The sequence below is a fragment of the Takifugu flavidus genome, chromosome 1, assembly GCF_003711565.1.
Source record: "Takifugu flavidus isolate HTHZ2018 chromosome 1, ASM371156v2, whole genome shotgun sequence".
Classification (NCBI taxonomy): Eukaryota; Metazoa; Chordata; class Actinopteri; order Tetraodontiformes; family Tetraodontidae; genus Takifugu; species Takifugu flavidus.
Window position 1 is genome coordinate 4,645,566 of NC_079520.1, and position 141,671 is coordinate 4,787,236.

Below are 141,671 nucleotides of genomic sequence, written 5' to 3' on the forward strand. Positions count from 1 at the left end.
CACCTAGCTGCTGCACAAAGCTCAGCTGATACATGATTAAAGTTTAAAAGACACGGTAGGTTTCAGATCATGTAACCCACCAACCACGAGTCACTGGTTGGCGGCTGGTTTTATACTGGTCCATGTGCAATTACCAGCCGCTTCTGGAGAGCAGAGAGAAGATGTTAGTGTCACAAATACTTAAATATTTCAGGGCTCAAATGCAGTTTCCTCCATCAAAAGACCAAGAGCCCACTGGGTGGTGGAGGTATTCAGATACTTGGCCTGAACACACACACATGAATCCATAATCAGCGTATTAAATCTTTGATTTTGAATCAGTTCATTTTATCAGGTGTGTTACAGGTGGAGACACTATACCCCCTTTGCCTTGGACTCTGGGACAATGTCTTCAATGCCAAGCTGAGTGAGGACACACACACACACACACACACACCACACACACACACACACACAAGGTCACAAAGGTACTCCCACCTGAGAAAAGCGGGGGGCTGCAGCCGGGCCGAGGCTGAGCGCGGTCTTACCATGTGATTCGTCACATACATCAACTCCGTTGAGCAGAAAATTGAAATGGAAATGTGGGCCTTGAAAGACTGTGGCTCCCATTTACCTCCAGACCAAAGCTAATGATTTGTCATTTCTCTCAGGGGCAAAGCTGCTGCCCTCGCTCTCACACTCCAACTGCTGCAGAGCACCCGCCGGCCTCACCAGCCTCGGCTCTTCTGCCTGCTGCACTCAGACGTTTGGGCGTTTTGAAGCACCGAGATTAGTCCTCCAGTTGAACTTCGTTGGTACCGCGATGGTCAAACCGGAGCATTGAGCGTCGGCTGCAACAGGTTACAAACTGGAGGGCGATTCCGCTGCTTTCCTGTTGTCCACCTGGCTGTCACTCATGTTTCTGCCCTACCAGATGTGATGATAATGAGGTTTACATGGGCAGCAGGACGCCTCTGGACTGTCTTTGCATTAATTTGCCCGGTGACGGGTCTGCAACAGGACATCAACAGGATTATTAAGGATGGCTGTTGAATTTTTCAGTGTTAGTCATCAATCTGTGGGAGGCTGAGCATAAGCAGACCTTCAAGGGGGGAAATATTCCCCCTTTTCCTTCTCATGAACAATTTCCTGATATCATTCATCATAAAGTGGTGGTAGGTGGAAATGTCTGGGAGAGATTTGCAGCTTTTCTTGTCTGAAAACTAACAAATAATTGTATCTTATGTAGCTTCTGGCCTCTGGTATTACGTTCCTTTGTCATTCTGCCAACTGTACCCATTTATTAGATTTCAATAACAAAGTGTAAGAAAACCAATATTTGGGTAAGAGCCCACCACACACTTATGTTTGGGTTGGTTGCTATAGGAGACGAATGTCATGGACGTATTCCCTGACATTAAGTGCGGCGAATCTGCCTCCTAATGACATCATCGGGATGATGGAAAACCCGGCGTAGGCCGGATTGAACCAACTTTCCTGTCAGATCTGTAGGTGAAAACGTGCTACGGCAGAGGCCACTACCAGCCAGTGAAGCAAACAAGGCAGAAGCTGTTTTTGTCCCAAGAAAACATTTTTAATTGCCTGACACAGGAATCTTTGTCACTGAGGTTTTTGCAATTTGAATGGGTTAATACCCCTAAAATAATTCAAAATGTGATTCTAATATAATAAAATATTAAAATAACTATTCTGAACAACTTTACACTTCTTGTCCTGACTGAATATCTTTCAAAATAAATTGGATCTTTTCAAAACAGACAATAAAACCACAAAAAACGACAACAATGTGCAAAAGAAAACTAAGAACTCTTTTATTCCTCCGTTATTCTTTTTAGACTGTATATATCTATCTTTTTTTCTATAGTCCTTTAAAAGTTTGTCATCATGCGAGGTGCAGCTTCAGTGTCGGTACATGCAGGGTTTCCATGGATTCTGTCCGTGGGGGGTCTTCACACGTGGGGGCGACTGAAGAAAATGGGGAGCGGTGGCCCTGAGTGGGCAAACACCCCAACCCATAGGAAGGGGGGGGGGGGGGGGGGGGGGAATCAATAAATAAAAAAACAAAACAGAGACAAGACTGCAAGGCTGGGGCATTCGCAGAGGGGTGAGCAGAAGTTTTCATCCGATCCCGGAACAGGGACGGGTTCAGATCATGACATCATCAGTTGACATCTTTAGTGCAGTCAACAGAAAGGGTGGAAGGCTGGGTGGGCCGGCTGGGTGGTCTTCAGTGGAGGAAGGACAGACGGAGAAGGCTCCTCAGAGCTTTGCAGATGGGGGAAAACACACTCCTGCCATGGAGACATCAGGGATATTGCTTGTGGCTTCACAAGGGTCTTCCGTATGCATCTGGGTCGCGGGGGCAGAGAACTGGATCACAGTTTGACGTGATTATTAGTCCCAAATTCCACGGTTTGGACCTTCAAGCGAACACAAGATTCCCTTTTCCTCCTTATGTGACACTCAGAACAACCAGAACATGTTCGGGACAATGTACATACATGACATCACACATGCAAGCTGGTGGAGGTCGGCTGGGACACCTTAGAGTGCATATACAATATACATATCTTTGAAAAAAAATACACCCGTGGCTACAACTGCGATCAGGGTGGCGCCATGCTGTCCGGCGTAGGTGTCACACTTGCCCCAACGTGAGTCCGAACTTAGCAGGATGGGCTGAATCCAGACCTTCTCCTTCGTTCTCTGGATGCATTAAACTACTACATTGCAGCAATACTGACCGGAGGTGGAGATGATCCAAAAGACGGCTACAGATGCGTTAATTTCTGCCCGGACATCGACCATAACGCAGTTTTTTCTTTTCTTTTTTTTTGTACAAGTCATAGAGTTTTCAGGGCGCATACAAAACAACAGTAAAGGGCTGATTCAAAAAAGGGAGGGGGGGGGGGGTAAAAAACAAACATGGACAGTGTTTTTCTTTGGTGAAGATTTCTACAGAATACGCTTGATTACAGACATCAGAAGTGCGCCCGGCGTTCAACACACACGCACGTTTCCCTGCAGATGCACACCTGAAACGCGGACGTTTGTACGCTCGGGCTGTAACTGTGGCGAGGTGAGATGAGGGGCGGGGGGGGTCGTTCACATCGACACATGTTTGGGCTATAATCTACTGCTGTTCACACAGGAAGTGCAGGTGATCGCTCCTCGGAGGGGACGGCGTGGAGGGGTCGAAGCACGTTTGCATCTCAGAGTGCAGGTAGCGTCGTCGCCGTGCGCGGTACTACAGTACACAGATGAGCCTTCTATTTACAGTAATGACTGACATGGGTCCCTGCCACGGAATTACAAAAAAAGGTCTGCTTCATGATATCGATTCTCAACGGCAACTTTCGTCCAATAAATGCCCGAATGTGGAGACAAACACGAGACAAACGCTCCGACCGTCCCCTCCAAAATCCAACCAGAGGAAGTCTAAAAACCAGAGACGAGGATTCAAAGCTGCCTGTGGAGGAAGATGCTGGCATCCTTTCAGATATAAGTCACGTGGCGGAAGCTCTCCAACCCGTGTCGTCTCTTCTAAAGGGTTCCCAGTTTTGTTCCCATGCAAAGCCATGGCTTAAGATCGAGAGAAAGTACGACGTGCAGCACCTCCCGGAGCTCGCCCCAGGTGAGGGGAGGGGTCGGGAGGTGATGATGAGGTCCCCTTGTGGTTCCAGTATGGAATGAATGACGTTAAAACAACTTCAAGAAGAACTCTTGATGGTGACACCCGCCCCACAGCCTTTTTTTCATGAAGTCTTCTATGAGGAGCGTACCAGAAAACCCACATTAGCTGTTATATAACAGTTTTCTCTTTCTATTAAATATAACATTTACATCCTGAAGTTTGATTCATCTTTGAATAAAAGTTCATTAAAGGTTTCCTTCAACCCCCCCACCCCCGGGTTCACACATGGTATATAGAACAAATGTAGTGTTTTTAGGCTTAGCTGGACCCTAAACGGACACTCCACAGCGTTAAAAACATGATGAAAGACACACAACTTAATTTAAACAACAAATTCCAGTTTAAAAACAGAAAAACAAGCAGATTTTTTTTTTAAAACAACGCAGGATTAAAAAGGACAGAAAGCAAACACGGTGGGATGAGCCACAGTGAGGCTGGGGTCCGATCGATGAGCTACGGGTGGTTTGTGAAACGATGCACGTTCATTTCCACAAGCACAAAGTGCACATGCGCGTCGATTTGTGGGACGGAGGTAAGTGTCAGTGGGGTTGTCATTCAGAGGGTAGAGGGAGGGGGGAGGTCTCTTAATCAGAGCCAGGTCCAGGGGGAGTCGGGGTCCGCTGGTCCATGAACAGAATCAGGAGCTGAGAGTGAACTGGTCTTGCTCAATGGGCTTTTTTACCCAGGCCCCAAGTCCGGCCTTGTGGAAGGCCTTGATGAGCGCCTGCTTGGCAGAGTGGTACTCTGAGGCCACCTGCTTGGCCTCGTGGTACGAGCTGGGCTTTAGCATCTTGTTGGACAAGATGGAGGACAGCTGAAAGGAGACGGAAACAGAAGTCAGAAAATGACGCCTGTTGTTTTGGTTCAAGTACACATGAACGATGCTTAAAAGGGTCACACACCCTCTGGTGATGGGTTGCACTACATGACATAAAGCCCCCCTCACCAGTCTAACCTTGAAATTACATTATATTTACTATTGGACAGAAAAACAATTTATTATTTACACTAGTGATGATATTTGCACTAATAATCGTGTGTTTACTTTGGAGTGAAGGCGGACCCAGCGGCTGTACAGGGCGTTCTTGCAGAGACGTGAGGCGCGACCCATGTCGTCCTTCCCTGTGGTTGCATTGATCACCTCCAGGCCCTGGTCCCCAACCGTCCAGTTCACGCTGAAGTTGGGTGCCTTCCCAGGCTGCCTGGCCTCAGCGTTACTAATACCTGGAACCAAATGCAAAACTTTAAGGACAGAAATCCGACGAACAAGATCCGGATAATCTTGTATAACAAGACCCTCTAAATCATGTCTGAAAGGGTCAAAAACATTTTCCCTTTGTCCTTCCTCCCCATCTCCTTCGGGAGACCCGGAAACTTATTAAACCATAGATGAGCTATCGGCAGCTGACAGCCCATCCCTTCATTTCCCCCCAGCTGAGTAGTTACAAAACATCATCCAGCCAGGAGGACTGAGGTCAGAGCCCGCTCTCCACCTGCCCCCCTCTTGGCCATCAGCCTTCACTGAGCCAGGAGCGTAAATGGGAGATATATGGAAGCCATAAATCCTGGTGTTCTGCCCTCCGTGTGTGTATGTGTGTATTAAGCTCCTTGGTTCCATCTGGCAGCACTTGTGGCAGACGATGATTTAAAGGGGATGAAATTCTGGGTGCTCCACTCGCGCAGCGGCTCGCTGCTAAAAACTCTCTTAAGCGTAAAAGGTTAATAACCTCCCTCTATTACATCCTTTACCCACCATTTAGTGAGCAACCAGAGAGGAGGAGGAGCAGGAGCAGCATCCAGCCACCGGCCGGGTGATGTTGTTCCCATCGGATGGGCTGATACGCACGCGGATCTTTTTTTCCAGAACTCTTGTTTCGTTGAGGTTTTTTTTGTGTTAAACTGCTTTTCAGCTCAGGTATTCTTAGTTCATTATGCGCCTCAGCTTCATTCATTCTACACAGATAAGAACTCTCATTTTTACTGCGCACTGGAGTCGGGACTGACCGCTGAGCAGGGGCCTGTTGAGGGTGAACTGCTGGGGAAGGTCCTCGATGTCTGCGATGCGCTGGTACATGGCCCTGGAGAGGTGGTCTGCGTGGTAAAGACTGCCCAGGATGATGCTGGAGAAGTAGATGGGCTCTGTGAAATAGCTCATCAAAGAGCCCTGAATGCCCACAACGTTCCACCTACAAATAACAACAAATAACAATAATGTGAAGGCTGATTTGACTCTTTAAATTAATGTAACGGCAAGTCAGTGGGTGGTGATTTTCAATAAATTATTTGAAGAAAAAGCCAAAGAAACAGTATTTTCCCACATTTCTTTTATATATAGAACTCATTAAAGCACTGCTATATTGCTTTAATCTAATGTACATCAAAGTGGGTCAGAATCATGAATGTTATATCAATAGCAGTGGAAGTTAAGTGTCTCATCTTCCACATTTCCACATATGAAACACTGTAATATAGGTGGCAGCTTCAGAAAGAATAAAGAAAACAAGACTTTATAATACATGGAAAGGAACCAGTACGGGATCGTGCTTCCCTGAATTAAACGCCAATGCAATCCGCCACACACGATCGCTCACACTGGTGCGCCGTCAGAAAAATCTAAATTCTATTGAAAATAGGTAGATTTCCCCACTAAGTTATTAACCATCTCTCTAAAGACATTTTCCCATTGACATGGTCTGTGAAGCGTCGTCTGAGAGGGGAGGGGCCGTCAAAGAAAACGAATGACGCCTGAATTGTAAAACGTGTGTGTGTGTGTGTGTGTGTGTCTTGGTGTGTTTGTCAGAGAAACAGGTGAGGGAAACAGATGTGAGGGGGTAGTAAAAAGGAAGGTGTTTCTCAAAAAACAAAGAGCTTCCAAGCGTAAATGGAACCTTTATAAACGGCAGAGTTTCACTCTGCTTGAGGAGACTGTTCTTGACGGAACCACCATCTCAATTCTGGGCCGATGTAGCCATTTTCACACCACTTCTGATGTGTGTTCAACATTAGCGCAGGGGTGCCGAAACCCTTACTGTTGCCTGACGAAGGAGTTTTTCCTTTCCGAAAAGCACAAGGTCCAAAACTGGAAGGTATCATTCCTAACTTAAGATTCCACTGTTAATTCTCCAGCACGGACCCACAATGAGAACAAGAACAAGACTCCAGGCAACTGATCCAGCCTGTTGTTTCTATATCCAATATTCTCTGAATGTGTATGTGAAGGAGAGCGTGAGATGGTGTGGAAAAACAGAGGGAGGGGGGTAAATGAAACCTCTAAATTCATAGCTGCGAGCAGTAAAGCACACATTCAGCAAACGGCCTCATAATATGCTGGAACGTGGACGTGCACTCACACACACATTTTCCCAACAAAAGGATTGAAACACTGTCAGCGCAGGCTGCAGTAGTTTTCAGACGCATTCGCTTTAATTCCTGTCAAACGTCTCTCCGCTTCTCTGCTGCGCTGCCTGATTTGTTACCGGGTGTGCAGAGACATTTACACAGAGAGAGAGAGAGAGAGAAAGAAAGAGAGAGAGAGAGAGAAAGAGAGAGAGAGACTAGTCATACACATAGATTCTGGAGAAACGATGACGGGAGGCGAGACGACGATCAAATAAGCCACAACAGCTTTACTCGCTCGCTAATGGGATCACTGAAGGATCTGCGGGGAAAAAAAATAAAAATCTGCTGGTTCTGTGTGAAGCATGTAATCAAAGAGACAATGACAAGAGACAAATCCGTACAAGGAGGAAAAAATTAAGGGCCAAAGTTTTCTAGTCAGTAGCAGACTAACGATCCCTCGCACAGGGAAACAGGGAAGGTGGGGGGCCTGTTTTTTTCATCCTGTTTAGCAACTGTCATGAGTGAGAAGCTCTGGTTCTACCTCCACGGTGAGGACAGAACACCCGTTCTTTATCTGAAACGGAAAGGGCTGCACGGTCATCGTACTAGATTAAAGCCATCTAGATTTTCCAAGTTATCGAGCAAAAGCTGTCAGCAAATAAAAGACACAATGACGTGTGGGCACCACAACCTATTTCTCCCTCTACTGACTTGGATCGCTCGGCACCGGGCGGCCACGGCGTTTCTAAATCACCGAAAGGGCCACTGTTGCAAACGGCATCCGCTGCACGGCTAACCCGCCGTACTTCAAGTACAGGCTGGAAATTTAATCAGCCTTGTGTGCATCACAAGCCCGGGTAGAGAAAGAGGTGAGGAGAGAGATGAGTTATGGCAGTGAATTGTCATTCTTTACAGGGGAGGCAACATGTTGCCTTGAACAAGGACAGAGACTAAAGATGCAATGATCTGTTGTAGAAGGAGGATGCTGGTGGTGGTGGGGGTGGGGGGGGGGGGAGCGCCCAGGGACAGACGATCCATCAATGCTGCTGTCCCTGACACTGCCAGAAGAAATGATACACATGAAATGGCAGTAAGTATTAATGTGATTCATGGACGTGGGAGGGAATAAACTATACAAACAGCGCGTCAGGCCTGGCTGCAAGAGTTAGACAATGAAATACTGATGAAACATGTAAAGGACGTGAAGTAAAATATCCATTTCTGTGTGAATAAATTCCATTTGATATTTGTCTAATCCTGACCAGCGCGGAAAGACGGAGGAGCAGCAGTGAAGAGGAGGAAAGATAATTGGAGGCGCCTCCGGGAGCGCGAGAAAGTTGTTAAAAATAAGTATAAAAATAAAAATACATAGATAAACACAAAACTACCTGGCGATCTTGTCGCTGCAGGACATGGTCAGCAGCCTCTCCCCTTGTAGCACCCCGTCCCAGGTCTGGATGGTGTTGCTGGACCTCACTGGAATGGTCCCCTCCCCCGACTCAATTTTGGTCCTTAACTGGCCCCGTGCTTTCCGGTTGGGGTGTCTGTCTCCCTGATCTAAACCGGACAGCAGGTACGGGGGGGGGGGAAGAGGTAGAGGAGACAGCGATGAGACAAAGAGCAGCAGAAATGAGAGGCGGGTGGTTCAAAGCACTGCGGAAGCATCTTAATCTACATGCAAATGTGTGTGTGACAAAGCAATGAAAGAAACGGAAGCAGAAAAATGTCTTCCACCCATTATTTGTTATTACGTTATCAATGTTTTCTGACACGGCGGGTGCCGTCTATTCAGTGACTAATTGAGTGTGGATGTTTTCTATTCAGGCTGCCATGTGCGACGGAAAACACTTTGACAGGAGTAAGAGGGAGGTTAATCAGACAGACAGTGAGGGTGAGCTGGGCGGGAGGGAGGCTGACAGAGACGCACGGCGAATGACAAAAAGCTCTAATTACTTCAGCCTTGTTTAAACGCATCCATAATGTGTATTTGTAAGTCAAATTTTAATTAAACAAAATGCAGCATGAGCTGGGGGGGGGGGGGGTTACACATTGGGGGGTGGGGGGGTACACATTGAACACAACCGAGGCAGCGCTCGGTACCTTCAACGCCGGCTTCGTGTGGAGAGAAGATCCTGGCGTCTCCACAGGGCGAAGTGCTGATGTAGAGGTGAAATTGTACGTTGTCATTTAACCTGTAGCCTCCCTTCTCACAGTGGACAAATATGGACTTCTGGTGGTCCTCCTTGTTGTTGCTAAGGCGACAGGCAAACAGCCGTTTAGTGCGGGTATATGCAACCGTGCACGTTCAAGCCGGACTCAGGCAGCGCAAATATACATGTTAGTGGATCAATAAGAAGACAAAGGACGGCCGTCCACTGACCTGAGGAAGAACTCCAGCTGGGAGTAGAGGTACCTGATGAGGGAGCGTCGGGCGATTATCTCAGCGTGGCAGTCGTTCAGCGCCAGGCCGCGGTCGCTCATGTACTCACCGTTGATGCATTTTGTTCCGGTGGAGACGCAGATGACCTGCGCTTCCTTCACATCTGTGCCTGTCGGGGGTGGAGAGAGGAGAGGCACGTTAGCTAAAGGACAAACAATCCGATGGACCAGCCTGTCGTTCTCGAGAGGACAAGCTCGAGAACTTGCCTAATGTAACGCTGTGGAATGTCTGCCCAAGTATAATTCAGACGTGGGCTTGAACAAACTTCCCTCCCTGAAACTAATTTCATGGTATTTTGTCTTTGGATAAACAAATCCTTTAAATATTGTTGTTGCATCCTGTCTTTTAAATTAGTCCTTTGCTTTCGAGGAGACTAATTTACTGTAGCAACTAGCTTTGCGACTTGAATTTCCTCTTTGCATAATACCTGAAAACAGGCTGTTGCCTCAGTAGGTTTTGGGCACGAAACTCCCTCAAATCTACCTGTTGTCATGACGACTCCAGCCAGGACTTTCCGTCGTGCATGGGGGGAGGTGAAGTTGTCTGTGAGCTCGCTGAATTTATCCACCACCAGGCGAGAGACGGCATCAGCCAGAACCTGAAATCACAGGCCGGCGTTCACACAAAAAAGAACTTGGACACAGACAACAACAAAGCTCGCAACAGACATGTCAGCGTCGTCTTCTTAGCCTCCCGAGGAACACGGTGTACCTGTCAAAGAGTCTGCTTCAACAAGTGAAGCGGGGCTGACTCCCTGAGGTGCTCCTCACAGGCATAAAAGTGAGGCTGTGTCAGCAGAACATGACAGTTGTTATGTAGCTTCTCCCATCTGATAGTGGATCACAAATAAACGTGCTTCTCGGTGTCCCGAAAGAGGTGACTAAACTCTCGGAATAAAAGCTTCATTTGAACTAGGCGTCCTTTGTTCTCTCCCCGGTTCTTTATCATACCACTAATGTGATGGAAAGTGATGACAACCGCGGGGGGAGAGATGATGGCTGGATGGCCACAAATGAAAGAGATTAGCTCACATTACTTCCACGCTACTTTGGAGTCACCCACTCGTAGCCGGATCATTTGACTTTCAAATATCAAGGTCGTCTTTGGCGTTTAATCTTAAAAAAAGTGGGAATGAGCGCTCAGACCAAGACAGGTGAGTTAAAAAAAAAAATAAACCCCCCCCGGTATTGATAATCATGAAAAAAGAACAGCAGATGGAGAAAGAATGTGATCAACTTTGGGTTGGAATTGAGTTTCTTCTGCAATTTCTAAAGTGTCCAATGATCTTACCTGGGGTAGGTGAAGCTGCAATCCCTCTCTCGGGATGGGTTGCCGGGATGGCGTCTGGTCTAGCTGTATGTTGAAGAGGGCTGAGAGGGCGGCCTGAGCCGCCCGGGCTTTGGCCAGCTTCTTGTTGCGACCGCAGCCTTCAAACGTCTGAGCGTCCACCGTTACTGACATCACAAAGTTCTTGGCGTGGCTCTCGCCGCTCTCTGAGACAAAGTCATACTTGAGGCCTGGCCTGAGCTCATTGAGGATCATGACTGGGTTTTTGCCACTGGAGGGGGAGGTGAAAGCTGATGGGGGGGGCAACGGGGCCTGGGCGAGGTTACTGCCGGGTGGCGTGGGCAGCGGGTATTCCCCTAATGAGTTTAAAGAGCTGCTACCATTGGAGCCTAGATAGAAGGACTCTTCAGGCGTGGCCGGTGTCTCAAAGCCGTTGAAGAGCATGTCTGGGAAGTCGGCTTGGTCGGACGTAAAGTCTGTGTTCACCGTTAACGTTCGGCCCATGGCCAGGTGGGCCTCTGAGGCATTGGGGAACTGGACGAAGGACCGCAGCGCTTTCTCAGCTGCATTTAGCTTGGCCTTCTTCTTGGTCGGGCCCATGCCCTCAAAAATCTGTCCATTGACCTCCACGGTCATGACAAACACCGGCGCGTGGACTGGCCCGGTCTGAGACAGCAGTTTGTACTGTAGGCCCGGTTTGATCTCATTCAGCTGCATCAGAGCGTTCTTTGGCAGGACCGGCCCAGGCGTTTTCTTGCGCTTTTTGGCCCGGAACTTTGAGTGCGCATGCCCATTGTTTCCCTCCTCTAGGGGGCGCTTTCGACCGCCCAGGCCGCCTCCATTGGGGAGCTGTTCGGCCACCCCCACCCCGTCTTTGCAGGACAGGTTGTCCAGGTTTCGGTTTTCCTTAACATCAGTGCTGCTTGAACCTGCGGTGCCCAGAAAGAGTAACTTACAACGCCTTCGTTGCAGGATCTTGTAAATGCAAAATTTATAGATTCCTTTATCACTCTTTGCAACTGAACTTATGATTTGTGTTCCAATATCACACCAAGTCTTTTCATTTGATTTAAACACATAAAATCTCCCGTTAACACGACTGAATATAGAAAACTCATGACATACACAAATACTGGAGGGACGCGGTGTTTTAAAAGAGGGAAATGAGCTAATAGAAATGCTGTCGAGACATGACTTTATGTCTGGTTACATGCTATTGCTGGCAGAATTGTCCTTTTATGTTACACTCATGAAAGGGCTTTTCGGGGGAGAAATATATTTTCAGATTTAACAGCTACAGTACATTTTCTGGTTGGGTACTCAAACAGAACTACCCGCAAATGGGAACACACATCAACCCTCGACACAGACGCTTAGATGCACGCAGAGCTGTTTATCATCAATTCCATCAATTTTTAATTGCTTGAGTACCCACGGTGAAATTAGATATGTTCACACGCCAAACGTTCGGTTCGAAAGTGCAGCCTCAGAAATCTGCTCTACTGGGGCACACATATCACTGAATCCAGTTAGCAAAGCGGATGGAATATTGGCAAAAATTTTCATTTATAACATCCTTCAGCAAAGGCTTGATAGGTTACTCCTTGCGGTACTTAGGAGAAAGAGAGGCCGCAGAGTGCATGAGTGGGGTTTGTAGGTCGGGTTCGGGGAGTGCAGAGAGGAGTGCAGGGGGAGGAGCTGAGGACCAGGCAAACAGGAAATAAGGTCAAAGACGCAGAAGGCGAGGACTCCACCTACAGCGCACGAGCTAAAGCTGGGACCTGCGACACGCTGGGAAGTTAAGAAAAGGCTGTTTAACCATTTTCAACACTTTGGAATTCACGTCCTTCGTAAAATTAGAAAAATCTGAGCCCAAAGTCTGCTTTTAACGAGGTGCCATTCATCCAGTTCCTTCTTAATGAGAAGGTTGAGCAGCTACGCTAAAATTCTGAAGGCTAAAAGAATGGAGAGGGCGGCCTTTTCCTCATAAACAAAGATGAAACGTCCCTGGAATATCTTAAGCGCAAACATTGATAAACAATTCAACAGTCTGCAGTTTGAAATATCATGCTGCACCATCCCAGCACCGTCAGGCAAAGGTGAGGTACACCAGGAGTGTATAGGTTGTTAATTTGAGCAGGCAATATGTATCTGTGGCAAGAAAAAATCCAGGAAACCAGCTCAACAGTCACTGGGAGTCCCATTTTAAAGGATTTTTTAGCTTATAATTGAACAGAAAACTATAAATCGTGTCACAGTAAACGATATCAGCCGCTGCAGGAACTAATATCTTCTTCTCTTGATGCATTCTACACTTAGATAATTGCATGTGCCCTGTTGGCTAGCACCTAAATTTGTTAAGAAACCAATTAGACATTTAAAAATGTCATTATATTTCACACTGAACACTCTGGTGTGTGGGGAGGAAAGTGTAGGACAGTATATTATGTGCATAGAGAAAAATATTCCAAGTTAAAGAAGGGATAAAGAAAGAAGCTGCTAACATCATGCATTTACTACGACACACACATGCAGTCTTGACTACCATCATGCCGGCGTTTGTGTAATCAGAAGTCGATAAATATGCAAAGTCAAAAGATCCGGGACGCTTGGATCTTTGGGGGCTCAGATGCTCTGCCGAAGCTACAGGGGCTAATGAATCAATAACAACAAAAAAGGCTTCCCCGCAGCTCTTATTCTAAAGCGTAACGTGTTGGGGGGCTTTTGATTTGGGGGTGATTCATGCGATTAAAGAACTCTATGAACTGCTGAGGTTGTCACATAAAAGCCGAGACTCCCTTCATGTTTCCTGTGATTTTTCCCTTGGAGTTGAAGAAAGGCGCTCCGCGTTATCTTGAGATCCGTCCTCCAATGTTTCGCAAACTTTGAAAAGACGCCAGAAACTAGTTTGCAACAATAGTCGCCTGACATCTAACACAAAACAACGCACGTCTCTTTGGAGACGTCGACTTTTGACGGCTTGCTGTGTGTATCACCCTGATTCTAATTAAAGTTTAATATGCTGGGGTACAGAGGACTTTTAAAAGATAAAAATGTGACATCTACACGTATTAGATGACCTCAGGAGGACCCAATTTATGTGTTTCTTTCATGGTCGTGGAGGATTTAATGGTTTAAATGTAGAATATAATGGATCGTTCTCTATTCTAATAAATAGCAAAGCAGAGAAGGACTCATGTACTCAAAAGCATTCGCACTGATTACACATCAGAGGGCCAGACATGCAGGGGGGAACCAAGCAGGCTCATTTAGGGGGAGACGGGACGACTCACTCATGTTCTCCTCCTCATCCACATCCATGTTGGTGGGTTTGCTCGGACCTGAGAGCAGCCTTGCCCCCACAGCACCTGGAGAGCAGAAGACAAGACAGCGTGACAGCATAAGCGTGGACAGGCCCACACGCAGAGACCCCGAGGATTAAATTGACTCCTACGGCATGCGCGCCAGGATAAACGGCCGTACTGCAGGATGCAAGTAGCCACCGACACTGGGATATAAATATTCAGAGAGCCAGAGATACGGGGCTGGGAGAGGGGGCCGGGTGGCGGAACTTAATAGCAGGAGCAGTCTATTGTGACTTTAATATCCCTCCGATTAGAGCTCATTTCCCACTGCCTGCTGAGAAGATATACAGCTGGTGACATGACCAGGTACTCTGCTGCCAGACAGAGGATTTATCCTGAGGAGGAGCGAGTGATTAAACCTTCATTAGGCAATATCATTTCACACTAACAGAATCACACGTCCCTGCAATCACAAACTTTAAATGATTCTGCAGGCAATTACGATTAAACTAACTATCCCCCTTCAAAATTTGATTTCAGACTCTTTTTCGCCAGCGTCACCATCCATCAAGCCCCCTTCGTGTTTAATGGTGTCGTATGATTTCGTTCAAAAATCACAAGGGAAAAAAGTTTTTTTTGTCTTGAGTTGTCCTGTTATAAAGCAGACAAAGAGCTGCTGAAATGATTTCTTCATCCGTTTTCCTCAGCCGTTTGGACTTATAACATGGTTATAACATGTCAGCGGGCAGATTTGTGTAGATTTTGATTAAATAACTCTACCAGTTTTATATATCCAAAAATGTACATTTCCATACTTAATAACCACACTTTAAATGAATATTTTTTTCAATTTTGCCAATGAAATTCCACAATGATCCCGTCTCATCAATAAAATGAGATACTGAGCTAAATTTCCATTGCTCTCCGACGTCTTTAGGGTTTTTGCAGCTCCCTGTGAGTTACAGTTACAAGTTGGGGACTAAAACAGTGAGAATTCTATCAGTTTGAGAATCATTTCATCCAGCTCATCACAGCAAGTTTCTGCTCCACGATTCCGTCAGGCTCCTCGGCAAACATTTGAGCAGTCGTAGCAAGACAGAAATGCTGCTGAGAGCGGCGCGCACGCGGATGAAACGGACTCACAGATCAAGTGAGACGGGAGCAGCCGCCAACACAGGCGGAGACGGGAGAAAGATGGCGCCGGGATCTCCAGCAGATTGTTCCGATACTTCCTCCCTCTCCACCCGTCTTCCATCAGCGCCCCCATTCCTCAACCAGACACTTTCTTAAGCTAAAGTAAATGGGCTAATTAATCTGGCCTAATGGTGGGTGACAGCAAATATGCTAGCGCAATTATCGTCCTATTAAGGATTCATATTTCCACCCTTAATTGAAAATGAAAAGGTGGGTGAAGGGGAGGGTTGGGGAGTAGGTCCGTGAGACCACCGTCATTTTTCACAGCAATTCCACGTGTACACGCTAGACTTTACTTACAGGTTGTTCCATCCGAACCGGGATTTCACGTCTCCAGACTTTAAATCATGGAGCACCAATAACGTCATAGCAACGTGTTTGACTTTTGTTGTCTTTTTAAATTAACGGATAGATAAAATACACAAAGTGTGTCTCAGTCCAACGCTAAATAGCGAAGCGTGTGTGTTTCACTCACACACTTTTTGGTCCCCTGAGCACTTGAATCAGAATACGATGCAAATGTAAATGCATCTGTCCGCTTTGATTTTCAGACGGGACTGCCTTGGTTATAAATCTGTAACTCTTCCCAAAATCAGGTGCAATCACTGGGGAGGCTCGACCAAAGGATTCAGAAACACGCGTGAATGTGCACGTTTGTGTGCCGATGTAGATCTAGGGGTGAATATCTAAGCAGTCCCGGGAAAAAAAGACAAGAACAGGGAAAAAAAAGTCCCTAATAAAATAATCATGGTTCTCTCAAACAAAGACTGAAATAAAATAAACGATACTGCATCAAGTTGGGAGAGTGTTTGATTCCAAGTAATTCCAGGTAGTTCCAGGAAAAAGATGAGAAAGAAGATCAAAACCTTCAAATTCAATCTGGGATGATGAGACGTGCGGAGGGGAAATAAGGTGGTTTTGATTTGTCTCCCATCCCTCGCCTGCACTGTGACCGCACGTCGCAGCGCCGCCGTCGGGGAGGGAACGCACGTGGCTGCCCGACCGACGGGGGGAGGAGGAGACGGAGCGAGGGGCGGAAAGGTAAAGGTGAGGAGGATAGAAGATGAGGGAGATGGAAAATACAATTCTATTTGGGGTATAAGAGAATTATTATCTCCACGGAAACAGGCGGCAGCAGAAAGGTCTGCCCTTGGCTGCTCGCGGAGCTCCGAGGCTGAAACAAGGCGGCCATGATGGCGCAGGCAGGAAGAGTTCATCAAAATAGTTTCAAACCCGACCAAAAATAAAACATACGGACGCCTCAATTTATATCAGATCTCTAGAAGTTAGAAAAAGTGCATTTAAAAATGTACGTGTGGGGACTGTCGTCCCGTTAACGTTAGCTTCGTTGACAGGATTGATGCCCCGCCCACAGGGTCCAGCCCGCGTTGATTAGCATGTCTGATAGCCTCTCTGGGGGGGCGTCGTAGCTCATGGTGGGCCAGAACTGCCAGAACTTTCTGGGTAATGGACCAGCTCTGAGGCTCAGCTGGGAGTTAAGAGGGAGAATAGGCAGAAATTGTGTGTGTGTGTGTGTGTGTGTGTGTGTGTGTGTGTGTGTGTGTGTGTGTGTGTGTGTGTGTGTGTGTGTGTGTGTGAGAGAGAGAGAGAGAGAGACAAACACAAATAATCTTCCCTTCATGGATTTATATTAGCCTTTGAGATACGTAGGAAAAGCTCGCTGCTCAAAGTGACAAATGTTGCAATTTTATTTTTGGAAAACTTTCTGACAATTTGAAATAAGTTATATATTTGTTGAAATAAACAGTTGAAATTTAAAAAAAAAAAGAAGTCTAATCTGCAGTTGTCACCTAAAGAAGGGAGAACCTGCCTTTTATTGTGTTATTTGACGGCGGGTCATTTATCATCACAGGGCACTGATGGGATGGCAAAGAACTGGTGGAGGAGGTGGAGGAGGTGGAGGAGGTGGAGGGGGTGCGCAGTGTATCAATATGAATTTTATTCGATGGGTTTTTATGAAAAATTGCATTTCAGAAGAGGCTGATGGAGTCAAGGTTTGTGGATGAGTGAGGGGCCAAGCAATAAAGGCTGGGATAGAGGTAATGGTCCCCCAACACACACACACACACACACACACACACACACACACACACACACACAGAGTTAATCAATGCTGTTGGTCTTCCTGCACACACAGGGAGGTAAATGACATCAAAAACTAAATGAGCTGCCTTTTTGGAGGACCTGAGGACCACCACTGTGCTACAGGAAGTGCAAACGCAGCAACAACTGTCTCTGTCTGTCTCTCCGTCCACATGTTTGCCGCTTTCGATCCACAGTGGAGCGATGTGGAGAAACCCAGAAATGAAATTATTTGTTTTTAAAATCCAAGAACCTTCCTCACACACGTCTACCTGAATGCTTTATTTCCTCATTAATGCAGTTTTCAGGTGGGGTCATAAATCAGTGAGGCGTTATGACTCCTCGAATATTAGCAGGCGTCAGGGGTTAGAGGGCTGGTGGCCACGAGTGGCCGCGGAGGGGCTGCAGCTAAATGGCTGCTATCACATCCTGTTTCCATCAAGAGTAAAATGAGTATCTGCTTGGCCTCCGGGTGCGACGCACAACAGGCTGCTACACACATGCACACGAATACAAAGACAGGTGCCGCAGGTGCAAAGGCATATATATTTCAGACAATGGGCCAAGAATCTACTACTCCAAGGAAACCGGAGGTAAATATCTGCTTGTTGTGGCTTTATAAGTGAGTTTATTAACTAGAAGGTGCCTGTACTGTGTGTCTGAGTGGAAAATGTCTTCTTTTCTGACACAGGCGGGTAGATTTTTCCATGTTTCACAGGAAACAATTCATTTATACTTTGAGGAGGAATTTACAACAAACTAATCTGCTGTGACAACTTTGTTGGTCCCTTGACAAGCGGCGGCGACCTGCCAACAGCATTCCAGCTATTTAAAGATACTACAGCGTGTCAGCATCTCACCCTGAATGATGGAGGAGTTGATTTTAGCCGATTGATGCACCAATATGTGATGGGGCTGGTTGTTTTAGATGCAACTCTGGAGCCATTACTGGCAACACAACTGCATTTCCACCCTGGTATGTTACAGGTGAAAAAGCCTGAAGGCTGTTGTGCAGGAATGAGAGAAAGCACCAGCTGGCCAAAACTGAAATGAAATCTGGCGTGATGGATTCTTCACTTGGCACCGAGTTTTTCCAAAACACCAACGTCAAACGCAGAAATTACCATCCAGAAACAATGAACAGAGTTGATGATTGTACTTTCTGCTGCCAAGAAAAAGCAGGGCGCTGTGGCATTCCACCGACGGGGGTGAAAAAAACCAAAATATCCTGGAAACAGAGGAGGAACGGATCGAACAAGATGGAGAGTCTGACACAAGTGCTGGAGATGAGGCGGAGGCGGAGATGAAAGCATGAGGACAAAGACAAATGGGCAGAGGACATGTTTGGTGCAGGAGAGGCTGCCTCCGAGACAGCCCTCTCAGGAGGCCTAACGCAGACGGATAGGGCGCCACCACTCAGGTCCGTACGGCCCCCGTCTGATTCTTCCCTTATCCCTTTAAAAAAAGTCATAACATGTTCCCCTAACTCAACCCGCGGGGCTGAAACAGTCCATAAGCGAGACGGACTTTATTTATATCATTATTATATAGCAAAAATGGAGGATGAGCCAAACAACTTTGCTGTTGAAGTGGAGCAAAATATTAAGTTGCAGTTTTCAAGATTTTGGATTAAAACAACTTTAAAACCTTCACCTTTTGTACTGGAGCAGCTTTACAGGCTGAAGGGAGACCGGAGCGTTGTTCACTGTGCATGTACAGTACATCGTCAGGTAGGCGAGCGCCATTGTCACTGCTCCAAAATCCCATTACTTTCCCCAATTAAGCTTTGGCAGTCCAATGATTACCTCCAGAAAACACAAGAATGGAGGAATCCTGGAAAAAAGGAGCCTCATTCTGTTTTTATTCTCTGTGAAGTCTGACCCTGTTTCGTCTCTCCGCGTCCTCGGCCGACGTCTCCGAGCGCTGATCAAGTAATGCGCAATAATGGAGTACACGTGTGGATGCTGGCAGCCTAATGGAGAGGGGTCGTGGAGGCGAGGGGGGGGGCGTTGTGCTGCCTGATTGAAACTGATGGACCAAGGTAAGGGGGCCACAGAGAACGTTCACCCAATGTGGCCCCCCACGTCTCATCAAAGTCACATGCACGAACGTGGTACACATGCTTAAATGGGAGTCCATTATTCAATTTAGCCTTTCTAATGACCAACGAATTAGGCTGCCAGGGGCGATTTGCTTCCTTGGCTCTAGTTTTTTGGACAATCTCCCAGAGAAGAGCCAGATATTCAAATGACGACGTCTCGTACCATCTCAAGTAATCAGGGGAAGTTGGCCGCCTCGTCCACACCGGGGTGCAGGGGAAGAAAAAAAAAAGGAGAGACTGGCGTGCACGTTGCGGCTGAATTAACCGCCGGTGTGCAAGGTCAAATCGGTGTTCCAGAACAAGGTGATGAGGCCGTGACGTTTTGTCACGTGTGATTCCCGTCTGGCAGACTTGAAGCAGTTACGGGATCCAAACTGGAACCAGTGGAAACATTTACAACACCAGCTTCTAAAAGACCGCGCACGCCCCTAAAAAGGCCACCAAACATTATTCCAAAGCAAAGCCTGAGGCGCATTTACTAAAAGGTCAACCCAATCCCCGCTGGCGTTTCTTAATAAAGCTTCATTTCACAGCAGAATCCTATTTTTCTCTTATTTTGACCAATGGCGATGCTGGTTGTAAAGCTTATTGTGTCCACCGTGGACGCTCATCCTGAGAAATCTAATAAAAAACAAACGGCCCTCTCGCTCTTCATAGCTTCCATTTGTCCAAAAATGGGGTTCAGCAGAAACAGCAGCACTTTTCCCTCCATCGTTTTAGGGTTGCTGTTGGCTGCCTTCCTGCTTTTCGCTCGCTGCTGTAAAATCCATTCGACAGGTCTGATTTATGACACAACACAGGCAACGGGTGCCTGTGGGGAAGGACTTCATGTGTGAGCGTGTTCCGAGCGGTGTGCACGTGTGAGCGTGAGGATGGGGGGGGACCTCCGGAGCGGTGCTCGGTGCTCAAGTAGCCATCAAAGCATCCAGGCAGGAAACGGCTCCAGATCCACCTGTGCTCGTGCGGATATGTCTGCTACACGTCATTATGAGCTACGCTAACCTGGAAGTCATGCGGCTTGGGCTCGGGCAGGTTCTCGCTGATGGTCCCGCCATCTGTCCCTCCCATCCTCCACGCCTGGGCGCCTTCGGCGAGCGGCTAATGCCCACTGTCACATTCAAGGCCGGGTCAGACCACCGAGAGGATGCTCAGAAACGACCGCGTGGCCAGTGTGGCACAGAGAGCCTGGAAAGGCTGAGAAAGACGGCCGCGCGAGATGATTTGTGCTCGCGTGGATCCGCCGCACTGTCGCTTTGGAGTTGAATTTCACACTCTGTGCCTTCGCCGCCATCGAGCAGAAAGGCGCCGCTGATGGACCGGAGTGAGACGGCCACGTTTGGAAAAGTAGATGAGAGGAGCTCGATTAAATCAGAGGAGCTGGGAGGGACTCATGCAATCACAGAAAATAATCTGATTAAGGGGGGAAAAAGGTTCTAAATATGAGGTTAACTCTTTCATGATGATGTATTAGGTCTTCTTTCCACAGCTGAATCAGAATTTCTCAGACGTGTGAATCAGGTGACTAAATAAAGGAGTAAATAAAGGGGAAAAGGCAGCGAGGGTGCAGGGGCAGAATGATTTGAGGGAAAGTGTGTAGCAGGGCGATGGATGGTGCAGGTGGTGCCGTTCCCCTCCTCTGCCCCGATTCAACTTAGAAAAGCTCATTTTGGAGATTGTGCCGACGCAGCAGAAAAGGCTTCTGTTCTCCGCTTTCCATATTTCATACACAGCCCACTGGAAGTATCGCACACCAGTCATGGCTGGCACTTTTCTAAGAGATCCACTGATGGACTTATTACTTTTGAAGATATTCAGTTCAGCAGTTTGAAAGTCGCTGTGCGCAGTTCGGCGAAGGATGCCCGCGGACACGATCGCCCACATACGGAACCAGGAAACCCAGCTGACTCTCCTGAAACCGGAGAACCTGAAGCAAACGATGCCAAATGTTCATTTTAATTTAAAAAATTTTGATCAGAAAAGACATTTCAGCCTGGAGATAATGCAAAACATGTGGCTATCAGCCTCTGCACCAAAAACAGTATAACTTGAGCAAAATATAGGATAAAAGAAGAAAAGAGTGCTGGTAAATTTATATTCATGATCTCCGAAAATCCAAAAGTTAAAAAATAAATACATTTTGGATGGTTGACATTTTAATGAATGATGCACTTACTATAGTTATTTTTTAATCATTCTTTTGCCTTTAAACAAGAATTATGTTTGTTTTTGATTATGCAAAGACAAACATAATTTCGACAAATAATTTTTTTTAAAAAAGATCAACTGACCTCATAGAACCAGCTGAAATTTGGAAAAACTGTTAGAAACGCACATTGACTTCAACTGAATGGATGTTAAAGTTGCGACAGAAGGTTTTTTTTATTATAATATGTTCACATCGAGGAAGCAGAGAAGCAACACACGAGGTGTGTTGGGGAGGAAGACTGCGCTTCGATCTGCTGATGGCGAAGAGCCGCCGGGGAGGACGTGAATCTGTCTCTGACTCCAGTGACAGCACGCGGGATCAGACACACAAACACCCCACTCACAGGCTGACGTTAGCTTGCAAAGAGGCTGCTGATGCTAACAGATGGAGCAACTAACCCAGCAGCAGCAACCAGCAACAACCGCAGCATCAGCAGCTGTTGGGCTAACCTCCCAAGCTCAGAGGTCATGGCTCCTGTCACCTGACCAGAGACCACGACCTCGCAGAGACGTGCAGCTGACGCCGTCACAAACATATGGATTATGTGGAAATGACTCTGGTCTGAGGGTAACTGTGATGAAGAAACACTTCAGAACATTCTGTATAACCAATCATCCGTATCCTTTAGCTTTTTAGTCTGTTTATAGTCAAACATGCCTCTTACACACTGTTTAAGTTACAGAAGTTACAGTTACTTTTGATGAGCTGAGAAACACAGATTTCAAGCTCAAGAAACTTCCTTTTCATGATGAGTAAACCAAAAATGACCAATATTCAAGAATTCTAGTTTGTACTTCCTTCTAGTTCCTAAACAACATGAACCCCAGTCGGGCAGCTCTCCGTCAATGAGAGCCGGTTTTACCTTTGCGTTCGGAGCGTTTCTTGCGCCTCCTCTTGAACCTGCGCCGGATCAGGCAGTAATAGGAGCCCAGATTCTGTGTGCCGTCGGTCAGCAGGGCCATGGCTTTCATACCACCAATAGTCTGAATTGAAAACGATCTAAAGAACCGCTCGCCTAAAACGACCCGAGGACCTCACTGGGACGGCTGCTGGTCCTCTGGCCCCGTCTCCACTGCCGATATGATGATATTCAGATGCCCACACACCTGCAGTGTTTCTATGTTTCTACAACTCTCCTTCCCTCCCTCCTGTTCTGCCTCCTCCTCCCTCTGTCTCCCGCCTCTGTTCACTCCATCTCTGCCCTCTCACTGGTCGAGAGAGGAGAGAGGTGTGAAAACGCAGGAGGGGACAGCTGCTGCTTCGGTTTGGTGCTGAAATAACTTCCCGTCACTTGTCCATCATGGATAGGCTGACCCCCAAAACAACCTGCCTCATCAACCTCTAAATGAAAACACACAATAGGCTCACCTGTGAATAGTTTTACCATCAGAATAACAAAAAATGGCACCTTTTTTAGTTGTATCTCACATTTTATTCACTTCTATGTATAAAGATCTATATACAGTATTTGGGAGATGGACGGAACCCAGCAGGCAGACAAATACTCTGCCTCCATCTAGCGGACAAACGTTGGTATTACACATCTGACATTTGGAAAAAGGAAAGGAGATATGAAACCTACCTCTGGATTGATGTCTGCAACTGGACAAACCTGATGGAGAAAAAAAAGATTAATGTGGGTAAAAAGCAACAGCAGAGTTACCACAGTAAATGATTCTTTAGCTGCAATTTTTCCAGGTTTGACCTGGAGCCAATGTTTGCCTGTTCTAATACTGGACTGAACTGTTCCAAAGTCAGATGTTTGTGGCTGGTCGGGATTTAGCCGGATGCTTATAAGTGTAATGAGAGGAGTCCAACACAATCATTCTCGAGACCGCTGCTCTTGGCAACATCCAGGGCCAAAAACAGAAAAAAAGCGGTTTGCATAGCGTTCAAAAGAGCGACATACCACAAAGCTACATACGTTTGATGAGATTATCCTCAACATTCTGATTGTCATTATTTATTATTTTAGTGATCTATTGATCCGCCATTGGTGTTCTTTTCAGCCAGGATGTGTTGCAGCACATTAAAACTGTGGCTACTTCCAGGAGGTAAAGATTTGGACTCTGGTTAGACAGGCAAACCACACATGCCAGTCAAGCCAAGTTAGACAGAGAGAAAAGAAATAGAACAGAAAAAGGCATTCAGGCAATGAGGGGAACTGTCTCGTGTATCTGCAGAGGAGACTAACAACACGTTGCTCTGTTTCCTTTAATTTACGACACCGGGCTGACTTTAAAAGTTTCATATAACTGTGGTGTTCATTGTAGCTAGGAAACAACACAATGATGAACTCGAAAGTTTCACCACTGAGCTTTATAACCAACTACGGTGAAGCCGTCTGCTGGATCAGAGCACAAATCTCCAGAAAAAGACTTTTATGGGCATCTGTGGCTACATTTCTCACTCAAATGGGCAGAGTTCGGAAAGCAGTGCTAGGCATTTTAATTCTACTACAAATTAGGAATTCTGATGATTAATACATGATACAAAAGATCTACACTCCAAGAATTTTAATATATATGCCAACAGCTACATTTTTAGCTAATAAATTGAGGACAGACGTAAGACAGAAGTATCTGCTTCCTTCAACTGAAAAGACTATTGTTAGTGGGGGGAAAAAACCCTATTTGGTGCTCGCAAGTCGACAAAAGTGCTGCAGATTCCAACCTGAAGAAAAGTCTTCGAAAGGGAGAATCACTTCTGGGACACCTCTGGAACGTTCCGCGACAAAGACGACTGCAGGATTACTGCAGGTGTAAAAAAAAAAAAAAAAAAAATCTTCAAGGTAACATAACCACTCTGCCAGGAATTCTGGGAACTTTGTTGCGGGATTACTGAACACAGGGCGGCACTTCAAAAGGTTTAGTTGGTATTTAAATTTAGGCTTGGAATTTATTCACAGAGTAAACAAGAGTGTTCCACTACGCCAGAGTGTGCTCGTTATTTTAAATGACCCCATTGCCAAGCGAACCAAACCGTCTCCATCGCACAGAAGAAAACATGAAGAAAAACTGACATTTGAAAACTGGTCACGCAGGTGTGGACTTCCCCACGGCAGCACGGCATCAAGGTTTTATGTTGAGTTGGCGAGAAAGATGACAGATGGACAGGAGAGACAAACGGGAGGTTCAGAGGACGCGAGGCTGGCGCTCAGCAGGAGGAGGAAAACGCTGTTTTGAACAGGGCTGAACAAAAATCACGCCATGGAGGCCCATTATGAAAGAGATGGGTTATGAAAGAGAGGCATCCAGTACAATGCAAGCTAGAAGAGGAGTGCGTGACTGTAACCCTCGATGAATCCTTGCCCCCATCCAAAAACTAGGCCAACGGCCTAGCACAAACACAGACACACACACTCATTCAACCCCCAGTAAATGCCGTCTCTGACCTACCTTTTTCTCTTACATATAACTAGGGATACATCTTTAATCAACTATTTCATTTTTTGCGAAATGAGTGTGTGCGTGCGCGTGTGAGTATGTCAACCGTCTAGGTAAACAGATGGGACCTGGACATTGACTTGTTTTCCTCCTTCCATGTAACCGTGTGATTTCTGGCCGTGTTGTTGTTGTACCGCCGTGTGTCCAGCAGAGGGCGCCACCGCCACAGAATGGTTAAAGGCAGACACGTGATCGCAAAGGAGTGGAAATTCCTAATTACAAGGAAACGTCTACTTGAGGACGCCGTTTTTAAGATTTCATTTCAGAAAATGTTGAGCAATTTTGTTAACACCTGAAACAATCTAGAACTATAATATAATTCATAGTCGTGTTCTTTTTGTTGGTGATCACTCAGATCAAAATGTGCATGTATGAGTGACCTGTGGGAATGGGACGAGCGCAAGCCACAAACATGTGGGCAGGTATTTGTTTTCCCGCCTGAAGAGCAATTAAAAATACATGCCAATGATTGTCAAGAAGAAAACTTGTACACCATCATCCAAAAGCTCCATTTGGATTAAGATAATTCATCCGGTAGTTTCCAAAAATCGGAGATCTCCCTGTTAATCCTGCATCATCCACCACCTGCAATATTTTACTCCTTAACTCACCCCACAGCCGGCTGCTTCTGCACTAAATCAGCTGAAAATAGGAATGACAGGATTCTTCCTGAGGGAGTTCCCGTGGCTCCAGGAGCCTCCCATCAGCTCCCACTGCTGGGTGTGGTCCACCCCTGAACCAACATCCAGCGCTTTTCCTGGGACAGAACGGCAGCAGGGCGGGTGGATTTGGGGTTTTGGCATATGGTGTTTGTATGCAACATAAGGTGGACACCCCCCTCTGCCCAAATTACCCCCCCTTCCCTTCGGCAACACGATATCTGTGAAGGGCACAGCCAGTTAGGACGCAGTTACTTTGGGATACTAATACTATTCGACATGGTTTCATGTGCATTTCATGCAAATTTTCCCAACAAGGAGACCAAAACAACACTTTGGCAACAAGAACAAAATCCAGGCTCCAGTTTTCAGGCTTCCGGTTTAAAATCACGTACTTTAATAGTGCGCCAGTGTCGACTGTCCACGGCTGCACCTGTAATCTGTCGATCACCTTCTGACGCTTTAATCTTTTTGTCAACCTCTTATAAAAATGCCGGTAATGACTCAGCAAATGTTAGGACACGGCGGCAGAAACGACCTGACGTTTCATTTCCTAGCAGCTGCTGATGACCGGCGTTTTCCTCTAAAGGTGGAATCGAAGAGCCCGTCGGGTGCGTCTGGTGATCTACATTTGAATTTGCCCGCCTCTTCCTGGCGTGCTTAAGCAGGCTACATCCCCTCACCTTTGCAGGTCCCACCTCTCTATTATATGCTACAACACAGATGTCAGCATTGTTTCCTATGATGAATGAGTCTCTGTTCTCAGCCCATTTATCTTGCCTCCCTGTTGTGCGCCCTTGTTGACAGAATAACCTTCCATTTCCAGCGCTGCGCAGACCAAAAGGGACACCTGAGGTCACGGGGAAAGAAATCGCTCTCAGAACAGTGGCAAAAAATTTAGATACTTAATTAAAAGTACAGATAAGGGGCCAGCAAGATGAACGGAGGACATTAGTCCAGAAGCCCGGGATGGAATCTGGAAGTCGGGCTCAGTAGTTAGCTTAGCGAAATATTGTTACTGCACTGCAATGCAGTGGAGCAGTGAGGATAATGAATGCACACACACACACACACACCACACACACACACACACACACACACACACACACACACACACACACACACACACACACACACACAGTGAGAAACATTTTGTTAGGTAGGTGTTTTAACTGGACTTCTACTACTGGACTTGGATCAAAGGGTGAAAGAAGTCCAAATTTGGAGGTCAAAGACCCGCCGCACTCCTGCGTGTTGATCCGTCTTCTTCGTCTGTTCTGGGTCAACGACCTGGGAGGGAGCCAAAGCTGAAGTGGGCAGCTGGCCATCAGCGCGCCGTCACACATATGCAGTCACCAAGTAACATCTGCATGACGACTGCCCAGAGCATCCGTCCGAAGCTGCCACCTGAGCCCTCGTCTGGGTCCCGGCGCGTTCAGGAGTGAAAGAAAACGACCTTTTAGCACCTTTGGGACCCAGAGTGATGCGCCTCTGCGATTACGTGCGTTCACAACGTGCTCCGGAAAATCAGATGTTCGGTGGCCGCGTGGGATTTCAAAACGAAGAAAAGACAACGCGTGCACGTGCACCGACGCACTCGATTTCAGAACTGGCGCGGGGTTTACAATGGAAATAGAAATGGAACCGCAACATAATCAGATCCACGCAGGCAGGGAGCGAGGATCCGAAGCCCGACTGGAAACCAGGTACCCAAAACTTGCAGCAGCTTCCATTATCCTCCCGGTGTTTGAAGCGTTCATCCCGAGACTCCGAATCCACACGAGCAAAACAAACATGAATCAATCTACGCAAGAAAGGATTATGCGTCCAAAATAAACCTTGGAATTGAAAAGAACCCGAAAGGTGTCGGGCCACAACGCTCTCTTTCAGACGTTAGGGCTCAACCCTGCGTTAAACAGGCCTCTGCAGACGTGCCCGCTTCCCTCTAATGCTGCATGTTCCAGCTGTAAATTATTGAACACTACACACTTGCTGGGTGACAGCGGAACCAGCGCCGAGTGTTCCAGGCGTCCGTGTGTCACTGCACCCGGAGCGGAGCGCTGTCTATGAATGAGGGGAACGTAAGAAGGCTGCACGGAGGAACGAAGACGCCGTCGATCCGCAGAACGCTTCAATAACGAGAGCGGCGATTTGATGAAGCCGTCGACCTGCAGAATCAACAACAAAACAAATCCCTGTCGGAGGCAAAAATAATTATCCCAGTAATTTTGACTGAGGCCTATTTTGATCATTTATTTAAGGGATTATATTGTAATAACGTCGTCGGCCAGACGACCTTGTTTTGCACTCATTTTCTCTGGCGTTTTGGCTTAATGGCCGGATTCTGAGGAGGATCTGAAGCCGTTACGCGGCAAAAACTGAATTTGACATCTCGTTGCAGCAGGCGCAGGCCCGCTTACATAAGGGTGACTATTTTAGTTTGGTAAGGGTGAGCGTTTGATGGAACGGCCAGTTCCTCATCCCTGCTGGCCACTTTTAAAGTGCTGTTTGAAAATGCTTTAGACGCTGTGCATCTGCATCTGCATAGTAACGCTCCAACTAGGAGTCCATATAAGCTACTTGGGAAACAGGAAAGCCTTTTTTTTCTGTCCCTCTTCCTCAATTTCAGCGATGAAAACACTTTAAAAAACAATGTTTGGCACCGCTGTGAAATAAACAACGCTTTGTTGCAGTAGATAAAGTTGCCAAAAATCAATTTTAATCACTGTCCCATAATGAGCAAACTAAAATGAATCAATCGGCACTGACTGATACAGCGAACACAGCCGACTTTGAAAGCCTGCCGATGGCCGGTGTACAGCAGCGGGGGTTCGCCTTTGGCCCCACCGCTTCTGGAAATTTGCAATCTATTGCGTTTTTCACCGTGTCATTCGGATCAATTCTCATATGACAGACTGCGGAGGGGCTGCAAAGAGTTATTTTCTACCAGGAATTGCAAAAAGGACCGTGTGCCGTTGTACTTGGGCACCTCCACTTTAGCCATTTTAGCTCCATCTCCAGCAGCCCAGACTGGGACGAGTGACAGAAACAATCGGTGAGAGTAACTCGCTCTATTATCCCTGTTTAAGCACATCATCACGTTATTTATGACAGCCTAATCGATTCAAACGGGCCATATCTTGGTTTTACGTGCTCGTCTGCACGTGTGTGTATGTGTTGCTGGCACAGAGCAGCAGCAGATGTGAGGCTAATTTAGAGTCCAGAGAGATGTGCTGCGAAGCATTATGGGCAAATGTGCCGTTGTTGAACTTGAACGGCCTTCAATGACAAAATGTCCTCTCCTCAGAAAAAAAACGTACTTTTTTTTTTGTTTCTCCAGCCCGCCGCGGCCTCGTGGGTCACTTTTCGTAAAAACGTTCGGATAACCCAAACGGGAGAATGATTTGGGGTCGGTCGCAGAGCACAAAATGTCTCTGGGTTTAAATTAAAGTGATTCCATAGCAGAGTACTCAAGCACTTAACGCGCACTCTGAATGAATGAAAAGTGATGTGGAGTTTACGCTGCGAGTACGCCGTGTCACAGCCCGGGACCCGTGTGTTAAAATGCTCAAGGCCGTGTTTATGTAACGGCGTCGCCAACACTGGAAGGGGTCACAGTTGTTCCATAATTAGGATTCAATAAAAAGACAGAGAGAGAGCGAGACCATAACAAAGGGAAGCTAAGAGGGACAATGCTGACAAGCTGAACAATTTATCTTTGTAGCCTCCGGAACAACGGGGGCACGTCGCATGATGTATTGCCCGCACTTGTAATTACAATAAGGTGAACGAGGGGAGCACGTAGGCGAGTTAAAATGCAATGACATGATGGGACAAACTAACAACTAAAACATGGCAGATGCAAACAGATCGTTGGCATGCAGGATTTTTTACATGAGCAGACAATGAGGTCACGGGCTGCCAGGGCTGTTTGTTGTTGTTGTGGTTCTCATCACCGCTCAGCCACGTCTTTGAAGGCACCCGTCCGCAGCCTCCATGATAACGGCTGACTCCAGGACACTGATATGTGCTCTGAACCTCTCTCTATTCACTCATCTTTCAATTACTTGCACTCGGTGTAACATACATTATGGTGCTGGCAAAAATAAAGAAATAGAAATAGGACAACTGAAGCCGAAGCAGGAAAGGGAATTCTTTCAATCTATGGCCAATGTTAACATCAGCAGTCAAAATGTGGCCCATAATGCCATCTGACTGCAGGGAAGGGCACTAAAACCTGCAAGAAATGTTCATTTCCTACATGCAATATTCAAGAAAACAGCCATTTTTCATCCTATCACATCAATTTTTTATAGAGGGAGCGGGCAATCACAAATGGTTTGGAATTTGACTACATAAGCATGCCCAGGCCTGCAGAGCACATATGTTTTAAGGGAATAAAAAGAAAACAGGACACGCTGGCAATCTGAATCTGAAGCCGCATTATCACGAGCTTTTTGAGCCAAGCTGCAAGATATCATGGCGAGGACTGTGATGTTTAGATAAACCTGCGAGAACAGGGACTGATTTTAGCTAACAGCATGGACGATTCCAAGTAAAAGCAGTAGACGCTTAAAGAGAGCGCGTAAAAAAAAACAAACTGTTATCCTGTCACTCTCATCATGGTGCAAACAAACACGAACCCTCAAACACATTTTCTTAGTTGACAGAATTTTCTTTTCAGTAAACAGAAATGATGAGCAAACACCACGGCGCTGCCAACGTATACCAAGCTGCTAATGAGTGAGTCATCTGTGCTAATTTGCTGCGCTAATTTTATCGGAGAACTTCACAGGCTCGAAGAACACCTCGGTGAGACGGAATGGGGGAACAGCACGGCGCTCTACACACACACACACACACACACACACACACACACACACGGTCGTGCTGTCACAGAGCCGTCATGGCTGCAGACACCTAGATGCAGCCTTGATAATGAGTGTAAAGAGGAATGCATTTTCTGTGCACGCAAATGTGTAAAAAGATGGAACAAAAACACGATTTGTCACCTTCTCGCTGCAGGATCAGGCTAAATCTAAAATAAACTTGGCTGTTAAACGCGTTTACCCGTCTATGCAGCGTGGCGCCGACATGAATTCCATCCGACCCTGCGCTCGCTATGCGTGCGTCTGCGTGCACGGGCGTGTTACACTTTGCCAAAATCCCACCAGTTCAGTTATTGCGTAACGGGAATGGCTCCAGATGAACGTGACACCTCACCGTGTTGAGGTGCAGCCATACGAGAGGAGCCCAGTGATGCAAGAACAGAACAGCAGGACGGCGCTAAATTAATTAGCTAAGTAAAATGCATACGCAGGCCTGCGCGTTCACAACCAAACCGCTTCCACAGCAAGTGGACACTAAAAAATAAGATGGGAAAGTGCAGGTCAGTCTCTGACATTCTGCTCATGTGGGCTCGTGTCCTGCGGCCTCGACCCCACGTTAACTGCAGCATCTGTGCGTCCATTTTAGCCATCAGGGCCATCTGTCTTTTCTTCCATTCTGCTTGGCTACCTTTGAGAGTTTTGCTGCGTGCTGGTGCTAAGCTCACTGAAAAGGCGGACTAGCGTGCACGTAACCTGGCATGTCGGATGTACACCCTAACGTATCGATTAATATTTTAAACACCGGAGTTCGGTGTCTTTTCGTTGCCTGTAGGCTGCCGCTCTGACAGCAGTGCTGCGCTCTTCGGCGGTTCAGTCGACCTGGAATTGGAAAATTCTGGATTTCAGGCTTAAAAGGACAAAACAACTGTCAAATCTTGTGTCATTTTTTACTAAAATACAAACACAAGCTGTGTATTAAGTCTGCAACACGCCGTGCAGCAAGGGTCATGTTCAGAGCGACATGTGATCCAGTTAGATTTGGTTTCACGCCTCAATTAACCCGGCAAAATAATGACCTTTAGATGACCTCTGCTGTGTGTGGCTCCGTATTGATCAATGTGCATCTATACGTGCGCTGATTCAAACCATTTGGGAGACTTTAATCGTCATGTGAAGAGAGGCAAGCGAACGAACAGCAGAGTCGTGACAGTTTCCAGCTGTAGCTTTTGTCCTCTTGTCAGTTTCACTAACTCGGGCTTGGACTCGACGCAACATCCCGGTTAACATTGTTGTTCCACTCTGCACACAAAAGATCGTCTGGTTATGACATAAATAGGCTACTATTAAGTATTCTTAGGCTTTAGCCACCAGCTGAAGATAAAGGCTTTAATTTTTGACATCCGCAGAGGTCAGACACAAATGAATTTCCTTTAGAAATGCATAACGATGACCAGCCGATCCATCACCCGGAAAATCAAGAGACACGCGCCCAATCAGCGGAGATCAGCAGCTTTAATTACAGCTTATCCCATTAATCGTCAACAGCAGTAATTGTACTAATTCTGGCGCGTAATCACATCAAGGTGAGGACGATCAAATCACAGCGTCTCTGTCCCGCCAGCCCATAAATAATTCCAGTAATGGCTGAGACAGTATCGAGATGAGAAGAAAAATTGGTTTAGATCCAAACAATCCAATTTGACCCAGCGTGTCACATGACTAGTGAAGCAAATAAAATCAACCTGAAGACAAACTTAATCTTCAGTCCTCTGACTTCCATTTATAGATAACTAAAGTACGCCAACAATTTATTTTACTGTCAATTTATCTGGATCTAAGTGGGAAAGTTGTGTGCTTGGACAACAGGAAAACTAAAAAAAAAAAAGGTTTTTGTTTCCCACTAAATATGTTTAAAATCTCCCCGGGGTGCCATGGAGGGAAAAATAATGATGAGGAAAGATCACGAACCACGAGCATTGCTGATTTACGTGCGGAAGAGCAGTTAAAATTCTCAAGCTGACTTGATATCAGGGTTCCAACAACGTGCGGTGGGGGCAGGAAGGCAGCGGCAGGGTGCGTTTGTAGGGAAATAACCGGAATAATCTGTGGTAAAAGTGCTGCGGCTTCATCTGGGTGCACTGCCGCTTTGTGTGTGTGTGGAGAAAATATTATGAATTCGCACTAAACCCTGTGTTTGTCACATAAGGAGAAGGTAATTAATGTATAACCAGGACACATACACAACGTGTCAGAAGGAAATAATCCTTTTTCAGACAGTCGTTAATCTGGGGAGCACTGAGACATGATCTTACAGTAAAGGTACGTAAACACGGTCCTGCCTTTGACTCGATATCAATCTAATCAGTGGTGCACTCAGACGGATTTGTTTTGTGCAGCGTAAAACAGACGTCAGGGTGACAGTGAGCAGACTGGCTCGAACCTTTGCTATCGCTGATACCAGCCTCCGCTTCCGCGTCGCCTCCGTGACTGCGCTGTTTTTACATCTGGCCGTCGCTTCCAATTCTAGATTCCAAAACAAACGCGGTCGCTGATTCCACGTCCATCTGTCTCCCGTCTGAGGCGAAGCAGGTCGCGCGCGCACGTGTGCGTGAGCGTGACCGAGAAAGTTTGAGGGATGGCAAGAAAGGCAGGACGTCAAGCGTGTGTGAAAGCAAACAGTTAATCCTCCGATGGATCCTTTACAACGCAAGCTAATCAGGATCCTTCCGCTGGTGTCAACTCAAGCTTACGAGCGCCTGGACAGCCGATACATGGTCGCACGAAGACACCACCATTCAAGGTTTCACAAACACACAGAGGGAGTTTGACTTTCTTCACAATCGTGGCTCGGCCAAGCGGGTCTGCTGCTAACATTTCGATGAAATTTTCCTATTAGCATCCGGAGGACAAACTGAGGAATTGATTATACAAAATGATGATTATGCGCCCTTGAAGTGCTCGAACCGAAGTGAGAAAATGGCATTAGCATGAAATATTACAGCGCCCGGAGCTGCTATTGCTTTGGCCTTTGTGTGACATCGGAGGAGCGCAAAACCCGCAAATCCGTATTCACGCGGCGTCGCCGCCGTCGCAGCTGTGGGGCCAAAGGTCACCCTTGAAGCAGATCCTATTTTACTTCACCGGTGTGCATATTAGACACACAAATGCTGCGGCGCTAATGTCACTGATGAAGCACGGCCGGCCCTATTCCTGGTGGCACGAGGATTTAATCACCAGACAAATGATTCAGCGGCAACCAGACTCCCGGGGAAAAGAAATTAAACTATGAATTGTGCCGTCTGTTGTTGCTGAGTGACCATAAAAGAAGAAACAGGAACTAAACTGGAGGTTTATTTCAGATTTTCCATCTTTTCCACAATGATTACGTGCTACAACTTTACATCAATTCTTTTCTTAGCACCTGTAGAGACGTCGGGCGTCATTACAAACACACAAAGCATTTGGATCCTGACTCAGGCTGATGTATAATCTTGGATTCAAAGTATTTATTTTTACCACACCTTATTCTCCAGGGATTAAAAAAAAAGACAAGTCATCACAAGGTAACGTGGGATTACCTATGCGCCACTGGGAACTACAACCATGCAGCTATGCAGCAATCAGCATCTTCTCAAGGTGTCCCTGCTTCCCTGTCTGACAGTTACTTCCCTCTAGCAGCCGGTAGGAGAATAGAGACAGTTTATGAGAAGTGGAAGGAGGGTGGTAAATGTCACCTCTCGTCAGTACCACCACCGGGTGTCTGTCCCTGCTCCCGTGCCAGGAAAAGCAGAATAAAGACACCTAAACTGAGCAGTGAGCTGCCGACGTAACACACTTGTGTTTGCATGTACGTCATTGATACCGAGCCTCGAGTCATTAAAAAGGACAGCGCAGAATAGCCTTTTCAATTGATTTTTGTTTGTTTTTTTGGTGTCTTTTATTGTCTCTCATGTCACATGTGTCAGAAATGTGCTGAGCCAGACTCCTCACAAACGTTCGTCATTAAGGAAACTCGCTGTTACGCAAGCACGGCATTGAAAAATTCCAGTTCTGGACTCACCCTTCTTCTGAATATTCAGGAAGAAACCACAGTGGGGTTTTTCCCAGTCCTCTGCAATGCACAAATGTCACTCACACCAGCACCTGCAAGGAAAAAAGTAGATGATGAGCACATGGGAGCTGTGGATGTATGGTTCAGCGCACTTCTGCCACAAAACACAACTCTGCTGCTCAAATCTTCACAGTCATTCTATTAAGATGTGAACATTCTTGATGAAAAATGTAAAATAAATGCATTAAATTGAAATGTTTGCAGACTTGGAGTGTCCCTATGGCAAATCAAAACGCTTTACATTAACTTATGATGATATCAGGCCTCCCCAGTGTCACGCACACTCATTTTTGTCCGCCCCAAGCAGCAACGGCAAGAAACAAGGCCACGAGCCTCTCTGGGCGGTCAGCGGGATGTCACATATCACCACGTTTAAAAAAAAAAATCATTCCTGCCCCTCACGACTCTGCCCCGAGCGGCTATACTGCCACCGCCACCCACCGCAAACAGCGCTGAGTAAGCAAACGCGGTGATTTTCGCCACCGTGAGGTGTCACAAAAGCAAACAGATGCTCCCGCGCTCGCCTGCGATCATAATTCCCCCCCCTTAAAGTCAAAGGGACGCACAGATCCCCTGACAGCCTTGGATAGAAGTGACTCCTGCAAGATAAACCGGAGTCTCCGGCTTCAGCTTAGATTAAAATCAAGTTGTTCTCCGATCTCGTCGTCTCCGACTGCCCACGGACGCCGTCCCTCAACAGTGGACCGAACCCATGCTGCAGCAGGCGGAGAACAGAGGCACAATGTCCAACATCATGCATATAATGTTACATGTGTATACACGTGTGTACAAATACGGTAATCTACGTAGCCGCTATTGTTACATTTACTAATCCCTTCATAGGGATTTAAGTAAATGCCTAAAGAGAAGTCTTTATCCTTTTTATTAATGCATGCCTTTTAGTCTAAGAGCATTTATCACATCTGTGGTGCGGATGAGGTTGAGGATTCTCAAACTACAGCCTGCCAGCAGTCAAACAGAGCCCCCACACGTGTGGAAACGCTTTGCGCCGCATTCAGTTTTAATAAAACGCAGGAAATGAATCATAAATAACTGCAGCTTTTACCAAACAGCAGCATTATTTGGTTTATACCGTCGGTCGCTTAAACCGAGCCTGCTGCGAACGCGCGAGCAGCTGCAGAGCGTATTGGAAACCGCTCCTGCTCCAGTGATTTTTGCTCCGATTCTGCATCCTTGCAGCATTTCCACATGAGAAGTGGCAGACGTCACGTAAATGCATTCCACACTACAACTGCTGAGCGATTTAATAGTAATGAAGCGGGAGCAGAATGCTTAGCTCGCCGGTTCTTAAATGAGATTTGCCCATCATGTCACCTCTCAATTTATAAAAGCCTTTCTCCTGAGTGCCAACTGCCTTTAATGGAGCTTGCCCTGAGCTAATCCAAACTTTTAACGTAGCACAATTAACCCCTTTTCAGAGAGGGAGGCGTGGGTTCAGGCAGAAACACAGAGCTGAGCTAAATGAATCAATTCTGTCCACAATTAGCCAAGGAGAAAGGAAATAATTGCAATTTTGCCTCATTTAAAATAAGAAAATCTCATGATCCACTCGTCGTACCGGATACTCATTTCCTAGTTCCTATTTCCGAGTCTAGCGTGTGAGCGTCTCTGCAGCCTGGAGTGACAGAAAAGCCGTCTGTGGCGTGCTCCTCTCCTGTTGTCAGTTAAAAAGGGTGGTCTGTCCTCGCTGAAGTATGCTTTCTTACGTGCTCGTGGATACATACGATAGAGACAAAAGATGCCTACTTATATATACGGAAGTATTAGAAGTAAAAAGCCAACAAAGCAGAACACGATGAAATTCTGTTGGGCTTCTTAAGGTTTTTCTGACAGATTGGTATTGGCGCTAGAAAGGTGGATTTATTTCTGAGCCTTCGTTAATGAATCTGAGCGGGCCTCTCTTCAAAACGTTGGCACGCTTTGATTCTATTTTAACAGTGAATCACAGCGGAACCAATGTAAACACAAAGCTGCCTCCAAATGCAATTATTGATATCTGATGTTGTCCCCTGGCACGCGTGGCGCTGGTTTTCGGTGACCTCTCGGTGCCGCTGGGACGTGCACGCCGCTCAGATGACATTTGTTAGTGCAACTCAGCTGGTGAAAGTCACTTAAATTTCTCTTTTCTTGCTCTCTGCGTCTGCTTGCCAACACATAGCGGCCAGGCCAGATGATGCCTCGGCAGTAGGAAAGTGACTGCAATAAACCTTAGGGTGCGTCTGAATTATGGCGTAGAGAGCGTGACGGTTGATTAGCGCTGGAGGCCCCTCGCCGCCAGAACGGTTTCATATCTGCAAACTAATGTAAAAGAGGGAAGTCAAAGGATGATTGGTTAATGAGTATCTTTGGGTCAGAAATAACCACAGGCTGTCAGTAAATGATGGAGAGGAACAAAGCTGACCTGTAAAGGCTTGTGTCCAGGTTGATGTTCGATCTACATCAGAAATAAAATGTTGTTTGAAAATAATCAGGCTTGTCTAACAGCATGAAACTGAAACGGTCAGAATATTTGCCATGATTTACTTTAAGCGTGACCAATTCCAAGCCCTAAAACCTTTCATATATTACCTTATGTACGGGTATCTGGTTAAGCGTGCTATCCACTTTCTCTCTCTATTCCTGAGAGACACAACTTCCTGTCTTTTGATGCTAACCGTCTGCTTTTCTTGCTTGCTTGCAAAAACTTTTGACACCTCTGTTGACGGCCCCGCAGTGCACAAGACAGCAGAAAGACACATTTCTGCTCGATTCCCACAAGGAGTCACAGAGGGTTCGGTTTCAGCTGATCCTTGCTCAAGTGTCAGTGGAAGTAGGCGTCAGTGAAATTTACTGCCAGGATTCAAAAGTAAAACAGAGATAACGAAATGAAAAGCAGCATAAAGAATTCATGTATTCGGTCATTCCTCCGGGCCTCAATTATCGTTATTGATAATTGAAGATTTTAATGCCTATAGACACAATAACCCTTTTTTTCCCCTCTCTGAGCCTCACTTAGCATGGTCCAACGTGCATTGGACACACAATAGCACACAAATGCACACACCATCGTGCTGATTAGCCCCTGGGCTTTCGTCCAAAGTATAGATTATGAGTCACAACCACTCATTAGAAGGGGACTAAACAGAGCATTTGCATTAAAAGAGGTCGCTTTCGCTTGACTGACCCCATCACATACACCACGACCCCGACATGTCACCAGGGGCAAATCGGTGCATGTATCTGTATATGTGTATGCGTGAATGTGGGAAGAGATAATTCACAATGGCAGGGTCCAGAATCATATACTGTATATATAGCTTTCAGACATTTTCCAAGAAATACGTGGGGGTCTGCGGTGGCTTCACGTGTCATTTTAAAGTACCACATCTAAGAGGTGCTGAATATCACCATTGCAGATTCAGACTAAAAGACTTTGCGTCGGGGATCAGTTGCGCAGCTCATCGTGGTCTGATTAATGTTTGACAGTTGTAGGCAGCGGCTTGCCTGCGTGATTTTTTTTTTCCTTTTTCTTGCTGATCTTTCAGAGCACTGCGGCATCCTTTCCAACATCAGTGGTCTTGGCCAGGTCTCCACTCACAGCAGCACTGAGATTCTCAATTTAAACACTAAACACTGAAAAATGTTTTGACCAAAAGTGAACGAGTTTCTGATTAGCATGGTATACGCTTGGCAAGCACAACAGATGGGTTCAGTTAGCAAACATCCTCTGTGGCCTGGAGGGTTTAGCTGTTCCTGCACCGGTGCATCACATAAACACACAAATGAGATCCTGACTGAGATCAAACAGAACACAGCAATCAGGTTTCAATCTGGGCCAAATCTATTGTTGTACCTGGGAAAAAGCTTTGTTATAATGAAGAGAATGCCGCAGAGAATGCATAAAATAAGAGCCTCGCAAAAAGATGGCGGCTGAGGAGTTTGTGCTGAACAGGTTGGCTAATCCTCAGAAGTGTCAAAAAAATAAGCCAGAGAGCTACGAGAAGCACAGATTAGTCCAAAAAGACACTTCTAAAATATTGGAGACACTGCAAAGTGCGGCAGAATTTCAGCCTTCGCCGTGTAAACGGCTTTTGCCCCTTGCGCGCGATGAAACGAACATAACGATAGCTGATGAATGAGAATGTAGCCGTGCCATCGGACAGTGATGATGGTGCACAAAAGCCAGACTTACCGTCAATGGTTTTTCTGAACGCTCTGGAGGGATGCCAAATGCAAAGAGCATCAGTTGGAATTGAACTGTTCTAAAGTCAGCATGGATGTCAGATGACTGGGCAACATTTGGTGGGTTTATTTTTTTTTAAACAACCAAGGAAAAGGTGACAACCAGGGTCTGAAAAAAAAAAAAATCTGTCAAATCATCTGTGCTTGCCAATTTCATACAATTTCAAACCCTGATGTCAATCTCATTAGAGGAACTGTGTGTTCAGATGCTTCATTCTGAACTGGGAGCAGTGTGACACTGTAAGGCACAGTGCCAGTTCAACATATGGAAACCAGTACAAAAAGAACAGAGCCGTTTTCTAGCCTGCTCTGGTGACGCATGTCTGCTAGGCTAACTTTCAAACTGCTTCTATTTAAACCCGCCCCCGCCCCCGATTTCCTTGCCAACCACAGTGGACACCAGCGCGCCAAGTAGACTCCGTCGACTGGGGTCCCACACCGAGTCAACAACGGAGCCTTTGTCGTTTCTAACAGGTTTTCATTGTGATTTCACAGGCAGCTCCGCGGACGTGAGGCCAAAATGTTACGTAAGATGAAAAACAGGAGAGCTTCTCGTAGGTGACAGGGTCGGTTCGTAGCTTATACGTGGAACATCCCAGACGTGTGGCATTAATAAGGCAGACACAGACCAATCAAGTTTCCTTAAATAGAACTAAAGCTCTTCGCACAGTTAAGCAGTGATATCACACTTGAGGAGAAAGTTTTTCTTCCCTTCCAGCTTATTAGAGGACCAACTTTGACTGCAGTGTCAGCTTACATTTAAGGAAATGTGGAACTTTACCACGAGTGACAATGAAGAGAATTGAGCCTATTGTGAGCTTGGGAGAAGAAAAAAAAGTCTAAAATCTTACATACCGACTTGTGACAAAAGGAAAAAATGCCTGCATTTCAGCATTGTTTTAATGAGACATTTAAGCCTGGAGATATTCTAATGTGCGCACGCATGGTCACGTCCAGTTTCGGGCCCCCCAGAGTTCTCGGCGATCATTTCCTTAAAACAAATGTAATGCAGGAGTCTCCTGAGCGATCGCCCCCCGCTCGTCTCTGCTCGTTTCCTTTCGCATTCATCTGGCCCATTCACATCACAACAACAAAGGACACACTCAGCCATTCACAGGGTGAATAAAGCCCCCCTTGTTCACTCTGCTGCAAGTGTTTGTGCCTGCCAGCATGGATGTACATTTTTACCAGTATAATTTGGTTCACCCACTGCTTAAGGAAGATTTTGGAGATGCAATCTAGCGTGGTGGCAGCAAATTTCAGTTGCGTAACTCGGCGCTGAATTCAATACCAGTGAACCGGAAGTTAACCTTAGCCAAGAAGGGCACAAGTTCAGAGTTTTCAACTGCTTCAATAGCATCTGATACGAACCCAAGTGGGCTCCTTGAATCTAAAGCTCCTTCTTCTTGAGTTCTGATAATTCATCTGAAGCAGCCACATCGCGTTTGTTGTCATCTTTGTGGTTGAAGTGCCATATGTGTGCTCATTTTCATCTCCTGCCATGACAAAGTTGGTGTAAAAGTGGTGATATCGTCAAACTTAATCCTCTTCCAAAAAAGTCATGTGGTTGGACCAAGATAAGCTCTCAGTTTGTTCCATTCTACAGGCTGGATTCTATTTATTTCTTCAGGAGAGCTGATGGAAAATAAGCAGATAAGCTACTTTTGCACAATTAAACCTCATAACAGCTGTTCAGAAAGAATGAAAGGGAGTAAAGAATGTGCAGAGCTTTAGTCAAAGTCTGGACACCGGCAGAGAAAACAGGAGATTAAAAAGTTCAGTGGTTAATACTCTCCAGGCCTTGAAACAATCGCCTCACTTTTGCCACAACAATTAAAAGCAGGTGAAAATAGATCATTTTATCAAATTTCAGTGAATGAGCACTCAAGTGTGAACGAAGGGAGCTGCTGAAAAAGAGCACGCATGGTATATGAATGTTTAAAACCCCTCTATTGCTATGGGCCCCTGTAACTCATAAAACCCATCAGCCCCCCCCGAGCGGTTGTCTAGTCAGCCATGTTGGATTTATCACTTGTGACACATGGACAAACATCAGAACATCCTGGGGCTGACGGGTTTCAAAGCTGGAATATTGTGATGGTGTATCATACCCCCATAATTTAAAATAAATAAATATGATAATCAAGTCCCAACAAACGAAGGCAATAGAAGCCCATGGAAAGGTCGCAGGAGGCTCCTCCAACGCGTCGCTGATGAACCGACCGATTTCATGTAACGTGCACTTTAGAACGTACTGGCACAGCAACATTGTGCACGCTGCTGTGTCAAACGTTGCTCAGAATCAATCAGAGTTAGGATCCAAGGGTTCCGCGTGTGTGAACGCAAATGTGACAGTTGAATGAACTGAAAGCAATTAGTGAAGGGCACCATAGACCCACAGCCCGGAGCCCATCAGAACCCATTTGACGGTGATGGCGTCAGCGTCATGTGAGGAAGAGAGAATGATGAACGAGTTCAGGAATTGATGCACGGGATCAACCCATTTAGGGTTTGAGGATACTACCGCTGCTGCATCAGCCATCATCACGGACCTTTTATTCTCTTGAACATCCTCATCTCTGGAGCAGGGTTGAATTTAAAGCAATTTTGATGACTCCAATTATCCTTTACTCTTGACTGGGTTGCGGTACACAGCAGTGCCTAGCAGGAATTTGAGTGTTAAACAATTAACAATTAAATTAACTCATAATGGATCGATAGGTGCATGGAATACAAAAACAATAGAACTAAAAGAAAAATGAAATGACATCTCTTAAAGCTTGAGTCTGTACTGCTGGCCAATAGAACTGGATTGTGAACTTGTAATGTGCAGTACCATTAGGTTCATACCGGGAATAGTGGGTCTGAAACCTATCATGATGATTAATGGGCACTGGGCACACAAAGTTCCGAAATGCACACAGAGAGGTAACAATATCTGCATCTGGTGTGCACAACAGTGATTTTTTTTCATCTGCATCGCAACCGATTGTGTTGTTAGCAGTAAAACAATGAACCACTTATTGGTTTCAAAAATCACCGTGTCCACTTTAAGCAGAAAACTCGGACTGAATTGGAGGGACAATTAATAGAGCTCTGTTTTAGGTCATTTATTTGCAGCAATGCATGCAAATGAAGTGCAGCTGTGCTTATTTACATTAGCCGAGCTACTAAAATAGCCTGCTGAATAAAAGAAAAAGTGGCAGCATAAAATATTGCAGCAGTGGTGTACTGTAGACCCCATGTCCCCTGTGTCTGGGACCAATGCAGCTGGAGACAGTAATATGATGTAAAAGGGGCAGTGGCATGAAGGTTTTCTACAATCACAGGAAAACAACTCCAGTATCATTCAATCATGTTCAGCGGCTTCTATTTTTAAATGTGATCATCATGAAAGCAACAAACAAAGCTGCAATAGAATCCCTCAGCAGACATTTCGCCAGCATTGTTGACAAAAACTACCTGCTTTTAAGAGTTTAAAGGTAAATTGATGAAAAGAAACATCCTTTTAATTGAAAGGAAACAAGAGCCATAAACAAAAATGCTAAAAACCATACTCAAGTACACCGACATTGATGTGGGGGCCTTGATTTTTCCACTACATTCTGAGCATCTGGATGCAGCTGCCACCATCATGGTAATGCGTCTGGACAGCTTCTTTGCTTTGCAGCTGCTCTCTAGGTGAGTTTTGTGTTGGAAAGTTCAAGTGTTTGGGTTCCACAACACTTTATTCAGTGCAATTCCCCTGTGCATCAATGACCTGTTATTCATGATGTTTAGGGTGGCTTTTGTGAGAGGCTGAGGGCGTCTTCACAGCCACAAACATGGAGGACTTGACCAGATAAAGAACACAACACCAGAATTTTAAAGGATTCTGCCAAAAAGATTGGATTAGATTAATTCACCGCTTCACTTTTAACAATTCCCACACTGATGTCAGGTGACACTTTCCTGTTTTTAAACCCGATTTATCTCTCAGCCATGTTGTAAAACACAAGTGACGCACATGTGCGCAAACATGCGGAGCCGGGGTCACCTGCCTGCTGATGGCTGCCATGGAGTGAGAAAAAAAATGAATATCATAGGAGTCATTGAGCGCTGGGCAAATGTCAGGCTCATGTCGCAGTCGCCAAAATAAATATTTTCTCTTCTGCACTGCAGTTTTTTTTCCAATGCAGCACAGCAATCCACGATGTCAAAGACTGACTGTGAAGGAAGAGAAAAGCCATCTTTTAATCACAGAGCACATCCAACATAATAAGAGATGGTGTTCTCTTGGTCGGTTGTCTGCTCCTTGAATAATAAGGCCTATTATAAGCCATGTAAACATGTCTGAAAACTGTTTATTTTATGAACAACTGTTGAATGCAATAAAATTGAAGAAGGGAGAAAGAACAAACCAACCTGTGACCTTGGAATGTTAAATAAAGACATTTATACCAACAGGATGTGGTAGGAATGACCGCTTCAATCAACTTTATCTGGAGTGGAGCTTATTTTATGTGCTCAGCTGCACAATGGAAAAATAATGATGGATTCCGTTAAACTGCTCTGGCTGCATGGCTGCTCATTCCTTAACAGGATGAGTGTCCTGCTGGAGGTGAAAATTAATCAGGATGCAACGACCTTCATATTCCCGAGAGTCATCCTCTAGGTAGAACGGCCTCTACGATTCCTCAGAGGAACGAGGGATGAAGATGGGTCAGATAAACATCAAAAAGCTTTGGCAGTTTGGCTTCATCGGCAAAAACCTACTTCAATACTCAAGCATTTAAATTATAGCTCCTTAGCGGAACACTAGCACCTTCGGGGTGAAGAGAGTCCTTCCAAGTGCTTGTATGGTGAGTCAACAAGAATTTGTGATGTGTGCTATGATTTTCCTGTAAATTCTAGTTTAGTGGGTGGGGGCAAACATGTGCTTGGGCTTGCACGGCAAAGTCAATGTTTCCCTGCTAAAAAAACAAAGACAAAACACGCACGCATTGAATGGAACAAACCTTTTTTAAATAAACCTTAAAATGAATACTGTGGGCAGGGAAGTGGTCGCTTTGACATTTTGAATTCTGTGGCGTTTTTAATCAGAGCCAAACAAAACGACAACTTCAGAAACTCTAAATAAACCGTCGATCGCAGATTTGTATGAGCTTTTTGTGACGTTACACAAGTTCGTTTGATCAGCTGCCACATTTTCATTGTTTGTATTACCTTAATTTCCAATTACCCCTTCAGCTTGTTTTAGTGATATTGTTCTTTTATTCCCCCCCACCTTAAAAATAAATTGAAAACTAAACTTTATAGAAAAGAGAATCGAACTGGAAAGACTTTAATCATCAGCCTGTAATTAAGCATAAATGAGAAAATGTAATCACTATTAAAGACTTCACATAAGAACAAACAATGTATTTGTACTTCAAGAGTCCAGTTTCTCTTGTACTGGATTTGCCACCAGAAGCCTAAATGTTTACTCAGAAAACTGAATCACCCGTTTACCTAGTGTCGAGTGGCTAATGAGCAGATTTTTTAGTTTTATTTCTATTCCACTACAATTGTGTTGTTAGACTGATGAAATGGTAGTGACCTTCTCCTTGTGTACTGGCTACAGCAGTCACCACCATCCTCCATGGCGGCGCGGTACCTGGTTAACATCTTTGAACCGGCCAACACCGAGGAGTTCCTCAGAATATGTCCTCAGCAGCAGCATCAATTCCTTTGGGTTCAGCAGGGGCATCCTCAAAACATTCATTGAAAGTGCCCTCGCATTCTCTTTTATCCGTTGGTTCCACTCCCTCAACCTTCAGGATACAACCAGAGATGCAGAGCTGAGTGAAGCTCTGCTCCAAAATCATTGAACATCCCATCAGGTCCTTCCTCTCCACTATGACAAGCATACTCTAAGGGTGGCTCAGTGGGTCCTTCGCCACCCCACACATGCCCTCTCCACACCTCTTTCAAGTTTTATGTTTTTTTGTTTGCCATTTGCTGTTTGACTGTGTTCGCCGACTTAATTGCCCCCCGTGAGAATAAATAAAGTGTTTTGAACTGTAATGTGTATTTTCAGCCATGAACTGCACAGCACAGAGAGCGCAATGTGAAGTGACATTATTGAAAGTGTTAGTGAATGAGCAGTGCTGTGAATAGACCCAAGATCCAGCCTTAACCCAATGAAGTCTTTGCTCCCTTCTGTGTATTTGGATCATTTCTTACTGTTTGTTTTGTTCTCGCATTTTCTCACAATCAGTCTGACCAGGCTTATTTCAATAGCCTCGTTCTTAGTTAATAAATTCCACTACTGTGGTAGTAAATGTATTTATCCATTTAACTTAAATAGGTTGTTTTTGGTGTCTGGCCAATTGTTGGGGTGTTTCTTTTTGCCCACCCTTGTGTCAACATAAAGCACCATTAGCTGCACTGGTGTGATTTAAAAATACCACAGCGATAACATTCTGATCATTATCTGAAGAGAATCACATGGAACTGAATGCCAACACTGCTCTAAAATTACATTCCATGCAGTTGTTTTCTCTATTATTCTTTGTTGTCGGCAGGGTATAAAACAAAGGTCTATATATGCCAATGAGCAGCAGGCCTAGAAGTACGTCATAGCACACTATATTCACACAAGGTCATCCTATAAGAAGATGATGAGAGAGATCTGTGAGCACCACAAGGGCAAAGAGAGACTGACTGCGAAAGATGGGGGGAACTAGTTGAAGAGGGAGAATGAATCAACAAAAGTGTTCCGTCAGCATCCCTGGGGCCAGCGCAGAGGTTTAAGTGAGTTGACGTGGGCAGTAGTGTTTCAACCTTTTTCTCCTTGCTCTTCTCCCCCCCTGCTATTCCTCCTTTTGTCATTCTTGGCCTTCCGTATGGCAGATTCCACTTCCACCCCTCCCCCTGCCCCGCTACGCACTACCGAAATGGCCTCCCGCACATGAATGCTTGCTCGCGCACATCCCGCCTCCCTTGAGCCGCGTCTTATTTATGGTTTGATTATGTACGACCGCCCTGTGGGGTGGACGCCGTTCTCCTCCTCTTCTTTTTGTGCCCAGATGTTTGTGTCATAATTAGGTGAAATCCTGTGTTGCCCACTAGGGTCAGGACAATCTGGTCAGAACATCTGCGCAACATCCTGACTGCACTGGTGTCTCAGGAGGGCGAAGACTGGCCCGCACGGTGGAGCGCGTTAAATGGCTGACTGTGAAATGGTGAAAGAAGATCCTACGACACGTGCAGGAGGCTGCAAAGTCCAACACACCTCAACAGAACAAGATAATAAAGTGCACTCAAATGATTGAATGGAACCTCTGGGAGGCTAGACATGGCACTAACTATACTACAGAGGTGAGTGATAGGACCACTACATCTTCCTTCCAAAACCCAAAAGTATTGCCTGCCTGCTGCAATTTCCAGTGGAGTCCTCAACACTCGAGGATGCAGAGTGCATTTAGGGGTGCAAACACGTGCACAGCTTACCACCTCAAATACATATTTAAATGTTTTAAATAGTACCGGATGATGTCAGGGATGCTGAACAACTAAAAAGACTTGGGGTTCACACTGTTTTCTGGAGGGTTCATTGCAGTGAATAAACAGATATCAGTAATTAAAATTATTGCTTACTGTAATAGAAACATTTATTTTGGTCATGTCAACTGGAAAAAAGGAAATTCTCCCAGAATATTCTCTACTACTCTCCACAGCTCCCCCGTGGTGCTTTCCTTTACTGACAGCCTATTAAAGCCTGCCTTTGGCGAGGTCTGGTTAGAGCTAATGTAGATCCTATCATCTCCAAATAAACGTTGCATTATAAACAGAAAAAACTGACTAATGATTATACAATGATGTACAACCGTGCCGTGTTTGTTCTTTTCTGTGTTTCATAAAAAACAGGCCTTGACCCTTAATGGTTGTTTATTTACAACTGTTGGCACAGCAAAATCTCTTCAGACCACCATCTGCCAAAAATGTTATTAAAATGGCAGAGAGGCAGCCATCTGCCTTGTTAGTAGCACACAGGCTACAATAACTTCATGAGTTCTTTAAGGACTTTTAAATGGTATTTGTAGTACAACAATTCTTTAGTATAATTGCTCCTTGACTGATGTGTAAGATAAGAGCTTATGGGATTATATGAGGAGCAAATGTGTTGAAATGCTGTATTCAAGGACAGGGTTTGGACATCTGTCCCTTTTAAATTCAATATTTAAAAAAAAAAATAAAAAAAGCTAATATAATTTCTCAAGTTGCTGCTTGAGTAATTTCCTTCGTCTTGTTAACAACAACCAATGATGCAAATTAGTGGCATCAGTGCTTCAGTTAATTACAGTAATTCTTTGCAGTACCAGTGTACCAATGTACTGCTTTACAAGGCGGCGGACACGAAATGTACAAAAAACCCCAAAACAATATACAATAAGCCCACCGAAGCCAAAACTTTTCCAGGAATATATCTGTATGTGTTTCAGTCATTACGTTTGCATGAGACTAGAAGAAAAACAAATGATCTCAGTCCGACTGTAACTGGATAAATGAGGTGCATGTAAAGGCATTAGTCAGACTGTTGTGGGTGCTGTGTGTAGCCCGCTAAGACACCCGAAAAATGAGGTTGGAATTCGATTTGCTCTGGCATGTGTCCGCATTAATCGGAGTTAAACTAGAAAACACATGTGTGCATGCTCAGCACTGGTGTATGGTCCCGGAACAAAAAATTCAATCCAGTTGGTTACAGTAGAAAAGTAAAAGTAAATAAATAACATTATGTACGTTGTGTAAGAGACTAAACGTTGTTGTAGGATTTTTAATCTTCCCATTGTTGGACATGTCAGTCTTACTACGTCTTGCTTACTACGTGACACACATCGCCACCTAGTGTTGAGGAGGAGTAGGAGGATAAGTTCCTATTAGTTATTAAATTTCCTCTGCTGTTTGTAAACTGAGAAATTAGAAATTCTGAAGAGATGCCGATTTTGAGCTCAGCTCATTTAAGCTGTGCATGTAAACATACTGAGTGGGAATGAACGTATGCGTCCATATTTCTCGAAGTTGGTTGTTATGTGAGGGGGCAGAGTTGGGAGTCCTTGTGGACTGAGAACAACCTTTCGTTTCGGGCCATACAGGTATGGCAGCACTTGAACAGCCTGGCTCTGGTGGTGGTCCACCTGGTCCACATACAGGCTGGGCTATGCAGTCTTGCATGTAAGCGCTGTACACCCGATTGTTCTGTGCAGAGCTTTGTGCAGTCGGGATTCTCCCAGTGAGCGACGTTCCCCATGGCCTAGGTGTAGAAGGCTCGTAGCAGCACTGTGGAGATGTTGAATGTCCTCAGCCGTCTGAGGAAATACAAGGGCTGCTTGGTCTCTTTTACCAAGGTCGAAATGTGATTTGTCCACGTCAGGTCCTCTGATCTGGGCCTGAAGCTGCTGACTCTCTCCACAGTAGTCTCCTGAATCCTGAGGTGTGTAATGGCCGCTCTGCATCTACCCCCTGAAAACAACAACCATCTTAGTTTTTGAAACATTCAGCTCCAGGTTGTTGTCTTTGCACCGTCTTGACACTTTCTCCACCTCCTCCAGATGTCTACCCGCTGTCTCTGGAGATCCTACTACCAGTGTCTCAGTCACAAACTTCACAATGATGTTGGAGGGTGGGTGTATGACAGCCATGGGTGTTGAGGAAGTAGAGCAGAGGACTCGGGGTGTTCCGCTGTGGTGAGCTGATGCTCAGGACACGGGGGCTGGGGGTGTAATTCCCAAGCTTCCCCGCTTGACGTCTATCTGCCACAAAGCTCATGACCCAGGAGCAGAGAGTTACCCCCCAGGTCTTTGAGCTTAGACACCAGCTTGTGAGGAACCAAGGTGTTGAATACAGAGCATCTCCACATATCTGCCTAATCCGCTGTCCAAGTGGGTGAAGGTGGAGCGCACGACACGGTTGATGGTATCATCACTACTCCTATTCGGGAAACAGACGAACTGTAGGGGGCGAACCATCCGAGCAATGATGCGCGCTGAAACTGTAGCGACCAAGTATTGCAACGAAAAAATAATAAACGCAAAGGAATTCTACAGCACGCAACTAAAGGTTCTATGCGAGGTGTTGATCAGATTGAATGCGTCCTTGTGGCTTAAAAAAAGGAATGTTGATAATAAAAGGATCGATGCCACGCAGTGTGTGTTGGTAAAGATTTAGAGGAGGTGCTAAAACCTCACACTTGCCTCTGGTGCGGCAGAAAGTCCAGATTTAGGCACATCTTTCATCACCACTCTGGGAGAGTGCGTTGCCTGGAGAGAAATATTCACAGCCCTGGGAAAGACGAGGAGCAGGAGCGTCCGTGAGCTCATCCACAGAGAGATGTCTCTGAGGGATACAGGCAGCTGGAAAACTGACAGGAGGAAAAACCAAAAGTGACACGACAGAAAGCTCATAAAAGAGGAAAGAACACACGGGTGATTCACGGCTTTCAGAAGTTAGTCTTTCATTTCAAACTGCAGGCATTACCGCAGCAACAACACGGAAAATTTAGACCAAGAGAGATTAAGAGGTTTTTTGTGTACGCGTAATCCTGTATTATTCCAAAACACATGCCATCGCTGTGATGCTGAGTAACCCAGCCAGAACCAAGACCTGGGCTCACGTGGTCCTGTTGCGCTCCAAACACCAGAGAGGAAGTGGAAGCAAAAGTACAAAACCATCTGATTGGAAATCGATCGTATCAGATCCAACATGGAATACGATTCTGTCAAACGCTGCAATAAATCACACTGAAACCAAAACCCCAGGTTTTTTTCGCTCCCTTTTCTTTCACCATGAAATGGATATAGCGTTGGTTAATCCGGTATATTATTTGTGATTTGTTCTAGCATTGTAAAACAATCTGAGATGTGAGGAATGCAGACAGCAAGCGAGAACATTCCAAAGTGGAAAATATGGATTTTCCATTTGAGAAAAACACCACTGTTGTTATTTTCTTGCGCCACAACTTGATACCAATATGAAAAACACAAATGGCGAAGAATGAATGTGGATTAGATTGAAATCGTTGTGGCCAAAGTGGATCTTATTTCACGACATCGTGCAAGAATTTTTAATACTCCAGAATAAAAATAAAAAAAACACACAGCTCCCAATAAACAGTTCCAGTTTTGGTCTAAACCCTGGGACCAAATATACAACCTTCCACTAAGGAATTTCCAGTGCATGATTTGACGACAGTTTTCCCTCATCTTTACAGTTATTTGTGAACAAGTGCTGACACAGATTACCCAGGGGCCAAACAGATCCTGACCTGTTTTATAGAAACAAAGAGATCAAATTAAAATGTTCCCACTCAGTGAGCAAAGTACACAAATACGTCTCCATGGGGCCAACGGTGGAAACAAAGTAAATGTGGAGGGTTGGTCTGTTCAATACGAGCCTCAAACTATTGGAATTTCCTCCCAGCCGATATCAGAAATGGCTCCAGTTATCCATCTTTTAAAAATAAGCCTATGAGAGGGATTAAAAATGAGTAAAGCTGTAAGTATAACTAGTCTACTCTATTACCTAGGCAGCAGCTTCTGTCATCAACACCTTGCATGTCTGTTCGTATTTTAAATGACTTCTTTGTCTTTTTGTCTGGTTTCATGTCCTGTTCACACGTCCACAGATGTATGTTGTCCCTTTTTAAGCAAACAAATAACTAAAATAATGTCTAGATAGTCTACTGCTATACAGTTAAGGCAACAATAGTAGCTGATAATGTTATAATAAAAATCCCAAAGCTTTAGAAATTAGATTTTTGCAGGAATAGGACGAAAGCAGGGCTTAAAAAGGCAGAGAAAAAAGAGGATTAGAACAGTTTTGACTCCTGCATTTCTCTCCATGGAATTGAGTGAATAAGTTTGTGTTTTATTAGATTTATTCACTATGCAGAAAAATGGCATCAACTGAGGAAAGACTCTGCCAATCTTTGTTAATCCAGTGACCGAAAAGAGAACAAAATAAGGAAATAATTCCTCAAGTTACTCTATCCTCCTTCTATATATAGCCGTGCCACTAAGGGCGACATGCAGAGCTCCACAGATTGCAAAGGACTCGAAGGTTAATGAAATATGGAGGAGAGGAGACGGGCAGTTCGCTTGAGCCAGCTCGTCTCTCCAGACAGTCAAGAATTCAAAAATGTCATTGATGTGCAAAGCAAAGTTCCTGTAGCTTTGCTACAGAGCCGTTTACAGCTCATAAAATGAAGCGATTCACAGCGGTTCCAGGACCTAATCCGCTGTGCACACGTGCGCTGTCCCAGTCCATTACTGCTGCGCTGCTTGGTGCGGCCCTTTGTGCAGATATCAGTTCTCGTGCATATGTTCACAAGGCCTGTCAGACAGTGTTGGAGTCGCACACTGTGGCCGCACTGACCAACATGGCAGCACGGTGAGGTCGCACCCTCGGGCCATGTGGCCTTTTCTGCAGCATGTTGGGAGATCCGCTGTTAGGTCTAAGGACAACAAAAATCTAACAGATTTTCCAATGAGAAAACTCTTGTAACGCATAATATGATGAATCACCTCCAACGTTCGCGCTCCACATGGCACACATAGTTTTGCTAATAATGACTATTAGTTGTTTCACGGCCTCTTTTTGGCTTTTTTTCCCCCTCCCCAAATTGATTTCTATTTTTGTTCATAACTTGGGCTTGCTGTGCACCAGCTTAACGATGCGCGGCGTGAAATGAATTAAAACTTAATTAAAGCCGAATTAAAACTTTTTAAAAATGTAATTATATGCAGAGATCTCTTGAGTGTTTTCTTAACGCATGTGTGCACCTCTGGAGTGTAAGTAATAAGTAATGAGTTTAAAACCGTCGCGCCTGCTGCGTAAGCAAGGTACATGCGTGGAAAACCATTTCCAGAGTTACCCTTAAATTAAAACGGGATTTTTAATCCCATGTTAGATTCCCTTGAGTAGCTGAAGAGCAGACAGTAGGTGGACAATAAGAGCACCAGCGTGGGACAGTTTCTGGCTAGGACAACTGTTTTGTGTCTAAAGTTTGCAGAGCGAGCTGTAAATAGAGAAGTGTTTTGAGGAGGGTCTCATTTTTTTTTTTGGGGGGGGGGGGATCTGAGAGGACTCACATGACTGAGATCTGGTTTTGAGGTGGTGGTCATCTCTTACCAAAACTGGGATTGGTGGAAAAGTATCGTCAGAATTTGAATTTTTTATTAAAACTCATTTTAATGCTGTCGCAGTGCTCTGAGCAGCGAATTGATGACATCAAAAGTAGACCCCCCCCACCTTCTTCACCTTCATCAGGAGGGAGGTCAGGGCCAATGCAGTAAAGTGGTTGGGGTTCATGGAATGGAGGTTTTAGATGTGTCCAGGCTGTTTTTATTTTAATAGCTTAATTTGATTAACATGGAAATATTCATTTTGAAAAATGCCAGATTTTCCAATGCAGGTAGTTTTTCCAGCTAAACCGTGCAAACGTCACATTTACACTAAAAATCCTTCTGTTATTTACTTCTTTAACCACCAGATTACATGCAACGCCGACCATGATGCATCAAATAGTTGAACATCACTCATGTCAAATCTGTCTACATGTTCTAACGATGTAACAATGCTTTACCGTGGTCATGTGGCGACATTCATTAAGCCAACAGGAGGGATGGAATAATTTGAATTTAGTACGGTGGATTTGTCAAATACAAGTAAAGAATCTCAGAAGTGAAGCTAGTTTGATGTCAGCCTCCGCAGCATCCTCTACCCCAGAGCAGTAACTGGGTATCGGAGTTTCTGTAAAGATCTAAACGCCAGCGGGGTGGTGACGAGTGGCGAATGCTTACCAGTGATGGGACTTTCTATTTTCTTTGAGCAAATGCTGTCATTCCCATCCACTGTGAAGTGGATAAGTGGAGATGCTTTGGTGTCATTACTCATCTTCTGATACGGAAACTCCAGAACAAATTCCGGAGAATGGCTCTATTATTTGTTCCTGGCTGCGCTAGAAGGAAACAGTGGCTCGGGGAGAGGCGAGGAGCCAGAGCCGCAGCAGGTATCAGCAGCAGAGGCTGCCGAGAGAGACGGTCAGAGTGTAGCAATGGAAGCAGTTGCTGGGACCAAGGAAGCTCAGACTTCTAGAGAGATAAAGCAACGGAGCCGTTTTTCACAAAAACCCGCATCCGAGATTAATAGCCTGTGTATGACAGATTAATTAGTAACTGGCGCAGCCCTTTGGCTGCGGAGTAGTCCAGTCAACAAATGCAGTTCTGCTGGTTCCATGCAGGCCCCAACCTGCCCTTTGCAGAATTAACACGAGTGTGCGGCATTGATGGTTATGTCACGTTCACGCTCTGATGCTAACATCATCTGGCAGGTGCTTTAGCCCCTTTCTGTTTTCACAGAGAGCTCATCATCAGCAAAAGTAAAAAAACAAGCTGTAAAATGTCTTAATCGCTCATAAACCCCATGTCCTAATGTTCACCAATGGCTGTGCTGAGGCTTAGATAAGCAACAGTATCCCACAAAATGAGGATTAGGACGTCACTCATATGTTATAAGAGTAAACTGCATGAATGACCACCACGATTTGGCCACAAGGTTGATGGGTCAGAATTGAAGCCCCCCCCCCCCACCCCGCCGGGACTGCAGAATGTCTCAGATGAGCCAGCCAGGGTCCCGCTGCTTTTTTAACCAACCTCAACCCCCACCAACAGATTGCAAAATTACCATTTGCCATCCCTTATAAACCTCCGAGGCTGCCACATCATTTGTTGCCTCCTAATTTTGCGCGGTTCGGTCAGCGTAGCTTGACGCAAGTCATTCAAAATACAGTAGGAAGAAAGGGGTCTGACTCACGATGCGGAAACACCGAGAGTGCAAGAGGCTGCAAAGTGGAAACGGGTAAAAGCTTTAGCACAAAAACATTTTCAGTCATTATTTTTATCTTTTGTTGGGTACGAAATGTAAAGTGCACCTATGCCTCGCAGCTCACGCTGAACTCACAAGTCGTTCTTCTGAACTGAAAAGCGCACGGTGGACCGTGATCTGGCGTTAAAACTGACCTGACTTTAAAAATGAAGCGGCAGACTTCAAATAAAAAGTCTCTTATCTGCAAGTCAACCACATAATAAAAAAAAACAAAAAAAAACAACTACCCAACCCTTCGCTCAACCCCCAAACTATGGCTGCTCATTAGCAACAGTCGCCTTTAGCAAACCTTCTTGTTTTACAACGGATGATTGATTTGTTACTGACCACTCATGTAAAGTCAAAATCAATCACAGCCCTAGTTTTAAAACGGGGACAAGCAAGTTCGTTTGTAGGACAACTTTTGAACCACAGTCGGGAATAAATGCTGTAGATGTTAAATTTAAACTGCTTTTTTCCTTTGCCCACAAACCAACATAAAAACAACCAGACGAGTGTCACAGGATGAACCTTGCTTTGTTAGCAAAAGAATCAGGAGACGCACGGGGGGGAGGACAGGAGTGGGAGGTTGATGCAACACCATGAAATATTGTAATAGCTGACATGTACTTTAATCATAAACTCAGCGAGGGAAAGTAAACAGGAAGTATGGTGTGTTCTGGGACAAGAAAGACAAAGGATAATTAATTCTCAGCCACACCTGGAGCACAAGTGGCTTCTGATAAGACCCACAAGGGGAAGCTGGTTAAAAAAAGCCCAGCAAACAGATCAAAACTGCTTAAAACAGGCTAAAACCTTTATTAACACTTTGAACTAGCAACATCCTTTTAAGTAAATACAGGCCGTGGAAATGAATTGACCAGAACAGTTAATGCAGATGGATGGATTTTTCGCGATGAATACAATCATTTAATTTGCCTGCAAACAATTACCAGCCCGTTTTTTTAACCGTAACTCCTGCCAGGGACAATTTTGTCGGAATATTTGGAGCTTGGCTTGGTTATTAGACGGAGAAACTTGATGCTGCAGACACAAATAAATTACACAAACGCTCCCAAATGCACATTTTCTTTCATCAAGGTTGATTATCAAGTTTGAGCCTCGTCGTCGGCTCCATTAGTCATCCCCCCACCCAAGAACTCTCCTGATGGTAACAGCAGCATAAAAGCGCTCCTAGATTTCTCCATAAACCACCATCAAACAAGCAGAACGGTTCCTGTGAAGTTTCTGCCCCCAGTATTTGCCAGGGTGTCCCGCAGTGGAAACGCGCCATGTTCGTGACAAATACAAGAAAACACACAAACCGCAAATTTTGGAGGGGTTTTTTGGTGAGAAAAGGACCAGCCTGAGGCTAACTAAATAACTTCCCGCAACGTTATAATGCATGTTCCCACATTTTCAACAATTAATACTTCGGTTGATAGAAAATTGCAACATTAACTTCACCACAATGCAAAATGAGAAGTTCTATTATGAAAGACATGCAATTCTCTCAAAATGAAATTATCTGCCAAAATAGGTCAAACTCACTTCTTGTGTATACAATGACTCCAGTCCAGTTAATAAAGATAAATGCCGTCTAGCCAGTCCGGTCTTCCAATAATCCCATTGTTATTATTTCATAGAGTGCAGAGATTCACATTTACTAGCCAGACTATGTTTATTTTCTTTACTAACTTCTTGTCTGTGGTTGACCACCAAGTAATATTGTCTCAAGATTAATGGGGTGTTTTTGTTCAGGCACCAGCGTGTTGAATATTATTGCAGACTGGCTCTTGATGGTCCACCCAGCGTTAGACCATTACTACTTATCAGGACAAGGAAGAAGCCCTCATATCCTCTCAGCTGCAGTGTGGACACATTTAATTACAGCATGCACAGATTATTTCACACAGTATTACAATTTCACGATATTAAAACAAAAGTGAGAGTGTGTTCCGACCACAGCTGCTTGGTCCCCTTTAACCACAACAGAGTTCATCTCCTTTGGTTCGATGTGAGATAAAATCTATTCATGAGAAGCTTCGTCAGCTTTTTGAGTATTCAAAGTGAAGAGTAACCACAGTATAATAAGAGCCCTTTAGGAAAAACAACTAGCACTTGGAAGATAAAACAACTCGAACTATCTTGTGTTCTTATCTATGAGTTTTTACGCGCTAACAAAGCCACTATTCAATAAATATGAAGTCGAAAAAGATGTTGCCAACTTACGGGGAAAATCAAAGGGTTTCAGCAAGGCACAGAAATCTGGAGGTGGCGCACCTGAAAGCAAAATGATGGCTAAAGATACATCTGAGAAGGACGTGCACCCACAATTGCGCACATGTGAGATTCCCAGCACAGGCGCGACCCTGGAAATGTCACTGCGACCAAAGCTTTTCCTCAGTCATAAATAAGAGATTGGAATTTCTGATAGACTGAACACAATTCAGCAAGCTTCCAGGATGGTTTTTAATGAAAATGTCGCACACACACACACACACACACTTCTCCACACCTGTACTGTCCAGCACCCCCCCAGGACAGTCCAACACTTGTTGTGACACAACACCTGTAAGTTACATCCAATGTATGGCAGCAGTCGCCACGGCGCCGGTCCAGGTGAACGGTGCGGGCAGGACGCGGTGCGGTCCCCGGGGCAGACCTTCTCCATGCACCACTGACAGAGATGGGATGACAGCCATAAATCCCACAGTCGCACTGCACACAGTCGGGGCAATTTCACCACGCACGCAGAGGCACAAGTGCACGTTTCGTTAGGCCGTGGATTCACTATTTACCAGCGAGTACCCACGTCCGTCCTGCTCTAGCGGATTACCAGTGTAATATTACATAAACACAGCCGAAACCCAAATTCACACAAGCTACCCCCGTTTGTTTCATCCTCCGCAGCACCAAAATAACAAACAGCCTACTCACGGTTCGTGCTGCAAGGGAAAGTTGCAGTTCTGGTGCGAGTTGGGGTCTTGTCCGCCACTTCTCTTAAAAAGCAAGTGTGTGCTGCCCTTCGTGTCGCCGCCGCTGTTGGACAAAACCGAAGCCAGGCTGGAAGTGTTTGTTGTAGGTTACATGTACTGCAGTCTGCCGTCGGCCCGCTTCTTCTTCACCGCTGACGCCGCTCGGGAAGCCAAGTGGCGCGTTATCGCCCCCATGTGGCCGGGTGGAACCAATACCGAATTTCTTGTCGCCCCGCAATTCCAATTGTTCCATAATTCCTGGTAGATTTTTTTATAGAAATGCACATGCGAGTCAGAAGGATACTGGTGCAGTTCCCATGGAATTGGCTGGCAATCTTATGGAGAACACAAAATTTTTCTACTGCTATTAGGCTTCTATATTTACCCCAAATTTGGCCTGGGTGAAGGGCCAGAAAATAAGAAAAAAGGAAGGCAAACACAGGGGTAAATGGAGGGTTACCGCCAGGAATTCAGGCTCTGCTGGCCGAGCCCTGGGACAGTTTCCATTTTCCAGGGGACTCACAGCTCGCAGGAAGGAAGTCAGTGGGAGTTGTGGGGTCTGGTGCGGAGCAGTAACAAAACAGTGATGTGCTGGAGTGTTTTCCACTCCTGAAAGGGTGTGGGCTAAATTTTTAAAAGTATGTATATATGTATGTGTATATGTATTAATAAATACTTGGAATCCAATCTTTGGAATTCAACAGTAGGCGCAATTAATCATAACAATAAATGATAAGATATCAACAAAGGAAGTGTCCTTGGAACTCTGTCAGCGGTGGAGAGTCAGCAATCTGGAAAGACGTTGAGGCAACATAAAAAAACAGTGGCAGCAGTTTAAGAGCGAAAAGGTGGCTGGAGAGGAGCCACCTGCTGCTGCTCACTGCTCATTGCACAAAAGCAAATTTGAAAGTTTTTGCGGTTTTGCAGTGCTGCAGCTCAGGGAATTATTTTATTTATTTATTTATTTTTTTAAAAACACAAACCCAACAATTAATTTATGTACAATGATGATTTAAGTGCCTTTGAATGTAACGTTTTCTTTTTCTTGGTGTACTGGGGAATTTATTGAACAGACCCAGAGGTTTATGTCAGAGACTGAGCTGACATATTAACGGGCCTCGGGGATGCAAGAGACTCCGAATTACTTCGTTATGTAGGAATAACATCTCACACACGGCATCAAAACAGTGAATGAATTGATGCACGTACAGCCGCTTATTCTGTTGGCTACCAGTAACAGAAGGATAAAATAAAGTAGAAAATTCTCTCCAGTCACCACTGGATCATCTTTATCCTCATCTACTTCGTCTTTCCTATATATATTTTTTTTAATTTCTTCTTCATTTTGTCTTTAGCCGCAGGTATGAATTTCAATTGTAAGTCATTATTATCCCAGCAGAGGGCACTATTGTACAATAATGAGCTCAGATGACTCCTTATAGTCGTTTCTGCTAAGAAACCCATTTAACTGAGTGATAACTTTTAAAGCGTCATGCAAAAGTGACAGCTAATGTGACTTTTGTTTGTTTTCGATTATATTTCAAGTTTCTTTAAGTAGAGTTTAAATTATGCGGAACATTGTACTATAAACCTGTAAAAGCTTTCTTTCTTTAATATTAATCACCAGCCTTGCAAAAGTACTTCAAGCTCACCTTTGGATTTTATATTTTTCTTTCTGGAAAATATATTTTTTCATTAATCATCAAACATTTGTGTGTCGCAGTGTGGTAATGGGACAGTCCTTTGAATGGTTGAAGCTCGTGCATGCAGTCACTTGTTTGTTATCAGTAGTGGATTTATTGTACCGTAAAACCCTGTCTCTAATAAACCTAATTACATATAATAGAAAAAAACAGACATATTGATACAAGGGACTTTCCACTTTTAAATATGCACAATGATATCATCATGTAATGATCCAACAGAGTTCCATCTATCGTGGAGGACATCAAGGACACTTCATTGACACAGCATCTGCTGGGAGGTGTCTTCCAATGGACTATTTCCCTGCAAAAGACTCATATGGACACTTTGGTCTCGATGGTTCCCTACACTCATTACAGCACTCAGTACTGCAAGAACTCTGCAACTTAATGGATTCTATAAAGCTCCACATCTGTGCCCTCAGCCCTGCATTTGAGTCTGGCTAAAAAGAAAAGTTTAAAGCACATAAAATGTCTTAGTTAATTATTACGTGGGCGACACAGGTGTAACTTCTGCCGTGACCCTGTGACCCCTCACATCTTCAGCAGCGTCTCGTCAGTCTTGGTGAGAATCAAACTCTGCGATATTTGACTGGAGCCTCTTCTCTGACCAGTTTGTCAAAAACTCTTCACTATTCAGAAAAAACATTCCATCATTTTGACAACCTGTCATTATGTTCAAAAGGGATTTTAAAAAAGCAGGTGATCACAAGTGACAAGGATAAAGATAATGCATGAAGACAAGATGAACATTTTATTAACATAGAAATCAGCAGTTATGAAATATGTTATATTTGTGTTTCAGCTATGATGCGCTACACCAGGGATTGAACACATAATCATCTCAAATTATCTCAAATATTGTTTTGATTTATGTTTTTAATGTCCCGTCATACATTGTCAAAACCTTGTTTCCTAAAGTTTGCATTTACCTGCTCACTTTTTGCTTTGAAGGGCCACCTTTCTTTTCATATGCATGACACTCACTATTCTATTGCGGATATGCGTGAGTTTGAACCCATATATGAGGGGGTTCACAAGCGGAGGAATCAGCAGGAACTCAATTGACATGAAGTTGTTGAAGTGTGGAGATACATCAACATTCCCGAATCTCATATACATTAAATCCAAAAGGACCGAGACACCGAACATGATGAGAGAGATTAAATGCGGCAAACACGTCTGCATAAACCTTTGCTGGTCCTCTTTAGAAGACAGGCATGATCTAATCATGTACATGTAGGACCAAATAATGAACACAAAATGGCCAAAATAGAGGAGAATATTAAAATACCCAATAAAACTGTTGACTTTGGGAGGTGAGCAAGCAATAGTTACAATCATCCAGTTTACACAGTAAACCTTGTTAATGTGTGAGCTGCACAGCTTCACTCCTAATAAGGTTGCTGAGTTCATGAACATGCAGTGAAGAGGGATAAACCAGGACAGAAACACGAGGAGGGAGACTCGCGGCCTGGTCATGACTGAGTGGTACACAAGAGGACGACATATGGCCACGTATCTGTCAAACGCCATCAGAGCCAAGATGGAAAAATCTCCGCAGGTTGATGAGTGGATCACATAACCCTGGAGCATGCAGCCGGCGTAAGAAATCACAGGAGATGACAGGAGGTCCAGCAGGAATTTGGGATAGAATCCAATTGTCCCATACAAACTGTTAATGCACAGGTTACATAAGAAGATGTACATTGGCTCGTGGAGCTTTTTATCCACGAGAATGATGACAATTAGCAAAACATTTCCAAAAACGATCATCATGTACCAGAGCAGCGTCAGCAGGAAGAGGACAATGCGATACTCCAGTTTAAAATCTAAACCGGAAAGTGTGAGCAAAGTGACCGCTGAGACATTTTCCATCATCTGCAAATACCAACAACAGTTTTTACGTCTCTACATGAAGTTACCCATAAAACCACCTGCCACAGTGTCGGAGGAGAGACGCTTGTCCTCTGCTCCGACTGCCTCCTCTTGGCTCCTGGCATTAAATCCCTTTTTCTGAAAAGACATGCGGCATCTCGGGATTCCAGCTGGCCAATCAGCAATGGAGAGACTCAGAGGTTACCTGCGCACGCTGTGGGGTTATTGTTATTGTTTTTTTTGTTTTGTTTTTTTTGGAAAATATCGACTTGCCAACATACTGTAATTGTGATTAAATGTAATTGATAAGGAACAACCTAAATAATTGTGTAACTAGCAGTCACTCATCCTGTGTGACATTAATAAGATTTTGTTGTTTGGTCCCAGGAATTAAATGTTTTAAAGAAAACATTTCATTTCTGTGACCAGTTGAGTTGAAGATCAGGAATGCCACCTGATGATTCAGGCATCACATGGTTAAAAGTGTTCTTGTTTCTACACTTCCAGGCAGCATTCCTGATCTTCAACTCAATGTAGGCAGAAAGTTCCCTCAAGCAGGGTGGAGTCTGTTCCTGGGAATCTTGGTGAAGCTGTGTTTATGGATCCATTTAGAAGCTTGCGTGTAAAAGTGAAGAAAGCCTGCTGGGGAAGACGCACCTTCCCTGCAGGCGGTACATGTGACATTCACAAGAAGAAAATGCAGACTCATCCTGCTTTTACTGAACACCACCGCTCTTAAAATCAGTACAAACAATGTACCCATAATGACTTGATTGGCTTTTTGTTCAAACCTGTTTCCCTTCCTTGTCAGCTTTAACATCTTATCAGCTCACCTTTCACAGCACCCACCCTGGTCAGGTCACCAGTTCAACACAATGGAAGCACAGAAAGGCCTCAAGCTGGATTCCAACATTCCAACAGTTTGCGTCTCTTTTATTGGTTTTGAATATCCTATGGGCAGCTTTATTTTTACATTATTAGACAATATTACCTTAAGTTTTTTTCATTTTGACATAGAACTCTGCAAATGTTGCTGGACTGAATAACACACAGTATATACATCTACACTGCAAAAAAATGAGCTCACAGACAGACAACACATTTGTTGGAAATGCATTTTTCTGAGGCGGCGCCCCCACCTTTGAAGATAGAAGTCATTTCATCACAGTGCACACTTTACGCCTAAATGTCATCCTGGGAAATCAAAATGTAACAGAGCAGCCAGGATATTGTCTTTAGCCAAATCTTTGTGTACATACGAGAGTTCCAATGTTTTGTGCACTATGATCACAAAACCACCAGCTTCTGATATTTTCTATTTTTAAAATTTAAAAAACCTTTTGTATTACTACCTCGAGAAGGAGCATATGCCTCAGGCTTACTTTGGGTTATGGAACATTCTTAAAATGCATTTTCTGATCTCTGGCAACTTCAGGCCATACACGAGCGGATTAACCAAAGGAGGAATCACAACAAACTCCAGGGATAAAACCACTGCTATGAAAGGATTCAGAGACTCCAGGTCGATCCTGCTGAGAGCGACATCACAAAACACAGTGACGGAATAATTGACAAACGTGATGATGTGTGGAAGGCAGCTGTGCACCACCTTGCTCTTGAAGTCAGACGAGCACTTCCTGCAAATGAAAAAAATCCGTCCGTATGTATAGAGGACGAAAGCAAGGGGCAGAAAAACTGTAGTGACAGATACGAGCATGCCGATGAGATTATTGAGCCAAGTTGGCACGCAGGACAATTTGACAACAGGCCAGTTGGCGCAGAACACTTTTGGTATCGCATTGCCACACAATGGCAGCATGGATGACAGATAAACACAGGCCGCAACCGAAAAAGCCGGATAGAGTGACGCTAACAAAATCAACCGCATCACTGACCTCTTTGTTATCTTGTTGTGGTAATGTAGCGGCTGACACACAGCGACGTACCGATCGTACGCCATAATGCTTAAAAGGGTGAGCTCGTAGGATGCGTACGTGTAAATGACATAAATCTGAGCAAAACATCCCCATCGTGAGATCAAATGAGTGGATGAGAGAAGATCTTTGAGGAATCTGAAGAAGAAGCCCGCAGAGCCGTACAGGGAGTTAACAGAAAGGCACATGATAAAAATGTACATGGGCTCATGCAGAGCGTTCTCTCTGGATATCACAACTATTATGATAACATTAGCAAAGACAATGGAAGCATACAAGATGAAGCACAGCACAAAGGCAAGATAACGATAGTGGCCAATGTTCAAAAACATGGTGAGGTTAAAATAAGGAGGAGTAGTAAAGTTGTCCATTTACCCTCAGAGACGTTTAAGCATTTTAACCAGATCCTGAAGTCACACCTCCTCCTTATCTGTTCAGATACAGGTTAGCTTTGGCATGAGCAGAGACAGTATCAGCATTGAGAGAACTGAACCAAAGGTGACAAGAAAGACAGAGGTTTACACAAACGTGGAAATAGGTCATCAGCGGACAGCATCAGCAGCAGAGATGAGTTTTATCTGCTGCCTCTGTTAAAGCGTTGCCATCGATGAATGGACCTCATGCTGTGAGTCTGATTTAGCAGCAGAAACTGAGAGGCTCTTTAACATGTCGCACACCGTTATGTCATCACAGCCGGGACTCCCAAAGGAATGTTGCCCAGAAAAGTTTTTCCTTTTTTTCGATTTGAGATTCTGACAGGTAATCAAAGGTCTTGATTTGTAAAGTATGAGGTTATTTTTTTGTAATTTAAGTGATTTTTTTGGATTGAACATAAACTAGTTGACAATAAATAGAAAGTTGATGTTGAATATCAATTTAAAAAAACACTAGCAGTACGAAGTACATGTAGAACACCCGGCACAACCTTCAATTGAAGGCAGATTCTGAACAATTTAGAGGCAAAAGGGTACAAAATGATGTCATATACATTTAACTTCTTGAGGAGCAAAAGGGGTGATTGTGTTACATCATCAAAGTCAACATAGTGGCTATGAACTCTAGGCATTTTGCCTCCACGTGCAGTATCTATGGTGTCCCTACATGAAGAGATTCAATAATTAACAACATTAAATGCTATGAATCTTTAAAACATTGTTGAAGCCCGATATGTTTTTTAGACATATTTTTGATTTTTCAGTCCCTTCAATTGTAGAGTTTTGCCACCCAACATGATCGGGAAAAAAGGTTTATGGTACTACCTTGATTTACTTATTCCTTATGAAAGGTGATGCAAAAGGTCACCCTTGTCAAATGCGAGGTCAGACTTTCCTGATGTAAGAATACTGTAAGGACTTTTATTAGTCCCTTTGGGCCTTTTAAAGCCCATCACTGCTCAGACATCCCCGGCGTATATTTTCCCCCAGAGTTTGGGGGATTGTGCTGCTGTATACTCACAATGTCGACAGTTACTGCGAGAAGTTGCATAAAAGCAGGACGCCATGAAAAAAACACACTGAAATGCTGAATAAGAACAAAGCGAACGCCAGTGGAGCTTTTGCCGCGCCTAATGAGAACCCACGAGACAGTATTTAACTTTCCAAATTAATGGAGGACAATTATGTTGGAAAGGGTCAACAGGCCATTATTGCCACTATCCCTAGAGGGCAATTAAAGACATGTTGTGGAGTGTGTTCTCAAACACATTAAAAACAAAGATGTTTTTCAGTGTAGTGAGCGGTCAAGAGTGAGAAAAAATAAGATATTTAGATAAAGGATACCATCCATCTGGCCGTTTCCTTTCTCGTTCCATGACAATGTCATCGAAACACACAGGCTTTGTCAGCAGAAATGTAATAAGGCATTTCCTGTGGAAACAGCTCAGATCAGGGTTATAGGGAATGAAACATGCTGCCCAGTACTGATTAACTTTTGTCAGTGTGACTCTTTTTTAAGAGTTGTAAATGATTGATTTTGCTCTGTGATTTTTACTCTCTGACAGTGGGTTGGACTTCTTTGTGTGAGCGTCGGTTGCGGGTCTCTCCCCCGAAACTACATTCCTGTAGAACAGAGTTCTATCCAGGACAAAGACATAAAAGGCTAGAGGGAAGAGAAGACCAAGATAAGAACAACACTGTGCTAAAATGTACCGACTTTTTGATGGCAAAGATCATGCTTTCATCTACCACAAGTATCGAATTCCACCTCCAGAGGAGGTGAAGAATCTAATTCTGCAGTACCTGGAGAAAAAGGTATGTCACTGCCAGGGAGAGAAGTCATATGCTGTTGATATGTTGCATTATTGTGCCTTTTGTGGAAATTAGGAATAGAGGTTATGAAACTGATACACAGGAGACTTAGATGTCTTGTGTTGAAGGCCCCAGTTCTGGCGAGATATTCGTACTGAGAGGTATAGAAGGCATAAGACAGGTCACTGGCTGGCTTCGACCACGTACGGCTCCAGCCATTCTGTCATTAACTATTCCAAGCAGAGAATATTAACCCTGGATACGACAGACATTTTTTGTCCTGAAGTAACACCTGAGCTGTCAGTAGCTACTTCAGGACAATAACGCTGAGTAAAGGTCAAAAGGACAATTTGGGATTTAGGGAGAAGGAGCAATTTTTCCTTCCAAATTCCTCCTTTTTGATTGTTTGATCAAAACTAACAATTACCCTCATTAGGAAAATTACTACAACTTTTTAGAACTGGCAGAAAAAAGTCACAAATGTACTCTTGGCAGCTGCAGCTACATTGTTCTACAACACAACTGAACACATTACAAATCAAATAGTTTTCAATTTCATTGCACAATTTCTTTAATAAATCATGAAAATTCCAGACTGTCTGCTTCAAGGGCTGTTCTGTAGGAATAAAAACCCTTTCCTATCACCCCCTTTAACTTTAGAGATGGATGTTAAAACTCAAATTATGGGGCAGCAATCCTAGAGATCTGAACAACAGCTCAATTAGAAAAGAGAGGGTACTACCACTTCCCTTCCACCAGACATCTTTACCATGCCTACACTTGCCCGTTGATCTGTACAACCCTCAAAAACCCATCTTATCCCATTCATGCACATCAGTTTGAGGGGATTGAGTAATTACTGCAGTTGAAAGACGGCTGAATGTACACTTGATTATCGCTACAATGGTTGTGATTAATAAAGCAACTGCTTAAAGTGCCACAGCTAGTGATGTAAGAAAACCAGTCCTGCTCCCTAGTAGGACCCTAGTAGTGCCCTCTGAGTGTCCCTATTTTGTCTATAAAGGAATGAGGAGCATGGAAATTTGATATATACGTAGAACATTCAAGGTTGGCCTCTAACTGTAGAGTTGTAAAAAAAACCACAGACCCAGAGTGTCAGAGATCCGGTGAGGAATATTCAGTGTGATTAGCAGTTTCACAGTTGAATTTGATGTCAATCATGTATTTAGAAGCAAGTCCTGCAAATCCAGTTGCCATCAGGGTATGAATTCAGGGTCCAGTTGCCACAGTCAGGGTATGAAATGTGGCAATCATCAAGGTTACACCTCGTCTCTGGGCAGAGAGAGGATATTTCTCTCTTCACATTTAACAAAAGCCATTCTTTTAGGCATCAAAATAGCATCCAGCCAATCTCTGATTAGTTGCTGATATTTAATTGGTTTTCCACAGGAGGTTAAAAAAAAACTACCAAAATCATGAACTGCACCAAAAACATAGCGAGAATCTGTGTAGGTAGTAACAGATGTCCTTGGCAATAGTACAGGCCCTGTTAAGAGCATATAGCTCTGCAGCTTGAGCAGAGGTGCTGTGATGGAGGGCTCCAGACTCCTGACATCGCCTGAAAAAACTATCAGAGGGTCGCCTACAGGAGCCATTAGTGTAGAAAAGAAAATCTGGTTTCTGGAGTGGTGTCCACATGAGATCAGGTCTGCGTGATGTACCGCTGTCGATAACCACTACAATCATGATCCTCCTCCAGCTCAGGAACAGGAAGAGGTGGCTGGATTCAATGGTGGAGACCTTTCACGAATAACTGACAAACAGGACTGGACAAAATCATTGCTTCATATCCTGACCTTCGGGCAGTCGACATTTGTTGTGTAGCAGCTATATTCAAAATATGTAGCACAGAATGAGTAACACAGTCATGAGCCAGTACAATGGGGGCTGATTTCTCAATCATAGCAGCAACAGCAGCGACAGATCTCGACCAACTAGGCATGACAAACACCACAGGGGGAAAGCTTTGACGAATAGCACTGGATGACAATGTGACCCATGTTTCTGCACCAACAGGTCAGAAGCAAAACCCGCTATCTCAGTCACATACAGATGGAACAGCTGTGTGTAATCCAGCAGCCCAAAGCTTGTGCTGAGAATGAAGCAGCCTTTAAATCCGCAAAGGCCTTGTGTATTTCCACTGTCCATTGAACTGTGGAAGGAGCATCCTGCATCATAACTGCTCTCAAAGCAATCCATAGGAGCAGAGGCACAGATCCACTGATGACAATGAGTAGTCATACCTAAGAAAAAAAGCCTCCGCCTCTTTGTCCTGGGGGAGTGACATGTTCAACAGCTGCAGTCTCTCAGGATAAAACCTGTTGACCTTTGGTAAATCCATAATTAAGCCGCATCGCTCTATAAGCCGCAGGGGTCAAAGCATGGGAAACAAATAGCAGCTCAAAGTGTGGAATTTACGGGACATCCTCTATTCCTGCTTTTTTGGGATGCCTGATTGTTGGAAGTTTAAAATTATGTTTGAGTTAAACAACACGAGGCTAAGCAGACGTAACTAATGTTACATGACCTTTATGCTATTTTCCAAATCCTCAGAAGGGACAACCACATGTTCTGGCGGTGGACCTGGGGTGTGGGACGGGTCAGCTGTCACGGGTGTTGGCACCACACTTTCAGGAGGTGGTGGGTATTGACGTGAGTGAGAGTCAACTGGAGCAGGCCAGAGCTGTGCCGGGGTACCCCAACATCACATACAGGTAAGAGTGCTCAATGGCTTTATATGCATGGAAATGATTACTGTACACACACGCAGCAGAGAGATCATTGAGGTCAATGTCAGTATTGCTTCTTACACTGATCATCCATTGTCCAGTGATCCATCTGTGTTGCACGAACAGCATCAATAATGATTTGTGACTGCAAAACAAGTCTAACTTTGTGACATAATTTCTCATTTCTACCATCATCTCCATGTCCATTTTCTCTTGCTGCTGTGCAGCAGCTACAACTGCAAAAAGAAATTTTAAAAAAAGACTCAAAAAGAAAATGCAACTTAAAAAACAAATATAAAACTTCCAAAATGACCAGTGACCTTTTTGCCACGCCACCAGGGAGGGGTCAGCAGAGGACCTGCCGGTTCCAGATGGTTCTGTGGACTTACTGACGGCGTCATCAGCAGCCCACTGGTTTGATCAGTCGAGGTTCCTGGCTGAGGCAAATCGGGTCTTAAAAGTTGGGGGGTGCATAGCTCTGCTGGATTACATTTTGTCAAACTCCAGACTTCATTACCAGGACTGTGGTGACAGACTCACTCACATCTTCAAAGAGGTGGGTCATGGTATATTCAACCGTGATTTAATATGTGTATTTAATAATAAAATGTGTTCTCTTCCAGGTGAAGCAGGACCTCATGCCACACACCAGCAGTCCAGTAGCTGCATCTCAGTCCAAGCTTCAAGATCTCTTCACAGCCATTCCTTTTCCAGATAAAGAGAGGTAACTACAACACAAACTCCATCCAAATCTGAGCATGTCTTTGTTCAGACTGTTGTTTTTTCCATCTGTATGCATTAACGCATCAACGTGATTCAACAGGATCGACGCCATCCGTGTAAATACGTCCATCTCAGTGAGGGACCTGACTGGATTGATAGAAACCTGGTCTATGTTTCAAACCTTTAAGAAAAAGCATCCGCAGGAAGCTGAAGATCTGCTAATCAGCACTCAGAAGAGGTCACACACACGCACACACACACACACACACACACACACACAATGAAATAATTAACCGTGTACTCTACCTCCTCACAGGTTATTGAAGGAAATGGGAGCCATGTCTCTTGATACAGAAATTGGTCATGAAATGGAATATTTTTGTATTCTGGCATCAAAACCATGATCATTGGACTGATCATGAATGTGGATTTTTCTACATAAAGCCTTTTCATCCCAGTCTTGGATTTCTTTGTATAATCAGATATAAAATGATGTGTAAATTGTGTCATAAGTGTACCTTTTTCTCCTTAAAGGTTTTAAGGTTTCTACCTTCTAAATATAAATAAATAATCACGGCAGTGATCACGCTGATTCACTATTTGCTTTGCTGTTTATTCCTTTATTGAGTATCTTGCTACACATTCAGCTGTGTATACACTGGTGTTGGGGCGGTTAACAAGGTGTGGATGTCTCAGGTATCAGGAATATCGGGTTCTTCAGGATTTGGGACCTCAGACGTTCATGTTCTCAGAAGTCATCATGCATTTTAGCCTTCTAAAGTCATTCATTTAAAAGGACATAATGACATTTAAACATTTAAATAAAATTAATATTGATAAAATAAGGTTATAAAGTTGTGAATTAATGGTTAAGTGGGCATTAAATATAAATATAAAATATATAAATATTCCTGTATTTATATAAATATTAACACATTAAACTTTTGATTGTGTTTAAATGTGGACCATCAGTTTAATTAAGTTAATAATATACAGTATAAAAGGGTTTACTGAGCAGTCAGAACCAAAAATGTGCTAATCCAAGAACATTAGAGGGCAGTAAACTCATTCTAATAATTTATTTTAGAGAGTTACATTAAATTGTTATTAAACTCTTTCTCAACTACTGTAAAGGGTTTATTGGATGCTGCAGACAGACTGAAGACATGTTTAATATTTAGATTTTCTGCATATGAAACTATCGCCAAAACATAGACAGGAATTCTATTGGCAATTTGACATCCACTGCATCATCCACTAGAATAACTTGTTCACTCCCTGTTTGGGATTGGACTTGTTTCTTTGCTTTCCTTTAACCAAAGACAACAGTAGAAAGGCTAGGATTACACTAGACAGAGGACATAAAAAGGAAAGTGGGGTTTTGGAAAAAGAGAAGACATCTTGAAAGTATGTCCTACCAGCTCTTTGAGGGAAAGGACCATGCCTCGATTTACCAAAAATATCGTTTTGCACCTCCGGCTGAAGTGAAAAACTATATTCTTCAGTATCTTCACAAAAAGGTACCCCATGGACTTTGGATGAAAAGTAATCATGTTTCTGTTAAAAATGCCCCATATTCATAAATTTACATTTTCAGAAGAAACCTCCACATGTGCTGGCAGTAGATCTAGGCTGCGGAACGGGCCAGAATTCCCGACTACTTGCACCACACTTTCAAGAGGTGGTGGCTATTGATGTGAGTGAGAGTCAACTGGAGGAGGCAAGAGCTGTGCAGGGCTACCCCAACATCACATACAGGTGAAGATGCTTGTTCCCAATTTTTCTTTTAAGGCAAGTTAGTTAATAGTCTCTTCTTTAAAAAGACAGACCATTTGTCTGGCCTCTCTGACTTTATCTCCATCTGGACCCTTGATCACAAAGATTCTCATAGTCCACTCAGAGAGCTCCTAACTCAGCCAAAAAAAATACTATTAAGGAATCTTAGCTTAAGAGTCATTCAGGAAGTTTACCAGAACAAATCTGAGCAAGGCAGGAACAGACAGTTTTATCTCAGTGAGATGGTATGCTTGAGCCCATTGCCAAGTATGACATATTAAAAAAATTAAAAACAACAACGCTCCTTTGTAATGATAGTGAATTCAACCAATCAATGAACTTTGGGGAGGTTTTTCTTGCCACTGTTGCTTGTGTGGGGTCAGGCCCTGGGATTCTGTAAAGCGCCTAGAAACAATTTTGATTGTAACAGACGCTATATATGTTGGGGTGCTGGGTTGTGTCGGTCTTTGTCCTGCAGGGGGTGGAATGGAGCAAAATTGGTGGCAGCTGGCACTGCGGGCAGGCTCACCTGTAGGCAATTTACATCTTGCTGCCTATTTAAGCAGGTTGTGCCTGCCTGTCAGTGGCAGGGTGTCTGTTCCAGTCGTGAGGTTGTCTGTTCGTCTCACTTGCTGTGTGTTGGTGTTCTGCGTTTCCTGGAGGGCCGCTACTGTTCTCTGTGCCCTGGAGGGCCGCTCCTGTTCCGTGTTTCCTGGAGGGCTGCTTCATATCAAGGTTGGACGCAGACTTAGCTGTCATATTTCTGTGATTATTAATGTCATTAAAAACAGTTTGACTTTACCAGAACAACAAAAAAAACCCACACAATCAGTTGGAACTGGACAGAAGAGAGTGGACTGCTGTTAGCACAGCTCGAGGAGAAGAGCAAAATAGTTTTAAGAGGAAATTTGGTCACAATGGAAGAGGCAGACTTGGGAGTGCATTGCCTAGAAAATCAATGTCTTGTTCCCTCTCAACAAGTGTGAGAACTGCTGGCACATGCTGCAATCCAAGTGTCCTATTAAATCACTGTGTGTTCAATCAATCTTTATCAATCAATCAATCTTTATTTATATAGCGTCTGTTACAATCAAAATTGTTTCAAGGTGTTTTATCCCAGAATCCCAGGGCCTGACCCCAAACAAGCAACAGTGGCAAGAAAAAACTCCCCTTTAACAGGAAGAAACCTTGAGCAGGACCAGGCTCATGTAGGGGGACCCTCCTGCTGATGGCTGGCTGGGTAAAGAGAAAGGAGAAGGGGGAGGACAAGTAGAGGAGATAATAGGTAGGAGAGGTAGAGGAGAGAATAGGTAGAGCATAGAAATACGTACAGAAATACATTAAATTAAGTAAAGTAAGCTCCCAGTAGAGTCGAGTTGAGTGGGTCAGTGGGGTCGGAGGTCAGTATGGAGCTCTGAAGGCGGCGATACCTGTAGATGAATACAGAAGGGCGGGGAGAAGCAGAAAAACTACACAAGAAATAACATCACTAGTCTACTTGGTGAGGAGAGCATTTCCCAGTGGGGTGACAGAGGCTTGTCAGGTGATATACAGGATATATAAATTTAAAAAAAATAACTAAGAACTACTTTTAGTCTTTGGATTTTCCATGAATATGGGCCTGCTCTACCATTGCTCCAGCTGCATCACTCCCATTTAGAACATCAACATTTTCATCTCTTTGACCTCTCACTCTCACCCTGTCTCTTCCTCAGTGTCACTGTAAACCATGCCGTAATTATTGGATAAATGGAAAATGTAATTATTCAAAATCACTTTTTTTTTTTTTTTTTAACCCTATCAGGAAAGGGATAGCAGAAGAACTTCCATTTCCAAACAGTTCTGTTGACTTGTTGACTGCATCATCTGCAGCGCACTGGTTTGATCAGCCGAGGTTTCAGGCAGAAGCAAATCGAGTTTTAAAACCACAGGGCTGTGTAGCCCTGGTGGACTTCACTTTTGCCAACACGAGACTTCACTACCAGGACTGTGGAGAAAGACTCACTCAGATCTTCAAGGAGGTGGGTGCATGGTTACATGAAGGTTTTCAGAACCTTTCACTTATACCAATGGTTTATGCCTGGATTTGGGGACATCCTCAAATTCTTCTTTGCAGTTACTCTAATGCTCTGCCATATTGGATGAGGATTATCAGTGTACAAAGAATTGTCTCGGGTGTCTGAGGCCTCTGGATACTTTGCCAAGAACTCTAACTTAAGGGGTGGGGGGTGCTGCAAGGACAGTTGACCTTCTGGAAGTTTCTTCCATCAACACAGAAAAAAAAATCAAAAAGTGCTCAAATCTAATCAGGCTGTGGATTAGGGCCGGCTAACCAGGGTGCACAAAGGATGCCAGTGGAGGAGGATGCAGGAAAAATAAAGAGCTGAATCTGTTCCGAGATGATGAGGGTTAGGGGGTGGTTCGATGAGTTATTTTGGCTAGGCTCTCTCCGTTTAAACCGAGGATGGTCTTGGGCTTGGACAGAACCTCAGTGGGGATGCTGGCCTGCGTAACTAGTGCTTGGTCATTGAAGGTGTCATCTGCACCGGCTTCGATTAGAAAAGACAATGAGAAGGTATCATGGCCCCAAAGAAGCGTACCTGGAAGCATCAACCGGGCTGGAGAGAAACAGAAAGAAGCTCCGCTTGCCAGCACTCCTGCATGTGCTGGCGAGCTTAGTCTTTTGGCCAAGCCAGACACGCAGCAATGAAATGGCCTGGTTGACAGCAGTACAGAGACCCTGGCAGTTATCCTTCTCTGCCTCTCGGAATGGGAGAGGCTGGTTTGTCCCAACTGCATGGCATCATTAGCGACTACTTCTAGAGGGGGAACAGGGCTTGGTGTTGGTGGTTCAGAAAGTGGCTCCACCACTCCCCCCTGGAGAAAGAACAGAGCAGGAACAAGGAACACAACCACCAAGGCAGACCAATACCCAGGACCCTGACATGTTCCTAAGGGGAAAAAACGTGGCTTAACTGCAACTAAACTAATGATGCACTACTTTTAAAGCAGGAAAAAATGAGCACTAGCCCAGGTACAAGTTGAGGAAAGCTATTAGTTGAGCCAAAAAAGCAACAACATCAGGACAAAATTGAACAGTGGGGTAATGATGGGGACTCAAGGCAGGGACTGCAGGCCATGACAGGCTGCATGGTATTGAATGTTGTATAACCGGTTTGCATTACATACACGCACATACTAAACCATAAACCTAGTTAAACAACTAAAAGGAATTACAGGAAATGTATACTGATTGCCAAAGAGTTTTAGTTTTCTAGTTTCAATGTCACTTGGTTTGTGTCTCACCTCAAGCTTGATGTCTTGAATGAATGCAAAAGTTTAAAAAACCCTCAAAGTAAAATATACTGTATTCTCTTCCAGGTGAGACAGGAATTACTGCCATACACCAGCAACCCAGTAGCTACCTGTGGGAAGAAGGATGCCCTCTTCTCAGCCATGATTTTTCCAGATAAAGAAAAGTATTTACAGATGTATAGCTCTGTATAACAATGTTTGTTCTGTTTTTTACCTTTTACTGTCACATAATAATGTGTTATAGGATCGACAGCATTCTTGTGAAGTCCCCCACGTCTGTGAAGCGTCTGTTGGGTTTGATTGAATCCTGGTCAATGTTCCAAACTTTGAAAAACAATGATCCCCAGAGAGCTGAAGATCTGCTTATGAAAACTCAGAAGAGGTACCACACACACACACACACACACACACACACACACAGATGATTATGAAATGATAATAATTAAACAAACACTCAATCGGCTTCACAGGTTTTTGGATGAAATGGGTGCCACATCTCTTCAGACGGAAATTGTTTATGAAATTGAATATTTTTGCATTCTGGCATCAAAACCAGGATAAACATCAAGATGTAATATCAATTTTACTATTAAAAAGCAACATGTTACTCAACAAAAGACGCTGTTGGTTCATTTTCTGCAAGTATAGTTTTGCAATTTAGATTCAGATTAATGAAAGATTTTGAAAGTTCCTGAGCCAAAATATGAAATCAAACTAAAGCAGAATATTCCATATTAGAGCTCAAGTGATTTTTCCTCATTTGTGAAAAAAATGAGTACAGCTGGAGCAAGATAAAATCCTGTTTCTATCTATCGATCTAGTGCTACACACCCTGTTTTCAAGAATCTAGTGCTACACACCCTGTTTTCAAGAACTTGCTATAGGCTGACTTCAACATAGCAAAAGGTAAGAGAACAGGTAGTGGCATAGACTTTGAAGAACTGGGAGGATTTACAGGTCTGAAAAATAGGAGGTGCTAAATCACCAGGAGATAAATACTAAAGGAGCCTGTAGCAAGATTAGAGAAAGAGGGACACACCACAATGACATGTCAGGTGTTTGTTGGGGAGGACATTTCCTCTAACTATCAAAAATACCGCTTTAGAGCACCTGATGAAGTGAGATACATTTCTCCAGTTCCTTGATGAAAAGGTAGGCAGCTGATCCAAAATTTGTAATTCAGACTTCTGACAGAATTTAGCAATAAACAATTCTAATGGTTTTGCCCTGAACTCATTAAGAGTTAATGAATACTCAACATACAGTATATTAACATCTCCAGAAGGCAAAGCCACATGTGCTGGCAGTGGATCTGGGATGTGGAACTGGACAGACCACCCGACTACTGGCACCGCACTTCCAGGAGGTGGTGGGTATCGATGTGAGTGAGACTCAGCTGGAGCAGGCCAGAGCTGTGCTGAGCTGCCCCAACATCACATACAGGTAAGAGGGTTGTGTGTTTGGGTCGACTTTTGATGAATGATAGAACTGTGAACCATGTGCCACACTGGCAGGAAGGGGACAGCAGAGGATCTTCCTTTTCCAGATGGTTCTGTGGACTTGATAACAGCTTCATCGGCAGCCCACTATTTTGACAAGTCAAAGTTTATGGCTGAGGCAAACCGAGTTTTAAAGCCTGGGGGTTGTATCGCCCTGATTGACTTCCCTCTCCAAAAGATGAGACTTCATTACCAGGACTGTGGAGAAAGACTCACTGATATCCTTCAAGAGGTGAGCTTAAAAAAAAACAACTGCTTTTTGTGGTCTTTTCAAAAACTTTATTAGAGAAATGTAGATGAAAAGACTTAAAAGTCTATTCTCAGAGCTTTTTTCTGGGGAGAAAAACAGCTTCTTCCCATATCTATCCAGGCATGTTGTGATGGTGTTGCGTATGAACAAATGCATTGATCTTTGTTAAAGTCGGTTTAAAAAGCCAAGAGTTCTCTTCAACCTGGGTGACTGAGAGCATTGATTCACAAGCCCAGAGGCAGTTCCAGACTTCATTATCGGGACTGTGGTGAAAGACTCACTGACATTTTCCATCAGGTGAGCCAAGAAATTATACTTTTAGTGGTTTGACACCAATCATAAATTGGGGAGGGGAGGGGAAGAAGCCTGTCACTAGCTGTCAGAACTCTGGCTGCAGCATTTTGGATCAGCTGGAGGTTTCTCAAAGAATTGTTTGGACATACTGATTGTAATAAATTACAATAGTCCAGTGTGGTAGTATCATCTGCATAGACTAACTTTTCAGCATAATGCTGATTCAATAATTCCCTATTCTTAAATAAAAAGGCTGCGGGTGCTGTGGGTACTTTCTTAGGTATTTATGTATTCAACAAATTAATATACTTCAAGAGAGTGCATTTTATCCAATTTACAGACTTTTTGACATTCCTGTTAAAGTTTACATAGTTCTCAACATCAACTGTTAAAGAGCATGGTTTGTGCTCTATCCACATACAAACATTGAGGAAAATGTGAGTATCTACTTTTTACAAAAGAAGGAAAACATAAATCTAAATGCACCTGATGAACAGTGACTAGCTCATGGTTAGGTGTGGCACATTAAAATGAGGGTGTGGCTTTATGAAGCTTGTGGAGCCTGAGTGGGTATTTTACCATTGAAGGGAGTAACTAACTTCACTTTTCTGAAGCAACATGAATTCATTAAATATCAGTATACATTTGTTTCCAGATGCTGGAAGTGTTGATGGTAGACACGTCCATCCCAGTGGTTAAATCTGAGAATATGCTGGAAGATTTTTTCTCAGCCATTTCATTCCCAGATAAACAGAGGTAATCACAACACATAAACACAGTCTGATGGAGAAAAATAAAGTCTGATAACTTATTGCATGCGTGTCCTTCTACAGGGCTGAAGGCATTCTGGAAAAATCAACATCATCTGTGAGAAAAGTGTTGGGTGCCGTCAAGACATCATCCATGTTCCAAATTTATAAGGGGAAAGATGCTCAGAGAGCTGAGGAACTGTTTCTCGACACTCAGAAGAGGTCACACACACACACACACACACACACACAACACACACACACACACACACACACACACACACACACACACACACAGATCTACAATATATAGTAATAATGACTTGAAAACTGATTCTTTGCACTGATTTACAGGCTCCTGCAAGAAATGAAAGCTACATCTCCTGACACTGAAATTGAGTGGACCCTGGAATATTATTGTGTCATGGCATCGAAACCAAAGCAATAAACAATATATAAGAGATGAAACCATAATAATTTACCTGTTTCATTTCTGTGAATGAGAATATAATTCACAGCCATTTTATGTTGCTTTGAGGTTGTGCTTAGGTGTAAATAACAAATTATTTTTTTCTTTTTCATCTTTAAACTTTATGGGCAGCAAAAATATGATCATACAGTAGATAAGGGGATGAAAATTTATAAGCTGTTGGGGACGCCTCATACATATTCAACAATACATAATTTACTGTTGGGGTCCAGGGTTCCGGGTTGTGATTGGTTTTTCCTGCAGGGGGCGTGGAGGAGTCGATTTGCAACAGCTGGCACTGCAGGCAGATGCACCTGTCGGAAATTTCCATCAGGCCACCTATTTAAGGAGGGAGAGCCTGCCTACCAGCGTCTGAGTGTTTTGGTGTGTTGTCTTTGGTGTGGTTCCCTGCTTGTTTGAGGTTTTCATGCCGTCCTGCCGGACTTGTGAGATGTGCAGAACCCAACCCCTGTGTTGGCTCTGTGCGCTCGGAAGTTTGAACTAGTGCTTCCCTGCAGTCCAGGAGGACTGCTGTTTTTGGGTTTGTTAAAAAAGCCTATTTATGGACTTTTTTATCACTGCGTTCTTGCTTGCTTTAGGGTCCTGTAAAAACCCTACCATAACATTTACATCAGACTAAAGTTGAGGTTTCAAAATCAAGAAAAGTCTGCATTCATCCACCTACCCATGTGACGGGTATGGTATGGACCCAAGTGCAGTACAAAACAGGCAATGAACTGATGATCAGTTAATAGGTTTATTAACTGCAATCTGGCACACAAAAACAGTTCGAGGGCAGGACAGTGGGCTTGGTCGAGGCAGGCAAAGGTTCAGTAACCGGGAGGCAGGCAGAATCAGGCAAACAGTTCAGAGGGAGACTGGCTGAGCTCGTGGTCAAAACAGAAGACAGAGGTAATTTATCGGGGGTCAGGCAGAACAGGAAGGTCGTACACAGGCAGGGTCGATACCGGGAAGACAGGCAGGAAAACGCTGGAAAGTCTTGCATTGCAGAGAACAATCTGGCACCGAGTGAGTGTGAGGCTGGAGAATATATACTGGTAGGTGAGCTGATTGATGAGTGAGAGCAGGTGTGTGATCAGTGACTGAGAGTGGGTGTGGTGATCAGAGGGTGTGGTGTGAGCAGGGCAGTAGAAAAGTACTGAGTCCATGGGCTGGAGCAGAGTGTGACAACCCACCCATCCATTATCTTGCACTTATCAAGCAAACAGCCCTAGACTTTCCGTGGCCCATTAGGGTAACACTGACTAAGGGATCCCTGGGTGCTCTCATGCCAGAGGATAGATATAACCTGATGGCATCCTGCACATGTGGCCGAACCACATAAACCATCTCCTTTCTTTTCTTAGGAACAGTGGTTCTATTCTGAATGTCTCCTGGATGAGTGCGTTTCTCACCCTATTGCTATGGGAGACAACAGCAGCCTTACAGGGAAACTTTTCACAGCAAATTATGTCTGTGACCTTGTTATTTCAGGTCTGACCCATCACTCTTGACCATAGGGCACAAGGCCTGACCCTTGGACTAAGATTTGCCTTCTGGATTTGCTCCCTCTTCATAATGTGGGGTGGCAATCTTACAGCTGATTTTGAGACGATGATCCTCATCCTTGCCGCTTCACTTTCAATTATTACTGTCATTATTCATTATAGTCATTATTTGCAACTGCTTCAAAAAGCTCAAATTACAACTCTCATTAGAAAAAACTGGGTGGAGCAATCGATCATTTATCTAATCCCAGTCGGTATCATGGTTGGGATAGTGATGCTGGTTAAAAGCTTTGCCACTGTGTTGGACTTGCTTCCATGCCCCACTCTGAGGGAAATAGCTCTGCAACTGGCCAGTGAACCAGAAATACACCACAAAGGCATGTAGGGAACATGCAAACCATGTATGACAGGACTAACAGCTCAAAAAGATTTGAACCTCTTTGTTTGACCACATTAGCATGTGTATATACATATACATGTATTTTTGTATATACACATGGACACATATTCATAGACTACATGCACTGGGGCGGAGTGTTTGATACGCACATAGTCATATATATATAAATAATGTAATTTTTATTTATATATAAATGTCATTTTTATATATATATATATATATATATATATATATGTAAATTATTTATTTTATTTAAATTATTTATTTATTTATATTTATATTTATATTTATATAAAGTCGGGGGTGCGACTTGTACTCCGGAGCGACTTAAATAAATACATTACGGAATTTCACGTTTGTTATTTTCACACTGACAATCACAAGAGGGCGCTCTAGGCGTGTGTACCTGAGGAACGAGTTCCTTTAGCGACGCAGAAGAAGAAGCGGTGCTTCGTCTATGGAGTTAGACTTGATTGTTTGGTAAACTTGCTCAGATGTTCTTTATGCTATAGTTATCTGAATAAGTGTTAATATGTTACGTTAACAAAGCAGACACGTACTCAGTTCGTTGTGGGTTATGTAGCTGAATTTGTTACGTTAGCATACCGTAACGCTATTGCTAATCCATGCTAATGGATTGCTAATTGCCTTTCAAGATGAAATGTATGTTCTTGGTCTCTGATTTTATCAAATAAATTTTCCCCCAAAATGCGACTTATTGTCCAGTGCGACTTATATATCTATTTTTCTTTTTTTATTATGCATATTTTGGCTAGTGCGACTTAAACTCCGGAGCGACATATAGTCCAGAAAATACGGTGTGTAGATGCCCCTGAGACAGTCCAGCACATCACAGCAGGGTGCAAGATGTTAGCAGGCAAGGTATGCATGGAGCGGCATAACCAGATGGCTGGCATAGTGTACAGGAACATCTGCACCAAGTTGTGGCACTTAAACGTTTTGGATCACCCGTAAGCTCTTGAATTCTTGTTTCTAGCTTTGAACTCATTCACAATTTGTTCTGCAGATCAACCTCGCAGACGCCTGTTCATGCCGCCCAGCTTGACCCGACCGTGTTTCCTGAGCTTTCCCACCTAAGAATTCTCTGCAGATTACTAATACTAAACCTTCAGTAAAGTTTTATATTGATCACCCTTGGCTGCCGTGTGTGTCTCTGCCTTTTGGGGTTCTGAAATTGTTTGTTAGTCTGTGGGTTTCCCAGCAGTCAGGTCCAGCATTCACTTCTAAAATGAATTTTTAATCACAATACAGGATGGGTTGTCGAGCACATCCTGGCAAAACAAAACTGTCTGATGCAAAAAGGCGTTGAGATGCCAATGCTGCTGCTGGGACAAGGAGGGAAGGAAAAGAAGGAAAGAAGCAGAGAAATAGACAAGAAAGTTATTCACTATATACATATGTTATCTCTTTATAGTATGCATGCAATGAAACAGATAGCTAGCTATAGCCTGATGTGAATTAGTGTGTTCATTAGCCTATTACTACATTTGTGACAGGTGCAGTTTGGACCCAAATGCAGCACTCTGGAAAGCTGGACCGTAGTAATGACTTTTATTAACACACGGGCAAACAGGAACTCAGGCAGACAAGGCAACACAGGAAATAGTCCGTTCTTCAGGCTCCGGGCCCGCACAAAGTCTATGGGTTGCAGGCTCGGGGAGTGGGACGAGCAGAGATGGAATGCGGCACCAAGGGGGAAGGATGTAAATCCTCGGAACCGTGCAGTTCCGCTGACAGCGGGCAGGAGTGACAGAAAGGGGCTTACAGGAGATGAGGCCTACGATGTTGCGGAGCAGACTGGGGACGAGCAGCAGCGAAGTCAGGGCCAGGCGGAGAAGTCAAAACCAGGTGAGCAGACAGGAACCAGTAGTGATGGGCAAATGATACCGAGGCTTCGGAGCTTGTGTCACTCTTCCCGAAGCGGAGTGATTCGAAACACTGTGTCGGAGCTTGTATCGAAACACCAGTGTCACGTGACACTGTATTTTGGCAAGTTTCATGGCGAGTACCACCAATAATCGACGTTCTAGAGTTTGTGAGGACAAATAACTTTTCTGCTTCTGTGAAAAATCATTCCAAATCAAACATGGGACAAATGGCAAACCATTATCTTTAAAGGTTTTCCTTAAAAACACTTCACACACACAAAAATAATGTTTCTGAATTCAAACACCATGATCATTTGCAAGGTAGGAAGGATCTCTAATCCTGTTAGGGACTTTCAGTAGTTCTTAAATAAATCTCAAAGTGTTCAATGAACCCTTAACCAACACTGAACCCTTAATATAATTTGCATTTATTCTTTGGGTTAATCTTGAATGTGTTTTAGAGTAAGAGGGAGAGCATCTGCATATTTTATTGTAAAGACGATATAATCATTATTTGGTATGAATGAACAAAACCCCTGGATGAGCACACAATTAACTTTTATCAGTGTCATGGGATTGAAAAGGGTGCCAGTGCTTCAGTCATGCTCTTTGGAGGTTGCTATGGCTTCAGCTGTCCACCAGACCGTCACTGAAGTCTCAAAGCTTTGAATCTTTTTCGACACAATTGTTAGGAAAGCCTCAGTGCTTCATGAGGCTTCACTTGCCCACCCCTAGGAACCAGAAACACTGAGGCAGAAGTCGTAGTCAGGGGCAGAAAGCAGGTAGGTTATCCGGGGAACAGGCGAGGCAGGCAGAACGAAGACAGGCAGGGTCGGTAACGGGAATCCGGCAGGGAAACAACGCTGGAAAGTCTAGCATCAAAGCAGAAGAACAATCTGGCAAAGACTGAGAGTGCAGGGGAGGCTTATAAGCAGGGCTGGTTGGGAATAAGCTGCAGCTGTGCTTGCAGGTGAGTGGAGTTGAGCTGACGGGGTGGGAGTGGCTGGCAGGTAGAGTGGAGCAGAGGCAGGGAGAGTGGAAAATTACTGGGGCAGAGGAACAGGGAAATGGGGAAATGGGGCTGTGACAACATTGGATGATTGTATTTGGATTTAGTCTTGTAGAACTAGCAACTATTTAAATTTGAGGCATCAGGTCATGTAATTAATTTTAACCTTATAGTTATTGTTTGCAACACAAGTGTCACCTCACATATTAATCTAGATATTTGATTAACATTTTGTCCTGTGGATTTTGAAGGAACATATCTACAACAGAGTAGAATTAGGTATATGTGAAGTGTTAAAAAATTATACTTCTTAAACTAGACTATAGTCAGGACAAAGAACTGTATACAGGTTACCAAATACTGGCCTTCATGGAAGAAAAGGGATCTGGATTTACACCAAGAAATACAACACAACATTATAATACAACATGAATAGGTCAAACAGTGGTATTCAGTAAACCATGTTAATTGTGGATTACCGTGCACAGTAAGTCCAAAATGTCCATGACATATCTTAAAAAATTTCCACAAAGCAAGCTTAAAAACAGAAGCATATTTTTTGTCGAAGCTGTATGCCCTCCCCATTCTCTTTTGCTACCTTACTGTCAGATTGAGATCACAAAGTAGAATTTGATGATAAAGCCTCTAGAACTGGAAAGATTAACAAAACATTTAAACATTAACAAAGGAAAAAATATGATACAAAAAGGGGCAGATGCAACTGCAATTCATCTTGTGCTACACACCCTGTTTTCAATGTTATGCCATTGGCCAACTTGTATTCTTGGCAGAGTGCCTAATCTATTCAGCAACATACCAAAAGACGTGAGAACAGGGAGTGACATAGACCTCAAAAAACTGGGAGTATTTACAGATCTGAAAACTAGGTGGTTAATCACCAGGAGAGAAACACTAAAGGAACAAGATTAGAAAAAGAGGGACATACCACAATGACATGTCAGGTGTTTGTTGGGGAGGACATTTCCTCTAACTACCAAAAATACCGCTTTAGAGCACCTGATGAATTGAGAGACACAATTCTTCAGTTCCTTGGTTATAAGGTAGGTGAGGCTCAAATCTGCTTATGGGATACATTCTCATCATAATATATTTATACAAAGAGCTTTCAGTATTTAGACGAGGAGCATGAGACCACACTCATTGGAAAGCCTCCAGCTGATCCAAAATTCTGATTCCAGAGTTGTGACGGGAATTAAAGAGATAGAATCCTGGTTGTAACAAATGTTTTTGACCTGAACTCATTAAGGGTTAATGAATACTCAACATACAGTATATTAACATCTCCAGAAGGCAAAGCCACATGTGCTGGCAGTGGATCTGGGATGTGGAACTGGACAGACCACCCGACTACTGGCACCGCACTTCCAGGAGGTGGTGGGTATTGATGTGAGTGAGACTCAGCTGGAGCAGGCCAGAGCTGTGCTGAGCTGCCCCAACATCACATACAGGTAAGAGGGTTGTGTGTTTGGGTCGACTTTTGATGAATGATAGAACTGTGAACCATGTGCCACACTGGCAGGAAGGGGACAGCAGAGGATCTTCCTTTTCCAGATGGTTCTGTGGACTTGATAACAGCTTCATCGGCAGCCCACTATTTTGACGAGTCAAAGTTTATGGCTGAGGCAAACCGAGTTTTAAAACCCGGGGGTTGTATCGCCCTGATGGACTTCTGTCTCCAAAAGATGAGACTTCATTACCAGGACTGTGGAGAAAGACTCACTGATATCCTTCAAGAGGTGAGCTTAAAAAAAAAAATCTGCTTTTTGTGGTCTTTTCAAAAACTTTATTAGAGAAATGTAGATGAAAAGACTTAAAAGTCTATTCTCAGAGCTTTTTTCTGGGGAGAAAAACAGCTTCTTCCCATATCTATCCAGGCATGTTGTGACAGATCTCCACTTGCCTTGTATTCTTCAAAATGCACCATAAATTTGCGACCGTTGATCCTCCCAGTCATCACTGGTGTTGCGTATGAACAAATGCATTGATCTTTGTTAAAGTCGGTTTAAAAAGCCAAGAGTTCTCTTCAACCTGGGTGACTGAGAGCATTGATTCACAAGCCCAGAGGCAGTTCCTACCCCCACTTTTCTGAAGCAACATGAATTCATTAAATATCAGTATACATTTGTTTCCAGATGCTGGAGGTCTGTGTAGATTCTCAATCATCCAGGTCATTGTATCTCGCCTTCTATCCAGAAGGCAAGAAGCCTTCTGGATAGAAGGCGAAACATCTTCAAGAGAAGAAACCCAGTCCAGTTGACATAGAAAACTACCTTGGACAGATGCTGGAGGTGTTGATGGTAGACACGTCCATCCCAGTGGTTAAATCTGAGAATATGCTGGAAGATTTTTTCTCAGCCATTTCATTCCCAGATAAACAAAGGTAATCACAACATATAAACACAGTCTGATGGAGAAAAATAAAGTCTGATAACTTATTGCATGCGTGTCCTTCTACAGGGCTGAAGGCATTCTGGAAAAATTAACAACATCTGTGAGAAAAGTGTTGGGTGCCGTCAAGACATCATCCATGTTCCAAATTTATAAGGGGAAAGATGCTCAGAGAGCTGAGGAACTGTTTCTCGACACTCAGAAGAGGTCACACACACAGACACACAGATCTACAATATATAGTAATGAGTTGAAAACTGATTCTTTGCACCGATTTACAGGCTCCTGGAGGAAATGAAAGCTACATCTCCTGACACTGAAATTGAGTGGACCCTGGAATATTTTTGCATCATGGCATCGAAACCACAGCAATAAACATCTTCATGTCCCTGAATATGAGGAATTTACCTCCCTGTTTAGAGGCAACTGTCATCACCAAATGAATTTGTCATAAAGTTTTGTCAGATTTCAACAAGTCTCAGTGAATTTAAATGCTTAACGGTCTGATTATTTCGTTCCACTTTTCTCTATAGCTGCACAGGTCTTTTGCCCAGACAAATATTTATGACACTAGAATTATTGCCAGGTAATTTGACACTGTTCTATTGGTCCTGTTTCCTTTTTTGATAACCTCAAGTACAGCTCGGTGTCTCTTTTGAGGGCCTTGAACCTGTATTACTGGTTCTAAGGATTGCATGATTCGAGATTTTGATCAGATAACACTTTAGTTCTAACTTTTTTCAAAAGCACAGAATTTGACTTTATAAGGAGATAAATCATGAAATAAAATATTTACAAAAAGTTAAATCAAATAGTCATTTTAAAATAGATGTTTCACAACATTACCATCTAGTGGAATTCACATGTAATTTCACTTCTACTAAAGCAAACTCCAATATGTATTTAAAAAAAACACAAAAAAAACATTTTGATACCTGCTAGATTATTTTATTGATGAGTATTACAATAGATGTACAGTAGTATATTATAATAGCAGCATCACAAACTATAATACACCGGCTATTTTTTATTTTTTTTGCAACCAATGAAAAGATGAGGGGAGGGCCAGTAAGGACTGATCTTTAGATTTGAGTTCACGCTAATGCTCCATCTTCATATTTGATGTGGACATGACATACAAACAGTGGATCCAAACCATGTTTACTTTTGAGGTATTATAGGAAGGAGTGTGTGTGAGTGGGAAAGTTCTCTGACTTTTTATACGTAGTCTTTCTTAACCTTAATGTTCTGTTGCAAGAAAATCCACAGGGAGCCACCAGGCTGACTCTGATGTCTTTTAAAGGTAAACATTAGATGTTAGTCATTCAGCACATTAATGAAGGATAGTGTACACACACATAGCAGTTTCTATACTCAATATATAAATGACTCCTCTCTTCTGATTGATGTCCTGAAGGTGATGACGTCATTGGACAAAGGATTACTGGTCACTGTGAAGTAACATCCCTCCTAATATGCTGCTGACAGCCTGGCTCCTTTAGATGAAGACAAAAACTAAGGTATTTTTAAAGTCTGTTACGCTGGAAGGTGGATTTTCCCATTCACTGATACAGGTAGAATGCAGGAGAGCAGGACAGAACCCACTTTAAATTTTTCATAGTTTCTTGTTTTTAAGCAGGACTAGCTGTGCGACAGTGGTAGTTGCTTCTGTCTCTCTGTGTCTGTATACTTTAAGATGTAAGCAATAAATTATCTAAATTCTTGCTAAATTCATCTCCTTTTCTCCCCATAATTATTGGCAGATTTATCAAGAGATCTTGAAAGCTTGAAGGTTGTGCTTTTAAAAGAATAGCAATTTTAACTTTCAAACATATTTTCCTTTTTCTGTCGGCAAATAAGTTAATACAAAAATGGAGAAGAAATTCTGTTGGATGAATTATCGTTAAAAACTAGTTAATAGCAAAATAAAAAAGAATCCTCTATAGGCTCACAAATTAGAGTATTGGATTTCGATAATATAAATGTAATTACAAACATTTCAGGGTAATTTTAAACAATGCTTCATGGTACTGCAGTGCAGCGCAGAGATGAACATTCTGGCTGTGCGCGTCATGGCGCTGACAGGAATCACACCAGTTCACATCCGGTCTCTGGAAGGGCTTTTATCGCTTCTGTCTGTCCATGAATTTGTATGTGGTTACACCAAGTAGACAATGTAAAATGAAATCAGTTTTTAAATGTTTTATATATGACTATGTTTACATATATAAGAAATATTTAGATAACCCCGTATTTTAATGCCATGCGGAACCGAACAATTTTCTTCCGGTATATCCACACGAATAACAATAACGAACGGTACTTCCGTTACTCAGAACACCGGAACGAAGTTCTAACAGCTGATATATTTCTGCTTTGATCGGCCTGTTGCCTGCCTGAGCTACACACCAATAATTGCTGGAGTATTTTACAGTTGGATTGGCCTTCTGTGATCTCGGTGTGGAGTCGGAGGGTTTCGTTGCATTTAAGAAGAGAGAACAGCTGATTATGTTGTAGCACGGAACGCTAGCTCTGAGACAGCAGGTAGGAAAAAAATCAACACTCAGTGCGCAAAGAGGCTAACAGAATTAATCAGAAAGACATGTTTTGTAAAGGCTCCTCATTCTTTAACGATGCTTCCTTAATAACCTAGCAATAGCTTGATGACATTCTGGTATTAAAATTCGAATTAGCTAGCTTTAATAGCTTAGAGCACTGATAGCAACTTGTTATTGCCTCAAGTTCAGATAAGTCTTAAATGGTCACGGGGACTTCATTTAAGTGACAACAAAAGTGTCAGCCTAAAGTTTGTTGTATTCGTATGTTTTCTTTTTTAACAGTGTGGTTTAACTTGATTGACACAATTATTGGAGTTAGAAAACTTAAGACAGCCAGTGTTCCGAGGCTTTACCGAACAGATTATCCTTCGCCATATGCTTCTTATACGGAAGTGTGTAAAAGGAAGTTCTCTTTTCAACATTTAGCATGTGTTTATTTTCCACCCAGGTTGATGGATATGTTTCGCCATTTTTTGCTCATTGCCTTGTTTCTGCCCCTACAGCTACAGGACTAACGTCCAGGTAGGCTGTCAGTGAGCAACGCCAGGGTGCTTTGACTGACAGCTGAGGCAGGTGTGTATTAGGTCAAACTCGGGGGTTCAGTGATACCTGATCCTCTCAGTCTCCTCTCCACCACTGCTGCTCCCTAAAACAGCTTTGCAGAGTGCAAACGGCACCCTCAGTGACATTCAACTGCTTTATATTAGAGGTTTAGCGAGGACGGGCCATTTTTACTCACACATAAAGCACAGGGAGTATATGGAATGTTAAGACCACATTGTACAATATGCACAAAAATATATCTATTTTCTCATTAAATTCCTGTATTCCTATATCTAATTTAATTATTACAAACACATAGAGTTAAGAATTGTTATGTTTTATTTAAGTTGATAAGTGTTTTGTGAGTATTTAAACAAGGCAATTTTTTACTGCTGCCATGTTCATTTGAGGCCTTTACAAATAAATAGCTGCATTTTAATAGGAATGATGTTACTTTCAAAATCACCAGCAGCAGTTATTGTGAAAGAAGGTTAAAATAATGTTTCTATCGAGGTCTATCTGTCTAATTCATCCATTTTTGAGGGGAGGTTAAAGATGTTTTTTATCAGCCTGGGGTTCTGGGCTCTGATGGGACAGGTGGGATCGACTTGGTTCTGTAGACATTTCATCCAGTTTTTCCAGGGGTTAATCCAGTTATCATTTTGTCTATTTTCTATAACAGCACCAAATTACCCTTCACAGCTTGTTCTTTCAAAAAGCACATTTAGCAAATTTAAGGGCCACCCAAAATATACTGAAAGTGAGGGAGTTTGCTACCATAGAGGTTAATTTAACACTGTCATAATTTTGACAATAGCTTCCTGCTGCAGTACCATTAATAGAAGATTTGGCCAGAGCGTGGCACACTTAACAGAAACATTTACCTGATTATACTTTTTGTCTTCCTCCTGCTGTCCCAAGTCTGTCTAATATTTTTTATCAGTGTCATAACACACTTCATGAGATGATTTGTTTTTTTGGACTCTGGATTTTTCGTGTGCTTTTTTTTGACATATTTAAATGAAGGTTTTAAAGTTCTGGCTAATTCTGTGTTACAATTATTATTCTGTTTTATATTACGGCTGTTCTGTGTACCTTAAATCTACACAGAGCAGGGTAATATCCCGAAACCTCTGAAGATGATTACCATAGGTGTAGTCACTGACAACCACTGGAACATAAATACATAAACATAAATACCATAACTATTTAAGCTGAATAGCAAGGGAGGACCTCAGTGTCTTTCTCACCTACACATTCCTACTACAGATACTAATATATTTCATTTACAGCTGCAGATAATTGCATTTAAAGCACTTTCTCTATAATTCCATTGCATGTACTAACACTTTCTTCATCTACTCAGCCGCACAGAGTTGCATTGGTTAATATAGACTTTGAAGGGATTTTATTATTCGTTTTGTCTGCTCATTAATCTATCGACGTTAAAGAGGAAGACGTGTTTGTTTTCTTTGATATTCCTAACTAATTTTTTTGCTTCCTTCTCCTTTATGATGCCACCTTGGTTCATTCCCAGGCGTGTTAGCAGAAGGGCAGTACATTGTGGGGTGTGACGGGCAGAATTTAGCTGGGCAGCCATGTTAACACTGGCCAGTAAACTGAAGAGAGATGATGCTGGAAAGACGGGTCGTGCCCCCGGAGCCCCTGAGTCTACCCACAGGATCTCGATCAGAGACCGCCTCCTTACCAAAGGTACTGCAGTCATCATGGGCAAAATCATTTTGGAGATACCAAATAAAGTTTACACATAGAAACATGTCAAATAAGTGTTTATTTATCTTTTTACCTTGAAAAATCTCAATTGCAGTTGTTAAAATGATGCCGTACGGTATTTTTGTAAAGTTTATCTAGTTTTCTTTAGCGTGGAGATCTGTTTGCTTCTGAAAGGCCTCTTGCATGTGTGAATCATAGAACCTGGCTCTATTTTAAGGTAGCCAGAAGCTCAACTTGTGCATAGTTATTCACTCATGCTCTCAGTATTGTTAGCTCAAGCTAACCACTTAAGGCATGTTTGAGCAGCTTCCATCAGCTCCATGTGTGCCTGCCCCCCCAACTCATCACTGCAAATAGATTCCAGCCCTGGGGGAAACATAAATTTGAATCTATATCTTTTTTTTTTTTGGCTGCCTCCAGGCCTATTGAACAATAGTCCAATTTTTCGATACGCCAGCAACAAAACACCTGCTCTCGGCTTTGTTTTATTTGGTTTTACTTTCTTGGTCTTGGCACAGTATGATATGCTTCTCTTTGTCTGCTTTCCAAATCCAACCCCTCTATATTTTATTTTCCGACAATATTGGCTGAGTAAAATATTTCAGTGTGAATGAGGCACTGCTGACAGCTTTGGTTCTGTAATGTGATGTTTGTGTAGGGGGAATAAAGAATATCTTATTAAAAGATGAAATGCACCGAGCATGAAGAGAAGATGACAAGTCAAAAGAATAAAACCTATGGTTACTTCCTTCCCTTTATTTTTACCAGTCTTACTTTTTTATTTTGTCTCCACAGAAGTTGCAGAACTTGAAGCCAATCTTCCTAGTAAGTAAATTCATCATTGTATTCATGTTAGACTGTTCGCAATGCAGCACAGCTGGATTTAAGAGAGAGCCAAGTTGAAAATTTAGGGAAATAAATGTTGCAGAATATTGCAAGATCTTTTATTTTTCTTTTCTTGACAGCTTAATCCCTTACAGAGTCACGGGGAGGGTGCACATGTGGCAAATTACAAAATTAATAATCACAGTGGGAAAAGTTCCAACTCTTCGTAAAAGGCATTCTCTTTGCACATGCCAAGTTTATCTGTATCTGTTGATCTCTTACATCTACATCAAATTGATGAAAATGATCAGTTGACAGATTGAAGAAGAGGGGTTTCCCCAGAAATAAGAGGGGTTTAACCAGCTGTTGGGGTCCAATAGTCCTTTTATTAGCAACAGAACTAAGGAACTGTGGATGTTATGCAGCGTGGAAACCTGGCTTTGTGCCTTGAGTCTGGACTTGATGTACGTCACCATTGATATCTGTTAAAGAGGGCAGACAGGAGATCTGTTTATAGAGAGAATTCAGCCTAGGTCTCATAAGAGAATCGCATGTATGATCATATTTGTTCTGATGTTCATGGCCCAAGTGTTTTAAAGTATTTTTTTTTATTCAGCTACTTAATTAATTAATGCAGGAATGCTTTTCTAGCATAAATCAATCATGGTCCATCTTGGTGTCAAATCAGACGTGCAGACAAATTCAGTATACATGTTAAAGGCATCTCTTTTATTTTAATGCATTTTAAGTAATGCCACACATATGTTTTAGTCTTACCCGTGGAGTAGAGCAATGATGTGCTGTTAATGTTCATTCATTTATCCAGCTTGTTTTAAGAAAGATTTTTTAGGATTTAGGTGGCGTTGCCTGCAGTTCGATATTTGTCCACTAGGTGGAGACGTGGCTCCACATGTTATAAATCATACAACCATACTTTTCCTTTAATGCTAGTATATTTATTTAGCTGTTATTGATGTATATGGGATTTTCTAGATAGGATTCCTATTCGATGTATCAATTATAATTGGTAACTATTTTATACTTCTTCATATTTAGGTACATGCAAAGCCAGTTTCCCAGATGAGGACAAGCTGCATCATTTTCAGCTGGCAGTGTCTCCTGGTGAGTGAAAGTCATCTGTTTGCTTCCTTTTTTCTTCAATAAATCACAACTAAAAAAATTAAGTCCAGAATTTATGAGGATACAGAGATTTTTTTTTCAAAAAGCAAATCCCCAACAAAAATGACAAATTCTGTATGGTTTTTCAAATGGTTTTTGTTTATAAGTAGATAAGATGAGATCTTGTTTCAAATGTTAGAAAATATATATTTGGCTTTCTCAGCAGCACTGCTCAGAGTGAATCTGTTACCTGTTGAATGTTATACCGATCGCTTGAAGTTAGACACAAACTCTAAACTAGAAGTTTAATGGTCACCTAGAAACCATGTTGATCTAATGTCTGACTCAGAGAGCAAATGATGGGGTAGTTTTATGTTCATGAATCACCAGAATGAGGGAAATTATAATCATTTTCCACCATTTCCAGTCTGGGTGATGTTGACCTCACTAAAGCCAATGTTAAACTCAGCTACAACTATAATTTATATCTATTTTGATGAGTAGAAGACCCAAATGCATTTACTCTCCTCTGCAATTGCATGGAGTACAAAATTGCAAATTGAGATTTTAATGTATTTCCATTTGGTTGTAAATATAGGGTTTCTCTTGATGTGTTTTCTGGGAGGTTGTGTTGCTCATCTCCACTATATTTAGTGGAGAAAATGACCTGCCTGTCCATCCTTGTCAGAGATGTGTGAACAGATTTCTCGCCTGAGTCTATTATCTCTCCCCCCTTCCCCACAGGTACAGTGTGAGAGGTGGTGAAAGTCACTGCATTAGTTTTGTGATTTATCTGTACCGTTTTCACCTTGGGGTCACTGAACTCTGACTCTGGCTTTGCTTCCTTTGCTTTGTAAGCAGGATGTGCAGAGAAAAGGCAAAGATCAGCGATTAGAGCCAATGTTTGGTGTCACTTTCTGGAAGAGAACTGAGTTGGTGGGGATTGAGTTCTCAGAGAACTCAATTATTCAATACCGCATTCTGTCTACACTTCCCCTTTTTACTTTCTCTCACTTGCTTTTCTGTTTTTGTTTTCTTAACGGGCTCATTATTCACAACATATCATCAAGCATATGAACATAAATGCTGCGTTGATAAGAAGGATCGGTCGCACTGTCTGTTTGGAAGCCAGGACGTGTAATTGTGGCCATACAGGCCCTCAGCAGGGTAAAGGTCACCTATATGGACAAACCACCTCAAGCAGAATTTATAGTTTTGTGTTTATGTATGTGCTTCTTTCCTGCTTCTGCTGTTTGAGTTTAATGTTTACACATTCAGGCAGTAAAGCTGTTGTCTTTATTTGTTTAGCAGTAAATTTCTGTGCTCATGGAATGGATGGAATGGATTTCGATCATCCAAAACAATGTGTTGCAAATGCTCACACTCATAATTCCCCCTCAGTGGCGCAGCATTCACATTGGTGGTGAAGAAGCATTTGGTTTTATTTTCAAAGGCTGTTTTAGAATTTTACCGGATTTTACTCACCCAAAAATTGATCTTTATTTGTGTTACGCTGAAATATTTTTACTGCTGGTTGAACACAGGAAGCAGTAAAATCAAACATCATTCTCAAACTCAGAGTTGTTGGAACGTCTCCTCACTCAATTTAGCTTGTTCTTATTTTCCCATGCAACAGCTCCTCGCTGTGACCCCGTCTCCACAGACCCCTGTGTCTCCGAGGAATGGGAACAACGGCGGCACTCCAGGGCGAATTATTCCTCTCTGAAATCCAGAGACACCTCCTCCCTGTCAGCTTGTTAGTAACAGTGGCTGCGGTCTTATTGGAAATCTTCATTTTCGTTATTACAATTAAACAGATTATGCAAACAACAGAGATACATGGTGATTTGGAGAAAAGAACTATATGTTTTAAGTTGTTGGTAACTGTCTGTTGGTAAAGGTCAGACAATGAAGAAATCGGTCATCAGACAGTCATTTGTTCACTGGGCATTATTTGCCTATGGTTTTTATGTATATTCTTTGCAATAATATTACAGCTTGTTAATTAAAATGCTGCATTCTTTTTTCATATATTTAGACGTATAGAAGTGGTTAATTGAAATAGTTATATCTCCACACGTGCCCTGCGCTCCGCCTCACTCTTCCTTCATACGGTGGGAATCACTAATTGCTGTCTAATCTGAATACAATGATAAATCTGTATCCTGTATTTTATGGCTCACTTCTAATGCTGTTGAGCCAGTTGAAGGTTCCTGTTGATTATTAAGCTAATGCCGCTCAATTTTCGCTCTTGACTTTCAATCACGTGGTCCAAGGAACAAGTCCATCTGAACATGGACACCTTCACTCAGTCCATTTGACTAATCTGAATAAGCACTCTATATCATACTACTGACTGCATATATATCATCTGCTATGGTTGATAGAATACCAAGGTCATGGTCTTATTCCCCCCTTTTGAATGTCGCTGCTCTTTTTATATTCTTACAAGTCTTGACTCATACTGCTTTTTCCACCTCTCTCTCTCTCTCTCTCTCTCTCTCTCTCTCTCTCTCTCTCTCTCTCTCTCTCTCTCCCCCCCTCCCCCCACCCCCCCCCCCATACGGTGAGTGTTTGTGCAGTCTAATTAAAACTGCACTCCCACCATTGTTGCAGTGAATCGAATCAGTTGGGGTTTAAACATCTCCTTTCATGAAACTCTTATCTGGAATTGTTCAGCATTGTGAGCACTGTGGGAGAACTTACGCTTCAAATCAGAAGTGGGAGCGTCATCAATAACCTTCCTTTGAATTGTTGAGTAGATGGCCTTCCTCCACCTCCCTTTAGATTGTCTGATTGTGATTGTGTTGCCATGGAGGGCGGTGGGCCAAAGAACTAGAACAAAAGGCATGAAAGCAGTGGCATGACTTTACTGTAACAGTATCTTGCTCATATTCTTCGTGACTCTTAATTCACTTTTTAATTGAAATATTGTGATATGTTTTCTTATTCCAGATGAGGGTTACTACCAAAGTGGAAAGTTCCATTTTGAAATCGACGTCCCTGAAGCCTATAACATGGTGGTGAGTGATCTGTTTGTTCTGTCAGTTTGTTGTCTTGTCTTTTATCATATTTGCTCTTGATTTATTTATTTAAGTAATTATATTTTTTCATACCTGACCTTGTTATGATGATGCCATCCTGCCATTTTTATTCTTTAGTAGAACACAGCTGTTATCATCAAATACCACCATGTTTTTGTGATTCTTTGTGTTCTGTGTCTTTGTGTTTCTCTGCACATACATGTACGATTTGTATTGTTGTCTTTTGTTTGCGTGTTACACTCACCGCCAGAATCTGTCCACCACATCTTTCTCTGTGCCAGCTTTATCATGTCTTTAACTATACACATTTGAGCAGGAAAGGTTAATCAGTTCATGGAGAAAAGGTCATTTATTTGAGAAATGGTATAGACAGAAGATCAGCCACTCATGCACGTGCACATCTAAAAACACACACAATTAGTCACCCTTGTCTTTTCTTTTGTCTTGTCCAGCCTCCTAAAGTAAGATGTCTAACCAGAATATGGCATCCGAACATCACAGAAAATGGAGAGATCTGTTTAAGGTAAAGCTTCTATCTCCATAAAAAACTTATAGATCTTCTGTCTTTTTTCCCAGGTTATTTTCTTTTTTACAACATTCCTCAGATCAGTTTGATATAATCCGTCATGGATTAATATATACTTAAATGGGAAATTTTGTCAAAGGACAAACTGTCAAAAAGGCTTCTTCAATACAATCTTATTAATATGTGCATATTTTCTTCTTTAATGATGCAGTTTATTGCGGGAGCATTCTATTGATGGCACAGGTTGGGCCCCCACCAGAACATTAAAGGTATGTCATTAAAGATAAATGGCCTTTGTAGGCTACTATTTGTTTAACAGCCTTAACTGGATTTCTTTAATTAAAAATGCAGCCTAAAAAAACACCATGTTCTGGGAGAAATGAACTTTTTTTTTTTGCAAGAATGGACTATATAATGCAGCACTGGCAAAATGAGGGTGTAAAGCAGAACACCCTTGGAAGTCTCCTGCAAAGCTCTGTGACGGCAAACTTCACCACAGAAGGTTTTAGAGTTCTCTGACTTCTGATGCTTTATTCTCCTCTCTGTTAAGAACATGATGAAGAAGTTAACTGGCTGTCTGTTTTTGTCTTGTACTGGTTTTTAGAACTTTGGTGGTTGATTCACTGATAAGCTGCCATTGTGGCAGACTTCTATAAGGCATTTGTATATTTGTAGTTCTTGTCCACTGCAGTTCCCTAGACTGTTAGTCACGTTCATGCAGATCTCCAGAGGGCTTCAATGCAGAACTGGGACAATTTCATAACCAGCTGAAACCTGCAGCCAGTGGCTTTAATTTTTAAAGGCTCTCAGGCTTAAGGAAGAGCTGCTTGACTGGAATTGTGTTATCAAGGAGAAAGTGTGCCACTAACAGAAACACAAATCATGGGAGCGGGGGCTTTAAAATATTTGAAATGGAAAAATAAAATACGGTACAGTTGATTATAAATGAATGTCAATGGCCTTTTTACTGCACCGGCTTCTGTCGGGAGTTGATGCTGAAGAAGCGTAACTCAATCTGCAACAAACAAAGCATCTGTTTCCATAATTGATGAATCTATGTTGAATATATCAAATGTCACAAGATGGCAGGAGTTGGTATACGCGCCTGAAGCAGCAACAGGGTGGTTTTCTACATCTCCGTGGAGATGTGTGTTGACATCCCCCGTTCAGCTAGTTTATCTACTGCTTTGTCATCTGTAATATTATCTCTGAATATAAATGGCATCAGAATTTATTTCATAGTAAAGCTCTTAATGTTGAACATTGTCAGGATTGAATGTGCTCAACACTCTCAATGCAAGCATTTGCTTTTAATTACAAAGTGATGTCCTCGTCTGCCAGGCTGTCCCCAGTCCCCAGTTAAAAGCTCTAAAGTAGAGCTTCTAAGCTCTACGCAAAGAAATCAAATTCAAATCATGTACCTGTTTCTTCTTTTTTTTTTTTTTACGATGTTTGTGGGAGTACTCCAGGCTTAGGTTACTACTCTGGCTCTCTTTAAACATTCCTTCCTTGGTCTCACTTCTTAGCATGGAGAGCAGCTTTGCTGTTTATCTTTGCTGTGTGTTTGTGTTTGTAGCCGTACTCTGAGTTAAGACACACTCTCTATCTCACTATGTGCTTGTGTGACTTGAAACGGAAGCTAACGGTGCAGTTCTGTTAAACTCTTGGTACGTTTCTCTTGTCACAAAGCAACTCTGCCTCTTGGTGATGCTGTTGCATGTGAACATGTCCAAAAGGAATGTTCTGGGACATGCCCAAAGGCACGTAGGTTTGTGTTTTCTTGTTTTTTTCCACCTGGGCTCGACAGTTGTCAGATTGCATCCGCGTCGAGACGCACTCTGGCATTTACTGGAAATGGAAATGTGAGCGAATTTATGCGATTTCACCCAAAAAAAGTGAGGCAAAAGTAAGTTGAGTCAGAAAGGTTTGTGTTAGTTTTGGAGTGGGTGTGGATGTTCCTCTTCATGCGTCGCCACTCTCCACTTCAGCCCCCGCACATACGCAAATACCTTGTGGAAACTGTTTTACTTCTTTTATTTCCACAAATGGGCTGTGAGGGAGATTATACACTGTGTATACTTCCTCAGGGCGATGTGGTGGGTTTTCATCCATAGGCTCTGCAGCTTACTGCAGATCAGTGATATGGAAGAGAACTCATACTCAAACTCACCGCTGGTGACCAAGATAACCGGAGAATCTACACAGAATCACACTAATTTCCCCTGTTTGCATGTTTTTAACAGCAGAATATGGGCACAGCTGGAGAAAGTACACAAATGTCTCCCTCTTTGTGTAGAAGCTGGGCGCACCTCAGCCAGGGTGCCCCCCCACTGAAGGAAACAAGAGTTGCCATGTCTGAAATGGATGTTCCAATTTTTTTTCTTTCTTGTTTTCACAGGATGTCGTGTGGGGTTTGAACTCCTTGTTCACTGTAAGTTTTTGCTTGGTTTAACTTTAATAATGTGGATGCTTTTTGCTTCGTTGCTTAGATCGGTTCTTTCTCCAGCGTTGCACAATTTCTGCCCCAAAGAAAGAACTAATTTAGTAGATTAGGTAGTTTAGCTGCAAACTTTGCTAATTGCAAGCTTGCATAAATCATCAATGGAGTTGTATTAGGGTTTACACTTACCCTGAAGACTGCGCCATGTCTGTGATGGTAATGGTGATGGTAATATGTGTTGATGCTTGGCCGTGCCCCAAATCTTACCACTTAATCAAGGAACAACCTCTCGGGCAAGAAGAGTTTCTTTTTATCTCTCCAACACTCTGCTTCTTGTCTCACATGCGTTATCCAGCATCTCTGGGGCAAAGGCATAATTAGGCAGCTTGTTTGTCGCGGTTGCAGAATCTAGAGTGACACTGCAGACAGCAAATAGTGCTGAAGTGGGCAATATCCTTCTTAACTGGGCCAGAAAGTATTGAACCCTGAGAAGTTCTCTTTGACAAGACATCAGAGATGGTCCTTTCATGTGTTTTTGGGGACTTTTTTAGTTCTTTTTATGCCTTATGTGTCTGTTTTCCAGGACCTGTTGAACTTTGATGACCCGTTAAACATCGATGCAGCAGAACATCATTTGCGAGATAAGGTGAGGCGAAAATCCCCAAACTAAACCTTCTTAAATGATCTTGTTTTTAGAGAGGTACCTATTTACCAGCCTTACATACTGTATATCATTATGACCCCATAATCATACATAAACAGTCGGTGATGTCGAAGAACAGTTACTGGGATTTTGTGGGTGGAATTACGTGATGCTGAAAGTGCTCCAATCTGACAGAGTGGGCTGGAAAGATCAGACAGCAGTGTTTTAAAGCAAGACCATGTATCTCTGTATGGAACGAGTGTGTATGGAATGGAATGGAAGATCTGATATGGAGCTGTTAAATATCTGCCCTGGCTTATTAACTTAACAGAAAGATGGGAACGTACCTCCTCTCCCGTCTTGTCTCTCTATGTCTTGTGCTTCTCGCCGATTCTTCGTTCAGGTGTATCCATCAGTGCGCTGATGTTTGCTGCCTTGTGTTTTGCATTAATTGCTGCACTTCGTTGCCAGCTGAAGCTCTGCAGGGAGTCTGGAGACCAGGGAAACTGTCATTACTTCTGCCTGAGTGAAGGTGGACTGAGAGCATTTTAAAGTACAATCTATGACCTTTGGCCTTCAACACATGCTTTCACATTGTGCATTAGTGTGTGTTCAGCAGTGCACGATAATGTGACCACATTTTATACACAGATGGGTTGAAAAGCAGGTATTTCCAGTTTAAATATTCACTTTTAGAATCAAAAAAGTTTTTAGTGCAAATATCAGTTTATACATGTTTTATTTCTGAGGTCTGAGCTCAGAAAACACAGGGTTGGATCACTGGTCGCCACATTTGTTATTTTGGTTGGTAGAACACAAACATGACATCCTACACTTGTGTGATTGGGCTGCATAATTTCTGTAGCCCTGTTTATTATTTATGTGCAAAGAATGGATTTAAAGAGAGTTGATAAGTGCTCACAGGCGACACATGTTAAAAGAGCCCACAGCCGTCAGATGTAGTGTGTGTATGAGGCTTGGGGCTTGAGAAGTGGTGCTCACCGCATACATTTCCTGGTTAGAGTGCCTGAAAGTGACAATCCTCATGTCCCCATGGGCAACCACGCTGTCCAGGGTGTGCGAGTGTTTAGAATAGTTGCCTATAATGAGCTGCTGCAGCACATCTGCAATGTTAATGAACCGATACTCTTAATTACTCACATCTCACCCCCGTGATAACCATTAGTCTCACATTTGTATTTACAGACCTCATTACGACAATGGAAATTTTCCATTTTTATTTCTCACTCAGCAAAGCAATGAACACTTTCTGAAACCTGATTCCTTTTATTCCACATGCTGCTTGACACGGTTTGTCCTCTGGAGCCTGAAGAGTGCTGCCCTTCTTTCCTCTGTTAATTAGCAGGACACACTCAGAATGTATTGGGTTTGTTTGTTTTCATAATGTATTTGCAGAGTTCTTTTATATGCTGGTAATTACTGCACTAATCAACACAGTGCAGATTACCATTCATTCATCTATTAATGGAGTCTGGCAGCTACTGAAAGATAGTTGTCTTAATTCATTGGTTGAGTTGTCCTTTCAGTACAGATTCAATTCACTTCAACTAGCTTGAACCCAAAGCCCGATGACCTCATCCTACCTAAAGAAAGACAATGTTATTTATTTGATACTTGAAACAAAATAGTTTAGGTTCTTTTCAATAAAGGCTGGCATCTCCGGTCCACAAAAAGTCTGAGAAGTGAGTGTAAGAAGTCACACGCTGGTAACTTCACTCTGTTGTCTCCAGTGTTTGAAGTTGTAAAAGACTTGTTTCCTGGGCAGTGAATCACAGTTGACTTCCCCGAGTGTCAGGCTGGTTTCAGGCTGCCTCCTCCGAGTGTTGGCCGGCAGGGATCGTTTCAAAGCTGCGTCTTTGCCTGAATGACTGTGTCTGGATGTTCAAGCTTTCTGAGCACTCTGCTCACAGTCCCGTGTTTTTAAAATCTCATCAAACGTTTTAGCCAGAACAATTTCTCTGTTGCGGAATATATAACGTAGGAAAGACTCCTTTCTATACAACAGATAATCCAGGCTTTTATCTCTGCAGGTCCTAATTATTATATATGAAGAGTGCTCACAGTGACAACTTTAAACCATGTGAATGAACGGTTGTATTGTCCCTTCTCCTTCACTAAGCTCTGCTGCTTCTTTCATTAACATGTCTGCTTTAACCTTTTAATCTGCAGTCAATCCTGACACATCTAGTTTGCTGATGTGGCTCATTAGCGTCATTTCCTCAGCAGCGATCCCCATCAGTCTGTGCTCTCCCAGCAGTGTGACAATAAGGCCCGTCCCAGGGCTGCACCTATTATTGATCTCCAAAAAAAGCTTCATTAATTATTAATACAGCCCTACTATCTCCTTTCCAGGGCGGTTTGCTCCATCTCTCACTGCTGTGGTTGCATTGCTCAACTCTGCACGCTGCATGCTAAAAGAGCGACGATAACGGACGCTAACAATGATGCATGTGGCAATCTGTGTTTGCTCAGGCGTGGGTAATGGTAGCGAACCTTGGAGGAAACAAACAAGCCAATCTCCTCGTTTAGAGAGGTCGACATATAAACGCAAACATGCTGCGCGTCACCTTATAGCGTGATAAGGTTGCGTGCAGCCTGTTTTCATTTGGCTATCAGCACCGCAACACCACATCTTGGTTGTTGTGAAAGCCTGACACTGCTTTCACACCATTTCTGACTTTAGTCTGGTCTCACCTCTGCAGCCATTGTCAAGTCTTTCGAGCTGCTTCACTCCCTTCACGCCGTCTTGTTGTCTGGTTTCCATTTTCAGCCGCTGTCCTCACCCACAGGGTTCTATTCACATTTGTTTTCCTATCGTACACTCTTTGAATCCCCGTTCTAATATGTGGTGGACAGGCGAGTTAATTGCCTTCTGTGGGTGAGAGGGGTGAGAAGCCAGAAACCTTTTTTTTTTTTTTTTAAATCAACTGCAGAGTTTGGTCAGAACACATTAACTCAGGAGCACAGTCTTAGACAGGCTCCTGCACCAAAGGGAACAAATACAAAGAACAGCATGAATGCTTCATCCTCCTAATAGAAAGGTGGATTCATCAGGATGAAAAAAAGGGTTGTGTAGGAATTAATCATCTCATTAATGCCACAATGTCAATTTAGGAGGTGGACTGTCATTTAATGCTTTGCTTATTTTATTTATTCTTTTTAATTAAATACATCAGATTAAATATACCCAAGCCCATAATCTTTACACTCAAAAACCAGTAAGCTAGCATTGAAATCTGGTGAGGGGAAGGATCCCTCAGCGATAATAAGCCCCATCCATCTTCCCTCTGGGGACAGATACTCAAACTGCTCCTCATCACAGCTGAAGATTTAGTTGCTGGCAGCATTTTAAGCATTCCTGTCAGTCCGTGTGGCTGCACACACACACACACTCGCACACACCCCATCAGTCCTCTCCCCTCTCTTTTCTCACGTCCTCAGTCCCTCGCTTGCACACAGAAGCCCCAGTGGTGCGTGACAAACCGAGGGGACCTGTGGCATAAATCACAGCCCTGCTGTCCATGTGCTACGCCTGTGTGTCAAATTCCATGTTGGACAGCAACGTTTAAGAGCTCAAACTCTGCACTGAGGGATCAGATGACTGGTCATAGGTGAGATATAAAGCAGGAGAGGTGGTAGCGGAGTCAGACTGAGTATCAAATGGCTCCCGAGGCTTCGCAGCATTTTAATTTAGTCTCAGGTTGACTGTTTTAATAACCTGGGCGGTTTTTCAATGTATATGGTAGAAAGAGGAATTGTGGGAAGCCATTAATGATGCATAGGTTAAACATTCCTGACTTTGCTGTTACCTTGAAAATGATTTATTTATTTATGTGGCAACTTTCATACACAGAAGTACTTTAAAAGCCAATGACAAAAGTTGAAACTAAATCGCACCTGAAAATGTTGAAAATAATACAATTGAAAGAACAGGGAAGGAAGCAGTATAATTGTTACATATTGATGTAGGCATATGAAAATTGCATTAAGGGCCATCTCGGCTTGGCTTTTTGTCATTTGTGTGGATGTCAAAGCTTAAACTGCTGGTTCTGTATTCCTCTTTGTCCTGAATAATTATCGCCTATCGGTGTTTTTGTGGCTGTTACTACTCCACCATTGTTGTTGCTTCATGTGGAGCCACAGAGCAGTTTAAAGCAATGTTCCTTCCTGGTATGAATAGATTCATTTAAAAGAATAGAGGCATTATACAGCACCATTCTGTATATGTTTGTCTGTGTTTATCCTCTGTGTAACCATGGAAACCTCTTCTAAAATGTTGTCCTATTGCTTTGCGCCCTGTTTTCTCACCGCCGTTCCTGTTTGATTCTCATAATCTCTCCCGTCCTTTCTCTCCGTCTCCAGGAGGATTTTCGGAGTAAAGTTCAAGATTACATCAAGAGCTACGCCAGATGATAGCAGCAGTGGCTCCCTGCGTTAGCCTGCCCCGACCCGACTGCTCTGTCTGCCTCTGCTCATCACGGCCAGCTGACAGTCTGACTCGTACCTTCTGCCCGAGACCACAGCTCCACTCGCGCCCTCCTGCTCTCCCAGCTGTAATAAACTATACGTTGCGGGAACGGACAAAATAGAAATCATTTAAGAAGGGCTCGCGCACAGAAAACATCACGCTTTGATCATGACAACGATTGATTTGCTTTGATTCTGGCGACAAGACCCCGTCTCGCTGAACCCGGTGTGGACGGGCGTCGCGGGAGTTGGGGTGTGACTGACGCTCATCATAACGATTCTGATAATAATGATAATGATTCTAACCAAGCGACGCGAAAGTCTGCTGTTCTCAAACTTGACTAATGGAGAGAGAATATTTGTGTCTGTCAGTTCTCTGGTCCAGTGCCTGTCAAGTTTGTGTCGCTAAAGAGAAAATGCATGAGTTCACAAACACACATAAGCCCCCCCCCAACACCACGAGACAGCATGTGAATGACCGCATCACCCCGTTCTGTTGACGCTCTCCTTGCATGAGCACGCACACACACATGTATACCAATAACACAACACCTCTGTGTCTTCAGTCAGAATGTTCAAAACAGCCAAATTTGTCACCTCGTCATCATCCTCCGCTCATCTGTGTCCCTGTTACACACACCCAGACACACAACATTTTTCCGTTAGAGAATTGGAAGAGTCCAATCAGAATTGACAGCAGTTGCAATAAACATTTAACTTAATATGTGTAAAAAGTGAAGCTGTTTTACTGGACAACAGGCAGCTCAAGATGTTAAAGTTAAAGGTGCCGTTCGTGTAGTGTGACAAAAGTTTTGATTTCTTCATATTGCTGGTATATGCACCTTTGAGGAAGAAAGCTGCAATTACAACTTTTTAAACCCATCCTGTATTTATTCATTGCAAGTAACCAATTATGTGATAAACCTAAAGGCGTCTGTGACCAGTCCGCAGCTCTTCCCAGCCAATTGTCTCTGTGCACGACCTGCTCACCAATAAATCAGCAGTCAGAACGCAGCTGAACATGAAATAACATCAGGTAGTTCGATCCGGACTCACGGCAGATGCACAAAAACAACTCCAGAATGATGATGATGCCCGTGCGTCCCCTCAAACACGCTGCCAACAGATGTGCCATAGCAACAAAAGGAGACACCCGTGCTTTAATTACCAGCTGCCTCTTGGCGGGGCCGCACTATTAGACCCACCTGCCTGACACGGGAGTGTTGTCTGCTTGCTCTTGAATAATGCTTAGCTGCTGTGGTTTCCCGCTCTCTTTAGCTGGCATGGACACTGAAAACAAACAATAAATTCGAAAGTTAGAGCTTTCAAAGCCTCAATTCTACTCTCTAGAGTAATTTTTTTCCAGAGTAATTTCCCTCTCTCCTTTTTCCTGGTTGTCAGTTCGAGTGCATCTGTACCAACAGTGTTACATTCGCATTATGTATTCAGTATATTTGGATTGTAAATGTTGCCTGTTACCAATTATCAGTTAGTGACAGCGGCACACACGCGTGACCGTTGGAGGCTACCTAATGCTAATGCTAAAGTCACAAGACCAATGCCCTGGAACATGCAAGTGCTATGTTGACTCCCCTCCATGATCGGGACACATCCTGCTCGTTACCTTTGCTATTAGTCTTTTAGTTTTTCCTTTGTTTTTAATCAAATTTTATTGATTAGAGGGATGCACTGTGAGACATCTGGCGGTTTTGAGCCACTCAGTTCACCTCAGACTCATGAAGCAGCAACACACAGATTCAATCCATAATCCAAAGTCTTCATTTTGCCTTTGTGTGTGTTCGAGACTGTCGCTCACCCTTTGCGGACGTTCCGCCTGTTCGTCACCATGGCTCTGCCTGGCTTTATGCCTCTGCTCTGAGTTAATGTCCCTGAACAGAGAGCCTGTTCGCCTCCATTCAGCTTCGTCTTCACACGCCTGCATGAGGCAAAGTCAGCGTGTTCAGCCAGTGGTGCATTAAAGGATGTCAGAAATGTACATTTGACAGTGGAGGTGCAAGTGTGTCAAACTTTCTGCTCGCTGTGTTTGTGTGTGAGCTGTTGGAGAAGTCTGACTTGTTAGCATGCTCTGGTTCTCTCCTTTGTGTGATTGTGTGTGTGTGTGTGTGTGATTGTGTGTTTGCGCGCAGATGAAATTATTGAATACTCAGTGAAAGTGAACACAAAGGCACCAGCTACTGTCAAGTCAAAGCCGTGGAGAAAAAAGTGTTCTGGATGGAGCCTGGAAGGCTAAGAGTGGCTCAGCCGAGGCCACCTTGTGCCATCTTTCTTTGCTTCCAGGATGTACAGCAGCCCAATCTGAATTTTACTGTCTCACTCCAGCTTCTTTTATGTCATCTCTCCTTTCATTTGGCAGTCAGCCATGATTATTTCTTCCCCGGAATGTAATTGGGGCACGTCTCTATTTTGGGATAATCAATATATGGGAGGACAACTGAAAAGCCTCAACTCTTTCTTTCTCGGATTGTATATCCATTTTTTTAAAGATATATTAAAGAGAATATAAATGCAGCTGCCGTGTGGTGCTTATTTGGACATGTGGGTGTTTCGCTTCAGTTGTAAACATTGTAACTACTTGTCACTAATTTGGTTATTTCCGTCAGTGACTATCCGTTCCTCACTCATTACCATTCTCATAATGCTTGTTTTGTAGGAGATGACAATGGTGGATGAAGGTCAGTTCACCCTCATCCTCAGTCATTCTGCTGTCTGTCACTTGGAGGACACAGCAGGGTTCGACATGGATAACGCACGTGTAATTAGCTCTGCTGAGGAGGTCTCATTGGGAGATGTAACCTAGTGGTAGAGACAGCTCGTTGCTAACCTGGAAACTGACGTCGCAAGCTTTGAGTGACGGATCACGTGACGGCCACGGCCATCATTAGGGCAGGTTTTGGAGACAGCCTGGTCCAATTGTACACTCCCCCCAGGCTATTCTGACCTGTGGGTGTCCACTGTGTGAGTGAGAGAGACCGCTGACAGCCGAGCCGGGGAACCAGACGATTAAACCGCATTAATCACCGATCCTGACCTGCCCAAACCCATTTACAAGTTAACCAGCAGGTGGTGAAACAAAGCACATATTTCCACTTGCAGTAGAGGTGGGGGGATAATGCAGAGTCCCTTTTGACGGTGCATCACGGGAGAGATTAATGGCTTTAAATGACAGGTCATTTGTCAAACAAATTGGTCGCCGCCGTCGGCGCTCCGACCGGCGTCTTTGATTGGAGACGGATGTCACCCCTGTGCTGCAGCCGCGAATGGAGCCTCGAGCAACCCAGCAGCAGGAGAAGAACGAACAGGCAGCAAATTCAATTTTCACCTTAGAAGGTTATTAAAATATCATGATTGTTTAAAGCCACCATGTAACACGTTTATTTAATCTCCATTAATTTGATCGATTGTGCTGCTAAAATAACCCCGTCGCACTTTCCTGTTTTGAATGTAACTAAATGGGTTAATCTGACAAATTTAAACAACGAACTTGAAGGCAAAGGTCAAACATTTGAAACTCTTCAGAGTTCCTGCTAAAAGAACCACCGATGGTCGAGAAATCCTCACAGTTTCCACATAATGGTTTCCTTGACAACTCATTTGTATTGTCTGTTTCTGTTAAAGGCTGCTGCTGTGACACCTGTTATGGCTGTCACCTCCCGTTAGCTTGGCTTGACGCCTCATCACCATTTTGAGCGCGCTGGTTCGCCCGACCGAAGGAATGATTGAAGTATTCCATTCCCTGCCAGTTGGAGGGAGCTGGAGCTCGTCGCCCCCCACAAAAGATCCTGGTAACTTTAGAGAAAGGAAATCTTTGTTTATGCGGTTAATCTGCACCAGTAAGGCGGCGCCATTGATTATTTAAATCAGAAAGTATCTGATGTTAATGACTGCGGCTGGATTAGCGCAGCGGGGAAACACTTGAACGTTTTCTGTGATTGTTTCAGATTCGCTCGGGCTGCGGTTCCATAAAAGGTTGGAGCCGGCCTGGCGAGGCGAAGGACTCCGGGAGTCTGTTTACTTTAGGGAGATATGATCTGCAGCCAAGAGTGTGCATTGCAAAAAAGGTTATTGTCTCTTTTTTATGGTTGTTTTGGCTTTTCTGACACTCTGAAATGTTCACAAAAGGGCAAATGCAGTCGTCCCGTCCCCTCACCCAAATGGAAATGGAACTGTTTTGGCCCTGCGTGCTGAATTACATCACTGTCCATTTTCTGTTAACCAAAGCTTATTCCTCCTCAAGGTCCCTGGGAGGGGGGGGGTGTCATCGCGTGTGAGGAGAAACACAAATTGACCAAAAAGATTCCAGTTATTCTCTCGCTGAGACCATTCTGTCCTGAGCTTTTCCACCTCCGTCGGTGTCCTTTACGGACGGATCTTTAGTGCAGCAGCTTAATGTGATGTTGGAGAAACAGATTGTTGTGTGGCTTTTGAGGAAAATCAGAGATTATTAGTTATGCCAGTTTGCCCTGAAGTCAAACAGCGAGAGACGGGTGCAGTGTCAAAAGTTCATCTTTGTTCCTTAATTCTGCGTGTGTGTGTGTGTGTGTGTGTGTGTGTGTGTTTTAGCTGCTTCTCTCTCCCCTGCTACTGTTCCCTCTCGCTCAGCTCTACAGAATCTCTTCATTTCGTCCTCCACGCCGACTCTCTTCCAGCTTCGCCTCCTCTGCTGCAGATTCTCACACACCTGTAAATTTTTCCCGACTCTAAAAATCGATCCGGATCGGGAGACCTAGCGACCTGTAGATCTGGAAAATGTGCGGCAGCCCAGGCAGAAAAGAGAACCGAACACATCAGGTTAATCAGCCTCGCAAGCTCGACCTGGTGGGTTGAGCGAGCGCGTTGTGGTGTCCAGACCTGAAGATACACCTGATAAAAACAACCATTCTGCCATTTTCCTTTTTTGGTGCCCTTCTGCTGAACCGTTCGATCGGATCGATCCGCTGCGTCGTCTCCTTGGCCGAAGCGGATTGAGCTGAAATGTGAGCAGGTGCCACTAACGTGCTGCAGCACCGCGTCCGTGCTGCACATGCATAACACAAGCATAACTGATCCATTATGCACACCCACAACATGAAGCACACATGAAAGGGCATTATGACATTGTCTCCGTGTGGAATAAAGCAAAGATTTCTGACATGTATGAACTTCTAACATGTATGGAACGGGTGCATATTTACAGTCACAGTATTTTTAGGATAGAAAAGATGATCATAATCCACGCAGGTACATTTAAATAATTCAGCTAGTTCATTAAATCTCATCACATGTATTTAATCTAAGGATGTAGTTTGGAGTCATGACGGTATTGTAAAATGGAGACATGAATAAATGGTTGAAAAGGCAGATTTAATGATGCACTATCAATAATAATGTATAAGTAGGAATCATCATGTTGCAGGATGTGAGCTTTCATGAACGATGAGGCTGAGTTGAAGCCAGAAATGGCAGATGGCTCCTGAATTAGGAGCAAGGTGATTCTCTCTAATGAAGATGATGCCTCTCCTCATCGTCGTTCACAGATGTAGTTTAGGAACGGTGTTTACGTCAGAATTGGAGAAAAAAATCTGCATTTACTCTGGTTTTTCTCGGTTTTCTCTTCTGTGTTTTCTGTGTCCAGGTGTTCCTCCCTGTGGAGGGGTGAACAGTCACATGTGAAGTGGCGGTTGTGTAAGTGTGTGTGTGTGTGTTTGTGTGTGTTCCTGTGTCTGCCTGTAAGTGCCTCCATTTCCTTTGTTCTGCTTAAAAAGCTGCCCACACTCTGGTTCCAGCTGTGGGAGGCACTTGATCGTGCTGTGGGAGCAGCTCGGCCGGCTGCAAACAGTCAGCCAGGCCAACAGTCAGAGAAACACATCCAGCACATGAGAGTTATTAAAAACAAAAGCCTCCACTCTTATTTCCTTCTCAATGTGTCGAGCGCACATGCAATTTTTGGAAATTTCAACTTTGGAGTGGCAGCAAACAGAGTTTGGGTTTAACTTTGAGGCGTATTTAGGTCTTCTAAACTCCGGACGGCACCAACCACCAAGCTGCTCAGTGTTTACCAGTAAAACATGTTGGAAGGGAGTCGAACACACCCACCATTATGCATGCTGGACATGCAAAACTGCTCTGGACTGTTGATGCTTTGCATGTTTACCCAAGATGAGTCAGAGTTCTGGATCAGGCTGCCGAAGACCACACAACAACAACACTAATATCAACTTTACCTTGGCCACAGCGGAGAACTCAGCCCCCAACAACGGACTTAGCAACACTGAAATAATCTGATAACTATTTTTGGCTGCTGGTTTAAGGTCGTGCTGTCTGGCCACAAACAGAACAACCTCCTGCGTGCAGCAACGATGCCTTGCCTCGTTTACACTGTTTACATTCGGACCTCATTCCTTAAAAAATACCTTTGTAGTGCATTTTATTGTGCGCTTCCTCAGATGAGCCCCTGTGAAGCCTGTTGTCATCAGGTGGGGAAATGTTGCTTGAAGGGAGGTTGCATGGCTGCAGCCTGCATAAAGAGCAATTCCTGCTCTCCTAAACCAGCGATGGACACGCAGATCCGAGGTAAAACTCCAAAGGAGTCCGGAGAGTCCTTTGGCTCTGGGAGCATCTGTTGGTTTTTTTGGAGAATCAGAGTTACGTGAGTGCAAAGGGGACGGACACCATGGCAACCACTGACAGCGTTGTCCATTGACACAGTGTTGGAATCAGAGTTTCTTCTCATGTTGCAGCAACTACGAACACTTGTGGAGACAAACGGATAAGAGCCAAAGCCTCAGTTCAGTGTCTCACTCTTGTCACGGTCTTTTCATCAAACAGCCTCAAGTTTTGGGTTAATTGACGTCTATAAATGAACACAAACATGGCAGAATCTAAAATGCACGCCACTGGAAGGAGCTCATCGGTTTGTTCAGCTTGTTTGATGCACTAATATTCTGCGGGTTTGCCGCCTGGCAACCGTCTGCCGTGCTGGTTTTTGACTGCGTGAATCGCTGCTTCCTGGTTTTTATGACAGCTGGGTCAATATTGGTGCAGGTGAATTTACCAAACCTTGTTTGGTTGATTTGAATCAGTCTCCACATTCCTCCCAGGGTTGAGCAGATGCCAGAACATTTTTAAATGCCTTATTTGTGCACAGATGAAGACCTCCCTCTTCTCCTCCTCCTTTATTTCTCCTCTTCCAACAGATCAGGACATCAGACATGGGACTAGTTTCTATGACCTGGAAGGGAAATTTGACATTGGGAGGCTTTGTAATGTATAATACTTTTCACACTTCTTTTTTTCCATAATTCTGAGAGAGAATGAAGCAGTCAAAGAAAATCCCCTTCATAGATGGAGTCACACAGCTATTTCTTTATTGAGACACAGCAGAAATCTACTTTTTTGGGCAGTTCCTGTTCCAGTCTCATCTGCTGATGGCAGATTGAAATGTTGTCTCAGGTTCCGTTGGGAAATCACCAGAAAGACGGAAATGCATCCGGGCCTCATGGGAACTTTGATTGATTTGTGACACACATACTGAGCCCTGGAAACAACATATATTCACATCTGCAGCAGACATCTGCTAATGACATTATAGCATCTGTGGCTAACCTGCAGAATTAGTGAGAAGAACCTCAACTTTGTTGGCTTTTAACTCTCTCTTCTTCCTAAATGATTCTAGCATAAAAGTGAGATAAAATTATGTAACTTGATCTTAAAATCCATTTCATGCTGGTGCACAGTAAACACAAAAAACACAAAATAGAGCCTGACGTTAAATATGGTTTATTGGTTTTGTTTTGTTTGGTTATTCTCCTCAGCTTGTCATTATGTCCGTTGTAAAACCCAAAAATTGGATGGTTTATTCTGTCCAAAGCCGCATCAGCGTTTTTGAGCCAAAAGAAAAGGAGACAGAGTTAATCCAGATAGTCTGAGTGAAGAAAGGAAAATCCTTCCTTTTATATTCAGGATAATCTGTGTCTCGTCTGCATTTTTCTTGCTCTGATCACAGGAGAGGTGTGAAATTAAGTGTTTCATCCGTGTTTCTGTCCTTGTCCGTGTGCCAATTATTGTCATTTAATCCTCTAATCCACAGTAAACACTTTCAAACGCTCCACCTCACGCTCCGAGTTTTGTCGTCTCCTCATGAGGGACACGGATTCCAGGCGATGGACGGAAAGAAAACAGCTGGTAGAGCACAAAAATCAGCCAGTGAAAAATCAATGTCCCCAATAATGAGCCTTCTGGAACCCCAAGGATTATGAGATTCGATGTTAATTAGTTTTGTGTTATTTAAATAACCGTGTAGGCCATCAGCAGGTGAGCTGTTGATCAGCTTCTCCTGAGTTATCATGGAGCAGATTTTACTTAAGGGACCAACAGATTTCATGGGAAGGAATTTTTGGGCATTATTTTTATTGGACTTTAGATCTCTGTAAAGGAAAATAAAGTGGCAGTTCGATCTGAGCGCTGTGGATGATGGCGACACACTTTAAAATGTGATTATCTGAGATAAATTGAAACTATTTCCACCTTTATTCACATGAGGTCGCAACTGTTTATTTTTCTGCTTATGAAAAGTAAAAACGGACGCTTTAACGTTTCATAGGATCAGAGCGCATATAACCACTAAATCAAACTGAAGATGCAGATAATTAGATTTTCTTTATTCTTTTTTCCAGCCAGTTCTCGTTGACATCAACTCCCCCCTTATTAGTTTGATGCTTTTGCTCCAATTTCACATGAAGTTGTAAATATTTCACCATCACCAGCTGTTTTTATCTCTAGTTGCCAAAGATCTCACATTTCGCAGAGGGGATATCTCACTCCAGTCAAACCCTCACAGCCCAAGTGGCATCAGTACAACAATCTTCGACTACATTTTATTGGCTGCAGAAAGAACTAAATTTCACCATCTTCATTTACTTTTTTTCATCGGGACTTAAAAAATGTTGCGATTCACATGTTGCAACACATGTTGCTCATCTGTCAGGGTTTGTTATGACGTGTTTGCTCAACACTTGGAAGATTTCACTCTTTTTTTACACTTTTACAAATGAAAGAGCGACATGATGGAGCTGAAGCCACACAAGCACAAATGTAAATAACCCAGACGCACACGTGTCAATCCTCAGTGTATCAGACGCCTTATTCATTTTATTTACCTCTTATTCACGATCGTACATCTCAACAGCCTTTAGAAGACACTTCAAAGGAATATGGTACATTTTCCACGGTTCCGAGCTTTCTTTTTGTATTACAAGAACTTTTGGCACAAAATAAAGTGAGATCATGTTGGGGAGTGTGGGAGGTTTTTTTTTTATGTGCGATTTTTCTGACAAGCGATGTGCAGGTCAATGAATCTATAAAGGAACAAGTGCATTTAAAAATATCAGAAAGGAAACATTCCCCACACAAACAGACCGGTAAGAACCAAAGGTCCGCGATGCACAAACTGCTTCAGGCTGTGGCGCTGCTCAGCAGAGGCGGACGCTGGCTAATCTGTTGTTTTATGTTTTCTCTGTAGTCTGTGATTTTTCTCTTTGGAAAATTGTTTTAATTTCCATCCACATTGTTTTTCTTCCCCACCTCAGCTGGTCACTCTGGGTGCTGTAATTGCAGGTATGGTGGAGACGGCGGAGTCAGAGGTGTCAGCGGGAGAATAATTGGCGAGACGAGTGGAGATGTGCTTAATTAGCTGTCCCCCTTCACTAACTCTACCTGAGGGTCTACTGGCACTTTGTCCTTTTAGTTTCCTTGGTGACGGAGGATGGAAACCACAGAGAGGAACGAGCACAGCCTTGACCCCAGTGACGACCTGTCACCTCAGTGATGCTGCCTTTCAATTTTCATTGTTCCTGCTTCGCCCAGCTGATGTTCATCATTTCACCCAACATCCCACTGTTCCCCATTTCCATAAAAACGATCCGGGGCTGGGTCAGACCTGAGAAAGAGCTTGTCTGATTGCTCAATATTCCAGAACTAAAACCAATTTGTTGAAGAAATTAATTCAAAGGACAATGAGTTGATACCTTGATCCTGTTATAAATACATTCAGACAGTGAATTTACATCAGATACTCCTGGGTTCCCTGGAAACGGGCCTTGGTTTTTGTACAGATAGTAATTAATTTCACAACCTCAACAAAAGTTAAATTCAGCATCTAAAGTAGCAACATCAGCAAACACATTGACCTCATCCTTCCACCGGCCACTATCCAAGTCCACAGTGAATAAATTACTCAAATCGGCGGGTGATGTCAGAGGGGGGCTGTAAACGCTTCAGTTTAAGATTCTAAGTTTATTACATCAGCCGGGCCTCCAATGTGATTCCCCGTGAAACGCTGGAGAGTTTCTTTGGCCATTGAGGGGGTGAATCAAATGCAAACCTTAGTGACAAACGGAGCCGTTCATTCTCCCGGAAACCTCCCTTCACTACACGATCCCCTCGCTACGCTTGCTCCTCCACACCACCAGGGCCGTCATCAGCAGGGTGACCAGGATGGGCACAGCGATGAAGGGGCCCAGGATGCCGTTGGGAGGGTCCCGGAGGAGGCGGCCGGACAGCGAGCAGTCGTGGAAGTAATGCCTGTGGACCCGGATAAAGAAGTCGTCCACCAGCCTGTTGGGCCAGAAGCATCCCACCTTCAGCGCCACCAGGAAGGTGCAGTTGGTCAGCTCACCGTAGATTCTGCTTATTTAGCAACATAAAAAGAAAATGAGTTGATTTACACAAAATATTCACGTATAAGAGCAGGGCTGCTATCAGGGGGATGTTTTTGCATTTGTTTGATGTAAATTAAAAACCAGAGGTTGTACAGATAGTAATTAATTTCACAACAAAAGATTCTTAAGTGGCGCTGCGGGCACACTGGCATCATCCTCTAACACAAGCTTCATTATTTGATGATTTAACGGAGTGATGATGGGGGGGCGGGGGGGCACGACTGTCAAAATAATCAACAAGGCCCTCTGGTTGTAAGCTGCAGGTAAACACAGTCGTCATCCTCAACCCCCCTGTTGGACAGATACGTTCACTTTCCTGATTAGTTTATCCTTAAGTTGTTCAGTGAAGCCTTTAAAAGGGGAAACACCAGTGTGAGGGATGTGCATTCATGGCGCTGAAGACGTGGTGACACTGAGGAGTAGAATTTGTTGGACGTTCCTATGAATCTTGCCCCTCTTATGATTTATAATCCACCCCTGTGCGGAGATTGTTGTAGAAATGTGTGTAACTGGCAGCTACCTGAGTCCAGCTGACTCATATATGGAACATCCTCAGCAGCGATATAAAATAAAAACTCTGAACATTTAAGTTCATGTTCTGGGGAGGATTTAACACTGATTCAATATTCTACTCTTCAGTGGATGCTATAGAACAATCAATGCCATTAAAATGAGTGTGTGGAAATGACAATCTTATGTAACAGGAAGAAAGGAAGAGTTGAATTACAAGTTTGTTATTTACACCGAGCATGTGCTTGTGTGGGTGTGTGTGGGTGTGTGTGGGTGTGTGTGTTTGCCCTCTCCTGAGCCGTTTGACCGTGGGAGCTCACTGAGCCATAATTGAGGTAATGACCCATTATTATGATCTAGCACGCAGAGGACACCGCGCAAATTAAGGTCAGCTACGGTATAAGATAAGACACAAGGCGTGCATCGCAGTTCGGGCCACATGTTCCCACACCGAGAGCCGACTGAGCAAAGTTCAGCAGCACCGCGGCCAGAAAGGTCGTCTCTCACTGTTTTCATTTCTGAACATCCTCGAGTTTATGGCAAGACTTAAAATGACTCAAATGTTGGCTGCTCACTGTGCTAATGCTAATAGCCACTGAGATGTGCAGTGATGAACAGGTGTTCTGGGTTTGTCCCTGTAGCCTCCAGCACTAAGGTGGTGCTGGTAGAACCTGAGGGTTCTACTTGTTCACATCCTAATGTTTCTCAAAAGTGCTGCAGATGGACCCTCCCTTCCAACCGGAGGTCTGTGTTGATGTATTCAGCTCAGGGCTTGTTGACCCCCAGCACGCAGCCCCGTGTCTGCTGCAGCACGCAGCTAATTGTGTCTGTCTGGTGGAGTTCTTTACCTCTGCAGTTTTACTCCTGCCTCCGGGGAGAAAAACAACAAGATTTCTGCTCATGTTGTAGAGCTAATTGGAGTTTTTGGATGTTTATGATAAACAGAGTAAAAGAGCCAAATCAGCTTTGCCGTATGCTCAGACTCAGGGTTGACTTTAAATCAAGCTCTATCATTTACCGACCTTTTCCTTGCATATTCTTTAACCCCATATTCTTCTTTATCTGCTTGCTTGAGTGAGTTCATTAAAATCTCATTTGCTTTTCACTCCCGGTCCACCTTTGTCTGTCTGTTGACACCTGACTCAGAATGGCAGTAATCTGGATTAGATCAGATCATAATGTGCATAAAATGGAGTCATAAGTGAATTTGCATTATTGCATTATAAGATCTAAGTCGTTCTTCTCTACTTGTTAAATTATCTGTTATACGCTTGAATATGCTTATTTATCATTCTCTCATCATCTCTTTTTCTTTAAACAGTGCTCTCTCTCCCTCTGTCTCTCTCTCTCTCTCTCTCTCTCTCTCTCACACACACACACACACACACACACACACACACAGAGGCGACGCGATGTGCTGAAACTCATTCCAGTCTGACTAGATGTATGGAGAAAGTCATGAGCCAGCTCACATGTCCTGTCATGAACCCAGAGAAAGTCTGATACTGGTATTTTGTCTCTTCCTGCCCTCCTTACAACCTCTGGGTCATATTACATTTATGTGCTGTTTATATTTAGCCGTGTTAAACCTCTCTTTTAAATCGCCATCTGAGTGGGTCGGGTCGTTCCGCCCGGACCAACGCCGTCACTGTCTGAAGGGATGAAACAAATTACCGGCTCATTATTTCGTCACAGGATTCCTGCATTGACCACACGCCTTAAAAATGACAAACGGGCCAACTAATGCACTCACACACATTATTAAGTCATTATTGCATCAGTATCTGTTTCAGGCCCCCAACAAAACAAGAGCTTAGACGTTTATAAAGATCGGTGATGCTGATATTTCCATCACACGTCCACTGTAATGTTATCAGCCCTACGTCTTGCCTGGCAGGCACGGTGACGTCTCCGCTGAGCAACTGGACTGACTGGGTGGTAACTGGATAACTCTGCTGATCTCTCTCACCTTTTTCTCTGCACACACAGATCAGGTACGGACACGGAAGCTCGCAGGGCCCAAAAATCTGGATATTTTGGCTTTGATATTTGGTTTCATCCACGAGTGATATGCTGAAACATTTTCACTTGGAGGCTTTTGTCTCAGCCGGTCAGAATAACCTGTGTCCCCCTCACGGGGCCCTTAGTTTATGAAGCTGTGCACACAAGTGTCAGTGTGTCACCACACGAGCAGCAGTGCACCATGGTCCATGTCCAATTGACACTTTCTTTTCTCCCAGAACGGCCAATGGTCTGAGCAAGGCAGCCAGGCTCCGTTGCTCCCCAGGCCCAGTAACAGGCTCCTGGCTGGTGTGTGTTCACTACTGGTGCATCAAGAATCGGTGAAATGCAGAGGTGGAATTCACTCTCACTAATTGGTGCCTGTTTCTCCTTCATTCAGTGGACATTTGCAGTAAACAATGCCAAAACTGCCTGAGATAAGCTGAAATTCTCCTGAGATTAAAGTCGCGTTGAGGGCAGCATGTGAATCAAACACATAGATCTAGTTAGTTTTCAATCTCGGTTCATTAATACTCGGAAAAAATATGACTCAGATGAGAAACTGATCCCTTGGGGGACCGATACGTGTTATGTACGCATCAAAGGGTTCGAGAAAGAAGTATAGAAAATAAGAGTATTGTTATTTTACATAGAGAAAGTCATTACTGGGGTATCAAAAGACACGTCTTCCACCTGCCATCGCTGGAAGCCCAAACATTTCTTTTTTTTTAAAGTCCCTCTTCAATCATTCATTCTTTTCCCTTTGGTCATGACGGCTCAGAGGAGAGACAGTCTGAGAGGAAGTCTTTGTTCTGCAACCAAAGAACAGAAAACAGGCCAAACTGTCACTTCAGAGGACATCAGACCAAATGTTCCTTTTCTTCCTGCTTCGTTATTCTGCAAACCTCCAGCATCTTTTGATTCCTCTGGGGGATTCTGGGTCTGCGTGCCTGCGTATGTGTGTGTGTGTGTGTGTGTGTGTGTGTGTGTTTGTGTGTGTGTGTGTGTGTGTGTGTGTGTGTGCACGCAAGAGAGAGAGCAAGAATATTCCACTTTTCTTGTTCTGACATTGTGTAAAATTCTTTTATCAAGTTTCAACAACAGTTGTCGCCTTACAATTGGGGAGCAATTCATGCCGCACGTGCACACCTCTGTGCACATCTAGTTCTAAATCAAACACGCACCTACATGCAAATGTTGGCTAACGTAATGAGACTTGCAATTCTAACAAACTGGAGCTGCGACAACAAAGGACGCTTGTGGACTCCTTTGAAGGGCGGAGAGCAATTGTAGCGTTCTCCTCTCTGGCAGCAGCAGCGCACGTGGAAGGCAACATATCCGCCCAAAAAACGACCTTCAGAAAGTGGAAACTGCTTGTATCAAACTCAAAAAAAGTCAGATTAATGAACCCGTCGTTAGGACCAATAAACAGGCCGCCGCCGCCCGTAGCGGTGACTCAGCCTTCCGGGTGACGCTGGATGTTACGTTACCGGCTCATTAGAGCTGTAAAAACATGAAGCAAATCCACTTCTTAATCACCGACTAATCGGCCGTTTAATCACAGAGGTCCACAGAAAGGGAGCTTCAATTAGCTTTCCACACTGTTGAGCTCCACAATCCTGGCTTTAAATATGCACGAAACCGACGTGAGCTCCCTCTCGAGAGGCTTTTCAAATTATTACAGACGGCTGACAGGCACGCATGGCTGCTTCACCAAAATACCCTCCAACAATGACACAGAAGAAAAGGCTCATGGAAGGAGCTATATTTAAACGACAAGCCAGCAGCGTGTGAGACAAGCACAGAGGGACAAAGACGGACTCGTTAAAAAAAAAAGCATCTTTGAAGTTACTGGCTGTTCCGATCCTACATTAACGCGGCCTCTGCCCGCTTTTAATCACCGCCGTACTTTTTCAGGAGGGATGGAAAGTTATATTTGCTGGTGTGAACTGTTGATGCATAATGCAAGAGAGGCTTACGAGCGCGCTTCAGGGCTGAAGACGAGCTGCCGCCATGTTTAGCATGGCTCACCTCAATTAGCCAAACAACCTAACAGGCCCCTGTAGCCAGACACACTGGCGGAAGGATAAAGACACTTCATTCATACCGTCACTCACCACTGGATCTTAGCTGATGAGATCCTAAAGAGCTGAAGTTCTTTTATTCCTTTACAGCTTTTTAAAATATATTAAATGTGACCCCAACCTCTCCAGAAAGGAGAAGCAGACTGGAAGATACTTTAAATTCAACTCAAACTACTGCAGATACTGGGGTAATCGTGATGTTTCATAAAGAAGGATGAACTACCTTTTTACTAATTCTTTTAAATAACGCTTGGTTCTACTTTTGTACTCGTGCTGCTTATTAAAACAGAATTCCGGACCCCGTTGCTTTGCAGAGGATTTTCTGTTTCTATCTGCCAAAGTAGCTCAGCGCTGCTTCGTAATTACACTTCTTGTCATCAGCTCGGAGCAATGAAATTGTTCCTGGCTTTGTTCAGAGACGTCACTGGCGCTGACTAACTGAACATGATTGCTCAGCATTGGCTCAGACTCTTTATGGTCGTTCTTTTTATTTTTCAGCTCCTCTCATCAATTTTCTATCAAAGGCTTTCAGCAGCCATCATGTAAACATTCATTGGCCTGGGATTAAATCTGTCCATCATTCCTTGTAAAAGACAAGGATCCATAGGTGAAATTGATTGTGTTGAGTGATTTGTGCAATGCTTTTATCAAAGTTTCCTCTGTACACATTTTCAAGGTGTTTTTAACTCTTGTGCAGAACAGACTTGGTCAGAGACTTGGTTAGACTCACCAAAATCCACCAAAACCACAAGAAAATAAGGACAATAAGCAGCATTAATGTTGTGGACAGATAACTGCATCAGAACACACACCTCAAGCTAATTCTGAGATTATGCTAATGAACAGGTCGGTGGTTGGGAAAACAGCAGCTGTGTGCAAGGGAGTAAACAAGACGTGAAGCTCTGCAAGGCTCTTCCTCGACGTTAGTCACCGGAATAAATATGAAGCCTCACGGTGCACTTTAGTAGGTGTTTTACAAATAAAGACACCTTGAGAAAAGAGGTGCTATTAGCAGAAAGTAGGTGAGGCTGCATATAAGGACCTCAAGATGGAACCTGCTCAATACGTAAAATGTGCTGCTGAAAGTTAGCAGAAGTGTCCAAATCAGTTCTAAGTTTATTTTTGTGTGACATGAGCTAAAGAAAAGTAGCAGGAACAAAAGTCTCATTAACAAATAATACCACTGACGATTTCATTTTAAAGGAATCGACGGGAAATTCTCCTGCTCAATGTTCGCTTCTTTCTGTCTTCCATGAACAGACCTGTCGTATTTTCCCTTACAGACCTGCCTCTAGATCACCAACATGATTTATGACATTCGGGAGTTGCTGGGCTGCAAACCGAATGATTTGGTACTAATTTGCAGCAACTTTCATGTCTCTGGTATGTGTGCTGAGTCCATTGCCAGTTTCCACTCACTTGGCAAGGTCTCCATCTGCTCCCTGGTTTCTTCTCTTCTCGGTTTCTTAATTAAACCAATAATCAATTCTAATCAGTCTGAAGGTAAAGCGACTTCCTGCCAAGAACCAAAGATATGCACTGGAGTTTTAAACTCAAACATTTTTAAATAACTTATCAGAAATCGCAGCTACTCCGAGGTGATTCTGTGCAGACTGGCATCATTAAGTTGTGCCTCCTGCAGTGAGCGCGGGTGGACGTCGATATTGGCCCTTGTGCTTGGCAGTCACGCACGCTCAGTGTAAACAACCACAAATAAATGCTGACGTGTACATTTCTTTACTCCTAATTTTCCACATATTTCCATCCCAGGATCAACTGACGTTTTTAATGTTTACAGAGAAAATAAGTGATACACCCGTTTTAGACCTCTCCATTCAATACGCAGCATTCATGTTGTGGTGTGTTGGATGGATGGATGGATGGATGGATGGATGGATGATGGATGGATGGATGGATGGATGGATGGATGGATGGATGGAGGATGGATGGATGGATGGATGGATGGATGGATGGATGGATGGATGGATGGATGGATGGATGGATGGATGGATGGATGGAAAGAGCTGCTGTAACCTCCCTCCTCCATTTCAGCTGTAGGGATAAATGGAAAACCTCAGAAAGGCCTTTTGGGTGTGCAGCACAGCAGCTTTGGGTTTATAGACAGAATACGCCATAAACGGAAGGAGGTAACTTCACTTTCTTTAATTTCACGAATGCTCACGGTGCCTTCACAATGTCCACGTATCTTCGCATGTCCGCCTCTGAGGTGTTCTGCCGCTATAAATATTTCACTGGCCACGCCACGGCCGCCAGCGGGCGCTGTGACGTCATGTTCTCGAGTGATTCATTCAAAAGTACAAAGCTTGTGTTGATGAACTCTGACCTCTTTCAGAAAGAATTTCTCTTTTGTTTTTCCAGGCAATATGTCTGGTCCAGAGCACCTTCTATCCACATCTGAGCTCCGCTGATGTGACGTTGGTCACTGCCGACCGTCCAAACTCACTTTTCACATCTGAGATCTGCTTTTAAATTAACCTCAAACAAATCAGATGTTTCCGGGACACCGAATGCCGACATGCAAATCAATCTGTCAGTGACTAAGTTGATCTGAGGGGAATAAACGACGAAATACACGTTCCCTGACATGACAACGGAGGTTTGTACCCCCATTTTCTCTAAAATTCTCCACAACAACTGCGCGCTGCACCAGGCGCTCTAATAACGCTTCCCCCGCTGCCACAACGCAATATCTTTGAGATTGCGTTTCTCCGATGGGAACCACGTTCAAAAAGGTGTAAACAAAAGCAGGAGTAGGGAGAGACGCTGGCTCCACCAACCCTTCACTGCAAACAAAAATCCAGATGATGTCCCGTGAATTTGGCCTTTAGGTCACTTACACACTCTGCAAAGGACAAATTACTTTCCAGGTGTTCACATACAGTCCAGAATGACCCTTAAAGTCTCACTTTGCTCTTCTAAAACTTTCTCCCAGCAGGATCTTTGCTGCTGCTGCTGGTATTTTCAATTTTAAAAAAAGCCTCCTCAGAGACAACCTTTCCCACCCAATCCAGCTGCTTTAAATGGACAAAGCTCTACTGGTGTCAGTAGTTTCAGTGTTGTTTACAGTCACGGTGGTTCCTGTTCAGAAAGAAAGTGCCAGCGCGCCCAAAATACAAAATCAAAACAATGAGGCCCCCATTGGAGGTGAACACGGTTCGTAATCAAAAGAAATGCAAATAAATGCGGAACGTTTTAATCCTTTGTCTCTGATTACTGCTCTGCCCCTTGTTGCAGCTGGACCTTACCTGCTCTGTAATGGTTGACTTCAGGCAGTCCGATGACTAACTGAGGCTAGACTTGGGTCAGATATGAAGCCCACAAAGGAGAAGAAATGCTAATTCTACACGGTGATAGATCAGAACGTACGTTTGAGCCCTTTGGGCAGCATCATAATATGCTAGATAATTCCACATGATTTAGATTTCATCTGACTACTGAACTGTGATGACACGGTGCAGCGTTTATGTCCAGTGCCTCCACACTGTTTACACTCTCTCTGTTCTCTCTCGCTCATCTGATATCTAATCTGCTGTTGGACAGGGGCCAAAATGGTGGATCCGTGCATACAGTAGATCTAGCAGCAAATTAACAGGTTTTCTCTAAACTACTGCTTTTTGCTGGCAGAACTGCTTCACCAGTGTCATAAAATCAGAAGCTCTTTGGGTCTTTATGGCTGTAACAGGGCTTCTGATGTGCCTCTCAGTTCATGTGTGTGTGTGTGTGCTACTCACTCGACCGTGTCTTCCCAGGAACACCAGTGCCCCTGATCCAGCTCTTGCATGTCCAGTCTGAACTTTGCCAGGCAGAACTCATCGATGGCTAACTCGTACTGAGGCCCGCAGCCCGACGCAGACACGCACTGGGACACAGCTGAGTGAGAGGGGGAGGAAGGGAAGATAAATGGCAAGAAAGAGAAAACAGCAGAAAGCCCAGAAAAAGGTCCATTTTCATCACTTTAGCTCAGCGCACATGGTTCGTGTTCTCAAAGAAACCGTCGAAACACCCTGTTTGTGATCACGGATTTCCAACAGTAGAAAGCCTATATGATGCTGATGTTTTAACTTTAGGTCGAATCTCTTGCTGCTGTTGTGACTATTCATCGTTGGTGCATTGAAACAGGAACCTATATGAGCTACAAAAGGTCGCCAGTCGTTTGCTGGACTCCCACACATCTCACACCACGGAGCAATTCAGCGTCTTCAATCACCTTCATATGCATGTTTTCTGCTCAGTGGGAGGAAACAGGAAAACACCCACACAGGAATTAAACCCACAACCTTCTGGTTGTGGGTTTAATTCCTAATTCCTAATTTATGATGTTGATAAATGAACCAGTCAAATGAAGAAGAAGAGGAATCTTTAGATGAGATCCAATTAGATACAGGCCACACCTCGTATCATCTTTTTATGACTTTGTAATTTCCTGTTTCCCCAGAAGACTACACTGATTTCCATTTGTAGATCAAGTGGATCTCCATGGATCTCCATGGATCTCCATGCAGCACCTCTCTATTCCACATACAGCTTCTCCCTCTCTTCTCGCTCGCCCAGGAACGCTGATGTGAGCTGTTTTTTTTCCTGCCTGCGTGTTGATATTCTGCAACAATTTCTGACACAGCAGGAAAACAGAATATAGAATCACATATTTTGTTGTTTTAGACATAAAAAAACAGGAACTAAAGTTTGGAAAGAATAACTTGTTTACATTGCAAAGTGGACTCCCCACTGTGAAGGAAAAGGGCTTATCCGCACAACTCAAAGAACCAAAGAGGGACTTTTTAAAATCTGTTTCTGCCTCAGGAACCAATGTTCCTGGCTTTATTGAGAAGCCTTTCAGCATCTCATCCAGACAAAAAGTAACCTTTAGCACGTTTGTACACCAGAGAATCTCTCTCTGCTTAACGAGGAACGTTTATTTGGGCAGATGTGCCGCAGGAAGCGGGTACAGCCTTGAATGAATACAGACTGGCGATCTCTCCAGGATCTGATCCTGCACCTCACCTGACCACGAGGATGATCTCCAACATCCTACATGACTGATTCATCCTGAGAGATGGTTGAAAGAACATGAACAAATAAGTAAAAATTAAAGTGTGATTTAAAATTTGCATATGTAATGTGTTTTGCGGCAGATTAAAAAAAAAAATCTCTGAGGAGGCAATCACATGCCCTTCAAATCTGATTGGCTACAGGGTTCAGAACAATGGAACAGTAAGAAAACAATCTAAATCCCCTGTGGTGCTCCAGTTTGCTTTGCATGGGAACATCATACCCTCTACCACATGTTGAGTGGGCTAAATTAGCGCTAATGATAGCTTTGTGGCATGTTTGTTGATTAGAGCCTGAAGAATACAACAAAATGCATAATGAAGTATCCCAGTCAGGGTACCAGCTAACAGCCCCTTGGGCCTCTGACAGCAGCAAAACAAGGAAAAGGTGAAAGGCTGCAGTTTTCGAGTTTATTCTAGATCCAATCTTGCTTTAGTGACTTAAATGTGAAAAGATGTAAAGGAATCCTCCACAGGCCCTGACAAGGCTGGTTTTGTTTACGGATAACAGAAATCATCTCATTTTTCCTTATCACAACAACGTCCTCCGATTCTGTTCCATTAGGGGGATTTTAAGTGATGATTTTGAAACATGCTGCATTTTAGAACTGACCTCTGAGAGGTCACATCTTCAGCTGTTCAGTCATTTTGGCCGCTTCTATAAGGGATATCTTCCCTCACAGTGTAACACTGGAGGCGACAATGCTGGAACAAACAAGCTTCCGAAGTGGGACCAAAAAAAAGAGAAGATTTTGATGAACATAGGCTTGGAGGGCTTCCACGCATTCCTGAGATGAACAAGCTGACAACTTGTAGCCTGATGTGCTGGTAATAAGTTGAGTTTAAGTAGTTCAAGATCTTGTTCTCAAGAGGCAAAAAAAATGGAGCGGAACGCTGCCAGACGGATCAAGGCAGGCCCGCTGCGATGAAGAGACAGCGCAGAGCGAGGCTCTCTGTTTAACAGCCAGTCTACATTTAAGCCTTCACCTATCGTCAGGATCGGGAATACAAGCGACTGAAATGAGTTTACTCCCAAGGGTGTCTGGGTTGAGCCTTAGAGATAGGGCGAGGCACTCAGAGATCCAAAAGGAGATCAACGCAGAGCCGCTACTTCACATTGAGAGGAACCAATTGAGATGCTTTGGGAAACTGGTCAGGATGCCTCCCTGGCAGGTGTTTTGTGCTCTAGGTAGTCCTAGGACACAGTGGAGAGATAATATCCGTCGACTGGCCTGGAATCACCTCTGGATTCCCCTGATGGGGGTGGTGGAAATGGCTCGGGTGACTCACAAGACCCGCATCCGGATAAGGGTTTAGAAAGGCAAAGATGTATGTTTTAGCTCCTTCTGTTCTTTCCTTACTGTCTTGTCTCCCCTTTAATCAATAGCAGGATCCCCCATTATGGGCCTGGTCTTAATAACCCGCATCCATCTTCTGGTAATTGTTGCTGGACGAGCTTCGAGTCCATTAGAGGTCCCAACAAGAACCTTACTCAGCTTCAGCCTTCTGAGACAGGAATATTTAACAGTGACTCCTGCTTCCACACATTTCCTACATTTTTTCCACTTCTTTTGAACTGCATGATACACACACACACACACACACACACACACACACACACACACGCACACACACACACACACACACACACACATTACAGGATACAAATGGACTCAGTCAGCAGATTTGGCTCAATAACACAGGTGGAAAAGAACCTGTGTGAGAAATCAATGACATTCTGAAGCAGGATGAACTCATGAAACATGTTGCCTTGATCCCTCCTCCGTGGGTTTCCTTTACAGCGTGCACTCGCACTCAACAGAGCTTCAGGGTTTAAATCTATGTTTTAAACCCACATCCACATGTGAATGCACAGATGGTTTTGGCGGACATGATCCGCGCTACGTGCTTGAATAAAACATTTGTATATTCATTAGCACACTCATTGCTAATGCTATAAGTTGACCTCTGCTGATGCGGCGCAATATGCGGGAAAAATGTAGCGGCGGAATCTGAGACAGACAGTCTTTGATGCTGCGCGTGCACATTTCCGCAGAGAAGCTGCTGCATTTAAGATTCGAATTTTGCTTCGATTTGTTGTTGATCTCGAGACACTAAGGGTGTCATGTTCAGTACTGTAAACACTTTGACAGAATTTCTGTGGAGGTTTTTTTTCTCACGACGGCACGGAAATAGTTCCCCAGTTCAGAGTGATTTATAAGCAGATGAACTAGTTTAGATATGAAGACACGCAGCTCAATGCTTTGAAACAGCTGAAGTTTATTCCACCCGAGCTCTCCTTGAAATTATGGAAATGGGACAGAGCTCCCTGCACATTTATTTTATTCTTATCTCTCTGTGCGGGAGTGGGGGGGGGCTGGGAATCTGATTAATGTATCTGTCATATGTCATGAATCATCCACGTGTTCTTTCCATGGTCGCACAAATCCTGCTGATAATTAGTAATCACATACGTTCTGAGTGAACCACAGCTACACCGAGTTTAGTCTCAGTTTTAATTCAAATCATTGGATTCAGAATTCACATCGGTCGATACGTGCTAATCGTCTTAGCATGAGTTTCGTGGAGTTTCACACTGAAATGAATGCAGGGAAATTCTCTTTTATCAGCTATAGTGTATGGATCTACTGTATGTAGCAGCCGTTCTGAGACTCTCAGGCCTCTGACTCACACACAGATGCTCTGTCAAAGGTCGAGGGCATAACTAATTAGGCAGCCATGATCTGTGCACATTTTACCCAGCATGCTCCTCTCCTCGCTCTTTCTGTCCGCTGTTGCTCGGTTGCTCCGTGATGACTCAGGCTTCATTTCTGCCCTTTGATCTGGAATCTTTCTGACCTCCACGGTGTTTTAACCCAATCTAACATCAAAACACCCACTTCTTTGACTTTAAACCACATTTTAGTCATGAATTGTCTCAACGGTAGAGAAACAGAAGAGAAAAAAGGGAGAGATCTGCTTTTTTTTTCTCTGACAGCTCAATTTAGATTCTGCAAAGAGGCAGGGGGTTTATGCATATTTTAAACAACCCACACACTTCAGCACTACTGCTGCAGAAGCCTGTTTGATGTTCACACTCATAGAAAGTTGAGGAAAGTTTGCGGAACTCATTGTTTGACTTTCTATATCATCCTTTCCAAGCTGGTGTGCTCGGAAAAAAGGGCATGTTCCCATTTCACGCACAGAAAACAGAAAAGTCTGCGCAGTGACCCACCGTCCCTTGGTCTTTTCTCCAGTTCCCACAACATTAACAGCATTCTGTGTGGAGAGTCTCCTCTCAAAATAAAAACTAACAAACGGGAGGCAGGTGTTCGCCACATGAGCCGAGGACAAAAGACCAACATGTCTTGGAGCCACATTTGGATCTTCACCTCTTGGGTCTTGTATATTTATTTTGAAAGAACTCTGATACATGGACTGAATGGACTGATTACAATTATCCAATTACCCCTGGTTATCGGGATTTTATGGTCATGTTAAAAGGAATATGGTAAAGCTCAACGCCAACGCGAGGAGAGGCGCCTTAAAAGATTAAAGGAAGCAAGGATCAACCTCTGAGGAGTCGCGAGTCAGGACACAGACGAACCCACTCGATTATTAGGTAGCGGCTGTTTAACTGCTGGATGGATGGAATGGAACATCACGCCGCGTCAGAGAACCCCACTGACAGAAGAGCAGCATCAGATTCAGCCAAAGCGACGAACACCGCAGGTTTATCCCTTCATCGCTGAGTTAGACCTGACGGTCGGCTTCAACAAAAAAACTCTCTTCAACTGTCAGTAATCCTGTTAAGTGGTGCAGAGTGGGGGCCACGGCAGCGCTGGAGTTTATCCCAGTGGCACCAGGCTAGAGGCAGGAGGTGTGGGTACCAGTCTGCTACAGGGCACACACACACACACACACACACACACACACACACACACCCTGGCGGAATTTAGAATCCCTACTGAGCCTAATGTTCGTGTTTTGGAGAACTGGAGTGCAGAGACAGAGCGAGCCAACTTCTTTTATTACAAATATTCTTCTCTTTAATCATCTGTTGTTTCCTTTAATACGGGGTGAAAGATGCCCCCCCAAAACACTAACAACAGGGACAGCGTTCAAATGAGGGTTATTAATAACTACTATATCACCTCTTTAGACTGCTGTCTGGGGGGGTGGGTGCTGGTTGGGGTCACAGTCGTGCAACATTCCTCAAAGAATTTACAGCAAAATCTTATTTATTTATATGTTGGACAAAAGCAACGCTGGAGTAGAAGCAACTGAACTCTGCTTACTGATCAAGATGTAAATATCATTTGGGAAATTAGACTGATTATTTTTGAAAGAATTTAAATAATCAAACCAACAAGGGTCTGTGAGAGCTCAAACCTCCATCAAACCGCTCATTCCCCCACACATTGTGACTTACACCCCAAGTATAAACACAAGATTACGTAACGCAGCAGGTTTTATGATCAAAGATACTTGGTTTTGATCTTTGGAATATCATGTCAAGTCCCTCTGGACCCGGAACATCACCCAAATGTAGTCATCTGTTCCTGGGCCCGTTATTACGGAGCCTGTGGGAGGACTATATCGAGCACTATATTTTCAATGGCGACAGAATCGAGCACACATTTCTTTTTATCGTTGGCACGACCAAATTAAATGTAACGTGTGCACAATTCAAAAGAAAATCCCCATGGTAAACACTTAGAGACCCGTGAGTAAAGTAACGTGCACGCGTTGCATTACACGTAACCACGTTTAGTCAAATTGTGCCCTGATTTCCCTCATGATGCCTTTTGTCAATCGAGCCTGTACTTTAATAAATGGTGATCACGATGACCCAACGTGCTCTCGCTTATTGTGGCGATTCATTAACTGACATTAAAATCCACTCAGAACTTTTTGAGTTACTTTGCAAACAGACAAACAAACAAACAAACGTCAGCTGTTGCATAACTCGCAGGCAGCCACGTGTTGGTGTAGCCAACAGTTTAATTGTCATTCCAGGGTTATTGAGGACACTCTAGCTCTTCGTGTGATGGTGTTTCCTGGATTTTAGGCTTGATATTTTTACAATTTTGCTGAATGTTATGTGATCTCAGCTTCAGTCTACAGTTGTCTTTGTTTGAAATCAATATTCCAAAAATGAAAAACACACTCTGGTGGAATGTAATACATAAATAGTCTATTTCTCCTAAATTATTTGTCCCCACCGGAACGAAGAGGCAACCAGAACATAATAAAGGATTACATGGTGTTGCTCCAATCAGATTCTTATTGCAGAGGCTCCAGGGAGTCTTAGCTATCTGATCTGATTTAGCTTTGATTGTATTTATAATTGATTTTGGAGAGAGAGAGAGAGGCAGAGAGAGAGATGGAGAGAGGGATTTACTCCAACAGAGTGGGGAAAGCTTGAAGAAATATTTTAAACCTATTAAACCGATAAAACAAGCGGTGTTAGCTGACTGTCCCAGGTTCAGGCTCCAGTGTTCAGAGATGTCCCTGCATGCAGGATCCAGTGGTGCAGCAACAACTAATGAACTAATGTGCTGAACGCTGTGAGAGCCAGCGGAGCAGAGAGGTAAGACAGCGTCTGGGAGACGCTGTCCATGTTTCCAGCTCAAAGGACGAGCGCGATCGATGATGTGTAGCGTGTCTACGCGTTTGATGACACTGCGGGAAACCACATTTCTATGAAATCCATACGCGGCAGCCTAACACACTCCGGCTCTGATGGGATACGTCTGACTATGTCATCCAAATAAGACATAAGTTATAGCAATAATCTAGATGATTATTCTGATTGCTGATATTGGGAGATGCTAATACACACCAGCTCTGATGCTCACGCCTCTTAATTAACACATGGCTTTCCTCTGTAACCCGACCCCTCCATCATCCCCGTCACACGCAAACACCCGGACGTCTCTCCACCTGCAGCAGGCTGTTAAATGAGCACCAATGTGTCTGCGTCTGTCATGTCTGGCCTTCTCCATCAGCAGCAGCTGATTATGGCAAGCACAGCTTTCAGCAAAGCACTGGTAATATAAAATTAACCTTCAGCACGAGGGGATAATGTAAGCTAGCTACGGACCCATCCTGAAGGTACGAGCAGACAGGCCTCGGATGCTGATGAGCAGTATATTTTTCAGAATGTTTAAGACGTTTAGACGTTTAGTTTGTTCTGAGACTGCAGAGGCGCTATGGGACTCATTAAGCTGTTCCTGGTGCTGCGGGAGAGCAGAAGAAACAAGTTTCTCCCGTCAAAGCACCAAGAGACCGTTTTAAATTGCCTCTAATTAAGCAGAGGAGTCCACTCATATCAGATATCTCACTAAAGACATTAAAGAGAGTCAGAATAAACCTGAGCAGGTTTATCACAAAAACAGAAGCCTTCACGTGTGTAAACAACTCACCACGACCACAACGACAACCTGCAAAACACAGCAGAAGCTCAGAGGGTTTCAAACTCGCCAGATTATTAAAGTTACGCAGCAGCAGCAGCTGCAGAGAAATTGGACAGAGCTGCAGATTGTTTGTCTGAGCAGGTTTGAGCAGAGGGGAGCAGAGGTCTGAGGAGGCAGTATGAGCTGAAGAGGAAGGCTATAACCCAGTCAGGACCACTTAGAGGGAGGAACAAAAGATGGGAGGGAAGAAAGGAGCCGAGGAGACACCGACTGTACACGCTTTTACCTCTGTGAGCACAAAGGACATGAAAACCTGCCAGTGTGGTTTAGGTCTTTAGGATTTCTCTTTAGGTTTTAGGTCAGGGGTGTTAATGTCCCTCCAAAACAGCCAAGTTTTCCATTGATGTTCACATTATTTTCCACTTTTTCAAGTGTTGTATATATTATCATCAAATTTGACATTTTCTGTGTTAGTGAAGTGATCTCAAGTGTCCTTCACTCAAAGGAAACACAAGCAGCCGAGCTAATTACCGCGCCAGCGAGCCGCCGCGCCTTCAAATGACTGGAAATCATTCTTATAAGCGATGCTGAGCATGTTCAGATTGTGCATTTCCAGATTTGCTTGTTTTTGTCATTCATAGCTTCACGTGTATTTTTTGATTGTGTTTCTAAGAGACCAACGGGTGTGGGGGGAGGGGGGGGGTTAGACATGAAAAAGAATGCTGAAGAGTCGGAGCCTTTGGCCTTCCGGATTTACATTCATGTGTGGGGAAAATGGGTCATGAAATCAGAAACTGGAATATATTTAATTGCTTTGGGAAATTTTTGAGTTAATGCCAAATCTTGGCCTTGAGAAGCTCTTCATGCCGCAGAGCCAAGTCAAGAGCTTAAACCCCTGATTTAATTTAACAAGATTAATGTCATCCGCTGCACAGGCGCGTGACAATGACACCTGAATACGATGTCGTAAACATCCACAGCCCTCGTAAATATACCTGTTAATGTTCCTGTGCTTCATTCTCTGGGGTGATGCAGAGCACTTCAGCCTCAGAGGCAGCAATCGTTTTGGGATTAGGAGAGCTAAACGGGCAGATGGAAAACAGCATGTTCATTTCATGGGCTGATTAGAATTTCGAGTGGCTTAAGAGGGACTTTCAGAGGACTGATGGTTGGCTCTCCCGGTGTCAGAGTGCCGCTTGCAGCTTCCAAACCACTCATCCACTCCAAACTGCTGCAGCAGAGGGCCAAATGGCCAAAAGTAGGAATGAAATCACAGAGTTGCTGACTTTTTCCCTCTCTGGTTTTCAGTGATTAATATTTGAAACAATTTCGCCCATCAATATAAATGATGTTTTACTTCCTTTAACAGACAGGATCCTCTGTGGGGCGTAAATTAAACAGACTGCGACCATTTCCTGTCCCTAATGATCCCGCTCAGAGAGAAGAAGATACATTTAATATCATTGAAGTCGGAATATGGGGAGGTTCCACACTTCGTAAGAACAGTGTGATTGCGTGAGGATGCTGAAATAATGATTGAATTAACAATATATTAAATGAAAAAGCACCGCCAGAAATATCCTACAACTCCAAGTTAAGACTTCCACGTGAGGCTCCGTAAACTTTGGATATTGTGTTAGCTTCCATTCCAGGAATGTTGGGTGCTCTGCTAACATTTAACACGTGTGGGAACCCAAGGAATTGAATAAAACTGCCCTGAAACCAAATCAAGACACAAATCCGCAGCCCTTTGTTACTTAGTCCAAGTATGTAGTTCAGCACGGCCGATTCAGAGAGACAGGGTGTGTGTCGGGGGGTCACATTCCTGGTGGGGGGCCTCAGTTTAAGCCCATGTCTCGTCGCTCTGTTTTATTGAGCTTTGAATTAAGGTAATTCTAACTGTAGTCCTCTCAGATGATTGCCTTTCATCTTTTGTTCCCTGTCCAAGATCTTAATTCCCCTTTGAGAATGTTCCTTGTGAACTGTTCTCTCTCTCGGTAGAACAGCAAGCAAAACGAAAAGCAATAAGCTAATGAAGAAAGCTACAGAAATGTGGCAGAAGTTAGTTCCTGTATCTCCACCAAGGTTCACGGTGCTCCATCTTCAGAGGGTAATAACACTGGTTTACTGGCTTTGTGCAGCCTGGCATTTGTGTAGAACATTCTTATTCCCTCCCTTCTTGCTTCTTTTCTTCCCTCTCATGTGCAGCTACCTGCTGTATTTGGAATTTATTCCTATTTGGAATTTATTCCAATTTGTCTTGTGTTAAGTTTATTCATTTTCTGTCATCATCCTGTGCAAAGACTAATGTTAGCCGGTGGCACGGCGCTGTTGTCAGCAAATTGCTAACAAGAGTTTGCAGGCTACAGTGAACAGTGAGTAATAACTTAGGTGGCAATGGTCCCGAAAAACCTACCTCCCTGTTCTCCATATTCCAGACTGGCCTGTGATGTCATTTATCATGTCAAGGAAGTGGTGATACGATGATAAAGTTATCTCATATAGATCACTTCTACGTGATCTGAGATTTAAAAAATTCAGGAACGCTGGTTTGACGAATGGAGCTGCGGAGATGAAAATGACCCAAGTATTCATTACCTGGACAAAGGAGGGGTGGAGGAGTACAGATGTTGTTAAAAAGAGTCATTTCATTGAAAGTGGCAGTTTTTTGAAAGAGTAATTATTTGTTGGCTGAATCTGTCCTAATTACTGTCGGAGCCTCCAGCTCCACCTGCACCCTGGAGGTGCAGCCTTCTCCCACGTGAAACCACCACTCCTCTCATGTCCTTTCCTTCTTCCTGTGCTCCTGCGGAATGTTTCCCTTTGCTTCCTCCAGGCTTCGTTGCTCCCAACAAAGAACCACTTTACGAGTGACATCCAATCTTTCGATGAGGCGTGAAATATTTACCGGCGCAAGATGCTCGCGCATTAAAGGAGGGGCCGCGTTTGACTGGCATGCTGTAATTGAATAGAGCTGCAGATAGGCGTCGGTGGCAGACGTGCTGAACATCATCAGTAATGACGTGTTCTTGTTCCTCACGGTATGGATGCTGCGTTTGAATACACACTTTCATTATCTTACTGCACTGTGGGGGTGTGTGTATGTTCCAGCTCAAAAAGGCTGTAAGTACAACTCCGACGACGAGAAAGAAAAATGGGTCCTTCACGTATAGATTTCATGCTAACATGTCCCCACACAGTGACTTACACCCATAATTATGGAATATATACAGTATATATAGAAGGTTGCTTGATGTTAAAACACCCTTGTCTTTGATTTTTGAATGATCAAAGGTCAAAGACCCTCCGGAATGCAGAACATCACCAAAATTCAATGTGCTTCTTGCTCCATTATCAATATTCCTAAAAAATATTAAAATCTGTTCCTTACATTTTGACTTATTTTGCTAACAAACAGGCCCGCTGCCACATAACCTCCTGCCTCTGTACCTCCCAACTGTACTTAGGGCCACAGTTTGGAATTGGGGCATCAAAACTGAATCAAGAAGCATTCAATTCTTGGCATTCAGCTGTACATTTGAGCATATATGCACAATGGGAATGGATCACAACGGCTGTTGTAACTACGGCACCGATTGTGCTTCAGCACAGCAGCTTATTTAGTTTATTATAAAAGTGTTAGATGTTTTTATTGGCTTACACGTCTCATGGGGAAGGGCAGGGAAACGCAAAGTGGAAACGCCGCCAAGGCTTGAAGGCCGACTGGGACCACACGTGTTTAATAATGTATAAAGTTTAATGGTGCAGTAATGCACTTGGGTGATGGGGCATGGTAATATAGTTCCAGGAGACATTTCGTCGTCTCGGAGGGAAACATACAAGTAACAACTTTAGATTTCTCCTGCCTGTGGAGGTTTTGTCTGACATAATTTTTATTATTTCATTTATTATATTGTATATATTGCATTTCTATATTTCCATTTCTTGTGGTGATGCTCACTGTCTACTCTCAGCTCTTTTGGACAGGTTGGAGAATCCAGAGCTTAAGTTTTACTAACATTTGCAAATAGGAAATACCTGCATTTTACTTGATTTATGAGTCCGAAGGGGTAAATGTACTTAATTACATGTGTAACTGACACGACAGGTCCCCTCAGGATTGCCGTGTTTTTAGTTTTAACTCGGATTTCCGTCTTGTCCCACTGATGATTTAGTCTTTCATACAGACCTTTTCTTGCCATCATCCTCATATCGGGTGTCCCGCTCCGGGGCAGCAGTGTGGCATTAGAGAGCGTGACTCTTGTCACATGACATGAGGTCATACTGTAGGATATGTGTGAGAACGTGGGTGTTGTTTCATGTTAGGCCCATTGTCCGGGCGAGTGTGCGGTGTGAGTAAGCGTTTGTGGCTTCACAGTCGAAACCGCCATCAGCAACTACCCTGGCACCAGCGAGCCAACAAGTAACTGTTTCAGCACCTTTACATACGCCCAGGCGGGCAAACACACATGATTCAGTCGCAGCGCCTTGCTCATTAGCTGCTGAGGCGTGACAGTAAAAACTGGGTTGCTGGTTGGCCGGCAAAAACAGAACACACAAGCCCACAGGCGGAAAGCAGCCATGATAATAAAACACCGAGGAGAGAGAAAAGGAGGCAAAAAGGGTTTTTCTACAGCAGGTGAGGACGGAAAATGACCTTTTAGGGGTTTTTTTTGAAGCTGCTTGAATTTGCATATTAGATCGTCACCTTTTATTTGCAGGTGAGTTTTCTACAGGAAGTGCAGCCTGATTCTAGCCCAATTCCGCCGTGACTCCCTGGTCACGCCGCCGCAGACACCCCATGAGCCATGACATCAGCTGATCGATGTGGAGCGATACACCATTTTTCTAGATTCACCAGAGGCTCGCGCTCTGAAATTGGATCCCCTTTCTCGCCGGTGAAATGGGAGCTGGAACCGCTCGGGTTCATTTTCGTTGGAAGTCAATGCGCCGAAATTTCCAGTAAAACCCATTTGATCTGAGACATCTGGGATTCAACAGAGAGCGTGGCTGTAACCACCACCGTATAGACGGTAAACGACCAAAACGCCGCTTCACTTCTGTTCCAATGGCTTGATCACATTCAGTTGCCTCATTTGGGATTTCTCCAATTCTTTTGTATCAAATCTCTTCTTTTAACCTGTTTTTAAAACAATGGCTGATAATTAAGGCCATCCATCATTTGAATCCTGTATTAATCAATGTCCTCGAATCAATAATGACTCGCCGTATTAGGGAATTTCCATAAATAATCTGGCTCAATACACTTTACAGCCCACTGCTGCATCTGCTGCAGGGAATACACAACACTCCCTCACACACTCACACTAAAGCCGATCGACCTGTGAAGGAAACGGGGGAGCGGAAGAGAGACTTTGCTTGCATTACAGCAAATCTAGCGTGGACATGAACACACGGTAGCCATTTGTGAGGTCAAGATTGCAGCAATTAATGCAAATGGTCCAGATTGTTCAGATTTATCCAGCCACATAACACGCAAAACCTGGTTCCGGCTCCAAAAAGCCTCCCTGCTCCCTCATGTCCTTGCTATAAACACTAATGTGTCACTATTTGACACAGTGTGGTCAGACAAATGCTGCACCCTCATCAGATTTTACTGTCTGCCCTTTACGCTGTGGCCTTCCTTCTGCTTTGAATCCTAAACTCTCTCCATTCAGCAGAAAATAATTTTTTTTTAAATCAGAAAGAAGCAGAAGAAAGTTCCAGGCTACAGTAACGGCTGGGTGAACCGGTGCGACACGCTCCCTCTGCCACTGTTATGTAATGTCAAACCTAATGTGTGAGACAAATGGTGGGAATAAATGGGCTGTAAAAGCTGTGATACGGGGAGGTGGGGTACATGACGCTTGTTAAGAAGAATACATCCTATGATGGATTTTAATGGAGACGAAAGCCCCCTCCCCCAGTAGTTCTTTGGAGGCTGGAGCATTGAAACTCTCAGATGCACAATTAATTGGCTGTTTCATTGTTGGGAATGCAGATTTGCGAAGAGATGAAATAATGTCCTCTCTAATTACAAAGGATCTAATTAGGAGGTTGATGTTTTTGAACCGATTTCACATCCAGCACCTGAATTCGGTTCCTGCTGCTCTCCAGTTATCTAAAGACTCAAACGGCTGCTCCCTGAATCAAACGTTATTCCAAGTGACATTGCTGAAGTCATGTGGGCTAGTTTACATGACCACAAACATCGGATAGCTGGGAGGAATCAGATAATTCTAATAATGGGGTCTGATGAGTTTACGTGCCCTTTGGGAATGTGACAATCGAAAAGCCCTTGTTTACGTGGTTCTGTCCATTTATTGGATTTCTTTCAGAGCACAGATGTATAGAGTGGCATAAAATTCAACCTTCCTGCAGTTTTCAAATCATCTGGTCTTGTCTTGTTGAACGTGGGGCCGCCTACGGTCTTAACACTAGCTGCCTTAACGCTGGAGCTAAAAGACCTGCAAAATAGGCGACAGGCTGCTGCTGTCCTTCGCTTGTACTCCATGTCTGTCGTCTGCTGTCTTCTGCTCATGCTGTAACTCAGGAACTTTGTATTATTTCAGACCTGAGCAGATAGAAACGGATGAAATAAATCAGATTAATGGTTATGGATGTCTTAATCCAATTTCTCATAATCAGATTACTGCCATTGTCTGTTGTTTTTCACTTGAATGACCTGAAGATAATGATCAAAAACTATGGTGTGCAGCTTAGTGCTTAGCCACGTGCTAATTGAATAGGACAGGACTTGCACATCTGTCAGAGGTTGTGACCAACCTGCAGCAGTTTTCAGCACAGGCAGCTTCTTACACGAGCAGACTTCACAAGCTAGCTGTGTTAAATAATCCCTTAACATGACTGTGAAATGGGATCTCCTGAGTTAATTCATCGAAGACATATTAACTGCACTGTGGTGAACTGATTTACTGCAGCCAACTGTGCCAAAGGTGCCAAAGCAGACAAAGAATCAAATGTGAATTCTGAATCTCAGATAAAGACAAAAGGGGAAGACATCTGTTTTTAATGTCTCCTCCTGCGTCTCATTTTTATCGTGGAGTATCTAATGAACTGAATTCTTAAGTTGGGAATGGAGGGCCTTGCGTGCGCACCCAGTGATGCAGCATATGCAACGCTACATGTGCTGCAGGATGGCAGCCCACAGGTGGCTAGCAGCGCAGGCTACAGACAGCTCAGATGAAACAAAGAGCTTATCTCCTTAAGAAATACGGCACATTTCCATGTCTAGACCTGTTTCTCATCTATGGCAGCAGACTCTTCTTATCTCAACGCAACATTGTGCTTATAAAACATCACTCCCTTATTCTCCTCTACTGACCTCTCTAAAATATTTGTCCAGCCCACGTGATCATGTTAAACGACTGCATCTCCACAAATCTGATCATTTGCATGTTCATTGTCCAATGGCAAAATGCACATTCTATATGTATTTATATGAATATCTACATTTACTCCAGAACAAAACACACTTGTCCTACCAGATATTTCATTGTGTTTCCACATGTGATTGTGTAAAGGTACCTGGTACATGGGGGTGATGTTCTATTTGGTATTTAATTTGATTGGGGGGGGGGGGGGGGGTGGTAGCTCAGGCTGCAGAAGGCTGAGAAGTGGAGGGTTCTTGGTTCAAGCACCAGTTTCAGACAGGAGGCCCCTTGAGCAAGGTACCGAACCCCTAAATGCTCAGACTGGACCCTGCGACAGGTCGGCGACTTCTTTAGCCAAGATGAGCTCCAGCACCCTCCCCGTGACCCCACAAGGGAAATAGAGGTCAAGAAAAAAACAACGAAAAACCGAAGAAATTTACACTAAAGAACGAGATTAAAATAATGAGCATGTCAGAGAACGAGGATTAGAATAAATCTCAATCTTGACAGTGAAGAAAACGTTCCCTCAAAGGTTGTTTTGTGGGATTCATACCAACACCCCACACACACATTATTAAACTTTTCTTTTTTATAATTATAATTATGAGAAGAAGCCAACCTGGAACTGTTGTGGTGAGTCACAACTTTCCGTAAACACAGAACACCTACACACAGTCACATCGTGGGAGAAATGAGTTTATGTGTAAAACACTTCAAGCACTTTGTTGTGTTCCCACCATTTGAATTAATTGTGTAAAGAGACGGGAGAAGTGGCACCTGTCTGTCCCGCTGAGGTGAAGGACACCGAGAAAAGGCAGAGAGGAGACGCAGCGCTCTACACCACTGCTCAGTAGGTGGATTCCCCTTCAGTTTAAGATTTTCACATGAGACTGAGGCGACCAAGAGTGTCGCAGACAGCAAAGATGAAGGCTGAGACCTCTCAGTGTCCAGCCTGTGGTTAAAGGCTGCAGCCAGAAGACTCGACTTAATTTAAGGTAGAACTGAACTCATATTAACACTTTACACCTAAATTAATGTTTGGATGCCAGATACATCAAATATTTTTACACTTTAAATCTGGTTGTAAAGGCAGAAGTTGCCAATTTGGCCGAAGTATTTGACTCCAGGTCTTGGACATGTAGGTATTTTATTTTATGTTTTATTTTATGCATTCTAAGGTTTGGAAAGTACACTTAAAATGTAAATAGATCATTTTAAAAGCATATTCTGGCTTGAACCCATAAATAATTGTTTGTTTGTTTTTTACATTAGATATCAAGACACTATCTTTAAACAAGTGCTGATGTCAACATCAACAGGTGAATTTGTCCTGCGTTTTTTTCACCTTAAATTCTTTTTCAAATCAGTGTTTGCTATCATATTTACTTTAAACTTCACTTCTCGGCAGCAAAACTCCATTTGAAATGTTCTTTTCGGTAACTGAGACACGCTCAAGAAATATTTATCACTTGCGGATTAAAAACCGACGACTAACATGCGGTGAAGTCATCCAAAATATTAAACATCAATCTTCTGTAAACACAAATATGCCCAGACTGGAAAGATGACTCTTGTGTCTCTCGCCAGATATAATTTGTCCTATTTCCCTTGGAGCAGTGCACTTTAACTGCCTTTAGCTAGCCTCATTACACACATGGACGAGCCGGAGTGAGACTCACCGATAATGAACCACAGAGCTGTTCCGGGCTGCGCTCCCATCGTGTCCCTCTCCCACTGATCCCCTGGCTGAAGTGTGCTGTGGAAGTGCAGAGCGAGCACCTAAGGAGAGCTCAAAATGGGAAGCATACCATCATAGGTGACAGCTGCTCAGCACGCCCATGGAAGCGGGCCGACGGTCACCCTCTCCTGTATCGCCGTGCGTAAACTGCGCGGGAAACACCGACGCCGCTTCTAGATTCCGCTGCTGTTCCAGTTCTCCCGGAGTCTTCCTGTCGCCGATAGAGACGTCAAATACTTTGACACTCAAAAGTTGTAGCCGTGTCTTCCTTTCCCAGCAGTTGCCTCGGCGTGTTTGGATGAACCCGGAATGCGCACTGAGCCGAGCTGCGCGCAACGGGACGCACCAGCCCGGGACCCCGTTGGATTAGAGACTGTGTCAGGGTTCACCTATTCTCTCAGGGAGACACGGGGACCCAAATACAGTAATTAGGAGACCAGGACGGGGGGGCGAGGGCGATTTGGGAGGAGGAACGGAGGTCGATTGTGGTACTTTTCCATTGGTTCATATCATACGAGCCAGAGATCGAACGAGTAAACACTTCAATTGCAATAAATAAATAAATAAATAAATAAATAAATAAATAAATAAATAAATAAATAATACTTCCCACAAAAGAGAAGGCCAACGTTATGACGCCATTTTGATCAAATGGTTTCCTTTACAAAATGTCGACGTTTTCAATTATCTTAAGTATCTTTAAAGCGCCTCAATCAGAAGTGCGGACTGACCGTGAGCAGCGCAGTGTCGCACCTGCGGATGCTCAAACAGGTGAACCGTGGATGGAGTGCAGAGTTATCCGACACTGCCCCCTCGTGGTTATTATAAAACATACATGCATACGCGCTCAGTCAGAACGAGAGCTGCTGTTCTATGTTACGTTATACATGTATTGAGCATTGAAAAATAAAGAGAAACTTAAATGACTTAATTTGGAACGGTTGACCATCCATCTTGTATATTGATACATGTGTTTGTGCGACAGGTTTTATTCTGAGTTCTATGCTGACATCTCATGGACATCAACAACCATGACAGGAACAAAGGAATAATTATACTGCACAGGTTTAGTGTGAAAGATAAAGCCCTGTGCACCAAATATACTGCCTCCGTGCCTCATTGTATACAGGTGGGAAAGTTGATACAATGATTTTTGGCTGATAAAGATTTGATTATGGCTTCTATTCTGTTGTGGAAACATTGGGAGGTGTAAATAGAGTCAAAACTGTCTTTATAAAGTTTCACTGAGAATAAGTGTACTCATGAACTAAAACACAAGTATAAGCAAACGTGAACTGTCATTTTACAAATGCTTTGCACATGTGATAACATATCTGTTATTCTTTTATTCTTTGTGTTTCTTTATCTTAATTATTATTAGGTCATGAAATAAATGTGTGGTTATTGGATGCACATCAGCTTGAAATTCCAAGATGTAAAATACTTTTGCTCTACACAAATGTTTGTTGGTATTGAAGCACAGGACTGGCCTGCCTGTCTGCGTGACCATCTCCAAGGCAACCAAGTCTAAACCAACAGCAGGAGGTGTGCAGGAAAAGAGGGGACAGACGAAGTAAGGCTGGAGTTGAGAGGTTGTTAAATGTGTTTGTCCACGGCCCACAGACCTGGGACTGTTTCACCACGGAATGTCAAGAAATGACAGCATGTCAGTGAGTAACCAAGCGCTCAGGTCAATTCTGGTATCGCAGTTTATTTTACTTTAAATTAGAATTGTAGAAAGTATTCTAAATATGACTATACAGGCTTTTATCCATAAACAAGTTGATAAAATATGCACTTGGTGTGAGCTTTATGCTGTCTGTGTAGCCTCCCTTTCCCACAATAAACACTGTGTTTACCCTCTTTGTTCCAATATAACCAGTCTATTAAGCCTTCCTGCAGCCCTGTAGTCACTTTATAACAGCAAAGATGTTGAATGTTGGGTAAATACAGGATAACTGACCAGTCATTGTGCATGTTTAAACCATTTAGGAGACAAAGATTCTGACTTCTTCTCCATGTTGTTCAGCTCTGACAGCGAAGGCTTGAGGTCATGGAGAGCGAGAGGAAATGGAGTGTTGAGATGCTGAGAGTGGAGCAGAAGGAAGAGAATGAAGGCGTCCTGTCTGAGGGGTCGGAGGAACTGGAGTTCTCCATCACTGATGATGAAGAGGTCGGAGAGGAAGAGCGAGGGTCTGCACCTCTCATCGAAGCCTGTCGTAGAAACACAACTGAGGTACGTGTGTGCTGCTGCTGCGGTAGTAAAGTTGAGCCCTTTATTCTCCGTGCGTGTCGTCAGCAGATGGTCTCATTGCTGCTGATAGCTGGAGCAGATGTGACACCGTGTGACCGCAGTCGACGGACGGCGCTCCACGAGTGCCCTCCTGAGCTGCAGGAAAAGGTTCTGAGGTGGATGTCGAGGCCCAGTATGCCTCTGCAGATGGAGCTGCTGCAGGCTGCCTGGCAGGGAGACCAGAACTCTGTACAGCCCCTGCTGGTATGACCACATGAGGGGGTCAAGGAGCCCTTGTAACAAAAGCACATGGGAGGATATTATGGTGCTTTTGCGCTGTCCTTGGGTGACCTTGTACAGCTGGAAATCAAGACCAGTGATTAGGTTCTTCATTCAGACAATATGTCATTGTTCTTTGTGAGGTCACCAACTGTATCATCAGCAGTCTAGTGTGTGGAAACTGCCTTCTGTGCTCGTAGGCTCAGACACTCGGAGTGGATGTAAATATGTCCAATGCTGATGGCGTGATGGCCGTGATGCTGGCCGTCAGGGATGTTGACCTGTTTGAAGGCATAGCGACGCTCATGCCGTGGGAGCGCCAACCCGTGGACGTGCTCAGGGAACTGCTGGGACTCTCAGCGTAAGAACTCGCCGTCAATCAGTATGTCATCCATCACAGCGTGGAGGAGGTGTGAGCTGTCTCTGACACGGTTCCCTAATCCTCCGACAGGGACGTGTGGGCCCGAGACCACGGCGGCCCCTCTGTTCTTGACCACACCGCTAACATCAGAAGCCTTCTGAGGGAGGACATCTTGAAAATGATGTTTGAAGCTGTCAATCATGCAGGTATTGACTTTAATAGTCAAGGATTATGTCAAGATGTTTTTTTAAAGCTACCACTTTGTCAATTATTCAGCTCTAGAGACTGAATATTGATGTGTACCTTGCAATGCACCAAAAAAATAGCTAATTCCAGCTAATGCATAAATTCAAAGGCATACCTGAATTGTATGGCTTATTGCCAAGCATTTAGTTTAGGAACACACTGTGATTAAAAAATAGGAGATTAGTACAACAAATGACAATACAACACTCTAGTAAAGGCACAGTAAATGCAGGTATGACTTTCACAATTCAAAGTCCCAGGATGACCAAAGTCAATAACCTGAGGCCGAGGAAATAAGGTAAAGGGTATTAAAACCCTGTCAGCACCCTTTGAGGTATTGAAAAGAGCCCTAAGTCCTTTTTGTTTTAAAAAAGAAATATTTGAAAATATTAATCTTTACATTTACAAACAGGAATCACAGTTTCTTTAATGGTTCTTAAAAGGCAGATGAAAAGTGAGATGATAGCAGTTTAGATTATGTTGTTTACAGCTTTGCAGTCACAGCATTGTGGGATTTGGGCTCCGAAATAAGGCTTTTCATGTTATTTCTACATTCTCCTGTTTCTCAGCAAAAGATAATCTGATTAGAATCAGAAAAGATTTTGTAAGGGGATTCCCGTATTGTGTATGTCATTCTGATGGATTCCTTTTACGGGCTCGACCAGTAAATTAGGTGTTTAGTGTCAATTATGGACCACGTGTTGGTGGGTTGGACATACGATCAAAGATTTCCATTCAAGAGGCCGAGTAAGCACATGAGGGCACACACAAACATGCCGCGTAATCCTGTTTATTCAGAGTAAAACTCAAAGCCTGCAGTGAAGTTGGAGGTAAGAAGAAGGCTTGTTTGACTTGTTGGTGTGTTCCGTCACGAGATGGTGCGAGTGAATGTATCAATAAGGCACAAATGTTCAGCTCTACATTCAACCTCTTCCAGATGATGCCCATACGTCGCTCCTGGACCTCGAGGAACACTCCCACCTGGATTTGGTCTTTGGAAATTCAGATGTAGAGTTGGCCGTGGAGATCCTTTGCCATCACCGGTTGACCGCTGCCTCCTCGACACACACACCTAACCAGCAGG

General features: G+C 43.7%; 10 protein-coding genes and 1 long non-coding RNA gene across 22 annotated transcripts in view; 6 read left to right on the top strand and 5 right to left on the bottom strand.

The window, feature by feature from the left end:
• Positions 1-4,011: 4,011 nt before the first annotated feature.
• adarb1b (adenosine deaminase RNA specific B1b) lies at positions 4,012-56,995 on the bottom strand. 7 transcript variants are annotated; one of them, XM_057033923.1, is made up of 13 exons: positions 56,780-56,995; positions 34,664-34,746; positions 24,343-24,422; positions 23,252-23,281; positions 14,054-14,128; positions 10,764-11,689; positions 9,957-10,071; positions 9,414-9,582; positions 9,134-9,285; positions 8,422-8,590; positions 5,699-5,880; positions 4,740-4,918; positions 4,012-4,508 (listed from the first exon to the last, which is right to left on the bottom strand). In XM_057033923.1, exons 5-13 carry the CDS (start codon positions 14,079-14,081, stop codon positions 4,332-4,334), a joined length of 2,097 nt encoding a protein of 698 aa, XP_056889903.1. In that variant the 5' UTR covers positions 14,082-14,128; positions 23,252-23,281; positions 24,343-24,422; positions 34,664-34,746; positions 56,780-56,995; the 3' UTR covers positions 4,012-4,331. The 7 variants fall into 7 exon arrangements, with proteins under 7 accessions (XP_056889903.1, XP_056889879.1, XP_056889895.1 ...); XM_057033899.1 differs by lacking the exon at positions 24,343-24,422 and adding an exon at positions 38,907-39,065 and having other exon boundaries at positions 56,780-56,966; XM_057033915.1 differs by lacking the exon at positions 24,343-24,422 and adding an exon at positions 56,412-56,519 and having other exon boundaries at positions 56,780-56,966.
• Positions 56,996-59,251: 2,256 nt separating this feature from the next.
• On the bottom strand, positions 59,252-60,470 carry LOC130529942 (olfactory receptor 5F1-like). The gene has a single exon (XM_057040685.1). The coding sequence runs from the start codon at positions 60,399-60,401 to the stop codon at positions 59,457-59,459; it is 945 nt and encodes a 314-aa protein (XP_056896665.1). The 5' UTR covers positions 60,402-60,470; the 3' UTR covers positions 59,252-59,456.
• Positions 60,471-61,327: 857 nt separating this feature from the next.
• LOC130531275 (olfactory receptor 10J4-like) lies at positions 61,328-63,118 on the bottom strand. The gene has a single exon (XM_057043202.1). It carries the CDS (start codon positions 62,701-62,703, stop codon positions 61,777-61,779), a length of 927 nt encoding a protein of 308 aa, XP_056899182.1. The 5' UTR covers positions 62,704-63,118; the 3' UTR covers positions 61,328-61,776.
• Positions 63,119-64,331: 1,213 nt separating this feature from the next.
• LOC130531286 (putative methyltransferase DDB_G0268948) lies at positions 64,332-68,650 on the top strand. Its single transcript, XM_057043229.1, has 6 exons — positions 64,332-64,581; positions 67,153-67,313; positions 67,668-67,884; positions 67,952-68,052; positions 68,152-68,289; positions 68,368-68,650. Exons 1-6 carry the CDS (start codon positions 64,474-64,476, stop codon positions 68,453-68,455), a joined length of 813 nt encoding a protein of 270 aa, XP_056899209.1. The 5' UTR covers positions 64,332-64,473; the 3' UTR covers positions 68,456-68,650.
• Positions 68,651-69,366: 716 nt separating this feature from the next.
• Positions 69,367-73,759, top strand: LOC130531292 (uncharacterized). The gene is made up of 6 exons (XM_057043241.1): positions 69,367-69,571; positions 69,649-69,809; positions 71,632-71,848; positions 73,209-73,306; positions 73,387-73,524; positions 73,613-73,759. The coding sequence occupies exons 1-6, from the start codon at positions 69,461-69,463 to the stop codon at positions 73,701-73,703; spliced, it is 816 nt and encodes a 271-aa protein (XP_056899221.1). The 5' UTR covers positions 69,367-69,460; the 3' UTR covers positions 73,704-73,759.
• A 327-nt stretch (positions 73,760-74,086) lies between these two features.
• LOC130531280 (ubiquinone/menaquinone biosynthesis C-methyltransferase UbiE-like) lies at positions 74,087-78,114 on the top strand. The gene is given in 7 exon segments (XM_057043216.1): positions 74,087-74,271; positions 74,273-74,294; positions 74,425-74,585; positions 74,657-74,873; positions 75,841-75,941; positions 76,019-76,156; positions 76,289-78,114. Coding segments are annotated over 7 exon segments (819 nt in total). The 5' UTR covers positions 74,087-74,185; the 3' UTR covers positions 76,383-78,114.
• A 1,757-nt stretch (positions 78,115-79,871) lies between these two features.
• Positions 79,872-84,104, top strand: LOC130537080 (uncharacterized). Of its 2 annotated transcripts, none has more exons than XM_057053522.1 (6): positions 79,872-80,180; positions 82,518-82,678; positions 82,750-82,966; positions 83,510-83,610; positions 83,688-83,825; positions 83,900-84,104. In XM_057053522.1, exons 1-6 carry the CDS (start codon positions 80,103-80,105, stop codon positions 83,991-83,993), a joined length of 789 nt encoding a protein of 262 aa, XP_056909502.1. In that variant the 5' UTR covers positions 79,872-80,102; the 3' UTR covers positions 83,994-84,104. The 2 variants fall into 2 exon arrangements, with proteins under 2 accessions (XP_056909502.1, XP_056909494.1); XM_057053514.1 differs by lacking the exon at positions 79,872-80,180 and adding an exon at positions 81,695-82,270.
• A 1,809-nt stretch (positions 84,105-85,913) lies between these two features.
• ube2f (ubiquitin-conjugating enzyme E2F (putative)) lies at positions 85,914-104,067 on the top strand. The gene is made up of 11 exons (XM_057053536.1): positions 85,914-86,162; positions 86,680-86,749; positions 88,257-88,432; positions 89,249-89,278; positions 90,335-90,400; positions 93,353-93,420; positions 93,894-93,964; positions 94,179-94,236; positions 96,366-96,398; positions 96,991-97,053; positions 101,434-104,067. The coding sequence occupies exons 3-11, from the start codon at positions 88,318-88,320 to the stop codon at positions 101,482-101,484; spliced, it is 555 nt and encodes a 184-aa protein (XP_056909516.1). The 5' UTR covers positions 85,914-86,162; positions 86,680-86,749; positions 88,257-88,317; the 3' UTR covers positions 101,485-104,067.
• LOC130537097 (uncharacterized) lies at positions 89,208-96,167 on the bottom strand. The gene is made up of 2 exons (XR_008953552.1): positions 93,104-96,167; positions 89,208-89,760 (listed from the first exon to the last, which is right to left on the bottom strand). It is a non-coding gene; the product is annotated as an uncharacterized LOC130537097 (long non-coding RNA).
• Positions 104,068-110,658: 6,591 nt separating the features above from the next.
• Positions 110,659-138,179, bottom strand: ramp1 (receptor activity modifying protein 1). 2 transcript variants are annotated; one of them, XM_057053550.1, is made up of 3 exons: positions 137,410-138,179; positions 120,601-120,739; positions 110,659-112,221 (listed from the first exon to the last, which is right to left on the bottom strand). In XM_057053550.1, exons 1-3 carry the CDS (start codon positions 137,447-137,449, stop codon positions 111,963-111,965), a joined length of 438 nt encoding a protein of 145 aa, XP_056909530.1. In that variant the 5' UTR covers positions 137,450-138,179; the 3' UTR covers positions 110,659-111,962. The 2 variants fall into 2 exon arrangements, with proteins under 2 accessions (XP_056909530.1, XP_056909541.1); XM_057053561.1 differs by having other exon boundaries at positions 110,659-112,218; positions 137,410-138,011.
• A 722-nt stretch (positions 138,180-138,901) lies between these two features.
• map3k19 (mitogen-activated protein kinase kinase kinase 19) overlaps positions 138,902-141,671 on the top strand; it is a 9,852-nt gene continuing 7,082 nt past the window's right edge. The window contains exons 1-5 of one of the 4 annotated variants that reach the window (XM_057053399.1): positions 138,902-139,138; positions 139,498-139,704; positions 140,181-140,341; positions 140,432-140,547; positions 141,525-141,671. The exon at positions 141,525-141,671 is cut by the window's right edge and continues 29 nt beyond it. In XM_057053399.1, coding sequence (XP_056909379.1) covers positions 139,522-139,704; positions 140,181-140,341; positions 140,432-140,547; positions 141,525-141,671 — 607 coding nt within the window. In that variant the 5' untranslated portion in view covers positions 138,902-139,138; positions 139,498-139,521. Of the gene's footprint in view, positions 139,139-139,497; positions 139,705-139,770; positions 140,342-140,431; positions 140,548-141,524 lie in introns of those variants that run through there. The other 3 variants (XM_057053408.1, XM_057053417.1, XM_057053428.1) reach the window with 3 other exon arrangements.

What these genes read in the sequence shown, in the direction of transcription:
- ramp1 (XM_057053550.1), bottom strand. Translation starts at nt 137,449, where the DNA reads ATGGGAGCGCAGCCCGGAACAGCTCTGTGGTTCATTATCG. An exon ending in AGCTCTGTGGTTCATTATCG is followed by an intron (nt 120,740 to 137,409) that starts GTGAGTCTCACT and finishes CCTCTCACTCAG; the next exon opens with CTGTGTCCCAGTGCGTGTCT. An exon ending in TCCTGGGAAGACACGGTCGA is followed by an intron (nt 112,222 to 120,600) that starts GTGAGTAGCACA and finishes TTGCTAAATAAG; the next exon opens with CAGAATCTACGGTGAGCTGA.
- LOC130537080 (XM_057053514.1), top strand. Translation starts at nt 82,160, where the DNA reads ATGACATGTCAGGTGTTTGTTGGGGAGGACATTTCCTCTAACTACCAA. An exon ending in TGCCCCAACATCACATACAG is followed by an intron (nt 82,679 to 82,749) that starts GTAAGAGGGTTG and finishes CCACACTGGCAG; the next exon opens with GAAGGGGACAGCAGAGGATC. An exon ending in TCATTCCCAGATAAACAAAG is followed by an intron (nt 83,611 to 83,687) that starts GTAATCACAACA and finishes GTCCTTCTACAG; the next exon opens with GGCTGAAGGCATTCTGGAAA.
- LOC130531275 (XM_057043202.1), bottom strand. Translation starts at nt 62,703, where the DNA reads ATGGACAACTTTACTACTCCTCCTTATTTTAACCTCACCATGTTTTTG.
- ube2f (XM_057053536.1), top strand. Translation starts at nt 88,318, where the DNA reads ATGTTAACACTGGCCAGTAAACTGAAGAGAGATGATGCTGGAAAGACG. An exon ending in TCAGCTGGCAGTGTCTCCTG is followed by an intron (nt 90,401 to 93,352) that starts GTGAGTGAAAGT and finishes TTCTTATTCCAG; the next exon opens with ATGAGGGTTACTACCAAAGT. An exon ending in CCCCCACCAGAACATTAAAG is followed by an intron (nt 94,237 to 96,365) that starts GTATGTCATTAA and finishes TTGTTTTCACAG; the next exon opens with GATGTCGTGTGGGGTTTGAA.
- LOC130529942 (XM_057040685.1), bottom strand. Translation starts at nt 60,401, where the DNA reads ATGATGGAAAATGTCTCAGCGGTCACTTTGCTCACACTTTCCGGTTTA.
- LOC130531292 (XM_057043241.1), top strand. Translation starts at nt 69,461, where the DNA reads ATGTCCTACCAGCTCTTTGAGGGAAAGGACCATGCCTCGATTTACCAA. An exon ending in TACCCCAACATCACATACAG is followed by an intron (nt 69,810 to 71,631) that starts GTGAAGATGCTT and finishes TAACCCTATCAG; the next exon opens with GAAAGGGATAGCAGAAGAAC. An exon ending in ATTTTTCCAGATAAAGAAAA is followed by an intron (nt 73,307 to 73,386) that starts GTATTTACAGAT and finishes AATGTGTTATAG; the next exon opens with GATCGACAGCATTCTTGTGA.
- LOC130531286 (XM_057043229.1), top strand. Translation starts at nt 64,474, where the DNA reads ATGTACCGACTTTTTGATGGCAAAGATCATGCTTTCATCTACCACAAG. An exon ending in TGCAGTACCTGGAGAAAAAG is followed by an intron (nt 64,582 to 67,152) that starts GTATGTCACTGC and finishes CCAAATCCTCAG; the next exon opens with AAGGGACAACCACATGTTCT. An exon ending in CTAATCAGCACTCAGAAGAG is followed by an intron (nt 68,290 to 68,367) that starts GTCACACACACG and finishes ACCTCCTCACAG; the next exon opens with GTTATTGAAGGAAATGGGAG.
- adarb1b (XM_057033880.1), bottom strand. Translation starts at nt 22,640, where the DNA reads ATGAAAGCCATGGCCCTGCTGACCGACGGCACACAGAATCTGGGCTCC. An exon ending in GGATGAGGAGGAGAACATGA is followed by an intron (nt 11,690 to 14,053) that starts GTGAGTCGTCCC and finishes TGGGCACCGCAG; the next exon opens with GTTCAAGCAGCACTGATGTT. An exon ending in GGGTCCGCCTTCACTCCAAA is followed by an intron (nt 4,509 to 4,739) that starts GTAAACACACGA and finishes GTCTCCTTTCAG; the next exon opens with CTGTCCTCCATCTTGTCCAA.